The 144,179-nt window shown below is 33.8% G+C and overlaps 1 protein-coding gene across 1 annotated transcript; it reads right to left on the bottom strand.

Annotated features, from left to right (window-relative positions):
- Window positions 1–41,750: 41,750 nt before the first annotated feature.
- On the bottom strand, window positions 41,751–114,763 carry MSR1 (macrophage scavenger receptor 1). Its single transcript, XM_019738014.3, has 10 exons — window positions 114,617–114,763; window positions 104,947–105,053; window positions 102,363–102,476; window positions 96,366–96,775; window positions 91,712–91,898; window positions 84,978–85,058; window positions 75,682–75,771; window positions 71,806–71,859; window positions 52,975–53,163; window positions 41,751–42,841 (listed from the first exon to the last, which is right to left on the bottom strand). The coding sequence occupies exons 2-10, from the start codon at window positions 105,047–105,049 to the stop codon at window positions 42,708–42,710; spliced, it is 1,362 nt and encodes a 453-aa protein (XP_019593573.2). The 5' UTR covers window positions 105,050–105,053; window positions 114,617–114,763; the 3' UTR covers window positions 41,751–42,707.
- Window positions 114,764–144,179: the final 29,416 nt, after the last annotated feature.

Raw genomic sequence — 144,179 nt, 5'->3', positions numbered from 1 at the left:
TTATAGAATAAATTGACAATAAATGTGTTGTGTGTTTCCATTCTTGTATAAAATAGAACTTGATGATTATATTTAAATGAGGGCTATGATTTCAGTGTGTGAGCAAAGTAATTACTCAGAAACCCTTTTGTAGTCTTATTCAAATCAGAATAAATATCTGACAACAATAACAGAAAAATAAGAAGACAATTTTCAACCATTCTTAGTCACAGAATAAATAGAAAGGAAAAAAATTGCTCATATTATATCTTATAATTATGTCTCCCCTACTGAGATATCCCCAAAAGGTACAATTAAAAGATAACTATTCAGAAAATAGAGGCTTAATTTAATATTGAAATAGAAATTCAATGATTTTGAGTATTCAGAAAGTAGATATGTTTCTTGGTTCTTCCTCAAAGCCATCTGCTCAATGGATAAACTCTTCTTTGAATTAAAGTAGGATTAACGAGAGACACTCTTCAGATGGAATTACATGGTCTCTGCTGAACCCAGGATTCAAAGAAACAAACTTTATGTCAGAGATATGCCAGGAGTCTTCTTTACTCTTTTTTTTTCTTTAGATTATGTGCTCTCTACTTTTAGGCATGAGATCAAAATGCATATTTAGTTATGGTTGTATATTAGTTTTCTATTGCTGCTATAAAAAAATTGCCACAAATTTAGTGACTTAAAACAACTCACATTATTATGTTCCAGTTCTTTACATCAGAAATTTTGAATGGATCTTACTAGGTTAAAGTCAAAATGTTAACAGGGCTGCATTCCTTCTGGAGTTTCTACAACACAATTTTTTACCTTCTCTTTTTCAGCTTCCAGAAGTCTCCTGCCTTGCTTGATTCATACACCCTTCCTATACTTTCAAAGTCAGCAACAATAAGTGGAGTCTTTTCCCCACGGCATATTTCCCAACTTGATGTTTGCTTTTAACTCTTATTTATAATGTTTTCAATGCCCAGATACTTTTATATTAGTATAATCACATGTATTGACACTACCAAATATTAACGAATATGTGGATTTTGCAGAATCAATGGTGACAACTGTGAGGTGTATGAGTGACGTTAGCATTCATTGTTTTTTTACACGAGCTTCCTAAGGAACTAAGTACACCAAGAAGCATAGCAACAACACTGCTGGGGCAAAAAACAGCCACTATGTTATGAGCCTAATACCCCAAGTTCAGAGTCCTGATAAGACACTGTTGGAGCACAGACCCTGCTGAAGTGAACAGAACATATTCTTTTCATAAACCTAATTCCTAATCACTAAGAATGTACCTCCTCTACTGGCTGCACAATCCAAAGTGATAATCAGTCTGCTTTACTATGTATGCAAAGAAAAGAGTCACAAAGGGAGAAATAGTTGGCTTACTGATTTTACCTGGATGCAATAGGAAGCTAGAACGAGAGTTACACACAAAGATGTGTATTTCAGGCTGCAGTGATTCTGCTCATTAATAAATATGGGCCAATCAATGCCTTGGAATATAATTGAGGAATGGAAAAAGTGATAGGAGGAAAGAACAGAGAGCATCTCACCTTACGAAAAGATCAACGATTTAAGAGAACTTATAAAATTTCAAGCTTTGTTAGCAGGAAGAAAAAATACTAGATTATGTCTAAACTCTGGAAAAAAAATTGCAAATAAATTCACTATTTAGATGCCTAAAAGAAAAAAAAAAGCCCAATTATGAAGTAATAGTCACTGAAATTATTACATATTTAATTATGGCAGATGGTATTAATGGATAATAAGCTTATTTGGAGTTACTTAAGAAGTAAACATAACATTGGACTTTACAGTAAAGAGTTTTTACTTATGTCTATTGATCTTACATCTTACATTTTTTACATTCAATATATTAAAGATAAAAGTAAACACCCACACCAACACAATAAAATATAAACCCAGAAAGACTACATAAGAAAAACAAATTATTCCTCATGGATAAATATTATACCTAGCTCCAAGATAAATATAACTATATAAATAAGTAACTAAACAAACTTGGCCTTCATGTATATGTTTAGAGAAAACAGCTCCAGGACAATACAATTTATGTACCTTTAACCGTATTTGCATTTTACATATCCCTAACATATTTGGTAGTTCTCTGAGTTGCAACTCAGAAATTAACAAATAATTTCAGTGGGCATCATCTAGGAATCTCTCCAGAGATTATTTCACTGTGTATGGGGTACACATTTAATTTATTTTCTATTTGTAGGCCATTTAATAATTTTGTGGGTTAGCAATTAATTTGTACAGAACTATTAGTAATGTAAACAATATTTGTCTATAGTAATACACATGGATTTTCTTTAGTGGAAATACAAGTAATTTCTCCCATGCAGAAAAGATAACCACAAACATCTCATTTTATTGCCCTAAAGGATATTAATCTGTTTACTATTAAATAACACTCATTTCAGTATTCACACACACGCAGGTGTTTATATCTATGAGATGGACAATTCAGCTCGCAAACTTGTTGCAACGATTTTGCTAGCCTTTTTTTTTTTTTTTTGGTATCAGAGGGATTATGAGTTATTAATTTGTACCAACTGGATAGTTAACTAAGTTTACTATTTGGAAGTGCGGAAAAGGCTGCATGAAAAAGTTGGACGACTTGAACTTTTTGCCAAAAATTCGTTGTTTCTTGCATTGCAACAATGCACCAGATCACACGACACTGTCTGTGAGAGAGTTTTTAGCCAGTAAACAAATAACTATATTGGAACACCCTCGCTACTCACCTGATCTGCCCCCCCCCCATGACTTCTTTCTTTACCCAAAGATAAAGGAAATATTGAAAGGAAGACATTTTGATGACATTCAGGACATCAAGGGTAATACGCCAGCAGCTCTGATGGCCATTTCACAAAAAGAGTTCTAAAATTGCATTGAAGGGTGGACTAGGCGTTGGCATTGCTGCATAGCTTCCCAAGGGGAATACTTCAAAGGTGACCACAGTGATTTTCAGCAATAAGGGATGTAGCACTTTTTCTAGGATGAGTTCGCAAACTGAATTGTCAGACCTCGTATCCTTCAAATTCTTTTTGAATAAGTTTTTACATCTTCTAGTTTGCTCATTAATTTCTGAATTGAATAAAATTGCTGACTTGTGCTTAATCTATATTTGCATGAGACTTACAGTTTTAACTTTCTGAAAATGATAAATCACCATATATGCACATATCAATAAAAATCGTATTGATTTGAATGGGTGCGTAATATGAGTGTTACTGGGAAGTGATTTGAGTGGTCATAATAGTTATTGAGTTTCTTTATAATAAATGCAAGGAGAACATTTTCCTCATCTCTACAAAAAAATAAATAAATAAATAAATAAATAAATAAATAAATAAATAAAATCGATAACTTTTTGCCAGACACTTTAAAGTGCAGGGCCACTTTGTGTATCCACGGGCTGTGTACTACATAATTGTGGGGCACCATTTCCACAGACTCTGCTGGGACTGCTGCCTCAAGAGCTGTACAATACTGCTGCTCTGTTAAAGTGGAATAATAACATTTATTAAACCCTTATTAAGCTGCAAACATTGTTTTAAATGCTCTACGTATATTAATTCATATACTTTTTTGTTTGAGAAGAAAGTGATAATAAAGACAGCTTAGCAGTATGGGGGAAAGTAGAATGATGTGAATTGTTTTATGAATCTAAGGAGTACAAGAAACCTGGGAAGCTGGTGACACATACTTGGACAAACAGAAATAGTATTTGTTCTTCCTAATTACCAAATAGTTTATTTATAGTATTCCAATTGTTTTCTTTTCCTTTTCCTTTTTTGTCTTTTTTTTTCTTCAAAAATCCTATAGGCAAAAATTAAAAAATAAAAATTATGGAACAATAAATGGGAACTGTAGCCAAAGAAGGAAGACTTTTTTTTTTTAATACATGCTTTCAAATTGATTAAAGCTTTACAAGAATATGGAGGCAATCTAAAATAATTTAAACAGGTAACTATACTACTCATGACAATACATGAAACCATGTTGTGTGACATCAAAGTCAACTGTCTAGAACATCTCAAATTAATTTTAGGATTCTTGACATAATGGCAAGGTAGGCCTGTTTTGCACATATCACTATGGGATTTAGGTTGAAGTACTATATTTAACAACCCTCAAGGCTTTAGAAATAAAATTAGTTAAACATTATTTTATTGAAATCATAATTGAATTTTAAGATTTGGGAAAACTTAAAGATCAGTTTATAATTTCACCCTTATGTTTAAATATCAGCAAGAAGATATTCTTCAGACTTTGCTCGTACATTTCTACTACTAAAAACAATATCACACCACTTCCTTAAAGTAATGTAGGATATCTTTAGAAATATCTAAGTTTTAATCAGTTCTTTCTTTAGTTGAGCAAACTTTATCCCTAGGTACCTCACAACAATTGGAGGGAGAAGGTTGAATATAATGCTAACTTGAGTTCTAGAAAGAGACAACAGAGGGGGAAGAAAAAAAGAAAAATCTCCATAATCGGTAGGAGAAATGAATGTTCAGATTCAGAAATGCCAGCGAACCTTAGTTAATATAAATAAATCAGATTTGTACCTAGGCACATTGTAATGAAATTGTGGAACATCAAAGACAATAATCTTAAAATCAACCAGAAAGAAAATAATTTACTTTAAAATAGAGAATCTGACAGAAAGCTGACTTCTTACTACAAAATGAAAGCTAGAAAACCATGTAATAATATTTTCAAAAGACTGAGAAGTAAAATCTGTCAATACAGGATGGTTGCACAGTGAATATGTTTAAAGCAAAAGGCGAAACAAAGATATTTGCACTTGGTGTGCACTGGAAATGTTACTTGGTAGTGTCCATGAGGACAGATGGTCCGTGAATTGAGCAGGAGCCTTGATGGGATTTCTTAAGGGATAAGTATCCTGGGATATGTCTTTTCTTGGTTATAGTTCTAATGGGTTCAGAACTGAAATGGAGAAAGGGATAGCATTTGTAGAGCCACCTTGAATCTGTCACACACAGCACAATGATTTGCATAGTATATAATTAAAATGGAATGAATATGTAACTTCAAATCTGCTGTTCTCATGAAGGTTAATACTTGGATAAAATTCATTGAACACTTTTACAATTTCCAATACTAGAGATTTAATCCACATTAACAGGTACTTATGTTTTCAGCCAGAAGATCATTTCATTATTTTTCTTTTCACCAATCATTCACTGGAAAGGGGAAGATTTTGCCAGTTGTCATTTTTCGAAAACCTCATTTTGCTAAGCACTTTGGGAAACTTCTATGCTCACTTCCTGAAAGTGCTTTGACTTTTACAGTAAAATAAAATCTGCAATAGAATATCTTTTCTTAATTAGCTAATATCTGCTGTAAAATAGGAAACCATAAAAACATAATACAGTGCACTGATAGGTCTACTGTTCCAAGACTGTTGATCTGGGATATACACCTGAAGACACGCTTGTAAGTGTTAAAAAATGCATGAAATCTTCCCTTTCGCCATTCCAGTCTGTACATTCTCTTCGGTCCTATTTTTTAATCACATTCTTACCAACATGGAGAATATTTTTAAAGCTTCTGTAGGTTTTTAATCTGTATCCTAATTTATAACACACATCTTTCTTTGCGGGGATCTGGCTTAAGGGTGCATTCACACGGTCGCTTACATTTCCCGGTCAGCTAGGTTGCACACTACCCTTGTCTGCTTCTGTGATATTGGCATCTGCTTTTGAGCCCTCACTCTCCTTTCTGTATTCTCTTTACATTTCACTCCCTCTTCAAATCTTTGGTTTTCCCACTGAGGAGAGAAAGACTGACTTTCAAGTGGAGCTTGAGTGTTTACTACTCAGGTTGCTAAATCTCTCTTGTGAAAATGGGTTTTGCTTTCCTTTCAGTTTTCTCCTCTGTTTACAGTTCAAGGCTATCCCATGTTTACAGCCAGATAACACAGCCTGTCTTCAAAGCCAAGGGCAGAAGAGTTAAATGTATTGAGACTTCCAAGGCACTAACACGATCATGTAGAGGATTTCCTAATATAATTGGAATCATGATGCAAATATGTCATTTGTAACATGGCAAATTAATGGTTTTAAATGAAGAACACAATTTTGACGGTGTTGGAAGATTTAGAGGAGTGGTCAAGGATCCCTCCCACGGATCTCTGCCTTTGAGTCCATGTGGACTCACCACAGTCAGAGCTGATTCAGCATAACCTGAGCTGACTCAACATAGTCAATGACTCATGTCCAATAAGCAAATGCAAGCTAAACTGTATATAGGCACTCGCTATTTTCAATCTTTAACTAGATAGCTGGGTCTTTAAAAGATTCTATTCCAGTTATAAATCTGGGGTTTGAGAATTTTTTGAGTAGAGACAAATATTCTAGTGACAAAGTAAAACTTTTATTAAGATGAAATCTGGGGGAAAATGTGTAATTATGCACGTGGACAAAGTTCTACATTTATTAAATGCTTTCACACACTCCAAATCCATGCAACTTAGCCCTCTCCAGAACAGCATCAAGGTCATTTTGGGCATAGAAACACATGGATTCTTAATTTCACCAAAATATTTTTCTCATGTTATTCACCAAAATACTTTTCTCATCTTTAATTGTATCTTTCTATTATTGAATAGAATGAGAAAATTTTTAAAAATCAGTCATATTCTCACCCCTATTACATATAATTATCATATGTAATAATCATGTACACATAATTTTGTACCCAGCTATTTGATAAATATTATCAGCAGCATTTTTCTTAAAGTATATGACATTGACAACTGCTATTTTAAATATCTGCATGTGCTATCATTACTAACATGTAGGTTGTTTATAGCTTTTTTATTACTTTTATAATGTTATAGAACTCTTTAGATATGTACTTTTATCCATTTAGATTATTTCCCCAGCATGCATATCCTGAGGAGGGATGACTTATCCCAAGTGTTAACATTCTTTCTTCTCTTGACAGATATTAACTGCCACTTTTCAGTCCCAGACAACTTCACTGCACCTCTACTAACATTGGGAAGTGCTCATGAGACAGGTAAATGAATTTGACCAAAATAATGCCACATGGCAATCTTCATTCTTGGTTTACAAGGATTGAAATGTGTCCTTATATTGTTATCAAGCTCTACTTATCTTCTGTACATTTTCTGTTTATTATCTTTTTATCTATTTGTTTATATATTTGTCGCTTACCATGTTCTCTCTCTCTATACAGAGAACTCCACATAGAATATGATAAAGCATTTACTCTTGTATTATCTACAAAGGCATTTCTCAGTCTGTTTTCTTTTATATGTAAAAGTTTTAGGTGATTCTTTTTCAGTGTTGCTTCCCACCACAACCTTCAGAGATTAGACCAATATTCACATTTATTTTCTGATTTTGTTGACTGTTTTTCTCAATTATTTCCTAAATCTATAAAATTTATTTTTCAAATTAAATGCTATTTCAGGCTTGAAGATGTTATTTCTTTTTTCTTTAGTTTGTATGACCAACAGGCCAATTTGCAAAGGAACAAATCTGTGTACACAGCCCATAAAGCATTTTAAGCCAGCAGCAAAGTAGGTACCTCATCAAGATCTGCTTTGCTATCTCAACATAATTTGGTGTAAATTAATTCTTTATGCCAATGTGTTAACATTTTTTCCATTAAATAAATAAACAGAGATCAAAACACTATTTTCCTCTTTGAGGCCCAGATGGAAAATGGTTAAAGTTCAGATTAAATGTTTCCACCAGCAGTATGCCCAGCCTGTTAAGACGGGTTCCAAATCAGAGCATGAAAGAGATGGTAGACAGAAAAAATAGGAATTGCAAAGCTTACAAAAATCAATAGTATGTTATAGGCTGTGTGAGAGAAGCACAAACTACTTTGAGGTGAACTATTGAAAAGCTGTGTCTGAGGACAAATTAGCCTTACTTTTAAGAGCTAAATGACTTGGAGGTATTCATTTAATACTTCTTTATTTAGGTTAGGCCCAAGTTAGCAAAATTGAGTGGAAAATTAAGACTTGTCCTACATGCATCCATTATCCACTATGCTGTTTCTGCAATGTCCTTTTCTGTGCTTTCAGGCAATCCATTTACTTCCTTTTGAAAACAATTTTATAGGCTGACACTTCAAGAAGTTTCACTGTGCAAATTCATTCAACTATAGTGATTTCTTGACTTGATGTCGCTCTTTACATATATCAATATGCATATGTTTTCTATTTGTTATCAGGCTGTTATATTATCTTTGAATATAGTAGGAAAAAAGATCATCATTATTGACTAATTACATTGATAAATCAAGCCAAACAATACTTTCTCACAAAATATCCAGGTGCTGTTGGGTTAAGTTATTGGGATCACAATGTTTGTTTTTCTATGACTTTGCAACTATAGATTTTGTTTTAGACAAATAGATTCAGAGAGAAAAGATCATTTGTTTAGAGAAGTACCATTTATTGAAACTTGTTAAATCTGTTTTTTTTTAATGTAATGTTTATAGCTTGAGGGGATAATTAAAAGCATAATTTGATTTTCTTTTTTTTTATGAAAAAAACAATGATAAACCACTGAAATTACATTGTAAACAACTGAAATACTATTCCTTTAGATTATATCACTATCCAGAGTTAGCCAATGGTGAGCATGTTATCTTTGGTTCTAATTTTTTTTGGAATGTTTATTGTTTTCTACTAAAAAAACAAAAATGCAATGAAAAAACAAATGTTCCACCATTATTTTTGTTAAACATGAAATGTATCCTTTCGCCTGATCTTATTATGTTAAATTTAGATTCCCATTCATTGAGTTTCAAAAATATTGAATGCTTACTGTACTCTATAGCAGAGGTCTGCGAACTATCACTTGCCACCTGTGCCCTAGCATTTGTAAATTAAATTTTTATTAGAACAGTCACACCCGTTCATTTACTTATTGTCTATGGCTGTTTTCACACTAGAAAACCAGAGTGGAGTTGTTGTGACAGAATCCTTATGGCCTTCAAAGCTAAAATATTTACCATCTGACCCTATACAAAAAATGTTTATTGACCCCTGCTCTAAAAGAAAGTGGAAATTGATGGTGAATAAGATAAATGTAGTACCTGCCCTCATTAGAATAGAAGGAGATATTATATAATAACAGGAATAAGTATGATTGCAGTAAGAACTATGTAGAATACTTCAAGTGTAAATTCTCCTTTATGTAGGCTTTCAGACCATACATTTGTGGACAAATGAGAACTGTATTCGTAATATGAAATATATGAGTGTCTTGTAAAAATCATGTAGGATTTTCATAAACACAGATTGAAGAAAAATAAAAGCATTTGTTAGTTTAAATTATATTCTCGATTACATGATAAAGGTAAGGAGAAAGGGTGAATGACTATCATAGATTTTCTCTTATAATAATTATTTTATTCATCAAGTCATTTCCAAAATAGATGCTTAATAAATATTATTTGAAGGATTGAAATTTCATTTTGTTTTATATCTAGATACATATTCATATAATTAGAGATTTTTTTGGTTGTTCAGAGAAGTTATTTATAAATTCCGAATCTCTTTTACAAAGTTTTCTTAAATGGCTTATAAAAAAGATACATACAAGTGATAATGCAATAGAAATACAAAATCAGAACAAAGGAAAATGAGGATATAAATGCCAGACATGTATTCAATATAATTTTAAATTTGACTCTGAGCTTCCTCAAAATTATTTTAAAAAGGGTAACCTGATTTGTTATAGAGTTGTCAATTTGGAAGGGGAAACGCAAACCCATTGCTTAGGGAAATAGAAAACTTTCCTAGGATAAAATTATTTTAAAAAGTTACTTTTTCCTTGATAAAAATTAAACAGTTTAAAACTGTAATATAAAATTGATCTTCATTATCTCTCTTTAATATGGAAAAATAAAATATTTTTGTGTGTATTTGTGTGCATGACACAAAAATATTCTTTCACATATTTTATATTATAAATACACTTCTCATTTGTCCATAAATTTAGTCTGAAATCCTACATAAATAAAATTTATACTTTAAGTATTCTACACAGCTCTTATTATAACTATATTTATTTCTGTGATTATTTGTTTAATATCTGCCTCTAATGTTGTCAGTACACACACACACACACACTACATTATGTTGTATTAACTCTCCCACATTGAACAAAATAGTCTTATATCTGTCAATAATAGTAAGGTAGAGGGAGAACCCTGAAGTAACTAGTAAACTAGTCTTCAGTTGTATTGTACAAGTGTTTAGGGTGGTAACATTGCTGTAGATCCAACACACAGATCATGGTCGGCCTACTCTTTTAATGCTTATATTCTCCAAGATTTCAACGCTTAGGTTCTCTAAAAAGGAGAATTCTCTGGTGGCTGTAGCTTTGGAAAGATCACTTTCCCTTGAATCTTTTTTTCAGTCCAGAAAAAAATTGCTTCCAGGAATGTGATCTCCTGTTTTATTAAAACAAGTATCACGAAATTCTACTACTAGTTTGCAGTGAATATCTATCGATGGTTTAGAAATAAAATTTGTCAGTGAATCCATCATGTTTTCTGATACTTTGCTCTGCTTAACCAAAAAAAAAAAAAAAAAAGAAAGAAAGGAATAAAAGAAAACTCTAGAACAATCCCTTCAGAGAAACAGTTTCTTAATATATATATATATATATATATATATATATATATATATATATATAGACATTCCTGCAGTCCATACTGAAGATATCAAATTTGTAAATATTTTTTCTAACTTTACTTTTTTAATCATCTGTTCTTTCTTGTAGTAAACCAAATGTGCTGATTTTTCTGCTTAATCCTAAAAGGGCACCATCAATATATCTTTGCATGTGAAAATACATAATTATGGAATGGTTATTTTTTATAGCAGTGTTTGTAGTAATTTAGAAGAAAAACTAAATGTGCAAAAATTGAGTATTTGTTAAACAAATTAAGGAGCACCAATATAGTGAAATTTATAGTGGAAAGATATGTATTTTTTTAAAAGACCAAAATTGGATTAACCAAAACATTAACTGTTATTAATTAGTGGGATTTTGATTAATAATTATTTTCTTCATTGTACTTTTCTGCAGATAATAAATAAATATACATTTTTGCATATAGGATTATTAATTGTTTTAATTGAAGGAGTGAATTGACTTTGGAAAATGTGGTTAGGATATATATTGATCATGGTTGTCACATAAGAGAACAAAACAAGTCTGCTTGAGAAAATGCCATTCATGTGTTTGCTTGTAGGAATGAGGAGGCAGGGTGTAAAAGGAATGAAGTGGGGGTGAGGGAAGAGAGGGAATTCGTTCACATAATCTCAGAATACTGTATGTGCTACAGCATAAACTTCTTGTCAATTCTCAGAAGTTTAAACAAGTTATCAAGGTGGTAAAATTCTTAGTGAGTTTATGCTTGTGTAGAAACTGGTCAAGAGGGTTAAGTTTTAAATCTGGACTGCCAGAGGTGAAACTGAAGCAATATATGAGGGTTCAGGGGCCAAGACTAGAGGAGATCCACAAGGACACAAGAATTAAGTAAAATTATGGGGGAAGATTAGAATCTCCTCACATTATAGAATTAGTAGCTCAAAGCACTCTCTTCTGACCTCAAGGTTGGAAGGGCTTCAGTCATCCCTACCTGTGTTTGGGAGCTCTTCTGAGAAACACAAACTTAAAATACACTTCCCTGCTTTGTATCAGAAGAAATCGTCATACCAGCCCAGCAGAAGTACATCGCAACGTGACTCCAAAACAGTTGACTACGTGGGTTTAAGGGAATAGAGAATAGCCCTGTATAGGTTATTAGGATTCTGAGAACACTACTAAAAAAATGGAAAATATCTGGTATGGAACTTATTATCTGGTTATTGGACTTTGAGATATTGGAAAATATCTGGTTATTGGACTCTGACACAGAATATTATAGATAAAGGTCAGTATTATATAAGCTTATAAGAGTAATGAAATTCATGAAATTTCCCCTTGAAGAAACAGGCAAAGAAGCCTTGTGCATCAAGAGATACATAATTATTTCTTTTAAAAATAAGTTTTCACTGGGAAAGAAAGGACTATGGCTGATACATGACTTCCAAATGGTCCCTGTCCAGCTTTAATCACAAGAAATAATTCTCTTGAAAAGCGTTACCTGTAATGGTTCTGTTTAGTCAGCACCATTTAGGACATTTCTCTGTGAGAAACCAGAAACATTCTATGTAGGGCTGTGTCAAAGATTGGAGAGAAGGATGTTGAGTTGGGGAAAATATACTACTAAAATATTGCAGGATTGTCAGACTTCAGAGTTGCAGAATAAAGATGGCTGGTAGAACAGTTCTAGGGACTATGCTGAAGAGTTATTCTGTGGTCACAAACTTAGAAACATGTCTAGCTCTTTCTTTGCAGAATTCCTGACCATGCTTCCATTGGTATCAATAACAGCCTCTCAGGGACTTAGACACCACACTCTCTTATAAGTAGGACAAAAGATCTCTGCATGTTGGTAAATTAAACTTTTACAACAAACCACATATAGACTCACTATAGTGAAATTACCTCAGTAGGTAGAAGGAAGAGAAACTTTAACTTCCATACAGGGGAAGACCCAGAGTAGAGTTGGAACAGCAGAATACCTTCAGACTTGGGAGCTGGATTTGATGCATACATTCAGCCTCTTGAAGTTAAATTCACAAGCAAGACCCTGACTAGTGAAAGTAAGGAGGTCTCCACCTCCAGTCAGACGATCCTCTAGAATGAGTTCTGTGACCTGGTCTGAGATTATGCCCATTCATTTGATTTTCATGTGGGGGAATACTGTGAGGAACGGGATCTTTAGGAACAATGATCACAAAGAGGATAGGGCTCCTCTGGTAAATCTCCAGGGACGTCTATATGGCGACAATGAAGACAGAAGATTGGGTCAGGGATAGGTGGGCTCTGCCACTCCCATGAGCTGGAGGTTCCCCTTCCAGACACCACTTTCCTTACATGTGGGGATTGGACAAAAGGGGCTTGGACCTTATTTTGTGAAATGGACATCGTATGTCAAAAGACTCTGAATGGGAATTTCTTTTTTCCCTCTTTTTATTCACTCTAAAGGCTCTCTTGTTTGAATCAAATACACGTGTATATGTGCAATTAATTATCAGCCACACTCATGGCCTACAGGGCACCTGGGGTGCTGCAGGTGGGAGGAATGATAGTTGCTTGAATGAGGGCTTGAATGAAGACAAGGATCATTATGGGTGATTAATGCTCAAAGAGGAAGTTAGTGAACAACAGGAAAAATTCTGGAGGCAAATACTCTACTGAGGTCTCAAAACATATCCCAGCAGAAGGCTAGATTAGAAAGAAAAGAGAGAGGCTGGACCAAGTGAGTGGAACTGTTTGTCACTGGGCTTCTTTTCTTTTACTCATCTAAGGTTCAAGAGAGCATTTGTAAAGTAAATTTGCAAGGAGCTATAACTATTGCTCACAGGAGAATGTAATGAGGGAGAAAATTGAGTTCTCACAGCTAGTAGGAAAAAGCAACTTAGGGATCAAGCTGCCTTTGTTTGGAACATGCCTTGATTAGACCACATAGGTAAATGGGTGTCTGCGGGGCATGGATATGACCCAGTATTAGGATTTCAGAGATAGGAAGAGCTACAAGAGCAGCAGCACAAGGAAAGAGATAACCTGCTATGTCGTATGACCTCGCCCCCCTTTCCCCCGCCAATCTCTAAACCCCAAATCTGGTGTAAAGTTATTAAGTTTACAAAATGCTTGGTATAATATTGTGTGTGTGTGTGTGTGTGTGTGTGTGTCAATTGTATGTTTTATGCCAGCCACAAACAAAGAGAAATATATAAAATGAAACCACTAATGATAACACTAAGAATCAAATATTTAGGAATAAATCTAACAAAGGGTATGCAAGAGATTTTTAATTAATGCTGCAAAATATTATTGAGAAAAATTAAAGTACTAGACATAAATAAATGGAGTATTGTGTCACATTCATATATTGGAAGATTCAATATTACTTTTCCAAAAAGTAGTCAATAGATTTAATGCCAGGCAAATCAAAATTCCATCTTTTTTCTTAAAGAAATTGGTTAACTAATTCTAAAATTTATATAAAAATGCAAAGGACCAAAAGTAGTCCTGTAATCTTAAAGAAGAATTAACAGGTAGAATATGTAGTATACCAAGTATCAAGAATAACCACAAGATTGCCACAGGGATACAAAAGCCAATTTGGGGAATATAATCAATAATGTTGTAAGGATTTTGTAGGGTATCCAATGGATACTTGTCTTATTAGGGAGACCACTTCAGGGATGCTATAGATGCCTGATCACTACGCTGTACACCTGAAGCTGAAGCTGACTAATAACGAATGTCAACTAGAATTTTATATACATATACATATATATATATATATATATATATATATATATATATATATATTCACAAGAAGTGGAGTACAGCATAAGGAATAGAGACAGTGGATATGTAAAGGCTGTAAGAGATATGCAAAGTCAGAGGGGTAGTAGATTGGGGGAGGGGGGTTTTCACTTTGTGAGGGGTATAAATGATAAATGTCTAACTATTACAGTGTTTTGTACACATGAAAATAATTTTAAAAGGAGAATTAGACCTATTATAAAGCATGGTGAATATAGATATTGGATCAAAGACAGATAAGCTGACTATGGAAAATAAACAGAAACACTGATTTGGTGATCTAATTTATAGTAAACGTAACATTTCAATGCAGGGTGGGACGGTGTATTTTTAATAAATGGTGTTGAATAACTTGATATTCACATGCTAAACAAATTTATCTTGACTCCTACTTAACACCAAAACTTATAATGAATCATAGATAATTTTTAGATCTAAATGTAGTAGGTAAAACAAAGCATTTAAAGGGAAGAAATTGTGACTTTGGAGTAAGCCAATATTTCCTTTAAAGGACACATAAAATATGTTCCACACAAAGAAAAAAGTGGCACAATAGACTATATTAAAATGAAGAAATTCTATTTCTAAAAAGTCACTATTAAGAGTTTGAAAGGGCAATGTATAGTGAGAGGAGATACTTACAATACATATGTCTGATAAATAATTCATAATGTACAAAGAACTTCTCCAAATCAATAAGGAAAGCCAGTCAATCCAACAGAAAAATAGGAAGTTCACAAGATATTCTAATGTCCTATAAACATATGAAAATGGTTCAACTTCATTGATTTTCAGGGAAATGCAAATTGAAATCACAATGAGATTCAGAAACACATTCTTCAAGCAGAGCTTAAAGAAAGACTGACAATATCAAGTGCTGATAAATACTTAAAGCAACTACAACTATCATTTATATACTGTTGTTATTGGAAGTTGGCATAAAACTCTGGTAAATTATTTGGAAGTATATAGTAAAACGGAACTCATGCATTATCTAGTTCAGTTTTAGGTACACATGCAATAGCAAGGCATAGATATGTTCATGTAAAGTTATCAACGGAAGGGTTGATGGCAGCACTATTATGTAATAGACTTAAATTAGAAATGAACCAAATGCCCAAAATATAAATGGGCATTTATGGATACAATATATAGATAAGTATGTATTAGTACAGTCACACGGTAAAATACTACACAACAAGTACATACAACATGGATTACTTTTACAAACATAATTCTCAGTAAAAAAAAAACAACAAAACTAGTCAACAAAGAATACATTCTCTATGAATCCATTTATATAAAGCACAAAAACAGACAAAACTAAATACCATGCTGCTGGTTGTCATGAAACTGCTCTGGCTAGTAACTGGAAGAGAATAAGGCAAGCTTCTGTGTGCCAGCAATATTCTGCCTCTTGACTGGGTAATGATTACATGGACGTTTTCCATTTATGAAAGTTTATGAAGTGCCACACTTATGATATGTGGACTTTTATGCATGGATATTTAAATTAAAAGTAAAGAAATAAATAAAATAAAGCTCACTCTAGCTGCTCGTGAAGAGTTTGGGGGAGGGGAGAGCAAATGTACAATTAGGAAGACCACCTAGGAGGCCATAGTCCTGGCAAGAGATGAAGGTAGCCCAGGATGGTAGCCCAGTTACAGAAAATTACAAAAAGTTTTCTAATTGACATAGCAGGCAACATAAGACTAAGTTAACTAAAGAAATGGAATAAACAGTTTTGAAAGTCAATAATTGTGCATTATAATGGTATCGATTCATCTTGCATAATTTTTCTAGTTGTTTGTATTCAGCTGCCCAGGCACCAGAAACAAAGATGCATACAGTAATTTTATACAGCAGTGGGGGTGTGGCCAGACCAGTGTGAATAAAGGACTAAGTATCAGGAGACTTTGGAGTATTGGTAAGAAAGTACTCATATTTGTCAATAAAGATTTGATTTCCTGTAATGATAAGTGTTATGGTTCCACTAGCAACTCTGCTGTTCACTTTCTATGATCTGGAGGTTTTCTGCTGGGTGCATGGGTAATCAATAACTTTTAAAAATCTAATATTACAAATGGCCCCAAGCTTATGAATTATCCTAGACTCTGCTTTTCCTCTCACATCCCATTTTTAATCCATCATCTTGGATTTCCCCTCACTGGTTGAAATTTCCCTCTACTGGTTTTTCTTAAAGGGAAAATATGATTGTAAAAATAACTGTGCTTATAACCCAGGATTTTATCATTGTATAATATAACCTCCAAAAACTAAGTTTATGACTTGCACTTTCTGGGCTCAATGTGTGGTGAGATTTCATCTTAGATCATATAGGAAACAGACTATAGCTCTTGAGCATTGCAATGAAGAATGTTTAACACTAGATTTCTGCTTTGGGCTTTTAAAACTAATGAAACAGAGATCATTCAAGCTATAATCTCCATGGAAACATTTCAGTCAGAAACCACATGACAGAGAATATTCTCATATGCAAAATTTTCTAGACGGCATATCTGAAATGGCATGCATTTCCATATTCTTTGTCCTTGTGTGAAAGCTACCCTTCTAAATTCCAGGTATGTGGAAAGTGCTCATTAAATCAAATAACTTTTATGGTGCACTTATTATTCTCAAAGCACTTTGGCAGATATTTGGAAAAATAAAATAATTCATCATATATGGTATGATCTCAATTTTCAAGAAGCCCATGGGTTTGAATGATTTATAAAAGATACAATAAAGATTTAGAGATTTTCAAAAATATGTTCTACCATGATTCCAGGATAGATGCTGTGAAATAATTGTAAACTGTGCAACATGCATTTATCAGGAAGGGTGGGAGAAATGAAAGGTCCGCTTCATGATAAGATGGTAAACTAATAGCTGCTGAGTATCACCCCCAAACATGACCCTGCTGATATCACATGACCCTGCAAGAGAACATTGATTTATATCAGAACCTAAGAGTTAAACTGCAAGAAACTGCTAATCAGTTATATGGTGATTGGGTCCTAATGTAAGTCAAGAAAATCATACTCTGGGTAGAAAGGAATGGGTGCCAAATAGAACCCCTTGGCAGCTCTTCTGATTGTGCCACCTTGGTTAGTGGAAAGGAAAATGTGATGCGGAAGGGTTAGAAATATATTGAATTTTAGAAACTCTCTGCCCCAAAGCAGATTTCACCACAATCTCTATATAGGCAGAAAGAGCCAAAGCTGGGACCTGGGTTTTTACCTCACCCTATCTCTCCACCCCTCTCACCCAACAACACAAGGGAATAGGAGTTCAAAGGACCAGATATCTAAAAATATCTGGGAAGGATAAGTACCATAAAAGAAAGACCCCAAAACAAACAGTGCACACATAATTTAAAAGCAAATTAGAAAGGAAAAAAACATATTGCCACTAGTACTCTGGCAACCCTGTTCCTCACTGGGAAGCTTCTGGACATTCTGACACAGAGATCACACCAAGAACCCTGTTCCAATACCACAGCTGATGTTTGTCTTGATTCTTTGGAGTCTATTTTAATGGATGTGGACATTTATATGAAAAGCAAACAGAAATAAAAAGAAGCTATGGCAGCTATTTTAATAGCCACTAAAATAGAATTAAGAGAAAAAAATCATAAGGAACAAAGAGGAAACTTACATACAGGTAAAAGTGATATCCCATCAAGAAAAATATTGATCATACACATTTGTGCCAAAACAAATATATAGTCTTACAATGTAAAAAGCAACACCTGACAGAATGCCAGAGGGAAATAAATAAAATTATATTTTGAGATTTTAGCTTATACTTCTTAGAAACAGATAAATCAAACAGTTGAAAAATTTGGAGGGCATCTATATCCTGATAGTCATATAGCAAGAGGCATGTATTGTTGAGAGAAAATTCATGGGGGAGAAACGTTATAGTATGCGACTTTCATGTAAGAATGTCAGGGAAATAAGGATATGTGTGTGTATCCTCATATTTGAATAGCAACACTGGGAAGGTAAACAAACAAATAAAAATAATTATTTATAAGTGGACAGAGGATCGTTAAAAAGTGATGGTTGGTTAAAAAGTACTTTCACATTCATCACGCCACGTGAAGCTCAGAATAACTCTGTTAAATAGCCAGAACTCATACTTCTGCTACCATTTCTTAGATGAAAAAACTGATATTCAAAATAAGTGAAACGGCATGTTCATGCTCACAAAACTAATCAGAGGTTGTGCAAAGTGCAAATGCACTTCTTATTTCTGCTCACTGCATCAGTCCTTAATTTATTCTTTTATCACTCATTTAGAGTACCTAGTAAGTCAGGCACTTATTAACAACAAGCAATTTTTTCCCTTGAGCAGCTCACCAGACCATGAAGTCCTCTTTCTGCTAATGCCGTACCCAAAAGAAATGCTCTTCTCCTGCCTTTACTTGTACCACTGGCAAGAAGAAGTGTGCAGTGAACGCATTAAATCCAATTCCAGGGGGGTTTGAGACCTCAGTGGGAGGCCAGAAAGCCCATTTATTCACGGGTCTAATGGTCTAGTTTTGTGATTGATGATATTACCTCACCTACACCACCCATGTGTTCTTTAGGACCATTTCATTGGATATTAGCAGCAGCATCAAGGAGAGAATGGGGAAATAAAAAAGATGGAATTCAGGTCCATCGATTTTCTAACTGTTAGTAGACCATGAATGAAAATGGTGAGGAAGCAATTGGACCTACTGACAAAATGAGGAGCTTGAACCATGTGGTGATATAAATTATTCAGCCAACTTCCCTCCCCCCCACTATTGCCACAGATAATAAAGGTGAAGATGTCTCACAGGCACATGACAATTTGCCTTGAATCTTATGTCTTTCTGTTCTTTTATGTTAAAAATTGTAAAGTCTGTCTCAAATATACTGAATTGTTTTCATGTTAAAAATCATTATTTGCTTGCCTGTTTATTTGTTTTGCTTTACATTCATAGGGCAGTGAGTGGTACAAAGAAAGTAGAAATTCTGCAAATGATAGACCTGTAGTCAATCTGAGGACTGAGGTTGGCTAACCCATATTTTTGTTTAAGATGGAAAAAGAAGAGAGAAACTATTATCAGGATTGAATGAATAGATTTTTTTTTTTAACCATAAATGAAGGAAGGATTCAAGCTAAAGCACTCTCGAGTGCACACTGCTTATAATTGGCTTCTAATGGAAGAGTCTGCCAGTTCATTTCAGACCATAACTTTTAAAATTAGATTGTTGTTAAAATAATTAATTTCCAGGGAGACCTTGCTAGTGTGGAACAAGGTTTTCACAGTATAATCTGAAAGAAATGTTTGGAACCTCTGTTACAAAGAATAGAAAATTGAATTCAGAGACATCCACAGAAGCTTTATAAAAAATACTTAAAGTAATGCTTGCTTTTTTTGGTCCCTGGGAATTGCCATCAATGCTCCACTAACAGTGATTTTAGTGACAGTCATAAGCTGTTACGGTTTCCAGAATGAGCCGTTAACTATTGGCTTCTTTAAAGAAGAAGACAGCTGTTTGAAGTTGGAAAGAAAATGTGGTCCTCTACATATGCTTCTAAACATAAGTTTGTGTTGGCCAGGCAGAAAATTGCAGCCAGGTGTTTTAGAAGTAATTCCCTCCCCTCATGTAACTCAGACTGCCTCTCAGACTTCTATCTTTCTTCCAGCTGGCTCAGTTTTTCCTGTTCTCAACCCATCCTACTGAAAGACTGAAGGAAAGAGGAACAATGGGAAGAAAATAAGAATATCTCTATACAATATACTATACAAAATTTAAAACATAACAAAGTTTGCAAAGTTTAGAGAATAACATAAATATCATAACAAAGTTTAGAGATTTTTAAAAATATAATAATGCAATAGAATCAAGGCTCTGATCTTTGTAATAAAAGTCCTTTCTCCTTTCTCTGGATTTACAATTGTGATAGTTTAGTCCACTTATCTGCTTTTTAATCAAATATGACCTTAAATTACCTCTTTTTTTTTTGTATGTAATTATTTTTGTTGTAGGTTTTCTCACAGCTAAACTATAATCTCTCAGGAAGCATGAAATGTATGCCATTCCTTTTTAGCTCTCCAAGCCCTCAAAAAACTTCACATACTACTTAGCATATTCTTTATTAAAAGTGTCCCAACAGGATTAAGTATTTTGATGATAAATTTGTTTCTACTCTTTTAGTACATTTAGTATACAACCCAGGAAAGTAGATTTGCTTATAAATTTACCTGTTTATCTTATTTCCTTTCTTTCTCCTGTAGTTCCTATTTTCATTTTCTATGAAACTTCAACTTTGTGTGATAGAGGAGGAGCCAAATTGCTTCCACAAATAGTGAGAAAGTGGACTGGAAGATAAATCACATTTTCCAATGCATAAATAATGATCTGCCCCCAAAAAGTGTCTATAGAATATATATTTAAATAGTCACTATAATGCAATGTAGGAAAATACAAAACATAAATAAGTGAGAGAAGATATGAATGCTATTATTAAAAATTGAGCAAAAGAGCATATAAAGAAAGAAGAAAAGAGAGGAATGAAAATAATTCATTTGGACAAGAAGTTTGAAAGAGTTTAGGGAACTCTTTCCTTAAGAAATGGGTACATTTAGAAACAAATTAGGAAATGGGTACATATAGAAACGAATTAGAGGAAATTTAAAAGTGAGCTTTGATCATAGAGAGAGTAGAAGCCAATAAAAATGATCTTTTTAAAGGAATTGTTATAGAAAGAAGAATAATTACCTTCTTAACCCTAGAAATATAAAACTAGGCCTCATAAATTATAAATAAAACCTTATAAATCAGTCAGGAATACTAGAGAACTAAGAAAAACATACAGGTATAACATAAATAACTATTGAAAAAGAGCTGATGTTCCTCCTGAGAGAAAAATCTGAAGAAGAAAAAAAAAAAAAGAAAAAGAAAGAAAAAATCCTTCCAATAGTGGCGATATTTTCCAACTGTGAAAAGTTGAAAACATGTTTTATAACTTATAGAGGAAGGAGGAAAGTGATTCAATATTATTTAAAACAGTCAGGTAAATGTTAGCCCTTTCATTAGTGTCTTTGGAGAAAAAGTGTTCTCAAACATCATAAAATTTGCAGAACATGGTCCAATGCTCTGGACTTTATTCCCATCTAAAATATTAGCACAACTAAAGGGAAGGAAATTTATTTTTTTAAAGAATGAAATAGAGTTTAGGGAAGCAATAGGCTTCCAAAATTTAAAAAACTGTCAGCAAAGATATCATTCTTATCCACAATTATATACTTATATAATTTGATGTTGCTTTCAAATTTGAATTCCAGAAGAAATTATCACTCATGTTTTCCATGTAATTGCCAAACACTTATTGAATATTTCTTATATACAAACCAATGTGCTAAGTAGACATAGATTTATATGTTGGCAAAACTGCCTAGAAATCGAATATTGGACATCATCATTTTTTGGCATCTGGAACAGCAGCCAGTATTGTCAGTAATTGACTTAGCTATCAGGAGAGTGTAGCTAGGTGATGCTTTGAGAAGACTTCATTGAAGGAGTTGAATACTCTTCCCAAGCACTGAGGCGGTATGACTTAGATTCTCCTTAGAGATACTCATATAGAACCCGTTTAGCCCTATGCTGTCAGGGGTGGGGGTGGGAGGATTGGCTGATATTGATTCTGATCCTGCCTTAGTACAAAAACCAACATGACAGAACCTTTGATACAGGTGAGGCTCCCACAGGATCTGGACAAAAGGGATCTCTGGCTGTCCTTAGGGTGATGGATATAAATGGGATGCCTGGGCCATACCTAATAATTCTTCTATAAGACTCATACAGAGTACTCACGGGCCAAATCCATGTAGAACCCGCAATGTGTTCCCCTTTTTCCTAGTTTACACCAACATACTCTCTTTTATTAATCTAATTTTTTTATACTGTCATGAATCTAAGCTAATATTGCCTTCAATAATCAACTTACTTAAGTTCAGAAGAACAAAAGTTCCCCTATTCAGTGTTAGTAAGGAATATATCTACACATTTTTCCCATTAAAAGTCCATGTCCATTTTTTTTTTCTACTTTTATACTAATTTTGCAATATGAAGTTAAGTTTCTTCATAAAACAGATCTGTTAGGAGCATTTTCATCTAATGTAGGGGTTGGAAATCAAACAAGGAGGTGATATGCAGAAGATGATTCGAATCTCAATGGGTAAGTCAATAATTCTGTTCTGCACCCATTTTAAATTTATATGGAAAATAGATGGGAAGGAAATGATCTTCCCTATTCTAATTTCTGGGAAAATTTTCCTGGTTCTTTTAGACTGTTTTCTCATAATTTTGAATGGTTCTACATTATCAAAATGTATTTCTCATGTCCACTTATGTCAATAACTTAGGGTTCTCCTTATCCAAGTTGAAATACCTGACATGGTGAATGTTATTGTAAAAATGAGATAAAAGTATCAACAAATACCAAAATGTCTTGAAAACAAGGCGAATAGGAAGATGTTGCAAGTTATTCCAGCAAAAGCAAGGGTGGAACTGAACAAAGTCATTGATGAAAACTTAGTGTGAAAGATATAATTTTGAAATTATATGTATGGTTAGGAATATCTCAACACGTGGGAAGATTATTTTCACGCTACATATTTTTTTATCACTGGATACATTTACACCCAGTTCTGCACTGGAATGAAATGAGAAGCTCCATGATTTTTCAGCATCTTAAGTTCATAGAACATTCAAAAGTACCGTAAATGGAAACAATTATTGTTGTCTTACAAAAGTGTTTATAGAAGAAAGTTACTTTGAAGGAGGCAAAAGCCAGTACATGTGAACATATTTTCGCTGAGATATTTCTAAACTTTAATACAAAAAAATAGAATTGAAAACATTTTCTATCTAACAGAATTTGCCCCTGCAAAGAAAATAATTTCTGAATTAAAAACATTATCTATACAGAAGAGTCAATTGAAAGTATCAACAATTTCAAAGTTTTTAACCACAAATTGCTTCTTGGAAGAAAACTGGTGACAACATTATAAAAAAGATTGTTCTCATCTCCTGAGGAGAGATGCTCTCCTGAGTAAACACTTGACATATGGCAGGTATTTGAAGTTGCCATGTTTGGTTACTCCTCTGTACCTTCTGTTAAACAGAAGTGGATGCATTTCTCCCTAAAAGCTATGGGTCCTACTTTGTCCCCAGGAGCCTCTGCTCTTAGTCATTTAATTATTCCTATTTCTACTCTACCAAGCAGAGTCAGCAAAGTTTACAGTCCACAACTAATCACTCCTGCACAAAGTGATTCTTCGCCTGCCCCTACCCTGAGGCTTGTGAGCACCTGGGAGGCAATTTAAAGGGGTTCCACACATAAGATGGAGTCTACAGAGAAGGGTCATTTTTCACACTTCACATTTCCACATTTTTGATAGTACATAAACTACGCTTTGTACTGTGCTTTTTCCCCTTTTAAAACAATGTAATGCTAGAACTCAAAAAATGTTCTTTTTTGGTTGACATTTGTCCTACGTGTGATTTTTGAATCTCTTATTAAATTTTCTGTCAACAAAAGATAATTATGTGCTGATATATTCCTAAAAATGAGTCTACAACAAAGGTAAAGGCCTTCTACAAAGATTTCATTCTTCTTCCTCATCATCCCACCAGTTTTTTACCTGGAGAACAAAAAGGGAATTAAAGGAGAAACAAACAACAAAAAAAGGGTTTGATTGCTCTTGGTTGACAAAAGATGTATTCCTACATGGGTTGTAGGTGGCTCTGAGCATTTTCTGACTTGGAGGCAGATAAAGGATAGTATTAGGACTCCTCAGGAAATATTGGGGTGTGACTAAAATGAACCCTCAGCTTTAATATTTTTCTCTATAAAATAGGGATAACATGAGTTCTTACCAAATTATAGGATTGAAAATCTCAGTTGAAATGTTTCAAAGTATCTAAAGTATTACTTGATTATTTGCTGTACATATTTCTAAAAGTTAAAATAAACAATTGTGATTTCTCTCAAATATTATGAGAAAAAGTATCTCATTCCTGAAACAAACAAAAAAAACTGCCTTTAGATTTGAAAGAGGAATGATTTCCCCCCAAAGGTTCTACTGGGTACTTGTTTCTTTGACACTTCGACCACCACAGCATTTTTTAATTATTATTATCAATTGATGTTTCTCAAATTTATAATATATATTGTCCAAAGAATTGGACCTTCTTTTAAAAGCATTTTTATGTGTTATCTTTGGCACTTATATCTCATATTTACTTGTCCACTATTACCTAGAATTTTGATTTTAGCTTCCCAGGTATATGCAATGTGTTTTCAGAATTTAAGAATCAGAAAGTACATGATCACTTTTTTTTTTCTCCCTCCCTGGTAGCTTTGCTTATGAGGAGGAGATCACCTGGATTTTCCAGTTTGGGCCATAAATCCAATAACAAGTGTTTGTATAAAATTAGATAGGGAGATTTTGACACAGAAAGAAGAAAAGTGGAGGCAATATGATCACGGGGGCAGAGATTGGAATGATGCAGCCACAAGTCAAGGAATAACAACAGATTCCAGAAACTGGAAGAATAACAAATTAGTACAAGCTTAGTTACTTAAAACAACAGTTATTTACCAGTACTGCAGTCAAAATCTAACATGGGTCTCACTGGGCTAAAAATCAAGGTGTTCATAGGGCTGTTTTCCTTTTGGGAAGCTCTAGAGGAAAATTCATTGCCTTGCCTTTTCCAGCTTCTAGAAGCTGCTCACGCTGTTTGCTTCAGGGCTCCCTTCCTCCATCTTCAAAGCCATCAATGGCAGGTTGAGTTCTCGCATTGCATCACCCTGACCTCTTCTCCTGCCTCCCTCTTCTACTTTTACTGATCCTTCTGACTGTGTTGGGCACACACAGATAATCCAGGATAATCTCCCTATTTTAAGGTCAACTGATTAGTAACTTGAATTCCATCTGCAACCTTAATTCTCTTTTGCCATGTAACATAACATATTCATAGCCTCTGGGAATAAGGACATCTTTGACCATCTTTACTTCTGGCTAAACATTCCAAAATTCCTCCAAATTAGAGTTCTGAGTCACCTAAAAAGCATGAGCACTTCTTTCAGGAAGTCTTTCCTACTCCCTAGTTCTGAAAGACATTTTTTTTGTGTCCTTCTGTAACACTGTACTAATCTTTGGTGCCCTTAACCCCTGCATATATCATACCATATGAAAGCTAGTCCTGTGTACTATTTTACTACCTGGAAAATTCCTCCTTCTAATTCTTAAATATTAAACTTTTTCAGAAAATCATTCTAGTGTGATTCCATTTCAATAACTCCACTATGTATTTTCTCTTTTCTTTATAATTTTCTATGACACTTAGCTCTTGCATACTATAAATGCAGATATATTAAATATATCTGACATCTGAGTTCAGTTACACCTTCTATTCACCTTGACTTATCTATTAATTATTAAGCTTCTTTAGGAAATGAGCAATTTTAAATTGTTACTCTGTAATAGTGTATGACATATACTCCCTACTTGTTAGCCACCAAATGCAAGGGTGTGGTTAATACTGAAAGAGGTTATGCTTTAGGAACGTAGTGATGCCTTTGGTGGAATAAAGAGTTCAGGTAAGAAAAAAAAAAAAAAATGATCCCTGTATGCTAAAAAGAATCTTCACGTGTACCAATTGGATAGCAAGTAAATATTTACCTCTTCCCTACCGGTTATTTACAATTTTATCAATAACTTACTATCCTTCACATTTATTTGTAATACATTTTTATTTATTTATTTATTCTTTATTTTTTGTCTTCCTTTGTTTTGTTTGTTTGTTTGTTTGTTTTGGTAATGCATTTTTAACCAAATTGGTTATACAGATGAGATATCCCAGAAAAAAAATCTTACGTGTGTCCCTGACTAATTAGGTCAGTGTCCCCTTTCTTACATTAAACCAGCAATCATATTTGATACACATAAAGTCTTAATTTTACTTAATTCATACAACTTTTGCTTAGTATAAGGATTTTAATAAACTTTCTTTTCAGTTTTAGATTCCTATCTTAAAGACAATAGGGCAGCTGAGAGATGCTATTGGGGACAGCAATTTATCCTTTTTCATGCTAGGCAGCCAGTATGTCTTCCTGATCCACTAACAACATATGAGATTCCCCCAAGCCCCAGATATCATATGTACATGTCCATAGTCATAGTAAAAATACAGGTAATATATCAGCTGGATTGCTGTGGCACAAAGGAGAGAGACTAATTTTCATCCCTCTGAATTAGATCAGCCTAACACAGAATTAAAGAGCTAACTAGACACTATACAAATGAGATCATCTAAAAGTACCCCTTACCTCAAAATCCCACTGTTTTGTTTCAAATGTTATCTGTGTCTCTTCTGGGTGGTTAATGTAATGCTCATGTTACATAATAATATATTGTATGGGTATATTCATTAAGGAAATGCTCACTAGCTGTTGTATCAGATAAACCCCAAAATTTTAGCAACTTGATACAATAAATGTTTATTTTTCACCCATATAAGTGTCCCTGATATGTTATTGGCTGGTAGTGCCCTATCATCCAGTAGGATGCCAAGATGGCAGAGGTTTAGCTTCCTATAACATGGTTTCTACGGTCATCTTTGGTGGTATCTTCCAGACTGTAAATGGAGGAGGGAAAAAAGATACAGATGGAGATTTCTACAGACGAGGCCTGTGAGTGGTATATACCGTTTCTTCCCAAATTTCTTTAGTCAAAAATCGGTTGCATGATCATACCTTTTGCAACTGTATTCCAGGAGGAAGGCAAGTAGGCCTGATAAATGCTATTTTTCTCTGTCACAATGGGAAAGGTAAGAGAAATATGATCTGATATATACACTAAATAATTCTAAATAATTTATCATATATATGCTAACAGGGGTAAGGTTTACAAGAAACTAGGTCCAAAGATACAAGTTTTGTAGGAAATTAGTGAAGTGATATGCTCCTGAGAAAATCTTTTTCTCCATCCTTCTCTGACACATTTAAAGTAGACAACATAGAAATATTAAACAGCTGAGACAGAGGAAGAGGTTGGCAAAATGGAAAAAGAAGAATGAAAATGGGCATTGGAAGGTTTGCTGAAAACATTTTGTTCCTGCTTTACTACGTGCCCTCCCTTCCATAGGGCAGGTGAAAGGCATCCCAAATGGTTGTGAAAGCCCATACGACAAAAATCAGTGTTTCCTTAAATGGATAAAAAGAATCAGATTTAAGACTCCCCACTGATAAGAGCTACCATGAGCACTTAGAATGAGCCAGACACTATGCTAAGTATTTTGCTTGCATTAGTATTCTTAATTTTCACAACAACTTTATGAGTTAGTTCTACTTAGGCCACTTTTATAAAAATGAAAATTGAAATTCAGAATTTGAGTTATAATATCCCACAGCAGGGAGGAGGACTAAGTGGTGGTAGGACTAAGTCATGTTAGTCCTAAATAGCCTTGTATTTCTTCTTCTGGGAATATTGGGAAGATTGAAGCTATCATACTTGAAATAATCCATAATATGGATATATACCTCATTTGGAAAAGAAGAGAATGCTATTTATCGTAAGCAAAACCTTTACTTTAAGAAAGAAACTTTAAAATGATAATAGCTTGTATTCAGTAAGAATCAAAGTACAAATAGTTTCACTTTCTAAGGAAATTTCTAAGGAAATAGGAAGATTTGAGTGCAATAACAGGAAGTTTTCGAAAAATCCAGAAGACATATTGAAACATCTTCTTCATATAACAAAGAAAAACTTAATATATACTGTAGGGGTTTAGAACAAGCCACGCCAAGATGTTCATCAGCACTATGCAGATCATTTTCAGCTAAAAGCAACCAAGACCCTGACTGAGGGCTCAAGAGAAGATTCTGCTCCCCCTTAACTATCTAGAAGAATTTAAATTAGAAGCTTGGCCCACGATAAGAGTTATCACCAGAAATGTCTTCTTACCTATCTATATGGCAGGGCAAACTAATAATTACTGAACATTTGCTCTCCCTTTAATTACCTTCTCAGGCTCCAAGGTGCCTCACCTCATCCCAAACTCAGAATATCTCATAAAACTCAATTTCCCTTCCTGTCTCTGAATTTCTCATGTATGTGAGGTTCCCATACATATGAATGTAACTACATTTGGTTATTTTCTCTTGCTAATCTGTCTCATGTTTATTTGATTATTAGACTATCCAAAAGAACCTTGAGGGTAGAGGGAAGTTTCTTCCTCCCCTGCAATACTTAAAATTTACTTAAGATAAATTTATTGCTCTGAAATAAATAATTTTATCAATTTTTACATATGTATTCCCAAATTGCAATATTAAATGGTGGAATATATATTAGATTTGCAAGGATGATTTCCATATCAGAATATCTTGACTCTGTTTTACTGAACCTTTGATTACCAAGAGGGATTGATAGAAATTGGTATATAGTTTCATATGTACTACATTTGAATAATTAATTATTATTAATATATTCATCCATGTCTACTCCCCAGAGCAGATTTCAGAACAATTATTTTAATTTTTTTGAATTACTGTTTTTGAAAATATAACATTTCTTGCTTCTCTAATAAAAAGAATGGTGGTATAACTATGAAGTGGTTTTCAACTGAGTTTATCGAAAAGACAAAATTTTGAAGACAGCAAGATACACCATCCCCCCCCCAAAAAAAATAATAAAAAAGAAAAAAGATACACCATCACAAAATATGTCATTTGGCATAAGGATTGTTTTAAACTGAAGGCAATTCAGAAGCAGCAGATACAAGAAAAACTCTGCCCCACCCATATTCTCCTAAAAGCAGGACAAAAATTGGTGAAGCTCCTTCCTCCACTATCTACTAGGAAGGACAGAAGTTAATCACCAGAGACAAATCTAGGTCCTTATTTGCCAAGAAGCAGTACCAGAGGAATCTACATGACCAACTTGACTAACTAGCCCTTATATTCCATTAGTTCCCCCATATGTTTACCTCTCTACAATTTGGCACCCTGAGAAACTCATCGTCCTTTTCCTTTTTCTTGTCACTTCTCTATGAATATATTATTCATTTGTTAAGGGGCTATATAAGTCAGTTTCTAACCACCTCTTTGAGTTGCTCATCACTGGGTACTTCCATGTTTATGTACAATGCACACATTAATAAATTTCTGGGGTTTTCTTTTTCTTTTTCTTGTTAATCTGTTTTTTTGTCTCTAATTTGCAAGGCCTCAGCCAATGAACCTAATATTAAGTACAGGAAAAAAATTTTCCTCCTCTTGAATTCAAAGACATAAAATCTAGGACCAGCGTTTCTGAACAATATTAATTTTGAGGAGAACTAGCATGATTAATGGACTTTATTACCAGAAACACATCAAACACAGCAGGACTAGATAATTTAGCAAAGGTTGTAAGTAAAGCAATTAGTGTAAAATATAAGACCCTCTCAGAGAAATGAAACCTCTTTCAGTTTGTTACTTTTCTAAAAGATGTAGAAGGTAGGAAAAACAGAAAAATATGACAGGGAAATTGAAAATGAAATTAAGAGTGTGAGACAGAAAGAACATAAATGTTTAACTCAGATTGAAAAGCCGATAGAAAGATCTAAGAACTAGGATGCTAGATAAAATACAGAATGCTCAGTTAAATTTGAAGTTTACATAAACCACAAATGTTGATTTTAGTGTAACTATGTCCTAAATATTGCATGGAACATACTTACGCAAAAACAATTATTATTATTTATTTTTTGGTTTATTTGAAATTCAAATTTAACTGGTCATCTCTATCATTCTTTGTGAAATCTGGCAACTTTATTAAGAGTAGATAAGTGACTATATCTTATTTTGATTATTAATGTTAAATTCTTATTTCCCACCTTTATATTTTAGTATGATGCTCTGGTTTAACCTTCATTTGTGATCATTTATTTCTGACTTCACTTGGTATACAGAATTTTCTGGATGTTGTTGCCACAGGATTAACGTTTTTGTAAGCATTTAGTTAAATACTTGAGCTTGGCTGTTTAAAGAAGAGAGCACGTAGTTTTACAATGTGTTATGCACAGATAATGTGTTTTTAATTGTGACTGTATTTATTGTAGGCGAAGGAAGTATTAAATGTGTTCTCATGGGTCAGTAATTGCAAATTGAGAAAGGCTTTCCCTAATCCTCATTTCTCATACCACTTTCTTTCTCTTATTTTACTCCTGTCTCTTTCTGATTCCTGGATCTTTCCTTTCCTTTTCTAGTTCTCCTTTTTCCTCTTGTCCCTAAATGTGAGACAACAATTGGAAATTCTTAGGTAAATTTTTTCCACTGTACCCACCCTGTTGACCTTTTCTGGCTGTTTCTTATTTATGTAAAGTGGCCTCTAGTCAATGCAATGAGGTCTCTAAAAATGCAAAATGCAAGACCACAAATTCTTGCTATGTTTTTGCTGGTTCTCAGCAGAGGAACTGATTACAATGTCTGTGGGTTCAAAGTCTGACAGGAGAATACTCAGAGAAAAGCATACATGATAAATTTTGCAGGGTATGTTGCTTTTGAACTGTGCCCAGGCCATTTTACAACAGAGATCAGTTGGAGTAAATACACCCTTATAAACATTGTCTATATTCCCTGTCTCTGCTTCCACAATTTCCAATCTATTCTCAACCTGCATTCCTACCACTCCACTCTCTTGCCACCAACTGAAAAAGAATTGAGTAGGTCCCAAAATCCAAAGGACACTTTTTTTTTTTAACACTATGTAGCATTTCATATTATCATTCTCTCTTTCTGAAAACAATCATCTGCAAACACTGTAGCCCTATAATACTTTTTCCTTTAAAATTATTTATGAAATAATTGTAATTGCAAAAAGGTTTAAATAATAACCTGACGAACACCTATGAGGCCACCACCTATCTTGAGATTTAAAACATGACAAATACAGTTCAAATTTTCTATACATTTCCTGACTGCAGTCTTACCTCTCTTACGCCTCATTCCCCAATCTCCAGTTTAGTGTATATTATCTATGTTTATTTTTTCAACTTTGATTACATTTGTATGTATCATTAAACAACTTATACTATTGATTTACATTTACTTAAATTTTATGTAAATAGAGGTAAACTGTATTTCTCTATAGCAACTTTTGTGATTACTGTTTTAAGTCAAAACAATATGTGATTTATTTATATTATATGTATAGCTACAGATTCATTTCTTTTTATAGTATACTCATTGTTTAAATTACCGTGTTTCCCCGAAAATAAGACCTAGCCGGACAATCAGCTCTAATGCGTCTTTTGGAGCAAAAATTAATATAAGACCATTTTTGCTCCAAAAGACGCATTAGAGCTGATTGTCCGGCTAGGTCTTATTTTCGGGGAAACATGGTAAGCTTTAGTTGACTGCACAAAAAAATCACCTGAATAACTTCCTAATCAAGCAAAGTTTATTAACTTTCTGCAGCAAAGGAGAATATAACATTGACAGTTTTTAAAGTGTTTCAGAAAGTAGAAAGCAAGGAAGGATTCTTATGGAGTTTTAGAAACTGTGCTGGGTGGATTTAGGGTGGGCCCTACAAGGCAGGAAATAGTTTGGGATTGCACAAGTTTTACAGCATTATATCTTTGGAGTAAGGATTTTGAAGAGATTGATGAGTTGGATAGTGTTGACGATAATAGAGTTATTAATTGTTAAAGCAGGATATCTTAAATGGTTCACAGGCTTATTTCCAGGAGCAGGTATTTTTTGGATAAAACTTATTTTCCTTGTTTTCAATACTGTTTAACATAGGGATATTATTAATATAGCTCCATTTTATTTAACTCTAGTGTAGGAAAGTACTGTTTAGCACAGCATGATAAAATTGTGTTTAAATTCTTATCACAATTTTTAAAAATCCTCTGTCAATTGATTGTTTCCAGTGCTGTTATGGACAGTGCTGACATACCATTTTTTTTCAAAAGGTTCAAACCCTAAACTGTAACAGATAGTTATAAGGAACAAACAAACAAAAACAAAACTATATATATATATATATATATATATATATATATATAGTTTTGTTTTTGTTTGTTTGTTTGTTCCTTATAACTATCTGTTACAGTTTAGGTTTTGAACCATATATATATATACATATATATATATGTATGTATGTATATATATATATGTGTATATATATGTATATATATATATACATATATATATATATATAGTTTTGTTTTTGTTTGTTTGTTCATTTGTTTGTTTTGTTTTGTTTTCTAATTTACTAGACAGTGAAAATTTGCTCTACAAATAGATTATTATAACTTATATTCCCACTGGGCCCTTACGAGAATTCTCTTTTCTCCACACTCTTGCCACTACTTGCAACTGTTAGACTTTCAAAATTTTCCCCAAAGTTAAACAATGTCTTATTGTGGTTTAGTTTGCTTTTCTTAGTCACTTCTTTTTTACTGTCAGTTGCTGTTCATAACTTTTGTCCAACTTTCTATTGAGTCTATTTTTTTTCTTTATTGATTGTAGATGTTATATCATTTTTTGGAAACTGATTATTTTCTGATTATATGATCATATAACAATTATTTTGCTTGTATTTTGTTTCTGTTTTATATATTTAGATGCCTAGAAAAAAATTTTAATACAGCAAAATTCATCAATCCTTTCATTATAATTTATATTTTTATTCTTTGAAGAAATATTTCCCTACAAGGAAGTTATAAAGATATCCTCCTATGTTATTTTTCTGCTATTTTTACAGGTTAGCTTTAAACATTTCAATTCTTAATTGATTAGGAAGTGATTTTTACATGATTTCATTTTTTAACATATATGGATGATGAGTTTTCTCAGTATAACAGAGAATATCTTTTCCAACTTCCTATCATATATCAAACTTCAATATGTACATTAGTCTACTCCAAGGTCTAAGCTCTACCCCATTGTTCATGCTATTTCCTACCTAAAACGTGGAGAACAGCAACAGAAAGAGGGACTATCACAACTATACCAGGTTAGACTGCCTGTGGATAAAGGGAAATACACCAGCCAACTTCCGTCACCCTGCATGGCTAAGATTTAGGTTGGAGGGATAGTAAGTGAAAAGTAGCAGGATTCCTGACCCTGACCTACCTGCAGAAAGAGACTAAGGAACAAGTTGAGTAGAATCATAGAGCAGCTGAGCTCAGTGATGACACACAAATCTGGTTCTGTAAACCTGGAATTAAAAAACTAGAATTTAAATACCATTCTCTCAGCTTCTCAATGTATCAGCCCCAGTTTGGATGCTATCATAGTGAGACAGATCCTATAGATTGTATCTCCGAGATTTTGGGAGTGGCGCTTCAGCAATACCTCGCTGCCTAGACAGGAAACCACTGCAGGGTTACACAGTCTGGGCGACTCCTCCTCACAACTGCCCCTAAGTAATGAAGACTGTTTTCTAAGGGCTTGGTAAAGAAATACTGGATGAGTTTGTTCATAAATCTGTGAGGGAAGTCAAGAGTGAATAATCGCCTCTTCTTGCTGACAAAACAGTCTTTAGTTTAAGCACCAATCTAACCTTGAGGCAAGATGTTCCAGAACAACCTCCAGGCAGAAGAGTAAAAAAATATCTTAGAACTCAGTTGCTGCATCTGTTAGGTTAACTTGGGACACTGCAGCAGTTGCAACTTCTTGGCTTCTGTGGGGTTCTGTGCTTCCAGCACTCCTTACTGCAGAGCTCAGCAGCTCGTCATGTCCCAAGGTGAATGCTAGGACCCCAGATTACTCACCTCACTCAGGTGATTTAGCTCATCTCACTTGGATTCTGCCCCAACTTGCAAGGCTTGTAGGTGGTCCAGAACCATCTCTTTTAGTCCACTGTTAGCACCAGTTTCAGTTTCAATAGTCCCTATCCTCTTGCTCATTCCTTCTCTGCTTCCCCTTTGATCCAGAAGCCTCGATGCTATTGCTTATGAGCAAATATACTGATCACTGGTCTGCTCTTCCAAGGACTGAATCAGACTATGGCGTAAAACATTAATGAGGCTCCCAATCAGCTAGGAAATGACCATGGTTCTTTATGATCATTATTATTACATTGATATGAGAGATAAGAGCAGAGTCTTAGGAGGGTTGCATAATTTGCCTAAGTTTACAACTAGTGAACTTGTCAAATGTAGAGTCAGGATTTGAACCCAGGTTTCCTGGACTTCAGATTCTGTGTCCCTTATGCTGTGCCTTCTCACCTACCATGGTGTATACTTAAATCCCCCATTTCTGTCTTCAGTCTGCAGGTTGGGTCATCTTCTGGCATGAATTCAGATGTCTCAATGCAAAGTATATGACAAATCTCTCTCAGCCAGGCCCATTCTATGCCCCATCCTGCCCTGGCCACAATAGGTGTGGTATCTTTCACCTTCCCTTCTTAGTCTGCCTTATTGATAAATTCTTGAGTATAACAAATGCTGGGAAATCAACAGTTTTCTTTGTTTTATAACATTAATTTTTATTTCTAGATTGTTCTGTTTCCAGTCTATAAAAGCTACCAATTCTGAGATTCCACTATTATTGTTTGAGAGACTACTCAGCAGTAGGAAAAAGTTTCATAACTAAGTTATCATATTTTTTTGTCTACTATATAAGTTGTAAATTGTTTTCCATTAGCTTTAATTTAATTCTGCCTTGAAAAGTCGGAAAATGTTCAGAGAGCCCAGCTGATATGCCCGGGCACCAACACTTGGGGATGGTTATGCCTCCTCAGCTAAGCAGATGCTTAAGTTATTTAAAAGCTTATTTTAAAGTTCAAATATGAAATTATTACTGCCCAGGCACCTCACCACAGTGCTTAGATAAAGGGTATGATAGGCAAGCAATGAGTGATACTTTATATGAACAAATACCTTTTTATAGTCTATTAACAATTCTGTGCCTGAACTAGTAGTTATTCCCATTATCTTCTAAATGGAGCATTGTTCAGAGGCACTGGGCTGTAATATTATGTGTTACATTACCAGTAAAGTGATAAAGGACTTGAACTATTTTTGAGTGATAGCTGGAGAGATACTATGGGATCAATGAGTTTGATGCCTAAGAGAGATGGGGAGTGGGTAAAAAGAGCTTCTCCTTTTCTGATTGCTGACTACAGCACATAAAGAGGATTGATATATTTATCGGATCCAAATAATGTCACAAAAACAGAAATCAGGGTGTAGGGGGTGTCATTTTCATAGTCTCTCTTGATGAGAGAGAGACACTGGCATTTACTGGACAAGAGGACCCAGCTGGACCAAAAGAGAGAGGGCGTTGGCTTGGACTAAATGGGACCCTAAGATCCCAGCAAGCTGAGCAGGGTCACAGGAAGCCCTCCAGGCAGGCAGGGAAGCCATACAATAATCATCATGGAGACAAACATAGAGTAATTGGGCCATGGTATGCAGCAGCAGTAATAAGAAGGCAGTTTTTTGAGGCACAAAGCCACTCAGCAGTCTCAGGAAACAGGACAAACACCAGGACTACAGCTTACTCATGATTTGAGATCATACCTGGTTGGGGGCGGGGTGAGGGATTGGGTTTCTCACATATATTCAGTCTTATTTCAAGAACTGGCCAGACTGAGTCATTAAATAACAGAGCCTATTTATTTGCTACAGCCTTCGGCAGATTATGAATAATAAACTCGGTGCATCTATATCCAGGGTGATTCTCCTGTCTACCTCTTATGTAACAGTTATATCTTATTCACTGTTGTTTTCCCCTCAGCACCTAGATATATACCTGACTATTTTGAGTGCTTAGTAAATGTATGGTGATATTCTCCTTTCGAAACTAACCTGTAAGATGGGGGTGCATATTGTTTTTGCTGCTCGTAACAGATCCCCTTAGAGAGAATGATGACTATATTCGGTAAATGTCTGTTCTTAGATTTAAAAGAGGAAAGTAAGTCTCCTTAGTCATGGACTTAATGAAAAAAAAAAAAAAAAAAAGATCTGTGATGCTCAAGCAATGACGAGGCACTGGGTGCTAAGTTAGAGCCTGGTAGGATAGAAAAAGGGTTGAGGAAAGAGGTACAGAGCTGAGAAGCAAAGGAGAAGTAAGATTTTCTCAGTGGTGGGGGACATCAACAACAGGACACAATATATGGTCCTGAGTTGTTCATGTTATTGGGAACTTTATCTGATTTTCTCAATCATCAGGCTTTGTGTTTGAGATATTTTGGACATAATGGAATTCAAGTGGTGTCCATAAGGAGGTAATGCAGGAAGAGAAACACACTTTTGGAACACCAGTATGATCCCTCAATTTAACTAACTCAGAAGAAGGGGGAATGGAGATCTCAGGTTGACCAGGTAGAGTGTCAGTTGTGATTGTTCACTCCAGTGGAATTCCTGGAGAGACCTAGGTCTCCCTCTGCTGGTAGGGAGAGAGAAATAAATCCATTTAATGTAAATTTAAAGGATTTGTTAATTTTACAAGACTTCCATTCCAGTGCCAGATCATGAGAACAAAAGGAAATGCTCTACACAGCTTATCTTACAACTTTGTCATTCAGTATGGACCTGGAATGCATGCATACACACACATACACACACACACACACACACACACACACACACACACACACTTCTGGAACTTAAAGAACTTCTGATTGCTACAAAAACACATTTATAATCCTTCAAAATGATGAACTCCTTAAATTAGACCCTATTGTGTACTTTCATGTTCTAAAATTATAGTTTTTAAGACTCGGGGTGGGGAGCTAGACTTTCTACACCCAAGAATTAAAGTGGACATATAGAACCCTGCCCATCATCCTTGTTACAAAAGCTTATAATAACCTCCCCTCCCCTCAGTATCACCTTTCAGTGTTGAGAAAACCTTTCCAAATGACTTCTTATGTAACACCAACTTTTAAGGTTACCCTCAATTGCTCTCACATTATTTTACTGATTTTAATAACAAGCCTGTAAGTACTTTTATTATGTCCATATACACATATGAGAAAACTGATGCTCATGAATTGATGTTTATGGAGTTTAAACTCATATGTGGTAGAACCAGCACCGAACTCACATCTGACCACGAGACCTCAAAACAGGAATTACTGGGAAGTGAAGGAGGAATCCAGCCATCATAGTCTGGGCCCAAAATTCTTTCCCTAAAACTTTCTACATAACACTGTGCCTCTTATATGGCAAGGTGTGTCTTGCTTATGCCTTTTAAGAAAAAATATGGAAATTAAAGCACAGTCTCTCTTACTAATGATGCTGGCACCTGGCAATGTCATAACATGAATTATACAATAAAGCAAGGTAATTATGCTAAAATGATTAATCAGAACTACTAAGAAACTTATATTATTATCCTATATTAAAAATTCATCCTAAAGACATGTATAATTCCAAACTCAAAATTATATCAAGCCAGACTCGCTCCCTGAGTATAAAATAGAAACACATTTTCTCTGCTTCTCTCTCACCTTCCCTTCCCAGATAGCAATAATAATAATGCTAATTTAAACATTATTAGAACTGTGCAGCCAGCTTATACAGATTATTGTCTCAGAATCTAATTTTATCACAACAGTGACACTGTGAAGTAAGAGAGTCGAGGTGTAAATATCTTATTTTAAAGATGAAATGTTTAGAATGGAAAGTGGCATTGCCTTGCTTAATCTCACACCACGTGTTATGGACAGAAGGTTTCAATCCAGATTTTGTGACCTGCTCTAACGTGCTGTGAAGCAAAGAGGAGTAGCCCTTTCACCTTAAACAAACCCACGATGGAGCTAAATGAAACGGATGTCTGGTATCATGCATCACCAGTTTGTCAAGACTGCAGATAACCAGCTTTTCTTCTAGCCACCATCGTCACTAGATACTGTTTCCCATTCTATGGTTTTACAATGACTCCCAGATGCCTCTTAAATCCACTTAAAAACTGAATTGGAGCAACTGGTTTGTTTTCAGCCCTTAGTGTTCTACTTAGGTTATTCAAGTTTTATCCTTTTATGGCACTGCTTATAAAAACTTCCTCTGTGCGAAACCACATTCTTTTCCTTTAGATCATAAGCACTTCCGAAGAAGGGCTCAACATTCTTCCCTTTCCAACTTCTTGTTTCCAACTTCTCTCGAACTTTCCAATTTCCACAGCCTCATTGGCATGTATACTGTGTCAGGTGCTGGTTTACTGACTTAAAAAGCATGTGGCTTGGATTAAGACCTTGGCTGGTATTCTCTAGGACCAGCCAGTTTTAGTCTAACAGCTTTTTAATGAAACCCCAGGCCTTTCTAGGAGAGGAGAAAGTTAAGAAAAACTGGAGAGAGGAAAGAGCTGGTGGTGTAAAGAGAGAAAATTACTCAGTAAAGGGACTGAAGCTTTGGGAGATGGAGGAAAGTAAATTCATCTGGGGCATAATTTTACCAATGCTTCTTGATCTGAGATTTCTGCTGTGGCTTTATTTCGGATCAGTCTGTGAAAATTCCTTTCTCTCCGTTTCTCTGGATGCCTATAGAGCTAGCTGCCTGCACTGGACAAGCCAAGTACCCCAGGCAGCCTGGGAAATGTTCCCCTCATTGTTTTTGTTTGTTGGTTTGTTTTTTAATGTTTGTTTTTTAATGTTACAAGACAATTCCTTCACTAAATTAGACTAAGATGATTCACACAGCATTTCCCTCTGCCTAAAGATCTGAATATATTAAAAGCTCCTGATACACAATAAACTTTCTATTTTAATTTATACAACACTATCACCTTTTTAACCCTAATGAAACTATAAGGTGTGGGAGTCTCAAAGTCACATCAAAACGAAAAGGACACAGTTTAGAAAAGAAAAGCAACTTCTAATTAGTTCCATTTCTTTATTTGTATTAACACCATTAAGTGTGTGTGTGGTGGGGGGGGGCGGGGGCTAGGTGGGACTAGTAAATATTAAGGTTATGAGAAAATGAATGAATTCTGTCCTGTCAGTAATTTATTTTCACCTGCAGTCCTCACATTCACGCCCTGAGTTAGGTAAGTCACATATAATCATTCCTCTTTTGTTTGCTAGGGTTTGAGGATTAAAGGCGAAACGACTTCCCTAAAGAACATGCAGCAAGCAACAGGCAGAGCCAGGACAAAAATATGGGCCTCCCCTCGCCAGCCTAGTGCACGGACCACATCCTCTGGCTCCTAATAAATGCTAACCTTTCTGTGAAATGACACCGCTCTTCTTTTCATGGAGAAGACACGTGGGAAATAATAATGAATTATTTAAGTTTTTCAACTCTACAGCAAGAGCATAATCCACAGACAGAGAACGTTACATATTTGTGCTTGATCTTATTGTGAGATAAACTTTTCTCAATGTTAATGATTAAAAGATTACAGTTCTATTTTAAAATGAAAAACACATCAAATGGTGTTCTAGCATAGGACATATATGCTCTTTTGTGTCTAAACATAAGTCAAGTTTACAGGTAGAGATCTATCACAACTATAATTTGAGTACACAGCCACTGGTAACAAACTTTTATATGGTAAATTTGTTCTCTTATATGTCTTGATTCCCTTATTACCTGTAATATGGAATAAAACTGTTTTTAAGTAGGAAGTCATGTTTAAAATATGAATATTAAGATAAAAATAATTGTCTAATACTACTACAGTCCCCAAAGACATTTTTTCCCAATTAATTTGTTACCTCATTTCTTTAGCATACGATGTTTAAAAATATCACAAATCGACCTACCTTCTAATTCAAAATTTTCAATGAATGATGAAGTGATGATTAGCAAATTTGCTGTTCCTTGGATCTCCGCCCATCTTTACTTGTTGTCCTTCCTCTCATTTTCCTTCTTCCTTCCCTCCCTTTATGTATTCTGAACTCTCTCAGGTTATTCCTTTTACCCCTCTAAACACTCTGGCAGCTGACTTGGATATATCACCAATTAGTTCTCTGAAAGTAAGCAGGACTTGACTTCCCTAATAAGCTCTTATTCAGAATAAGAGCTGTTTTCACTTCATTCTGTCATTGAACCTTTAGAAGAAGACTATTTTATGAATTTAACAAGAGAAAATAAATGAACAATTTATGTCATTAATTTTATCAGTCTTTTTAGGGGAATATTTTAAGCATGAAGAATCAAAGACTTTTTTAAAAAAATGTTTCATAGATTTGTTTGAACTTATTCGGCCCTAGGGAAGTTCTTAATGGATGTTTAACAAATATATTGCAATCTTTTTTTTTTTCTCCCTAAACTAAAATTAGTCTAGGTGTATAATTCTAAAGTTGTTCATTCAGGGAACCCCAAAGAGCTTTAAGGGTCACATTCAATTCTAGGGTTATCAAAAATAACATAGTAATTCCCTTTATAAAAATTATTATGTACTTGACATTTTTGTATAAAAACAGCACAATAGTTCGATACTTTATGTAACTCTTTTAAAACCTGGGCCCATGTATTTCAGTCTCAGCATAGCATTGCCTTCAAAAAACACAAAGTAATTAAAAACAATTCCATTTCTTTATAAACTGGAAGAGATTCTAAATATCAAGCCCACCACTGTAATTATTAAACACCCTATATTCTCCTGTCTACTTCCTAGCCCTTTCCAAGACCACTATCTCAAAGGGCAGAGTGACTCTTGCTTCGTTCCCTTCAGGATATTTGATCTTATGCAATTGTGGGTTCTGGTTGCTGATTAAGCAGTCTAAGAATCTGAAGTCAGCAGGGTGGCAATTTAAAAGGAAAGATGGACATGAACTGGGGGAGAGCAAGGACACAATGAAACCCAACAAGATGAGCTAGAACCTGCGTTAATTTCTCACTGCCTCTGACTTGGATAGTTCAAGTGGCCTCAGGAGAAGAGGGTGAATTAATTGATCATGATGCTACATGTGCACCTGGCCTAGCAGTGGGAGAAACTGAAGGAGGCTCCAGAGGGAATGTCAGGAGCTACAGGCACTGCAGTCCTGGAAACCAAGTCAGCCAGCAGAGCAGGGACAACCTGTATATGCTGTATCTGTGCCTTTATGCCTCTGAAGCGACTTTCTGAGCATAAAAAGAACTATGGCTGCTGCTAAACTCTCAGTTTCCCATTCCCAGGCAAAATGTCTTTTGTGGTCCCTAATAAATCAGAACAACTTAGGAAAGAATCCTGGGAAATGTAGTTCTAGCATAGCTACGCTAACACATTTCTAGATCCAGCACAGGGGAGGAGGCAGGGACTGACTTCAAGAAAGACTCCAAAGAAGGATAATTGAAACTTCCTTTTGCACTAAAAACATTTGCATGCTGTTAATTTAAATGGAGTAAGCAGATGTATTTACATTTTAAACAGAGTCTCCCAGAATTGTAACAATCTAATTATTCAACTTTATTTAAATGCATAGCAATCTGAGCTCCACGTTGAAATGACATTTTTGATCCAACAATTATTTGGACATATATAGTAGCAGTGGTAGGCTTGTGCCTTTTCTCATAAGTCCTGCTTTCAACTAAATTTATGAATCAGTTAAAAAAAAAGAACAAAAACCTGTCAGTACGTGAACGTGTAAAATAAACATGTTATTATTGTTAATAACCATGTTGTTAATTGTGTTATTATTGACCATATTAATATATGAGCCTGTAAAACCTCCTGCTGAGTTTTCCATCATTGCTGAAACACATCATTAACATGTTCTCTAACAGCCAAGTTATTACATATTCAGAGATCTTGATAGCTGAATAAGAGTCCTTCTTTAGAAATATGTATGGATTGAAGATTTTACAAACTTGGCACAAAGGAAATTTTCTCAACTCTCTCATTATTCAAAAAATAATTAAATTAAAATCGACTAAATAGATTACAAAGACACAAGTGACAAAAATTATAATCTTGCAGTGAAGATAAATTGGAGACATTGATGGAATGTGTTTTCATTATTACTGGCATTTGTAATCTAGACACCTTAAACTTCAATGTATTCAATTCAATACATAAGTCACTATATAATAAAATTATATTTAAAAATCTAGTGTTAAAATGGTTCAAATATATACATATAGTCAGTATGAAGGTCTTCGATGTTTACCCAGCAATTTTTTATATATTCTTTATCTTTGGACAATGTTCTTGATGCCTAAAATATTTGTTAAACTGACTTCAATGGAGCAAAGTAATACAGATCATTTGGCAATGATTTCATATATGTGAGTAAACAAAGATACATTATAAAGTGCATGTAACTCCAGCATCTTCGGCATGTGAACAGGCTCTCACACCCCAGACTTGAATTTTACACTCTTCAATTGATGATTCTCTCCCAAAACAAAACATTTCATTCAGCCATATTGGACCAGTACCTGCAAAAATCAGATACAACTGCAGTAGTAAGTGTAGTTAGTGTTTATGTTTGAGTGAAACAAAGGCATGTGTTGTTCATTATCTACTGTGTTTCCCCGAAAAGAAGACCCCGTCTTATATTAATTTTTGCTTCAAAAGATGCATTAGGGCTTATGTTCAGGGGATGTCATCCTAAAAAAAAATCATGCTAGGGCTTATTTTCTGGTTAGGTCTTATTTTTGCGGGAACACGGTATATACAAGTCCTGTGATCCCCATTATGATTCCAAAATTAATCCCCTGCCCCAGAAAACTTTACATTCTGTCAATGTGTAAAATACTAAAATACAAAGTATAAGAGCTATAACAAAAGTACATACACAGTTCTACAAAATCATAGATTAAAGAATGATTGCTTTGTTCTAAGCATTTAACAAATTGGTTTTATTTTTTTTTAAATAAGGAAAGAAATAACCTTTAATAATAATGGATATATACGATGACTTGATGATCTAAACGTATCTGTATGAGGTATATCTGAATGTAAGATATCTTGGAGTTCTTGCTTCCAGTATATTTCAGTTTACATGTCCCTGGTTTACCAAATGTATTATCTATTTTTAATTAAACTTAGACTAATACAACCAGCAAAGTGCTTACAGACTGTCCTATAAGAAGACCATGGATTATTAATCGCAAGTACACACAAACAACAAGAAAATAGCAGAACTAATGCTAGCTATTCTTTACTTATCCTTTGTCTGAACTCTTCCTCAGATGCATTAGAAGGAAAAACAAAGTCTAGCCTATCTGCAGTAGGCTACCTAGCTGATATTTATCTAAATAAACAAACTTAACTGCCACGTTTAAGATAAGAACATTATTTTATCAATAAAGAAGAAAACAATGGCTTTTTTTTTTTAAAGGAATTCATGGCTAGTAAAGGTTATTTAAAAAATGAATGCTGGAAATACTTTTCAGATATTCTCTAAAGATTTTCTAAGTATATCACATATAAAAGTTATTTCTTTTACACTTAAAACATTTAGAAACAGAACTTTTGGAAACTTCTAAATGAATAATTTCATAGGGTTTTGTTACATATATAATATTGCAAAAAACTCATCCTATTGAGTTTTCAAGAATATTTCAAGAAATTGATGATTTAGCAGCTAAATTTTAACAAATACTTTTGCAAAACTGGTGGAGGGTAAATAAATATGTTAATACTGTAAACATAATCAGTGAATCATATTTTTCATTTAGCTCAATAAAATGTTAAAAGATTCTCAGTCACAAGAACTATATAAAACATATTTGGAAATAAATTCAACTTAGAAACAGAACTCTGTGTAGCTATAAAACAGTGTTAAATGAAGACTTGTTTTTCAAAGAGGCACATATAATGTCACATATAATGACATTTCAAATGATTTTTCAAATATTCTGTGAACTCAATAAGTTAACAATATGTACATGATTAATAATATATACATTTGAACAGTAGTATGTGCACATAATATATGAAAAAACTAGCAGACATTGGGAATTTTGTAATCACAATGTGGATAACATTTGACCAAACCTTAAAGAAATGGATAGAGGTTTCCATGTATAAAAAAAGAAGTCACTCCATATAGTGGGGGAAGTATGAAAATGCTTGAGGTATTAGAATAGTTAACAGTCTCCGGGCATATGAAACAAAAAGGATACTAATGATGGAAGGACACATTAGTAAGGTTGGTTAGAAAGCTGGGACCATACTATAAATTTTTAAAAATTTTATGTTGTGAGTTACCAAAAGAAATGATATTTTCAGAACTAAATTTTAGAAGTGTGTGTCTGGCAGAAATATGGAAGAAGAATCCATAAGCCAGAAGAACAGTTACTAAGATGTCTATATAGATGTTTTCTGTGATGATTCATGTTTTTATTTACTTTTAGAAATAGACAGGAAGTTTTGATTTGCACATATAAAATAAATTGGTGCAATCACTTAATTTTTGAATAATTTGTGGCTTCACTAGAATGATCCAAATACGAGACAAAATTATATTCTGGTTTACATTATGAAGGTAATTAGGAATATTGCATTTTTCATTTAATATGATAATAATTAAATCATTAGGATTCAAACAATATTTCTGTTACAAAAGCAAAGGCTTTCTTGGACTGATTAAGTGTAAGAGTAGGAACAGTAACCTGGAGAGCACCAGTGTTTTTTGAAGTGTCTATAAGAGCGGTGAATTTTTTTCGACTTGAAATTTTAAGGCAGATAAAAAAAAAAAAATAAAGGGAATATGATCTCAAAACCAGAAATCTTTCCAAGAACACTTTTTGGTTCCCAAACTGTTCTTACCAGGTATATAGCATGGTCCCATTTGTGTTTGTGAGTGTTTATATGTGTAAGCATGTTTGTATATGTGCTTCTTTTTAAATACTGTATATAAGGTCTACACCAAATGTTTGGAAGTCCAAAAGGGCTACTACTAAAAAATATAGGCAAATAATAACAATTGCACAAAGAGTAAAACTACTCTCACGTTAACATGAAAGGGAGTCAAAATATTGGGGCATTTATAAATTGTATTTACTACATTTATGGAGACTTACAAAGTGTATAAATCTATACAAGTAAAACTTTTTCTGAATTCTGTGACTCTGTCATAATTGGGAACACGAGAATGCTATGGCTCCATGACTTCTGTACCCAGGGTACTGTGATGCTTTCACTCTACATTTTGTACATCTAGTCACTGGAGTTAGATGTTAGCAGTGCAGACTTTTTACAACCCAGGATAAAATAATTAAGAGCTGGACCTCCCAATGGTCACTATACCAGCAAGGTTATCCCCATAGAGGCAGCACAAGACAGATGTTACTTAGTCAGTTAATGTGCTGACATGTGGGCACAAGTTTTTAGAAACCACAGTAAAGGAATTCATGGATGTTAGAATACCAAAGCTGTCGAAATAATAATGAACATTTAAGCCCACACTTTGAAGAATTTACAATGTGGCGGGAAACATTCAAAGTACTTTTGATCTGTTATCTCATTGAATCCTCAAATAAACTTAAAACATTAAGTGCTTTTATAGTGCCATTGTACTGTTGAGGAAAGTAAAAATCAGAGAGAATAAGTAACTGTCCAAGGTCACATAGCTAATGAATGAAGGAGTATTCCCACCTTGTGTCTGTCTAGAGCCAGAGCCTTTAAATCAATGATTTACTGCAATCTTCTGCATTATTAGATTCGGTTGTTCAACAAATCTGTTTTGAGTCCCTGCATGAGTGAACAAAATCAAAATCCATTCTCTCTAGGACTGGCCTCCTAGTGAGGACTTCTGTTTTACGTGCATGGAACAGCTGAGGTTGCACATGTAATAAGTGGCAGAACTGATACTTGCATCTCGAACACCTAGTTCTTATTCCGGTGTTTTTTTCCACCAAGAATATATTTGTAACTCTGCTCTTTAGCTAACTGGAAAAGATTCAGACACAGTGAGCAGGTTTTCAGACACAGGGAACACACTAGGTCTTTTTACAAATGATTTTTAAAAGTTACTCTTCTAATCATTTTGTAAAATAATGCAAATTATCTCCATTTCATGAGTAAATAAACTGAGGTTCAGGAAGGATGAATGGCTTTCTCAAAATAACAGAGAGAGTCGAGCAAAACAACAGAACATAATCTCCTTTAGAACTTGGTCATATTTATTGTCTACATCGAAGCCCAAATAGAGTTATAAAAATATTTTTTGAAGATTTGTTGTTTTACTTGTATATTAATATATTTAAAACTATTGAGCCTAAGGGAAAATTTTAATATGCATTTCCCATATCCTTCCAAGTTGTTTTCTGCATTAAAAATTAATGCAAAGGTACATAAAATTAAAATTTTATCTTCATGCAAACCTCAAAGATGGAAAAACAAAATTTGTTTTTATTTCTTAGGTAACGTTATTCAAGGATTTTTTTGCTGTGGCTGTCATTGTCAGTTTTTGCCTTTGAACTATCCTTTCTACTTAGTGGAAACCTGTGCAAAATTGATGTGTATATTTTAGATATGTTTTTATACTGTAATCTATCATCTATCTATTTATCTACTTAACCATCTGTATATCTACAATTTCCTTTACAATTTCAGGGTTGTGGGAGGACAAACTGACCGACTTGCTGTTTCCAAAAGCAGACAATGATCAACGTGTTGTTCATTACTTCTGAAATTTTATGGGCTTGAGAGTATGCTTGACAGATGATACAATTTCCTCATAATCTCTTTTTTAAAAATACAGATGTTGTTATTTCTTTAAGAGATTTGCGTTTCTTGTATTCTGATATTCAGTAACCCACCACTTTCATGAAAATAAAAGTGAAGTTAATCAGATTTCATACATTAGCCAGATATGTATTAAAATGATGGGGTTTGAGATTAGCTGCTGAGTAGATATGTGGGGAAGCAAAAAATCACAAATGGTTAAAAATCTCTGGAATAATCTTTATTAAATACAGTTATGGCTGGCTGATATGAATTTGTATCACTTAAAATGTCTAATTGGGAAATACTTTTGTCAACAGCTTCTCCTTCAAGAAAAACATTATTATTTTATTTCATTTTTTTGTTGTTGTTGTTCAAAGTTGAAAATGGAGTGGGAATTGGAATACAGAATGCGTAAACAGACCATAGTTCTGGATTCTAGTTTTGTGGTTCTAAAGAAGCCACTTATTTCCCATTTTATCATCTATGCAGAATAAAAGAATGTGGCTAAAATACCTCTAAGATTTAATTTACCTTTAAACTTCTATGATTTTAAAATGCTCACACATATAAAAACTCACAAACAAATGGGACCATGCTATCTATACCTAGTAAGAGCAATTTGGGAACCAAACAGTGTTCTTGGAAAGATTTCTTATTTTGAGATCACATCCCCTTAATCTTTTTCTTTTTTATCTGCCTTAAAATTTCAAGTTGAAAAGACTCACCACTGTTAAAAACATTTCAAAAACACTGGTGCTCTCCAGGTTACTATTACTACTCTTACAATCAATCAGTCCAAGAAAACCTTTGCTTTTGTAATAGAAATGTTGTTTGAATCCTAATGATTTAATAGTTATTATTATATTAAATGAAAAAGCAAGCTCATTAGACATCCAGTTCTTAAGGATAAAGAACTTAGGACATTCTGTCTAGTGAAAAGAGACAGGCTAAGACAATGAATCTAGACCTCCCCCCACCAACCACAACAATAGCTTTGTAAATTTGGGCAAGTTTTGTGACAGATGACAGCTTTACTTACTTTCTCTGAAAAACTGGGGCTATAATACATGTTTTTCACAGGCATTGTGTGCACTAAATAAAATCATGTAGTAAGCTCTTGACAAACAATATTATTTCATACTTAGCATTGTCTTTGTTGCCATAAGTAACCAAATAAATATGTTAAGAACTCTATAGACTCTGTATCAGGTTCTGTAATGTCCAACATGTAAATATTTACATTGTAAAATGTGCAGGGATCAGTATGTATTTGACTTCTGACCCATTGATATATTTTATTTATTTTTGAGATTATTTTTACTCCCATTCACTAAAGCAGAGGTGCAGTTATATTTTTTGATCTCCTTCAGTTTATTCTTATATTTTTTAAAATTCCATTTAGAAAACTGATTATGGAATGTGAGAGGGATAATGAATCAATGATGACATTCGTGTTTAGAATTTTCTTTTGTTTTCTGCTTTCAAGTGTGAATCAGCACAAACTTCTATAAACTGAGATGACATAGAGGCTTCAGGTCCAGCTCTCACTTCCTGCATCAGCATACAGGTTCAGATATGCCCGGCTCAAATTCCCAGAGTACCACCATTTCCTGATAAAGCTCATCCAAGTTTGCTACAGGGAGACAACTGGGACAAGAGACTGGAAAGTCTGCATAGGGAGAGAAGCGACTCACTGCCCCTTTCCCGCTCCTGCAATGTCAAGCACCAGATACCTCTCAGTGCTTCCTTAATTTAACCTTTTTCTCAGGAAAAAGAAAGAACATTCCATTTTATGCGAAAGGTTCATCCAAACGGAAGAACCTATTATTTAAAGGAGCATGCTTTAAGCTTTAGTCTTATAAATCTTTTTTTTTTTTTTTTTCAAGCTGCAAGGATTATCTCTGGTAAACCAGGATTGCTATTTTAAAACCAGAAAAAATAAGGGGAGGGGAGAGGACTGTGCCTAGAAAATTGTATTCTTTCTTTAATGCGGGAATTATACAATGGGAACAAATTCAAATTTTTCCTTCTTGTTTCAATTCTACTAATAATGTATAAAGTAGTATTGATTTGATTCTTCTTACTTTCCTAAGAAATGACAAATAATTAAAATTCTAACGCATTTCTTTCTCATCCTATTTCCTCCACTCATATTTCTAAGTTTCCTTTCCTGTCTCTATTCTGCATTCCAAATGGCTTGCTTTGTTTACCCCTGAGTGAAACGGTAAATTTAATGTGGAGGAGTGGGAAAATCAGGAGTTCAAACAGCTTTCCATAAAGAGGTCGTTTGCCATGTCTAATCCAAAATCAGCTTACAATGTAAGCCTGTTTCTTAAAATACAATGTACAATGAAGCAGATCATGAAACTTATTTCTCAGATTCTTTTTCTTCAGAACAAGTAACCTCAGTTCTATTCTTTCTCTCTGCTCATCTTGCTTTGCTATTTTAAAATTCTCATAATTCCATCAATTGTGTGGTACTGAACTCTACATAGAGAGCTGAGATGAGAACCGATCTGCTTTGGGTACAGTGGGGAGATCATCCGAGTTCCTACACAGTGCATGTCCGTCACAACTCTCTCTGTGCAGTGGAAAATCCCGTTCAACTTTAAGAGCCTTGGAACATCACTGCTGTCACTGTACAATACTGATCTGATTCTTCTACCTTTCAAAGAGGATGGAAAATACACTTGCAATTATATCGTTGGTGATGATCTCTGCCACTCTTGAGCGATGCTGTGAGGAAGGCTTTGTACTGGGCATATTTTGTATGACAACTCACTTAAGATTCAGAATAAATCTGCTGGGTTGGTATTATGATGATGATGATGATTATTATTATTATTATATTAAAAAAATGAAATTCTGAGACATAAGTACCAGATCTAAAGTCTCAACTCATATCTCCTTAGTTATCAAGCACTTAGTCTTTCCAATTCACTTCAGCAGGCACTTGAAAATGTGAAAGGAAAAACAAAATTCTGACATGCCTTGTTGTTTTGTTATAATTAATCTCTAATATAATGTATAGAATCACCAATTACCATAAATACAGAGCCTCACTAAAAACGAACATTCATCTTAGAGAAGTAGTCAGTTAGCTGAAGAAAACTGGAGAAAATCGCCTCCGTATAGCCAAAAAAAATAACCACATGAGACTAAACTCTATTGTTTCATTACTTATTTAAACAGAAAACATTTTCTTGCCAGTATTTTAAAATACTTATTTTCTTCCTTTTTACCAGTGCTTTAGACCAGAAATGTCTAGGGATATGAGCAGGAATGAATAAAAGCTGTGGGGCAAAGAGTGTTTTACTTATAAAACTAGGCCTTAAAGTTAATGCAATCTTAAAACAATAGTCTCCAACCGTGGCTTTTACCATCTGTGTTTGGGAACTTCAATGGAAAAGCAGCTTAGAAGTCTGTGATAAGGCTTCATGTACACAGAAGAAACCAAACGGGGGTACAATATCTTGTTCTCTTTCCTACCACAAGTTGTATTTTGCCGAACGTTATCAGTTTCCCCTGAATTCAGGTACATATGTTAGAGCTGTTGCTCTGAACTGGTTTTCTCTTTGTAATAGATTAAAGGTTTTACTTCAAGATATAAGAAATTAATAAACTGTACTATCAGGCTTGTTTCTTAAAGATAGAAAACTAAATGCAGAGCCGTCAACTCTTTGAATGATGTCAGCTATGAAATCACTCATCTTGATAAAAGGTATTTTAGTGTACTTTCCTCATTTTGGATTGAGCTAGTCAGCTAGTCCCCATTGATTAAATTATCTAGACAACTGGCAAACTGTATTTCATTTTGGCAACAAAAGCACATTCTAAGAATTCAGATCATCACATGCTATTTATAGAACAAGACTTTTTAGCCACCTACCAAGTGACCAAAGGTGCTGTGGATGAGAGTTATATGCCTTCTATTAAAACTGTAGCTGTCCATCTCATAGACGCTGTCATTTGAAATGTTTTATACAGTCATGTATTTAAAAATAGCCATTCATGCTATGGATCTTAGTTACCATAGAAATGGATTCTCTCCCCATACATATTGTGGAAACTCAGATTGGCAGCTTAAACTTGCTAAATGATTAACTGATTCATTCGATTCTCTAGTAGCCAAGAGTTGGGGATTTTTTCTTCCCCCTTCTCTGGAACACCACCAACAAAAAATCTAGTTTATTGATATTTATCACCTTTTCACTTTAGGAGGTAAATTTTACAGGTGCTAAAATGATTGTAGTCTCACACTTTTCAATCTGGGCGAAAAGTTCTGAAAGTGTAATCGAGATAGAATATTTGGAAATTTCAAAGAGCTATTTGGTTGTGGCCAATTATGGATATTTTCTATTTACTTTGTTTCTTCTATTTAAACCTTTAGGACACAAATTAAAAGCTAATGGCCAGAGGCTTAACCTGGGTACAGAAACTCGCAACATCACTACTCTTCAGTCTTGTCATGGCTGTTCATGAAATTGTATTATCTTTCTGGTCTCTAAAGACTTTAGAACCTGGCCTCTCATTTAAATTTGTCTCTTAAATCTGACATAGCGGATTCATTTAGGTTAAGGAATAAAGGATGGAATTGTGACCTATTTTTATATTCAGGTGTTTATCACAATGCGTGGCACATAGTTTTTACTCAATAAATTGTATAATAACATTAGTTAACAATATCTCTTATGAATTTAAGAAGTCAATCTTATCTTGTTCTAGTCTTTTGATATGATTTGACACATTCCCCTATTTTATCACTATAGATAAAATACCATTATCAGATAATCTCATATTTATACTTTTGCATACAATTTTCTCTTGCCCATATCTCTCTGGAATAATAATTATGAAATCAAGAAGGCTAAATCTTTTTTGTCTGTTTGTTTGGTAACATCAACTTCAGAGAAACCAATTATTTATCAGATTTGGACAGTAGGATAAATAAGTAGGAAATACTGACTTTAAAATGCATATATATATATATATATATGGCATATATATATATATATATGGCTATTTTTTTTCTAATCTCTTTGCCATTCAGAATTGAAACAGTTGCATATGTTTAATTATACATAAAACCTATTTTAAGGTGCCAATTTAGACCAAAAAAAAAATGAGATAGTAGAAATGTCATGGGTACACATTCAAATATTTTGTCCCCTGCAAATTTTCTTCCTAGTTATTTTAATACATTCATAGAACAGGTTACTGAGCCATCCAGTAATCAATGTTTTATCAACCTCAAACAGCAAGGAAAGTAACCTTTCCTTTTCCTTATTTCCATCATGTTCCTTAAAGGAGGAGAAGTAAAAAACAGTAGGTACAGAAACCCATGTAATTGCTTCTTTCCCTTTCAAGGCTTTTCGCTGTCCCTCAGAATGCAGGTGGTCCATCATGTACCAAGGATAGACCTCATTCCCGAAGGACATGACTAGGAAGTAAATATAAATAACCTGGCACTCTCCTCTCCAGTTCCACTGAGAAGAGAATATGAGTGAGCACCCGGAGTTGCTCACAGGCCCACAAGACCAAGCGATATAAACTGAGCTTCCCAGGATGTCATGCTTTGTCAGTAACTCACTGGTCCTGCTTTACCACTCTACTTTCCTCTGTGTTAGTACTCTCCAACTAGCCAATTGAATATAAATGAAATTTAAACATTAAAAGTTGTCTAAGAGCATATGTCACTTGTTTTTAATATCCCTTTCTTTTCATTTCTACTTTATAGGAACGGCAATTGAAAAAAAACAAAACTCCTACATAGAATTTTTCTTTCCATCCTATATGATCCCGTCTCTACTTGATTCTACCTATTAGAGAATGCCTATGCTTCATTAAAATAAAATGAAATAAAAAGTAAATAAATAACATCTTAAAACATTACCTTGTCCAAAATTAGCTCCATTATGCACATTTCGAACACCTGGGAATCCCAAACTCCTACAAATGACCAGTCCACCACGCAATTCCCAGTGGTCATCACAAACTGTACCCCACTGGCCATCATGGAAAATCTCCACTCTCCCCTCGTGAGGGCCACTACCACCAACAAGTCGAACTGTCTTAGATGGAGCTGTAACAAAAACAAGCAGGGGTTAATTGTGGTGTGTGTGTGTGTGTGTGTGTGTGTGTGTGTGTGTGTGTGTGTGTGTAGTTTCATGATGTTTTTTAAAAAAGATTTTGGCACATTTTTTTTCAGGAAGTTCAACTATTGTAATAAATTTTAAACTTTCTAGCACCACCTATTGGCAAAGAGTTTAATTGCAAACATTGCATTAGTCAAAGCTGAAGAGTAAAACCTCTGTTTTAACATTTATATAAATTACATACATGAGAACACTTCAGGGATTATATTCCAATGTTTAAAATCCAACATTTACGAGTTCTTTCAATGTTATATAGATTTTTTATAATATTTAGAAAATTTTATAACAAAATGATTCATTATTTTCTTGACACATTGACACACAAACTAGAACTCATGATCCAGTGAGTTTCAATGACATCAGAGGTGGAGAAGACATTTTATAATATCATGAACTAAAAAATAGATGACCAAACATCCTATCTTTCAGCAGGAGATGCAAGATAACTATAGTGACAACATTTATTTAGAAATAGCAAGGATGCTCCTTATTATACAGTCCCTGGATTTTTGTCCCCAAATATCTTTCCTTTTTTGAATGAGATAAAAAGCAGACAATTTTTGGAAGGAAAGAGAGAACAAGTAATCTGATGTCTTCAGGGTGCTAATCCCATCATGAGGACCCTATCCTCACAACTTCTTCTAAACTTACTTATCTCCTAAAGATCCCACCTCCAAATATTATCACATTGGGGTTTTGGGCTTCAACATATAAATCTGGTGTGGGGAAGGAGGAATAGACAAACACAAGTCAATTTATAGCACGATGCATTAGAATCACACATTGCTGCCCCATACCCAGAATTTTTGATTCACTAGGTCTTGAGTTTGTGCCTTTAACGAGTTCCCAAGTGATGCTTGTGCTGTTGTTCCAGGGACAATACTTTGAAGATTACTAACCTAGAAGATCATATTGAATATTTAAAAGAACAGGCATGTTAATCAGAAATCTCTGCTAATGCTTTTATACAATCCTTTAGCCTCATTTGTTGTAAAAAAAGAAAAAAATTGGCAGCAGATTTCTTCCAAATCTCCTACCCTTGTGTAATCTTAAAGTGGAATAAGCCCCGCCATTGAATTTTTTAGGGCTAAATATGTTTGAGCGTGCCTATACCTATTTGTCAATTAAATATTTTCCAATTATAAATCAATTACTGACACGTGACCACACTTTGTTGTTTCTTGACCATTTCTGAACTAATATAGGGGAAGAGGCCAACAGGGTCGGTCGGCCTTTTTGATGATTGAGAAAAGTCCATTCTGTCATTTTGAACAGCCTCAATCACAGCATTTTCTCTATAAGTCTGCAGGTCAGAATTTTCTCTGAATTTAGCCAGCACGTTATATGGATATAAACAATGCCTAGGATTTCTTTGGTATCAAGCTAACATATTGAGTCAGACAGATTTTTCTCCACTGGGGGATATTTGCCTCGTGCCTAACGATTTCAGAAGAGAGTAATTTTTATGTATTTTTTTTTAATGGGTAGTTGTCTCAATTGTCCTCTTAACTTTATTAATGTAAACTGTTTCCAGATTCAAATAAGATAAACACAGATAAACATTGACTATATGTTCACTGAATGACTCTTTGTATTAGTTATTACTTTGTAATTGGAGATGATAATGTATGTTAAGGACCACAGGATTCCCTATGGAGCCAAGGGATAAGATTATATTTAGACATCTACAACAGCTGAACCAACTGGAATCAGCTCAGGACTTTCTCTCCAAGTTTTGTCCAATGGGCTCTCTGTAAATTGCTTCATTCTTTTCTTTTGTTGAAAGCTGGATATTTCTTTTTCCCGGTCCACTTGATAAAACACGTCTGTTAATAACTCCTGAGTTATATTTTGCAGTCTCTTTCTCAGTGACAGTTCTAAAATACCCAATGAAGACCTTCTATGGCTTGGTTTGGGCTAGATGCCCACCATCTGTGGACTTACCTGCTTGGGTCAATGACAGGGTCACTTGCATTAACATGGTATTTGTGGCGTAGGAGTCCAGAGGCAGTTTCTTGTTCAAGGGGACTTTTGAGCAAAGACAGTAAATCCACCCCATAAAAGACATTTTAATAATCTTCGTGTATTTATTCAGTATTAATTATACTATTAATATATGGTTAGCCCTGTGTTCTTTTTCATATCTGTGGCAGTAGAGTATAACTGAAATTAAAATTACAGGAGTTAATCTGGATTTCAGTTCTGCCTCTGACACTGTTTATGAGACCTTATTAAAACATTTAACCTCTCTATGACCAAATTTTTAACTGTTAAAAAGAAAAAGAAAATTATATTTGCTCTTAGTTAAACGCATCTTAACACAACTTCTCTGTGAGAGGCATTTTCCTGGGAATAATTTGAATAAAATGCATGTCCTGCCTTCAAGGTTCATGTATTTTTGAGGTCATTATGAAAGTTGGCAGAAATAGTGCATTCTTCAAAATGGTGTACAAATAAAAGGTTTCTTTTTTTTTAAAGTTTTAGAAATTTTGAGGTTTTTATTTTGTGATGAAAGTATTGGAATGAATATATTATCTGTGATATTAATCACCTTATTCATTCAAATATATGTATTTTATAAATATATATATAATATATATAAATATATAAATGGAATTAGTGTGCGTGTGTGTGTGTGTGTGTGTGTGTGTGTGTGTGTATCCAAACATCTTATCTTTTAGCAGGAGAAACAAGATAGCTATAGTGATATTTATTTAGAAATAACAAGGATGTTCCTTATTATATGGCCCTCGGATATATATATGTATAAAATCTATATCTATTACTAATTCCATATTGAATGCTATCCTCCTCAAAGAGGAGCTCTTAACAAAATATGATTTTAGATGTGAGTTTATTTGACCTTTGTTATTTCTAAATATGATTATCTACTATTTTGAAGAAATTTTCTCCACCAGTGATAAGTAAAATATGACTCACAGGTCAATTCCAGCCTACTGTCTGTTATGGAAATAAAGTTATTGTAATGCAGCCACACCCATTTGTTTGCATATTGTCTAGGTACCCCTTTCAAGCTAAAACAGCAGAGTTGAATAGTTGTGGCAGAACACCTTCTGGCATGCAAACCAAAAATATTTACTATTGGGCCCTTTACAGAAAAAGCTTGCCAACCCCCGTTGTAGTTGAAAAAACTATAGACTAGAATAATAGAGGATTTCACTAGGGATACTCCTACCAAATGATCCCTGAAATAAATAAGATTATAATTTATCTCTGTTTTTCTCCAGTCTAACCCTTTGAGAACCACTCGGCCTCTGCACTCCTGCTCTTTTTATTTCAGTAATATTATTACTCACATTGCCCAAATAAGCCTTACTATTCTTTATTTTTTGAGCTTTGGCCCTGTCTGGAATATTCCCTTAAGTCCCCACTTCCCCCAACACCTTCCCTTCCCACACACACATACCTTCCATTTTCCACCCTCAGTCCGTGGGTTTTGGATAGGTTTTTGTCTTCCAACACCCATAGCATTACTAACCTATCAAAGCACTGTCAACTATTTTATTTTCTCTACTAGACTGAGATCCTTACAGTTATCTTTTCAGCACCTGAAAAAGTGTAGATTTTCACTTAGTAGTCAATTGATAAAGAGTTATGGGTTGAATGAATGAATGAATGAATGGTGAGCTTTTCTTGATATGCAAATTGCACTACCTAAGTGATTTAAATGGGTAAATGCTTAAAATATCAAACAGTAGAAGAAATATAATTCAGTATTTCATATGTCTCTAGAGGAAATGTAGTTTCTGCATGTAGAAGCAATAAGGGAAATCGTGAAGGAAAAGATCAATTTGACTGAGATAAACGTGAATTTTATTACGGAAAAAAACTACATGGCTGTCTACTGAGTATCCCCTAAGGCAGGAGGGTCTGGTGGGAAGGTCTGATCAGAAGCCTTACATATTCCAAAACCTGATTTTGTAGGTTTGGAAGATTTATCTCTTAGTGGCAGACTAATGTTTAACAGAATCTTGTGACTAAATGTCAATTCAATTTACGAGGAGAAATGTAATTGCCTCAGAAACTAGAATATTTGTATCTGCTTGACAAGGCCATTTTCTCCCCATGGGTAATCTTCATAGGAAGTCAAATCACAATAAGTGAATTATTCATTTAATTAATTTATTAATTTACAATGAGCTATAGCAGGGAGATTTTGCCTCTGGGACTGGCCAACAAGCTCTTTGGTTAACACATTTTTCTTTATATAATGTTAATACATTCAATCAAGTTACGTGATTTGACATATCTCTGCTCTGATTCATTGTAATTTAACTTTCTAAAGGCAATCTTATTATTCTTACTTCCTAGTTGTAGAGGGAAGAGTGTAGTACTGATAATTTTTATATGTTTTTTAAAGTCTGTATGTAAAATAAAACCATCATATAAAATATTTATTATACTAATTGCTCATTCATATTTATATGACCATAGATACCAAAATAAAAATATGTAATAGAGCAGATATTTTACAAAAGGTTTTGTAATTTAATCTAAGGAAACAGCACCAAATATAATAAAAGTTAACAAGTTCAAATATAATAAAAGTTAACAAGTTATTTTTGCTTTGTTTATTGCAGACATAGTTTTAAAAGAGGAAGTAAAACAGAAATATTAAATATCTCAGAATAAAGAGAGTTAAACTGTAGTATATACATTAGATGATAATTTTAGAAGCATTAAGCATAACTATCACAAGGATCATATACAAATGGGGGAAAAGAATGATAACATGCTATCAAGTGACTTTATTAAAATTAAAAATTGTATTTCAATTATGTAAACTAAATTGACATATAAAAAGACTAGAAGAAAGTATCTAAGCATATTAACAGTAATTCTGCACACAGGACAGAAATTGAATATGTAATATTTTTCTAATTTTATATAATTATATTATTTTAAAAACTAAGATTAATTTACTAAAATAAGTAGTCACTGGATATTCACTAATACCTTTACTGTTGTAATGTGTCTATGACTCAAGGCTGAAATTCATAAAATTAAGGAGAAAGGACAAGCACAGAATGAGAGATCGTTCCATTTATGCAAAATAACACAAAAAAATATCATCTATTGTTTATGTATGCATGCATATATATGAAGTAAATGTACAAAAACATGAATGGAGAAGCATATAAATTCCAAGATAATGATCTACCCTAGAAAAGCAAGTGAGGCAGGCATAAATAGAGCTTCAACTGCGTTAGTTAAAATCATATATATTAAAAAACAAATACCTATAGTTAATACGGTAAAATGTCAACATCTCTAAAATCCAGGTGGTGTGTACATGACTATTTATTAGCTATATGTTATAAATGTTTTTCCTTCTTTCCTTCATATTTGAAATATATTTTATCCAAAGAAGTCAACACATTCACAGACATGTTGATGCAGCCATACATGAGTCCTAAGTAGATTACAAAAGTGCCGCATATACATCTTTCCTTAAAAGTAGGGAAAAGGATATTATGAATTTGCTAAACTCTTTAGACAGGCAACATTCTAATTTGAGAAGACAAGTCAGCAAATATATGAACTCTGAGGGCTTTTTAGCCTATGTCTATCACTGTTGCTTCAATAAGGAACTGAGGTTAAATATTACTTTTAAGGAATATAATTTCACTTCAATTATCATATTGTTTACCATATGGTCATTTTTTGGTATCACTTATTGGAATTAGTATTTAGGATTAAATATATTACAATGGTAATTATTATATTTGAGTTCCAAATGTAACAAAGAAATTAAAAAAAAAAAAATCTAGTTGCAGGTTGACCTGGAAGTCCTTCAATATGTTAAATTCTTTTTTAAAGGGAATTTATTTTGTTATTTAAGATAATTATCTTAATGAGGTATTTAGCTATGAAAGCTGTGACACAGACATCAGATATTTGGAGAAATACAGAAGGTGCCAAACAAATGTATACACTTTTTAAGAAAGGAAAAAAACTATTAAAATTGTAATACTCTATGCATACCGATAACAAAATATGAATACAAGTCACATTTGACTTCTGCAATTACAAGAGGCACTCAAAGTGGTTACCATCAGCATCCAGACACTTCTGATTACGGTGAACTACTGTTTGAGCAATGTTGACCAAAGTGTCCACTTGTATCACAGTGCATGCCGTTTCACTTTCTTCCCACCAGTGTAGCCAGTTTTTTACAATATACCACATCTTCTAAGATCCCCCATAGGTAGAAGTCAAGGGGTGTTAAGTCAGGCGAACATGGGGGAAACTCATCCGCACCTCTTTGTCTTATCCATTGTCCTGGCAAATTCTCATAGAGGTAAGCACTCATGTCTCGGTGGTCTTGTGCTTCTTAAATGACACCCGTGCTTCTGCCATTTTCTTTGACTGTCCTGCCTGTCGCATGGCGACGCTAGCATTCATTTGATTAACGCCATCTTTTGAGTGACCGTCATACTACACATTGCTACCGTAGTTCAATTCAACTTTGAAAAGTAATACAAAGATAACATCTCTTAAATTATGTATACAGTTTTTTGGCATCCCTGGTAGTTTAAATTTCTCTGAAAAAATAATGTAAAATACTTTCAATCTGTTACTCTGGAAGTCAAGAGAGAAAAGTATTATGAAAATCACGAGATAAAATAAGAGGAGAAAATAAAGGGAGGGGATTTCGGTGGAGAGGGAATATGCAAAAGTATTTTGATGGCAGGGGAGAGACTGAGGAAACTGGCCAGTGAAGAAAATTTGGTGTCTAAGATACCATAGCTGGGGAATTTGAAGACAATGAAGTCTAAGGTTTAACTTCACGTTGTAAATGCTTGTGTTTATATTTTCCTCTTAGGCTTAAATTGTCAGTAAAATTCTCTTAGATCCCCAGGTGGAGCTAGGGTACTTCCTCAAATGAAGGGAGAGATGGGTGCCCATTGTTGGAGAGAGTGTGTGGAGAGAAAGTAGCACCCACGATGCCTACGTATATTGGTTTCCTAAGGCTATTGTAACAAATGATCACAGTTGTATGGCTTCAAACAACAGAAATTTATTCTCTCACAGTTCTGGAGGCCAGAAGTTGGAAATCAAAATGTTGGCAGGGCGATGCTCCCTTTGAAGTCTCAGAAGAAATCTTTTCTTGACTTTTCCTAGCTTCCAGTGGCTTCTCGGCTTGTAGTTGTATCACTCCAATTTCTGCCTCTGTCTTCACATAGTCTTCACTGTGTCTCTGTATGTCCTACTCTTATAAAAATGTCAGTCATTAGATATAGAGCCCCCCTGAACACAGTATGACCGCACCTTAGTTTAATTACACCTGTAAAGACCCTACTTCCAAATAAGGTCACATTCTGAGGTTTTAGGTGGACATGGATTTTTAGAAATACTATTAAACCCACTATCACAGAGGTAGCAGGGATGAGGAGACACAAAGGAATAAGATTTTTCTATATTTTCATCAAACTATTTTAAACAGGAATCACTGGAATTACCTTCGAACAAGAGACTGGTGCTCAAAAAATTTTATTTCAATATTAAAGAACAAACTGACCCCCAATATTTGAGGACTGCAGAACAGTTGGGTGGTAGATATTTTGGTTATATTAGAAATCAGTTAGCAAAGTCAACCATGATTATACTGAACACCCATAGTTCAACTGCTGAAGAAATAAAATAAAGATGGAAAATTTGTTGCTTCAAATTAATTGTACTAAACTCAGAAGTTACTGAGTAAATCTCACTTAATTATGAGTAAGAGTAAATTACTTCAATGTATGAAAGTTAAAAATAGTAGAAGGCTATATTTCCAGTATTTTGAATAGAATCAGTTTTTGAATTGAACCATCAGACAGGACTTTAAAATTTTGCTTTAAAAAGAGGTTAATATTTAAGATGAAAGAAAAACTTGATGTTTTAAAGAATACCCCTCTAGTTGTACAGATCTCCACAGGGATTTGATGGTTAAGAATAAGTTTATGTGAGAAAAACAAACAAAACTGAAAAGTTGAACGAGACAAGACAAACATAATATGGTTGTTAGTTTAAGTTCTCTTAGGAGTGTCATGAGCTATTAGTATAACAATGCCACTTCTACCACTGGATTTTCAAATTGCCAATAAAATTAAAATGCTTGCATTTTGAAAAGCATATTATCTTCTTCAAGGGAAAGTATTCATATATTGGGATATCTGTGATAATTGTAGAGCAATCTTATTATTTAATATTTCATTTCTAAGTGAGTCTTAGTTTCTAGAGTTACTTAGGAAAACATTTAAAAATCTATAAAGGGAAATTTTATTTACATATTTGTAGGGTGTTTAAAATTTTGCTCTTCACCTAAAACCCTAGCTTTAATCTCCATTAAGATATTAATAAGATAATTAAGTCACCCATTAAGATATTAAGCAAAGCTAATTTAGAAAACACATCATAAAATAGCAAAAATTACATTATCACTTTTTCTCATTTCTGAAAATGTAGGCCTGAGCCCAATCTCATAAAAGTTCTCATGTCCCTCTTTATACGCTGTTGAGGTATTAAAAAGTGATCTAACCTCTTTCAGCCTTCATTTAAGCATTTATAAAATAAACATAATACCTACTTCCTCGGATTGAGGTTTCAAATATCACAATATGTGAAAATAAATGTATTTTAAACTATAAAGTACTATATAAATGGTAGTGATAGAATTATTAATTATACTTTATTCTGAAAGTTATTCTAGAAATCTGTGAAATCATAGACTATACGGGATTTGAGCTGTGGATGTTGTAGAAAAAAGTCCCAAATTTGGCCCACTAAAATTTAATTTATCCAGTTATTGGCAGAGCTGACAACTCAGTACAGGTTTTCTGACGTTTTATGAAGAGAAAATAATTTTCCCAAATAACTGAGTGTTTGTACCTTGAATTGGATTGGGAAATAAATTGAAAGACAATATACATTCTCCTTGGCACTGTGTGCTATATTTTGTTTATGCTCATAGCTGCTCAGAACTCTGCAAGCTGTTATCAAACTGACTTATTGGAACTGGTAGAAAACAATAACGTGTCTGGTCTTCATTACCTCTGCACTCACCAGAGGAAGCCATAATTTGTGTCTAACAGCTGTGCCCATAGGTATTTGAAGACAGATCACTTGATGCCTCAAAAATCCAGCAAAGAAGTTGTTTTCCTGCTCCAGGAAACATTGCCTCCATTTACTGACTTAGCTTAATTCTTCACTATTTTCATGTAATCAAAGTAAATAGAGTTAGAAATGAGAAAGAAAACATGGATGGCCTATTTTATTTGAGTAATAACTAAAAAACAAAAAACAAAAAACGGGGGGGGGGGGACCTGTAAAATATGGTATATCTCAACATGTGGGTTATTAGTGAGGTTGATGTACTAACTAAATGCTTTATTTCCAAAGGGAGGGTCCCAGCACTTATTCACCAGAGAAGGAGCAGGATCTGTATCAGGAAACACGATGCTTCTCTAGACTAGAAATCTGGAGACCAGGGTCCCACTCCTGGTGTGCTACCAACTTCCTGTATGACTTTTAAGTGCTATTTTGCCTGTTTTCACTTCGATTTCTTAATTTGTTATGACATTTTTTTTTTGTAATTCCCTCAAAGGCTTTTTGTGAGACTTACTTAGTTCATAAAAGTACTTTGAAGAGGTTTGAGAGCGAAAGTCAGGTTAAGGTGCACCTAAGTGATAGAATTTAAAATTAGATACACCCAGATTCAAACTGAGACCCACCAGATATATACTAGGAGCTGTGTGATTCTCCACTGTCTAAATCCTCATGGGAAAAACAGTTGTGATAGTTTCCTTGTGAAGCCTAGGTGAAGGAGGCATACAAAGTGCTTTGCAGAGTACCTGGCACCGAGGGGTCACTTTATATATTGCAGGTATTATTGTTATTAATTTTTTTAAAATTCAGATTTCTGGATTTTGGGCATGGGTGATGGCAGCACAAAAGTATCATATTAAAGCAGAGTGTCTCAACTACTTTGTACTTCAGAATCCCAACGAGAGATTTTGGAAATCACATATATCTGACCACAACCAAACCTTTGAAATCAGAATTTATGTATGCTATTTCCAACTATCCATATATGGAAAAAGCCTTAAAGGTCATTAGATGCTCTCCACAGCCTTAGAACAGCTGCTAAACAATACAAACGTAGTGTGGGTACTTAGGTCTAACTTTCACATCGTGGAAGAATCGACCTAATACATTGCTGTCTAATAGCAATTAGCAAGAGTATTACTAAATATGATTAGACAACACAGTGAGGTTAACAGTTTTCAGAGCCTTTTTTTAGGGCCCTTTAGCCTGACCTCTGAGATTCGGAAGGGGGAGCCTGTCTAACCCATCACTTGGTATTTATCTCAGCTGGTAGGGCAATGAGTGTGCCCCACTCTTTACACACTACAGCTGTTAGTCAAGGGAACAATCAGGCTCCAAGCAGAGACAAGTTTTTTTTGAAGGAAAGAAGATGGCATTCTTTCTCAGACATGGCTAGCTATGGAGATAATGAAGCATAGCAAGAGCCTACTTGAAAATGAATAGAACATATATAAAGACAGACAGAGACAGAGACTGAATCCAAATGACTTAATTTGAGCTCCTGGATCCTGCCATGCCTGAAGCATACACTATCTGTTAGAATTCTTAACTATGTGAATCAATAGAGTCTGTTTCTTGATCAAGCTAATTACTGTTACTTTTTACTTTAAAAAATTCTTACAAATACATAGATTTGACTATTTGACAAAAAAACACAAACATTCAAAGTGATTTCCCAGGTTCTTCTGTCATCACTCTCATCATCACTGGTTACTGTCTACTTAAACTGCATTATCCTGGCAATTTTTATTATTTCATGAAACACCATAAAATGTAAAAGAACATCACTGAAATGTGAAAACACAACATTGGCAAGAAACAAATAAAACCAAATTTGTTCTCATAACTATAGAAACATCAGTGTCTCAAATGTATTTATGATACAATTTAGGCTCTGCTAGAACTGTTTCAGTTCTTGCCTTGTATTACAAATATTCAGACATGAGACTGCCCACAGACACTGAGATCAATTCTCGATATCTTCTTGTTATTGCACTCTCTAAATTCATGTTTTGAAGTCCTAACCCCTAGTATGACTATATTTAGATATAGCGCCTCTATGGAGATAATTAAGGTTAAATGAGGTCATAGGGTAAGGTCCCGATCCCATAGGACTGTCATCCTAACACCATCTTGATCTTGAAATTCCAGCCTCTGGAATTGTGAGAAAATAAGTTTCTGTTGTTTAATCTACCAAGTCTGTGTTCTTCTGTTTTGACAACTACAGCAGACTAATATACTTCCCTTTTTCTTTTTTCACTTTGTTTTGTGTTTTTGATTATTTTCAAATGAAATGAGATGTAGACCACCTCAGTGGGTTTAAACTTGAAATTAAAAGTTTCTTCTTTAAATTATAAATGAAAACTAAGCAACCATACCTGCTATGCTGTGACTTGAACACATTGAAAACCTCTCTTTAACAAAAATAATCACTTTGCCACTGAAATACCTACTTTAAAGGCTTAGAAGATTCTTATTTAAAAAATACTTATTAAGGAACCACTAGCTATCGCAATACACTAACAAAAATTATTCATTTGACTCCTCTCTCTGGTCAATATCTTACATGTTCTTTTGGTATAGTAACAGTGTTTCTAGGTTCAGGTGATATAGTAGGTAAAGTAACAGGACTGAATGAGAAAATCCAGGAAAGAGTTTGGGGTGGAAAATGTTTTGGAATAGAACAGATTGTCATTTTATAGAGGATAAATGAATTATGCTGTAAGCCATGTGGAGTTTTTTTAAAAGTACTGCGCACAGAAACTGGATATTTTTATTCAGTTAAGAGAATTTACCTTTCAGCATTTCTAGGAAATGGAAATTCAGAATTACACAAAATACCATTTGGAAGAAGGGTATTTTTCATTTTGCTATAGAATTCACATTCAGATTCCTTTACGTAGTTACTTGTAATGAGCATCGGAAAGGTTGCTTGGATTAGGTATTTTACTCTGCAGTGGATCAAGCCAGATGTGAGTAAGAATTCAGGGGAAGCAGGAAGTGGGAATAACGGTAGCACCTTAGGAAAAGGCCAAGAGTCTATAGGTTAAGCCACAGTGGGAGATATTTCTCGGTCACTTGATGTGTACACAAGTAACTGTGCCTTTCTAGGGAAATTGGTCTTTAGATTCACATTGTATGGCAGTCATTTCCAGAGAAGCCTGATTGAGCGGGGCAAGTGATAGGTGTGAACCTATACTCGGATTGTGCTTTAATTGGAACAAAATGAACAAATCTTATTTAATATACTGCAGAGTAGGAAGCAGGACCGCTTTCTCTGAAAAAGGGCAGGAGAGCCCTTGGGTCCTCTGAGGTTGCGGAGGAACGGGAAGTGGAGTGCTGGGCCTCTGCACTCCAGCTGCATTCTAGCATGTAACTGGATGAATTTCAAATTTTGCTGTTTGCAGAAGACCTAGCTGGAGCTGTACTGATTGATTGATTGATTGATTTTTTTTTTTCTTTCTAAGTGGCTTTGGTGAGACTCAGCTGGGATAAGTACTACACAGGACAAGTGCTAATCTCTGGATCCATTACTGATTTAAATCTCTATTTCAATTTGTAAGACATATTAGTTATACATGCTGTTAAAGAACACATCTATTGTGTTAATGGAACACTATGTGTTTTTAGCAACAATTTGTGGACTCATATAAAGCTTTAAACATTATGTAACTGTCAAGAATGAGCAGCACTTCATGTAAGTTATCTGGAGCCATTACTGCTCAAGTGCACTCCACTCTGCTAAATCATAACTGGTGTTACCGAAAAAAGTATCATGAGGAGTGAAAACAGAGACATGATAAAAGAAGAGGGACATCAATGCAGTCAATTTATATTGAAAAATGTTAAATAGAGACAGTTACTGAAATAAAGGTAGAATAGTACAGGTGGCTTCTTGCCTGCACATAAATAATTCTCATTATTGATAATGGAAGCTTTGTGAGTAGTCCAGGGAGACTGTTTCTGAGTAATATACTTGGGAGAGAGACTGGAAGCAGTGTCTGGAGAAGTATGTGAACTTGGAAACATAAACAAATAAAGAGAATGTTTTTGGGGGGAGTTTGAACTAATGGAAGTCATACTGTAAGAATGTTTATCTCCTTAGGGTGTTCAAATTATTAGACCCATTCTAGAAAACCAAATTGCTCAAATCTTTCTCTCTTCCTTCTCTCTCTCCATACTACATATTTGGAGTATTTATATATAAAAATATATAAAACCAGTGTGGGAGTGTTGAATGGAGTCACAGTTACAAACAGGGACTTTGGATATTGATACACTTGGCTTTAACTTTCTGCTCTTCCACTTATAAGCAGTAAGCTTCAGTTTCTAATCTAGAAAATGGGAGTAATAATCACACCTCAAAGGCTCTTGTGAGGATTAAATGAGATGATGCATCAAAAGCCCCTGGTGAACAGTAAATATGCTCTAAATGTTCATTATTATAATTATGTAGTGATTAGAGGAGAAGGCTTTACTTTGGCCAACCGAATGCTTTGGGAAAGACCAGAGTTCATTTATGATTGAGCTGAGTCTTCAGTAGAAATCAAATGAAAGACAAATTGATTGTTCACGTCAGCGTATGAGTTTTGAAATAAGATTCTATAAATTCACATGCTAGGTATAGTCTGATGGAAAGCACAGTAAAAATGCTAACAAACCACAAAATAGTAATTGGCATTTTTAGGACAGAGCCTCACACAGTGTTCAATTGTATAGTAGGAATTCTTTTGCTTGACTGAATCACTTACCCTTCCAAATTAAGGTAAGAATACAGCAGACAAACCATTGTAACCAGCGTTAGAGCTTAGTTTAGACATGCCTTCGTTACATTACACATGATTAAATTTGGTATAACGTGTGCATTTGAATTGGGCATTAAGCAGATATTTTTGTCTAAAAAGAGAAGTCCTTCTTCCCTAATTTAGAAAGTTTGGATTAGCGTTTTACATACTTCATTATCCATTTGTAGTCTGGGGTGTCAGATAATGTGCAAACTGAATCCCCTGAAATGGTCTCCCAGGATGCCTCAGAACAGTGCCATTCCGTGGCCAACATGGGCCAACTCCTGCTGGCAAGTGAAGAGGGTGCCCAGGGTAGCTATTCCCCAGTGCAGAGTGGGGTAGGAAATCACACGCAATTAAACTATGGACAAAGAGATCCAACTAATCTCCAGTTAATGTTTGCATATACTGACTAATCAATATTGCTAGTTTACTATATTATTAGTTGGGACTATGGGACTATCTGACAACTGGCTGATTCCTCTCCCACCTTTTTTTTTTTTTTTTTTTTTTGAGACTTTGGTGTCATGTAGGTATGGGACCTAGAATACCACTGACAGCTCTAATTTATTTCAACCCTTCTTAGAGCTTTCTCATCAGTAGTGTCATGGGCTCATGCTTTGTCTTTCAGAGTGTGGACTCTTGGTTTATTCCCCTGACATTTTTTTTCTGACCTCTATTGACAGCTTCTGGCCTCTGGCATGTACTCCGTTTAGTCGCTCCTTTTATTTATAACTTATGCTCTTCTGCTTGGCTCAGACTCGTTGATTTATGATGTGGTCACACTTGCGTTGTTCTATCTAATATAAAATCTTATTCTCTAGCATCTCTCTTTTTTGTCCATGACATTTATTTGGCTTCTTGAATTTTCATTGCACTTTCAGTTCTTCTGATTACAGATTTAAAATGCCCGCATTATACCAATGAGGAACAGCAGTAACAGTTCAGAGAGAGCAATGCGAACCAGACCTTACGTGTTCAAAGCACTTTATGATTTCATAGAGCATCTTCACACACATAGTATCTTATGTTGATCCTCACAACAATCCTAGGAGGTAGGTGTTAAGATGTCCATTCCACAAGGAAGGGAATGGAAGTGGTGAGATACATACACACATACCACTTAGAATTCTACTAGAAAGTTCATGCTGTGAATCCTGGGACTATGTGTTTAAACCTTGAAGGAAAGAAGAGTTGTAAAAATGTGATCTCTTAACAGAGACTTTAAAAAATAAGATAGGATACCAAGTTCTTCCTATTTCTTTCTTTCTTTTTTTTTTTTTTTTTTGCCTGCCTTTTCTTACCCTTTTTCGTTTCTCATTTTCAGTCCTCCTTTGTTCACCTACAAAAAATATCTCCCGTTCTACTAAAATATTTATTTTTTCTCCAGGATCTATACTGGATATTTCAAGCACAAAATACAAAGAGCTTTTTCAGAATAAAATAAATTATCAGCCTTATATTTTTCATTATCTAAAATTCTTGCTTGTAATGGCCAGGTAATTTAAGAAAACAGGTGTTTTTTTTTTGTTTGTTTTTTTTTTGTTTTTGGTTCAAATCTGTTGAATGAACTGTCCAAGCTCCACTTTACTTCACTATAAAACTTTAAAAAAAATGATGTAATTTTGAGACTAAGAACAAGAAGGTAAACTGAGCAAGTCAAAATCAATTTGCCTTTTTAATATTCTAAGGAATTTAAAACTCTTAGTTTCTTCTAAACACCAATAGAACCCTGTTCTTCCTCCACTATAGATCTGCTGTATTGTACAATGGCCTATTTACATGGCTATGTCCTTTAGGGACAATTAGCTCTCTAACGCCAAACACAATTGCTATCTTATTAGCTGTTAAGTCCAACTCCAGGAGGTATAGGATGAACATTCGCTAAATGAATGAATGCATGAGTGAATGAATGAATGGAGTTTCTTTTATGTTGTCCCTATTGCTGGTTGAGAATTGTGCTTTAAATGTAAAGAACCCACATATAGTTAGTACCCATGAGATTTCTCCTAGAACCCAATGGGTTAATTTCGTTCAGCAAGACACTAGATGAATGGGTAGCAAAAGGCCCCTGGCCTGGCTCTGAGGACTGATTGGAGCAGAAAGTCAGTCAGTACAATGGGAGGCATCCCGGTGAAGGGTGCTAGGGGTTGGCAGTGATGGTGGAGTAGTAACGTGGGGAGAGGTATGAGTGTGAGGGCTGAGGCCCAAATAGCACCCAGGACCAGGAGAGGAAGCCATGTGGAAGCCAGACACCACACAGGAAACAAGGTCATTTGGAGGAGCCACAAAGGGATCTTGGAGTCAGTTGTGTTGATGACTTGTCCAGAGATGAAAGGCCTTTTAATGAGATGGCAGCAGAGGGTGTTCCGCCCAACCCACCTGATCTTAAACGGACTCTGCCTTAATATGATCAGGGAGTGGTACTTGTCCTGACACATATATAAAAGAGGAAATCAATTATTATGTTTATTATATTTAAATCATGTCTGAAAAATGTGTATAAAATAATGTATATTAAAATAATTCAACATACATTTTCATGTATCAAAATTAATTGAAGATGTGGGGAATCAGGCAGTTTCATACAGAGCAGATTGGTACAATCTTTTTGGAGCCATTTGCAAGAATTCACCAATTTAAAAATGCATGTCATTTTTGAACTATTGATTCTACTTCTAGAAAATTCTGTATTAAAAAATATTTCTACAAGATCATATATGACAATGCTGAATGTAACACTGTTTATTAAAGCCAAAACAAAGCAAACAAAAAGCATCAAGTGTTCATGACTGGTGGATTGAATGATATATTATGGTAATTATAGTATAGCTATATAATGGAATAGTGTGTAGCCACTGAGAGAAAAAAAGATAGAGCCATAGTTACTGACATGGGCAGATGGCTGGCATATAACTTAAATAAAGAAAAACCAGGCCATTCTGTATAGATGTTTGTGTATATGATATTTTCTCTCTTTTTGAAACATTATAGAGTTATATACTCTCCCTGGGGTTCACAGAGGGATTTTGGAGGCTATATACACTTATACACAGAAATATCTCTCTTAATGTTTTCTCAAAGAAATAATGCCCATAAACTACAAACAGCCATGAAAATATTTGTAACTACTAACATTTCTCAACATATGTGAAAAAAATGTTCAAAGCATTCGATAATCTCAAGCAACAAAAGACAATGTGGATGTTGAATTTATAGACTACAAAATAAAGAAGTCCCTTATTTTCTAAGATTAACCAGAATCAAAGTTAAGTAGCTCAGAGAAAGTCTCAGGAAAGGAGAAAAGGAGCTAAAGAAGAACCAAAGATAAAGATAAAGGTAAAGATAAAGACCGAAAAAAACATGAAGATACGGAAGAGAGAGTTAACATAAGGAGCTCAACCGAAAATCGATGGAGTGTAAAGGAGCATGGAGAAGAAGCGGGCGGGGGGGAAGGGGGGAAGAACACAGAAAACCAAAGTGACCACATTAAAGAACACATGGACACAAAGGAGAAAAGATATACTAATGTTTCTATTATCTTAACATAATAATAACAACATTAATAATCATTGACTAACTAAACACTTTGAGGAGACACACAGTACTCAATGTTGCTCAGTTTAGGGGCAAACACAGATCAACAATGTAACACTTGTGGAAAGCATCATGTGGTTACATCATACCTTAATGGCTGGCTTTCACAAGTGGCATCCATACACAGTATTAGAAAATAATTGTTTGCTAAGGCAGATAAATTGGTACTGTTTTTTGAACAATTACAACTGAAAACAGCAAGATTTCTAGTACATTGAGGGATTTGCCATAATCTGTCTAAAACAGACCTCTAATGGGTAAAGATGATGATCACTGTGTGTATGTATCAGCTACACACACACACACACACACACACACACACACAGCTCCTACTGGGAATACAGGGGAGGAATTTTTGAATTCTGAGAAGTGAGGTATGGCTTCCTCATTCTTTTTCATAATAATTTCATGATATCTATAGATTCAGCCTAGATATAACAATTGCCTTATGGCATGGCATATTAAAGACATCTCATCTAACATTCAGTTTCAGTGTCCAATTTACAGATTCTGTACATTGAAATATGAGGTCAGCATTCCATCAACAGAGATCCCATTTGTGAAATCTATTCTGTTGCAGTTTTGAAGGTCTCAGATATAGAATACTACTTTTCAAGTTTTTAGTAAAACAAGACAAAACACAAACATCCTAACCAGCTGAGAATTTGTCTAAGAATCAGGGTTCTTAGATGGTCCAGAATACTGAAATGTAACATTTCAGTTAGCTCAGTTAGTAAGTAAGGGGGTTATAATTGTTTCTATTCATAAGCTCAATTTCCTTCAGCAGACAGAAACTGGATTGAAAATTTAACAATTTTCTATGTGGAAATTTTAGAAAATAGTGCTTAACACAAAACAAAATACAAATGAGTAATGAGATTCAGGATTTGTATAATTTAATCTATTTTTTTACTCTGATTAACTCACTTTATTTGAGAAAACTATGGCTGACTTCCACAGAATCTTTATGGATCAATGCTGAAGTTCTTTCTCAACATTTGCCTCAAGCCCCGACAACTGTATCAAAGCTTGTTTATTACAAATGTGTACATAAAAAACAAGAAACTATGAACTTACTTTGCATTCTTCCACTCCCTCTTTCACCCTTCTGGCCTTTTTGTCCAGGATTTCCTTGGGGGGGGAGGCAAAACAACAACAACAACAACAAAACACAATTTTTAAAAATTAGGACAATTCATAATGCTTGCTTTAAATGGAAACAGAGCATCAAAAGGTAACCTAGAATATCAACTTATAACAACCCACAGAAATTCAAATATAATAATAATGTTGATGATTATAACTATGGTTACATTACATATTATTACATAATTTTAAAAGGTATATTCTAAAGCTGGGACTGTTCTGTGTAGGTCCTTTATACACATTATCGCAAATTGTATAGAAGGGCATTAAATGTCCCATTTTCCTTTCACTGAGGTGTAAGCAACATGGTTTGGGTTTATTCATTGTTTTTATTTTCTCTTCCTTTGACTGTGTGCCTTCCTCTCTCCCCCAGGAAGCCTGGTGTCTTCCACCTCAGTCTAAACTTTTTTTTTTTTTTTTTTTTTTTTAATTCCCATTACACGTAATCTATCTTGTTTTTCATTTCCTTAAAGTGGTGTATCCCAAGACCTGGGCTCTGAATGAATTTTTGGGAGTGCAATCACCGACCTCTTGAATCAGAAACTCTGGGGATAGAGACCAGTAAGTTGTTTCAAGAGACCCTACAGGTGATTCTGACGCCTGCTAAAGTTAGAGAACCCTAAAGAAATTCTAAAGAAATTCTATTTCAAGCCAGCACTAACACGATTTCCTGTGTAACACGTCTTGCTGTACTAAATTAATCACTCTTTATTCTCTACTCCCATAACATTTTGTCCTGCATCCTAAATGTTTATTACTCACCGCATTGCATTATAGCTAATTGCTTCTGCATTTTTTTCTGTCACCTGATCCTTGAGGTCTGTGGCTGTGCTATATATATCTCCAAAACACAGTGAGCCCTCATAAAATTGTGCTGACTGGGTGAATGAATGAATGAATGCTCTCTCAAGTACTTTGACTAGTGGGCATTTGTTGAACTCTAAGAGTGCGAGAGTAGAAAAATACTTAAAACTTGTATAAGCTACTGCTAATGACCAGCATGTATATACAGCTTGCTTTGTGACAGAAACTGTTTGAAGCACTTCAAGGTATCGATTCATTTGATTTTTACAGAAATTCTAAAATGTGGGTCTTCTTATTAGCTCTGTTTTTTAGGTAAGAAAACTGAGGCGCAGAGAGGCTAAGCGGAAAAGTAGAATACAGATATAGGATTCAAACATGTGCTATACTATCTCTGCAAAATAGAATGTGTATCATGCTATCCCTGTATTTCCCAAGAGGGCACAGAAAACATTATATACAGAATAACTATGCACCACCATGAAATTCAAGGTCAGACCATTTTGACAAATGTTTAATCTTCCAAAATGAACAACCTTCGATACTTCACGTAAGTTTTACAGAATCATCTTTTTTTAACCAAACTTTACAAGAGGGGTAGGTCATTGTGAGAAAATTTCTTGAAGACAATTCTTCATGTGTGGGGAACTAGCTTCTCTTGTATCCCCACCTCCAAGTACAGTGTATAAGACATCATAGGCACTCAGTTAATGAGGTAAGTTATTTCTCATTAAATCAGGTAAGTTGTGCTATAGTTACATATGTCTTCTAGTGATTATTCCTAACTTCTTCTCTGACCACTTAAAGAAAAAAATTGTATGAAATAGACTGTTGCAAGAAAAAATGAGGCCATCTTAATATTCTTGGAATTTCTGCCCCTTTAACTTTCTGGAAAGACAAATGATAACTCTATTTTACTTATAGTTTATAGTGATATTCATTTATAAAATTAATCCTTATGATTTAATGTAAACAGGAAGTTACAAAGAGACTGCAACAGAAAGAGTCCCAAACAAAATCTCACCATGGTTTTGCCAGGGATAATAAATGACTAGCTATTTGAGATAGAGAGTAGACTAACAGACCATTTTAAACTTAGAATATGAATAAAATATGTTTCTCACTTCACAAAATTGTTTTGAATTATCTTGGAATCTATAAGTAGATTTGCAATTTTGTCAAGTTCAAGATTTTTAAATATATTTATCTACTGAACACAAATTGCCCATAGAGTAATTCCTGAGTGATGCAGATAATTTCAGACAAATTAACAAACACTTCTTGTCATGTTGCACAAAATACTGGATGAAAGCTGGATGGTTTTAAAGATTGTACATAAATACACCATTCAGTTATTCACTTCAGATAATCAGGTCTCCGGTGGACACTGAGTGTAGGTTGCTTATTTGTGGCCAGCTCATTTTTCTCCAAGCCTAATTGTCATTGACACAGTCCATAAATACTGATACTACTAAAAACACCTCAACACACCTATTAGAACTTTTACTAAATCTAAAACACTGACAATACCAAATGCTGGTGAGGAGGTGGAACAATAAGAATTCTCGTTCATTTTTGGTGGGAATGCAAAGTGGTACAGCCACTTTGGAAGACAGTTTGGAAGTTTCTTACAAAACTAAACAGAGGTTTACTATGCAATCCAGCAATCACACTTCTGAGGTAAACTCAAGACCGCACAAAAAAGTGCATATGAATGCTTAAAACAGCTTTATTCATGATTGCCAAAACTTGGAAGTGACCAATATGTCCTCCAACAGGTGAATGGATAAATACGTGGTAGTACAAGCATGCAATAGAATATACTGAACATTAAAAAGAAATGAGCTATTGGGCAACAAAAAGAAATGCAGGACCTTAAATGAATTCACTTAAATTGCCAAATGAAATAAGCCAGTATGAAAAGATTGCATGTAGTATTACTCCAATTATATGACATTCTGAAAAAGGCACACTATGGAGATAGCAAAAAGATTAATGGTTACCAGGGGTTGAGGAGAGAAGGGGGGTGGAAATGAGTAGGTAGACAGACCACAGAGGTTGTTTAGGGCAGTGAAACTAATCTATATGATACTCTATGGTGGATACATGTTCTTATGCATTTGTCAAAACCCACAGAATGTACAATATCAAGAGTGAACTCTAATGTAAATTGTGGACTTTAGTTAATAATAATGTATCAATATTGGTTCATCAACTGTAACAAATATACCACACTAATGCAAGACTTAATACTAAGGGTAATTGTTTGTGGATAGGTAGTATATGGGAACTTTGTATTTTCTGTGCATTTTTTCTATAAACCGAAAACTATTCTAAAAAACACCTTCTATTCAAAAACAAAAACAAAAATAAACAAACAAACAAACAAACACATAAAACCCTCAATGGTAAAGACCCTATTATCTTGGTTATAATTTACTTGGACATTAGGAAAAAATACCTGCTTAATTCTAGAAGTTCTACGAAAAGTTCACAATTTAAGCTTAGGCTATTGGCATAAGATGTAGAAATAATGTCATCATATATGCAAATAGTAAAGGGCTTGAATAATATTGATTAAGTATTACTATATAACAGCAGGCAGTTTTATCTTGTGTAGGATAGGATTTCCGTAGTTTGCTAATTGTGACTTAACAGAGTGTTGTGGGTTTATGTATACTTTGCTTGTTTGTTTTTCTTTGCCAGTCTTTCCACTCTCATTGTTCTAGGATAGATACGATTCTTCATGGTGATTTATGGTGGTGTGAAGTTTATAAATCCTCTGTTGTTGTTTTTTAAACTATTTTCCTTTGGGGCATAGAAACTTTCCTCAGGTGGATGATAATCAGTTTCAAAATGTTTCAGACCACAAAATAAACTACATGTGAGTGCTATTATTCATATTATGATGAGCATTGCTTTTGTTACCTAAGAAGTTGAAAAAATATCTGTGATCTGGAATTTATTTTACATATTCTATAAAGAAAATATACATTATCATCATACCTGGCCTCCCAGTCCTCCCCGGTGGTCCTGATAATCCTCGACTTCCAGGAAAGCCAATCGCTCCCCGATCACCTTTAGGACCTGGAGGGCCTGCATGGTTAATAAAAAAAACAAAAAACAAAAAACAAAAAACAAAACAAAAAACAAAACAAAAACAAAAACACACATTGGTAATAATTCATTTTTTGTATAGACTTGAGAGTATAATGAAAACTCTAATTTAATTAATGAATAGGAAATAGGTGAGTCTCCAAATGGAGGAATAATATCTTTCCTAAAATTTCATATATGCCATTGATAGATAAAACAGTAAGCAGAAACATTAGTGTATCTACTCCATTGTAGTTTTCCAATAAATAATATTGTTATTACAAGTAAAATATCAGAAAAAAATGTTGGTGGTTTAACTTATGTCATCTAATCAGGAATCCTTAAATGGCAGAATTTTGCTGTAGCTGAAATGATAACTTTGAAAAGTATGAGCTGAAAATTGAATTCTTAAGATTTGTCCCAGAAGAAGCACAGCTCAAGTAATTTGAAGTATCAAAGTATTTATTTTTAAAATTGGGATCCTGAGGAGTTCCAGTCAAGATGGCAAAGTAGATAAATGCTATGCTCTCCTCCTTTCATGACCACATCAAACTTACACCTTAACTACAGAACAAACATTATTGAAGATCGCCTGAAAGCTACCTGAACTGAAGCCCTGCAACTAAGGACATACAGAAGAAGCCACCTAGAGACTGGTAGGAGGGGCAGAGATGTGGAATAGGCTGGTCTCACACCCATTTGTGATCATTGAAAATCAGAAGGGATATCTCAGCTGCAGAGGTCCCCCAACCCTTGAAGAAGTGAGGTGTCACAGCCCCATACCAGGCTCCCCACTCCAGGGATTCAGTACTGAGGAGAAAAGTGCTCACAACTTCTGGTTGTGAAAACCAGTGGAGATGTGGCTGACTAAGACTAGAGTGGCTGTCGTCCCAGGCACTTCTCCTAAAGGGCCTTCGCATGGACTTATTCACTGATGAAGTCACTCACTCTGAGCTTCAGTGCTGGGGCAGCAATTCGAAAGGTGCCAGGAACATGAGTTGTCTGGCTCAAGGTGAGGGCTGGAGGGGTAGATTTCTCCCAGAGGGAGGAGCTGGAAGAAGCCATTGTTTCTTTGTTGAGCCCTCCCCCATCCTGGCATGGAGATGCAGATGGCACCATATCTGAGTCTCCATCAACCTGGCTAACACTGTTCTCCTTGCCATGGTGATTTCCTGAGACCCCATCCCACCCAGCTTTCAGGCACACCCAAGACACATCCAATGGCTTTTCCATACAAACTGCCTGCCTTGCCTCAGGCTGAAGACTTTGCTAAAATCTCTCAAAGGTTCACAAAATCCAAACAAGCAGTATCTGGCTTTGGCATGTCTTGTACCTCTGGCTAAGCAGTCCTACGCCAGGCACTAGTGGCAGCTGGCCTTGGTTTGTGGCTTAGTCTCTTGAGGCACCTCCAAACACAACACAGACAGTGGCCAGTTGTGGATTGCTTTGTGGCTCATTCCAGGTGGCCCCAGGCAGGACACAGGCTGTGGTTGAACTTGATGTGCAGTTGATCCTCCCCCAGGAGGTCCTGGGGCTGGCACACCCAGTGTCCAGCATTGGATTGAACTGGAGCATCATTCGGCTGCCTCTAAGGACTACACACCCAAAGGGCAGACTGGGCAGGCACCAGAGCCCTGCTAAAGCAAATCTGGCTCAGTAGGGTCAACCCTTGCACAATATCTCCTCCACTGTAGTCACAGCCAGTGCTCACAACCAATCAGACTAAGGGTCAGTCCCTTCCACTGAAGTACAAACAGCATCAAAGCTCAACTACAACAGGAGGTCACACACAATCCATACAAGGGACACACCTGGAGCATCTGGCTCTGGTGACTATGGAGACTGCCACTGGGCCCCACAGGACACCTACCATATAAGGCCACTCTACTAAGACTGGGAGACATATCAGCCCTACCCAATACACAGAAACAAACACAGGGTGGCAGCCAAATGGGGATACAAAGAAACACATCCCAAATAATTGAACAAATCTCCAGAAAAAGAACTAAACAAAATGGAGACAAGCAAGCTACTAGATGCAGAGTTCAAAACAGTGGTTATAAGGATATTCAATGATCCCATGGAGAATTTCAACAAAGAGATAGGAAACATAAAAATTGAGATAGAAAAACAGAAAAAAAGAACCAGTCAGAAACGAAGAATGCACTAGAAGGAATCAACAGTAGATTAGATGAAGCAGAGGATCAAATCAGTGATTTAGAAGATAAGGTAAAAGAAAACACCCAATCAGAACAGCAAAAAGAAAAAAGAATCCCTCCCGAATGAAGACAGTTTAAGGGGTCTCTGGGATAAGATCAAGCATAACAACATTTGCATCATAGAAGTACCAGAAGGAGAGAGCGAGAGAGCAAGGAAATGAAAAATTATTTGAAGAAATAATGATGGAAACTTCCCTAACCTTGTAAAGAAAATGGATATTCAAACTCACAAAGCACAGAGAGTCCCATAGAAGATGAACCCAGAGAGGCCCACACCAAGACACATCATAATTAAAATGCCAAAAGTTAAAGGCAAAGAGAGAATCTTAAAACAGCAAGAGAAATGCAGTTAGTTACCTACAAGGGAGCTCCCATAGAGCTCCCAGCTGTTTTCTCAACTGAAAATTTGCAGAGCAGAAGGAATTGGCAGGAAATGTTCAAAATGATAAAAATCAAGGACTTACAACCAAGATTGCTCTACCCCAAAAAGCTGTCATTTAAAATCTAAGGACAGATAAAATTCCCAGACAAGAGAAAGCTAAAGGAGTTCATCACCACCAAACCAATATTACAAGGAATGTTAGAAGGACTTCTTCTTTAAGATAAAAGAGAGAGAGAGAGAGAGAGAGAGAGAGAGAGAGAGAGAGAGAGAGAGAGAGAGAGAGAGAGAGAAAAGAAAAAATATGAATAATAAAATTGCAATAACTACATATTTATCAACTATTACTTTAAATGTACATGGATGATATGCTCCAATAAAAAGACATAGGGTGACTGAATGGATAAAAAAACACCTAAATAGATGCTGCCTACAAGAGACTCACTTCATATCTGAAAACCCACAGAGATTGAAAGTAAAGGGATGAAAAAACAAATTTCATGAAAATGGAGGGGAAGAAAAAGAAAAAAAAAATCTGGGGTAGCAATACTTATACCAGATAAAATAGACTTTAAAATAAAGGCTATAACAAGAGACAAAGAAGGACCTTGTAATCCCACTTCTAGGTATTTATCTGAAGAAACCCAAAAAGCTACATCGAAGTGACATATGCATATATATGTTGATTGCAGCATTATTTAGAATAGACAAGATACGAAGGCATCCTGTCCCTGAATGGATGAATGAAGATGAGGGTACATATATACAACAAAATATAAAAAAAGAATGAAATCTTGCCATCTGCCACAACATAGACATAGAGAGAGTAGTGTGCTGAGTGTAGTAAGTCAGGCAGAGAAAATCAAATGTCATATGATTTCACTTATAAGTGGAATCTAAGGAACAAAATAAACAAAATGGAAACAACCTCATAGACACAGAGAATATTTTGAAGCTGCTAGGTGGGAGAGGGTTGGGAGTGGGTGAAAAAGGTGAGATCATCAAGAAGTACAAATTGGTAGTTACAAAATATTCATGGTGATGTAAAGTGAAGCATAGGGAATACAGTCAATAATATATTAATAACTATGTATAGTGCAAGGTAGGTACTAGTCAGAGGGATCACTTCTTAAATTATATAAATTACATAAACGTCTAATCACTATGCTGTACTCCTGAAATTAATATAAAATAATACTGAATGTCAACTGTAATTAAAAAATTACAAAGGGGGGGAAGGTAAAGTGAAATAAGAGGTTCAAATTTCCATGTATAAAACCAATAAGCTATGGGGATGTAATGTACAGCATAGGAAACATAGTCAATAATATTGTGTAATATTGTGATAGCATAGTATGGTGTCTGATAGTCACTGGATTTATGGTGATCACTTCTTTAGATATGTAAATGTGGAACAACTACAATGTACACCTTAAACTAATACAATGCTGTATGTTAACTATATTTTAATAAAAATCTTAAGAAAAATTGTGATCTTAGTTCTGGAATATATTACTTATCTCTCATGTATACATGTGGTGTGTGCACATGTGTGTGTGTGTCTGTGTGTGCATGCATGTGTGTGTAAAGTATACAAAGATTAATTTATGGGTATATATTATATAAATATACAAAACCAGGGTTTTACATACTTAAATGAAAGCAGCTGTTTTTTTTTACTCTAAATCACTGTGGTAACGATGAAAACTACATATAAAAACAAATGCTATTTTCCTGTGGAATAAAATAGTTCATTCTGGAGTCTGGCAGTTTGAGATAAATTATCGTAACAATCTTTTTTTAGGTGTCATTATCAATTCACAGGAATCTTATTAATCTAATTTTCAGTTAACTCCTTCTGAAACACATTATGAAAAATTGGTTTTACATCTTTCGTCAATGTCAATCTTTAACATATTGCCATTGGTTTACAAGTTCCAGGAGACAGGGCTTATACATGTTTAATTCATTTAGAAAATATTTTCTTGAGGTTCATTCATATAGACACAGAAATTTGGGCTAAATGTTCTCTAAGAAATATCTAGTTTAAGAAGTATATAATTCTAAATGGTTAAGAAATATTTTTCAACCTAGTGTAAAACTTTGATTCCAACAGAAATTAAGCAGATATCCAAAACAATAAAATAAAAAATTATGTTTAAAAATATTAGTAAAGTCAGGGTATCTTCATTTAATTACTCAATATATACTACTTTGTATATATATTGATATATTGTACATATACACATATATGTATATATTACACACACACACACACACACACACACACACACACACACACACACTTTGTATTATACATTGGGTGGACTTCACAGCCTGCAAAGGACCTCACATCAGTTCTCAAAACACTCTGATAGGTGAATATTTATACCTTTCTTCATTATCCAAGCAAGGGAGTCAGACCTTTGCACTTGCAGTTATTCAAATTTACAAATAAAAATATTCACTCTAAACCCTCTTATTTATTTATCTTAAAGCATTCTCCACTTTTATAGAGTGCCATTCACTGGTGACTCCCATTTTTACCATTTTCTCCATTCATTCAACAAAAGTATAGAGAGTACACATGTTGTTCCAGTCCCTGCACATTCTTGGAGTTACATAGATTGTTATCCAAATAGATCTTCCAGTGTGGAGACAGATGGTAAGAAAGTTAACACACAAATAAAGAAGATAATTTTGGAAATTAAAATTTTTAGCAAAACGAAGAAATGCAATAGAGAATGCCCTGGGTATCAGAAAGAGCCTCTCCAATGGTGGCTCATTGAGTATATTATAATGACACTCGGAATATAGCTGTTCAACCAAGGATTATGTGACATATTCAATAGGTGAAAAATGAATCGGTAAGTGAAGTACATATGATACTTTGATAGAAATGACTCAATTGTTAGACCTCTATTACGGGAGATATTTAAGCAGACTCCAAATAGCCTGTAGAGTTATGTGAGTTGCTTTTTTAATTATGTTTGAAAACATGACCCCTAAATATAAGCACCACTATTGAATTTTATTCCAAGAGATCTGATTCTCTGAGGCTTTCAGGTGGCAATTAGGTAATTTTCTTCAATAACCTGTGGCAAAGGGAAAGGCTCTGGCACCAGCTTCTAATCCACAGGCCACACAAGTACATTTTATACATAATCTCAGCTATGGGATGTTAAAGTTCCAAGGGGCCTTACACCTCATCCAATCCAAATCTGTCATTTCATAGAAGCAGGCACAGAAGACCAGAGAGATCCAGTCGTTTATGTAAGGCTGGTCTGATAGTTATTCACATATCCTGAGCTCTCTGTTCAGGCTTCTTTCTTGAACTAGGAGACTGGATAAGAGCACGGGCTCTGCAAACATGTCCAGCTCTGCCACTTACCAGCTGCTGACTGATCTTAGGTAAGTCATTTAACCTCCCTGTGCATCCATAAAATGGTATCATGTTTCTCCCTATATCCTACGTTTGATGTGATGATTAAAAGAGCTAATAAATTTAAAACACAGGAACAGTGACCGCTATATGATAAATGCTTTTTATTAGCTCTTTTCCTCCCCCTTCTTCATAGTAATACAATCATTACTTTCACCAGACTTTTGTGAAGGCTGCTAAATTTACTTTTATTTAATGATATGTACATAGTTAGCGGTGACATTGTTGGACTCATTAGCACAACATTCCTTACTCAAATGTGTATTTTAGCCTGCACTGTCCTTCGTGAAGCATGGGGAGAGGCTTTTCTAGGCCAGACTGGAAGGAGGGGTGGGATGGGGTAAAGACATACATGAATATAAAGACTAATAAAATATGGCTCCTGTCCTCCAATATCCACAGTTATGATGGATTTTATTTTTCCCCCAGAGGCGTAATTCCTGTGGTGGAAAAGTCAGGCTGTGTAAGGAAAGTAAACTGCACTGGTTGATGACAAAAAGTTGCAAGCAGAGGAGACTTTCATTCCCTCTCCAGGCATCTTATGATGGTATCCCTTATGTGCCTACAGACCAGGCTATGCTGTGATCCCCCTGGGCAGAAACAGCCCATTAAATGGCCTACAAAAAGGTTTTTTTAGAAGCTAAGGAGTTGTTCTTTCTTCAAAGCACTGCTGTCATGACAGAATGACCCTAAGTGTGGGCCCCAAAGGATTGCAGATGAGATCAAGAATCCTTGATCATGACATTCGTCACCCTTATATAATTACTCATCATACTGTAAGTTCTGTGAAAGTAGAAACTCTGTGTTTCTATGCACAGGATCCAGAGGGCCTTGTGGAGCACCAAGCACATGGAAGGTGCTCAATAAACATTCTTTCAAATAAAAGGTAATAGGTCATTCTTTGGGGCATACTTCCAAGGAAATGATACTCTGAAATCAATTTCTATTATGTTATTTTGAGATAAAGCATATTTTAACATAATATTCACCCAGTACATGGGTAAGAATAGTAATAGTGTTGATTATTTAAGACCACTAGTATAAACACTTAAGTTTCTCAAATTTTCACATCATGGTTGTGAGTCCAGATGACTTTGACTTTGTCAAGCTGAGCTGAATGGGTTCAATTGGGTGTATAGATAAGGTTTTAATGTACTTGCTCAAATCAGAAAGTAGAATTATCATCTCAGCCCATCATGTATTCTTAACTTCCTGATTTTAGTACCTAATATGGGGCAATTAGGGAACCTGGCAGAGAACAAAACAGAATGCAGTAATTGAGTATGGAAGAATCCATTAGGAGAGATGCCTCGTACATAACTTGAATACTTTCACTGCTGTACACCAAACCAAATAATGACCTAATAATCCGAAGAGTCAATTTGTCACCCCTACAAATGAAATATTTTTATGAGGGCCTAGATAATGCCTATTTGTGTAAATGAGCGGTTCCAACAGCAACACACTAACCCCTCACTACAGGAATCAAAGCAGCTTTGCAATGGCATCTGTTTAGGGTATTAACAAAAGCTAAACATTTTCAAAACCTCTTTTTATTCCATACATCCATAGTTCAGAAATAGCTGCAAAAGATGCTCCCAAGATGAGGCTTTGTAGGGCAAGTTTTAGCCCAGTCCGAATTGCTATGTCTCAATTATAAAGCTTTGACAACCGCAGTTTGTAATGCAGGAGCTGACAGACCTTCGACAATAGCAGCTCTGGCAGCTGATATAATACTGGTTACCTCACCTGCTTAGGACATTGAAGCAGTATTAACAAGTTCTGCTGAATGCTAGTGAACTATAACGACTTTTATGAATAAGGGATCTTACCTGGTTGTATTTTCAAAGGTATACATACTAAACTATCCACTTGATAGATACACAGGGGGTGCCAAAAAAAAAAAGTATACACATTTTAAGAAAGGGGAAAAAAACTATTAAAATTGTAATATTCAACATATACTGATAACAAAAGATAAATCAAGTCACGTTTGACTTCTGCAATTACAAGAGGTGCTCAAAGTGGTTACCATCGATGTCCAGACACTTCTGATTATGGCGAACCACTGCATGAGCAACACTGACCAAAGTGTCCACTTGTATACATTCTTTTGGCACCCCCAGTATTTTTTTCTTTAAAATAATTTTAAAAAATTAATGTAAACTTTGCACATTGGCTTTTTAAGCACAATGATGTAAAGGTCAGGCAGGTACAAAATTCATGCTTTTCATTTTTAAAAATTGTTTTTCTGATGTAACCTGGGCTAATCAAGACATTATTGATCAGAAAAAAGAATCTTTTATATAATCAAAATACAGAAAAATAATAAGAAGTTCATGGTATTTAGACATTTTTTTGTCAGCAGAAACCATTCTAGTTCTAATTAGACCATGCAATATACTCCCCTCTTTCAAAAAGTGGGTGGGGTACTTGATTTCTAGCCAAAAATCACATGACAGTCATGTTATTGTTATTGTCTTCTTTACTTTCTAGAGAGCAAAGAAAGTTCATGCTCTTTCTCCTTTTCTGTCTTCTATTAATCTTCTTTCAAAATATTGCTTTCAAGATTACAACACAGAGGAAAATAATTTGAAACAATTTTGCTCTAAGTGGAAAACAGAGAAGAGTTGACAGCAAAGGTAAAAGTCAACTGTGTTCTAATCAATATTTACCGTCAGGTTTCACAGGTTTATGCAGATATATTCCACGTAAGGACAATAAAAGGAATATAATCCAATTTGCCTCTGACTCATATTAATGTATTATTTTTGTATCTTAAAAACCAGATAGCTTGCAAATACATTCAGCGTGAAGATGATTTTTATGTTCTCCTTTATATTCTCCTAAAGCTAGGTCTGCCTTATACTGTTTGCAACCCCTGATATAGATGGCACTCCGCAGATTTAGGAACAACCCCATGTGGTACTCTGGATAAAGCATTTAACTGTCTTCAGAAACCCCGAGTCAATGCTTGTCACTCAGCACATTATAGTAATTAGGCTGCTGGAACAGGTAACATCCCCTACACATACACACACACACACACACACACACACACACACACACACGGAACAAATCACATAGCTCTTTCCCCCTACACACATACCTGGGTGTATATTACCTAACCGTGTAGTATATGATTAAGTACTTCCTACTACCATACCTATTGGACCTGGAATGCCTTGTGGACCATCTGCTCCAGGGAGACCTCTGTCTCCTTTTTCACCTGGACGTCCAGGAGGACCTTTAAAAATAAATAAATTACAATTACTAACCATACTTTTAAAGCAGGGGTAAAATGGATTAGTTATTTGTTAAGGCAGTTATATAAGTAAATCCAAAGTCTTTTTTGTTGTTGTTGTTACAAAATAACACAGAATACATAAGATTGACCTTTCTGAATAGAGGCATACCTTGAAATACCTTATACTGATAAAGCTGTGATAGCCCTAAACCAGACAACCTAATTACGTATAAATATTTATGTGTGCCTAGCACTTTTCTCGGTTCCCAGAACCTGGGGGCAGAGAAGAGATATGAGTCAATGATGGCACAAACCCACATTAGTATTGTGTACACACCAGGTAGATGTCACTAGATTGAGTTAGACGCTGTGTGAAAAATGTGTAAGGGTGTATAAAAATCCTTATACATGTATAAAAATCATAAGTCACGTGTGATACTGTCAAGGGAAACAAAAGTATGCGTAGTAGACAACCAAAAACCATCTAGTTGAAAGTAGCAGACCTACATATATTTGTTAGCGAGATGCAGAGCAGGCACGAGTAGCAATGGCAGAAAAGACTTCATTGAGGGAGTGGGATTTGAAGGGTACTTTGAAGATTGGGTAGAATGAGAAGAAAGAAAATTCTGGATAAGTGGGAGAGATGTGGGTAAAGGCAGGCAGGTGATAATAAGTAAAGGAATATTTTTTCAAGTAAAATATTAATAAATCCCTAGATAGTTATAGATATTATAAAATCTATCTATTAGAGAGGGCTTACAGGGAAAAGTTTGACTACTTGTCCTCACAGTTTGTCAGGTCTCCCTGAGTTCTGAGTTGGATAAACACTAATTTAGTAATTTGAATTTCCTGTGATCAAGAAAACAAATAGATGGTGATCACTTCTTTAGAATGATGGCACTGAGCGTGTCTTTAGAACTTAAAGGTAATTCTGCTAGTATTCCCCCTTCTATACAGAGTGCACAGGCCAAGTATTACTCCCTTCATTTAAAGCAAAACACTTAGCAATTTTCTTTTCTGCTGTAAACGAAAGAAACAAACCTGGATGCATCATAGAATAATCAAATAGCAATGTTTTAAAAGAGGCAGTTTTCAATTGCTGTGGTTCAGCCACAAACATAGCCCAAGGACAATACACAAGTATATTTACCATCCCTGGTTAGAGAGCACTTGTTTACAAATTTTAATCAGGTGGGAGCTGTAACACCTGAAAATTCTATGAGGGGGCCACATAAATAAAGATTATCTCAGGAATAAGTATATTCTACCTATTTTCTTTGTTTCTTTTAAAGTCCTTATCCCTGCTTTTCTCCTTTTTTTTTTTTTTCCTAATCTGTGACATTTTTTAAGGATTCAAGCTGGTTTTTAAAACCTTTCTGTCCTGGTTACTCAAATTGTAAGATATCATTTTTCTTCTCAATGTACATTGTCCCTTTCTCTTCATATGTAATATTAAACAGTAATGTTTTATTTCATTTTCATTATAAAAACAGCTCTAGTTATAGGAAATATAAAAGCCTAGAAAAGATATGAGAAAAAATATCATTTATAATTCTATCATCATAAGAGAATAATCAGTAACATTTATTTCCTGTTATTTTTGGGTGTGTATGTGTATATTTTTGTTGCATACTTTTTTTCACATAATCATCACACAAACTGCAGACTATCAGACATTAAGTAATTAAACAGCAAATTTGCTATAGCTTAATGTCGGTGACATATATTTAGCTGTTACACAAGAAATGCCACGGTTCTATATCAGTGGGAATCTGTATGCATCTCTTATTCCATGCAGAATGTAGTTCTTCCCAACAAAGGGAGTTTAACTTCCACAACCATGAACACAGCAGCAGTTCATTCTCTACACAGTGGTGAAAGAGGGTGCAAGCAGGACAGAGGAACTCAATTTGCAACCTGAATTTTGCTGAGGAAATTGAAGGGAAGCAAATTCACAGTACCCAAAAATGGTGTTTTGTTAAAATATAGACCAGCGAAGACTTTGATTTAGTAATTAGGACTCTAAAGCAAGACAGACATTCCAGAAAACCTAGAATGTGTGAGACAAGAAACAAGGGACACACTGACTAGATCTAGGCTCCTAGCATTTGAGATCAAGAGTTTTCACCACGTCTTTAGTAAGTAAAAAACAAAACTCTTTCATAATCACTAACTAGCCTTTTAGTTATTTGGCATGTAAGCATGTATAGTAACTGTATACAGTTCTAATGTTGGAGCATTAGTTCAATCATAACAAATACATCTGTGATTTTATAAAATTCTGAGTTTAAAAATCCCCCTCTATTTTTATATAAAAAAATACTGAGACCAGGTATCTGAATCCCAGAGTCAGAAAATGAGGTAAAGTTTTTCCTTAAAGAGTTCTAACTAGATGTGTTGGATGTTACATTTTCATCATTATTTTATTCTTCATCTAACATTAATCTCAGCTATTACGTTATATTTTATTTTTATTCACTGTTATATCTCTCTTACTGCCTATAGCAAAATGTGGGAAGTATCTCAATACGTGTTTTTAGTGTCTTTTAGATATTTTGACAGGGGATGGAAGTATACAGATCAGAAACCACTCTTCTATTAGTTTCTTGCCTAGAACGTTTGAGAACATTGTAAACAGTGTTATCATGCTACCTTCCAAAACTGCTTCCTCTCCATCCCTACTGTAGCTCATATGCTCATCATCTTGCAATTGAATGATTCTAGAGTTTTCTTCTTTTTTTTTTAATCTGGTCTGAAAGTATTTTGTCTATTCCACTCTCAGATTTCCTTCAGTGTGTGTGTGTGTGTGTATATATATATATATATATATATATATATATATATATATATATGTATATATATATGTATGTATATATATATATATATATATATATATATATATATATGTATATATATATATATACACACACATATCCATCAACTGTAAAGAAATGTAGCAATCTATTCTGCTATGCTATGGAAAAAAGAAGGACGAACTTTAAGTCAGGACACTTAGAGTCTATTGTAGTCACCTTCTTTGTTCCAAGTTATGATTTAGCCTCTCAAAATATTGCTCCATAACCACATTAATAACCACCTCTGTGCATCAATAAATGCACCTACTGCTACCTGTCAGCTCCGTTGCTAACATACGTATGTCAAAAGAAACTAGATTAACATTGGCCAAAATGTATGATTTGCTCTAGTTCAAGAAGCCATATGAATTCATACTATTTTCCCTTCAACTTTAATAACTTCAAACTGCAAAGTTACAGGAATAATTCATTCGATGCTATAGCAAAAATTTTCCATGAACAACTCCCTCTATAAAACACACATACAAAATCCACTATTTAGTTCTCGCCCCATGATTTTTAAAAAATATTTCTACATAGCCCCAAGAAATACAATGATTTAGAATACTTAGTAATCATAAATATCATAGATCAAAATTATCCAGTTTACTGGAAAAGCAAACCCAGGCATATTATATTATTTAAAATCTTGAGATAACATAGAACTAATAATATCTGCTTAATTTTACAGGGCTATGCTCAATGTCTTATTTATTATGATCATATATATATATATATATATATATATATATATATACTTTTTTTTTCACTTTTTTCTCAATTTTGCCTCATATATAGATCCTTAAAAAACCTGCCAAATCTTCTAGGGTATTTATGCTTAAATCTGCTCCTTTTTTTTTCTTTCTTTTTCTTCCAGTTTCCATGCTCACTGACTTAGATAAATTTAATCTGGCAGATGCCTTAAAGATTGCTTAGTAAAGCATACTTATAGAGGGTCAGAGACAATGGGTGAAAGCAGACCTAGAACTCTTCTTTCCTCACATCCTAGGCTATACTATTCCAAACTTAATTGACTTTATTTTTGGCATCTGTTCTTCCATTATTCCTGAGATGAGTTCTTCCTTTATAGTGGTTAAAAACACAATCTATTTTTTAATCCCAATAATTAAGCACAGAAATCTTCAAATGCAAATTCCATCAATCATTTATTCTTTTTCTTTACCACAGAAATTAACATATCTTTTTTTTTTTTTTTTTTGGTGCTTTCAGATACTAGAAAAAATATTAAAAATTTCCCAAATAAACATGTTATCTCTTATCACCGCTGAGCCATATTATATTTTATATCCCTTAACTTCCTTCCTCAATGTTCACCAACTTTGTTTCTTTAAATCATGTTATCCCCCACTCCCCACCAAATTCTACGTCACCACTTCACAATTTAGTCCTCTAGAGTAATTATTATAATTACTTGAGAACTGTATTAAAATAGCTTTATCTGTTTTATCTTCATAATTATTTAACAAGTGTTAATATAAATACAAGGAACACAAAGTAATGATCCTGATTCTACAACCCACAAATGATAAAGCACTCATTAATTTATACAATATTTCTCAGTTGGGTTATAGTTTAATAAACAATTATTAAAATGGATTGAATGGGGGTGGGGTGCTCAAGAATCAAGGGTTTGGTTTTGGATTTGTAAAGTTTTGGATATTTATTTGAAATACAAAGTGGAGTTGTCTAACTGTTGGAGGGAAAACTGGTTAATTCAATGTTTCTTTATCATCTGTTTTACTGTAATGATTAAAGAATACATGCAATGTGTTCTATATAAGTAAACTATAAGACATAATAATAAAGAGAATACCCCTGAAACATTGCAACCCAAAAAATAGGTATATACCTAGGTGCTCCCAGATTTCATTCATCTACTTCCTTTTCAGAGATAAATATTAATCTGAATTTTGTGCTTCTTATTTTCCTGCATTTTAAAAACAACCATTTTTACTACATAAGTATGTATCTGTAAACATACATTATTTACTTTTACTAAAATGTGAGCATTAGAAATAAAAATGTGCTATAGTCTTTTGACACTTGTTTTTAATTTTTTGTAAACACTTGAATATTAGATTTCTTCATTATCCTAAACTAGTGTTATGTAAAATGAAATCTCGTGGATTTCTGTTTCTCTTAATACTAATAAGGTGAAAACATCAAAATATAAAGCAGAGCTTAAGAGACATGGAAGCTAGAATGAGATGACCTAACATGAATTGAATTGGTTATAGAGGAAAAAATAAAGAGAATTATGAAGAAGAGATATTCAAAGAGATTGAAGCATTCCCAAATTTATGATAGATCCACAAGTATAATTGGATTTAGAAAGTAAACCAAACGCCAAATGGATGAATTGTCAATATACTAACACAGATTTGTGAAAATGCAGGTATTAATGACAAAGAGAATGATAAGCAGTTTGGTAGCAGTCATTTTAAAAGCACAAGGAAAGTAAAAAACCAGAAGAAACTACTGATAGTGATAACCAAAATAACTGTTAACCTGAGAAACATGTATGCATAAAACAACTTTAGAGATTAAAGACAAAATAAAGAAAATTAAATAAAAAAGTCTCTTATCCCAAGTAGACTTTCACTACATGAACTTCCAAAAGCTATACGTCAAGAACAAGGATGATAATCCCAGAAGAGATGCATTTACAAAGGGGAAAAACTGATAAACTCGTGGGCAAGTCTAAATAAATATTATCTGTATAACTAAAAAAAAAATATATTGACTACAGTGTTGGTTAAAAAATTCATAAAATATAAATGAACTGTTCTCAAAAATAACAAGATACCAGGGATGGGGGTCAAGTACCTTTTATATTTAAGGATAAAAGTGAAGATACTGATCAACTTTAAGTACCTTTTATATTTAAGGATAAAAGTGAAGATACTGATCAACTTTAGACTTTAAGATAAATTTTGTGGGCAACCATCAACAAAATAGGAATAGACTGTAAAGTTTCCAAAATCTTTTGTGTACCTTTAGTGGAAAGAAAAATCCAGTGAGAAAAATCTCAATCAGTCCAAAAGCTGACAAGAAAAGAAAGCAAAGGGACATAAAACTGGACAAAAACAGAACATAAAATGAGATGCTAAAAATAAATACAGTGAAAAGAGACAGATTTCATCATCATCATCATCATCATCATCATCATCATTAAAGTGTTCTTTACAAGAGACAAACCTAAAATAAAGGATACCAAAAGTTTAAAGTAAATATGGAAAATATTTAAAATGTAAATAATTAAAAGCTGGTATGAAAATATTTGATGCACATATTAATTAAAAAACCAGTAAGATGCAATTCACTTTGTTTTACAAACAACTGAAAAAGAAATTGGCAAATTCATTGTTATTTTGGAGAGTTCATAGACTTTCCTAATTAATAATACAATAGAGTAAGAAGCATGAAAGTATCTGGAAGTTGTGAAAAAGAGAATTAACAAGCTTGGTTTAAGGACACATAGACAATTTTGTCTCCTACAGAAATACTGTACTGGTCTTTAGTAATGTGGGATATTTGGAACAATACTAGACCTTAAGAGAGATTTCATTTTTTTTTATCCCTTCCTATTTAAAAGATACCAGGATACTGTTATCTTACCATGTCTTGACATGATCCCAACATTCCTTCCTCTAGATATTTGTAGTAAAAGTAAGCTCAAAAACTATTTTAAACCATAGGATTTTTAAATATTAAATCTCTGCTTATATCAGTACATTTTAATATATCATTTTCCAGAGGAATGTACAGATATTTTACCTTGAATTAAAGTGATATTTTTCAATGTCTGAGAATGTTCCCAATCTTTCAGTCTGAGATCATTAGTGATGTTGTTCAATAATTTCACTTCTCCTTTTATTTCCTGTTCCAAATGCACTTGTTTTTCTTTCGTAGACATAATTTCTGCTGATGCATTGTACACACGCTCCTCTAACTTACTCATCTCCTGTGAAACATAAGCAAGCATCCGCAATTTTTGTTATACACACAATAATCAAAAATGTAAGTTTAAGAAACCTTGGAAACCGGGTTTAAAAAACATACTATTACATGAATATTATGAAATAAGAATATTGAAATTAGAGAACTGTTTCAAAGTACAATAATTCTTCCGTTTTGAAGCATTTCCTCTTTTGACAGAATGGCTCAATTTTCACATGCTCTGCCCCAATTACTTTAATATATTTAATATATGCTTCTATTTCCAAATGTATAGATAACAAAATGCTAATAAAAAACAAAAAACAACTTGGGGTATGGTTTTAAATTTATCTGAAGTAAAATTTCTTATACTGTACTTAGAGTAGAACCATAATATTCCAATTCTGTGAATTTGATAGATCCGTATATTAAATTGTTTTATAGTAATAACAAAATTTAATGCCATATTTCCCAGTGGTAACAAAGATTCAGGACAGCTTTTAATATTCAATGAAATCTCAACTAGTATATTAACAATATTTTACTTTCAATTTTTATTGACTCTGTATTTGAGGTTTCATTATTACTTTATGTTTTTAAATACACATATATTTTGTGTGCATTTATATACATGCATGCATATACAGAGAGGGATTGGGAACAAAAGAGATCATACTTGTTTGATCTGGAATATGCCTTTATTTTTTCTCAATAATATATTAAGAATATATTTACTTATTAAATACGTAGAGACTGCCTTATTTTTAATAATTTAGTGGGATTATTTGTATTTTCATAATTTATTTGATTTCTATTGATAGAGTTTTGAGCTGTACATATTTTACAACTTTAAATAATGCTGTAATGAACAGCATTTTATATACGTTTACATATTTATATAAGTACTTCTATAGGACAGCTTCTACCAGTGAATCTGATCAAAGGGACCAACTATTCAAATTTTTGTTCAATACTGCCACACTGCCCTCCAAATATAGGCTACCACTTTTCAAATCTTACTAATTGTACATTAGTGCCTACTTTATGCACCCAAATACTAGGTACCATTAATATATTTAAGTTTGCAGGGTAAGAGTAGACACATAATAAATTCTTGTTATTTAATTTGCTTTTGTAATTATGATAAGGTTAAGTATCCAATAGTAAAGTTTTTGATATTTTTCTTTATTACTTTTCCTTTCAAGTCCTTTGCCTGGTTTTCCTTTGGGTGTAGGCTTTTCTTTTTCTGATATAACAAACCTTTTCCTCTATTCTGGTAATATTTTCTGTTTCTCTGTTCTACTTTAATCACATGTTCTGCCTTCATGGTATGCTTAATACTTTTCTAAGTACTTCTATGTTTAACTGGTGATAGATTCTCATTTCACATTTGCACATAGAAACAAACCAGTGGTGTATTGTTCCTTAATCCAGGTATGAAAAGAAAACTACACTTTCCTTGACCAAGGACAAGTTGAGATGAGAGACTCAAGACAGTCAGGATATAAAAACCTTTGAAAAGATATAAACATGTATCCAGATTTGCCTCTTCAGTGGCTCTATACTCAAGCAAAGAAGCTTATCATTTTCACTGCTCTTACTGTGCCTTCCCTCACCCCAAATCTCGTTCTAGATTAGAATATCTCTACCCTCTATCACCTCTTCTCCTATTTGACATTTTCCTTACAATATGGTATAAAGGTGACTAGTGATCATAGATGTTTGCAGAACATCTCAACATAACAAATTTGCTGAACTTAACTTAGGTGGTTACAAATTGCTGCAGGTATGTCGGGTAGTTCCAGATATCCACAGAACACAGGTCAGGGGACTAGCAGGTGATTTTGCTACTTCAAAACCCAGGAATCACCCGTGTTTTTCTTACCTAAAATTGAGGCTGCCTTTTTATTCCCCTCTTTGAAAACTGCATTTGGTGCTCATATTAGCCATATTTCACTTGAGAGAACTTTTATTGGGAGAAGAAAAAGTACATCTGATTTTTTTTTTTCCCCCCTAAATCCATACAGCACACACACACACAATTTCCACATTCTACCACCAGTAGCCCTCCTGGAACCAGGCATTTAATTTTGTGGTCTTACAGTTTTTTCTATGTACAATGAAAATAACACATTTCCATATCTCTCTTTTATTTATTTTTTATCTCTTTTATTTTGTGCCAATTTTTTAAATTAATGTTTTGTCTGATTTTGATAAATATTAAACTAATATTACTTATAAGCCTTTTCCTCAAACATCATTTACTGACTCACACATTCATTTAATTTACATATTCCTATATTTAGCTAAGGATTCAATGATGAATAAAATTCTTTAAGCAATGGGGATGAGCTTTCAAATGTTGTTTGTAGTGAGCCCATGCTTGCACACACACGCACACATATAATACACATGCATACACTAGCACTCATCTAGTTTCTAAATCTCTAAAAGCCACTATTCTTTTTAAAAAATTAACATTGGAAGTTTCTCCATTCCCTTGTACCTCCATTTCTAATGTTGCCCCCCCCACCCACAAAACACAAGTGCAATCTATCCAAACTCAAACAGTTCGTTGATCACCATATTTTAATTATTTCCATTAATTATCATGTTTCCAATTTGGTTTCAAACCCTCATTTATGTGGATTCATAGATATTTGATAGTCTCTCCTGGATTTGGGGTATTACTAATATCAAATATATCCTTGTTCGTCCATCTTGTGCATCTTCTCTCTTCTCACCCTGTCTCACTGCTCCACTGATTCTGTTTGCACTTATAGTAATATGTATCTGCCTCTTTCCCTCCAACTTAATCAGTTTCTACTCTTATAATTAACATTGTATTTTCCTGTGTTTCCCATATTCCTCAGTTCCTACGAACAGGTTTCTTTTGTTTTGTTTTGTTTTGGTGTGTGTGTGTGTGTGTGTGTGTGTGCATTTTCTCTAAGCCCTCCATAGCCTGAGTCCTTGATAGTCCCATAGCATTTGATATGCTTAGATACTTATTAACCATGTGGCAAACACTAACTGTTAGGTTTTGAAAAATTTTACATGGAATAGAAACAGAATATCAAGATTGGTGTTGAAATGAGGTTCAATGGAGTCCTCACATCTAAATAGCAATGTCATCATCTTCTAATACCTTAACACAAGGACCATGTAAACTTCTAAAGTTCTGAGGGATTGCACCTTACAAATAATAAATATGTAGAGTATTCTTTATTAACCTGTTTAGTCTATTGTCTAGTCAATAATTTAGTTAATTTCCATCTGATTTTATAACTTTAGAAGATTCTCTTTGCTTTCTATAAGTGACATCCATTTAAAAAAAATCACTATTGTGTGATAGTGTATCTATACAGAAAACAACGTCATTAATTAAGAATGGGTCTATTCAAGTGAAATCTATGACAAAGATGCTAGCGGTAGTTAGCTAATGATGGAAATTTTATAGACTTTACATTAATTAATATCCTAGATGTTAGATATTTAATAATATGAAGATTATTTGTTCACATGCATAGTGAAGTTTTAGTCATATGTTTATTTTTTTATGGAAACGAATTATAGTTACTCAACCAAAAAATACAATTTTGAAATAAGTTACTTTCTTCTTAATTTCTTTCTCATCAATACAAAGTAATCCCGAGGGTTGGCCACAGAATAGTATAGAGCAGAAGTAAGAAAATTTTGATCCATGAGCCAAAGTCTGTTTTTGTAAATAGAGATTTATTGATTCACAGCTACACTCGTTTGTCTACGTATTGTCTATGTCTGCTTTTGCACTACACATGGCAGAGTTGAGAGAATTGAGTAGTTGTGACAGAGACCACAGGGGACCCCAAAGCCTAAAATATTCAGCTGAACCTTTAAAAATAAACTTTTGCTGACAATTGATCTCGAATACGTTTTGCTCTGTTATCTTGTATATCTGATCCTATGATGATAATAGGACATTCTACACATTATTCAAAATTTAATTTTAAAATTACATTTACACATAAAAACTTACGTATATTTCTCGGGAATGACAAAATAAACTATTTTAAAATTTAGATTTTGTAGATTATTTTTTCATGCAAACTTTCCATTCCTTTAATGATAAAAAAAAAGTTTTGGGTGTGTTGTAAAATTTACAAATACAGAATGATCACCTCTCAATATCTGCTAAGATAATCTAAAAATCGGTATTGGTTTAGACAGTCTCAAGAGCTCCTCAACCAGGATTTACAAACTTAAAATACCTTAAGAGACACTACATCAAATGGGAAAAAAAACATCCCCCTCTTACTGGGAATCTGGAGAACGCACTGTGTAAATCCATTTCAAACTTTCTGGTAAGATTACCAGACGAATCAGGGTAGGTAGGATGATATTCACACAGGGTTTGCAATGCTTTTTGTTTGTTTGATTTTCCCCCTGATGATCTGAGGATATAGGATCTAAATGAATTCAATGCCAGCATGCGATCCATTACAAAAACTCTTACCTCTTGCTGTTTTAATGTATTGTGTTGGACTTTGTCATTCAGTGTTGCAATGTTGAGCTGCAAAGCAAGCAATGTGGTATTCAGAGTTATTAATGATTTGGAGATTTCATCTATTGTATTTCCATGTTCCTGGAATGATGAAACCAAGGTGCTCAGCTGGAGAAGAACATCATTAAATCTCTGATCAGTCATTACACTGAAATTCTGGAAATGCTGTGAATCTATGAGATCGGCTTGTGTATCTGAAATATACTGGATTCTCTTCTCCATGTTCCTCAGGTTTTCTGTAACAACTTGAAATTTCATTTCTTCTTCACTGCCATTTTCTTTTCTGATGAGACTTTGAGATATGCCATTGGCATAAATTGAACCAACGGTGCAATTCTTCATGTCCCACGTTAGGAATTGAGCTGTACATTTAAGTAAAAACAAGCAGAGTCACAGCCTGTCACCTTAAATGCATACGCCATTCCATTCTGTATCATTCCATTCCATTCCACTTTAACATTTGGAATGCTATTCTATATCAGGTATTTATTTTAAATATACAATATATGAACCACAGTAGGCATATTGCTGAAAAGGTCACATTTCCTCTTCCCACTTTACATTAGAATTTATTCCAGAATTAAGTCATTCTTTCTGATTTGCTGTCTATATAAATCTTCTGGGCCATTGCATTTGGCTTTCCCACTAAGAGAAATTCTAGATTATAAAGTGCATTGTATCCTATCACTCCGGTCTACTGTTAGGATAAAAAGAGAGAATGCTTAACACAGTGTCTGAAGTTAGCATGTTGAATATGCTAGCTATTATCAAGATAAATGATGATAATGACAAAAAATATGTAGTAAAAGTGGAAGTATTAGTGTTACCCACTGTATGAATGCATTGTTGGGTCATCTTCCTCATCCTATACTAAGCTGGCAGAGAACTGTCGTTTTCAGTTTGCACAAGCCTAATTTGTAGTTGCTGGAGCAAAAATTTGGGCAAATAATTTTTACCTTAAAACTATTGTTTTTATAAGATTCCTCTTTGCCTAATATAAAATATATATTCATAGCAGAAAATTCAGAAAATGCGGATAATAAGGAAACATAATTTACCATTAATCTCTTCATCCTGAGTTATGAGTTAAAGACTAACATTTTGGGACATATATATATATATATATCACATCATATATATATCATATCATATATATATATATGATCTGGCTCTGTTTGCACTGCCATATTATTATTACAAAAGCAAGATTATATTTTACGTACTATCTGGAAACTATTTTTTAATTAATACTATATCATAAAGACTTTTGTATATTATTTAGTATTGTTTTACAAAACTAATTTTAATAACTACATGTATTCTATGTATGAACCTACCAGATTTATTTAACAATACCTCTACACAGAGATTGCTTCTGTTTTCACTAATATATTCAATGTATTGATAAACAACCTTGTGAGTAATTATTTCCTGAAGAAAAAAATTCTGTTAAATGGTATTTTGGGAGATATACAGAATGGATGACATATATATATATATATATATATATATATATATATATATATATATATATATATAAATAAACATAGGTCCTCTAAACAAGCTAATTATCCTTCTGAAAGCATCTAGAGCAATTAAAAAAAATGTTAACATTAACTTTGCAGATAAAAATAGTACAAAATTATACACAACGAAGAAAATATTAAACACTACTTTACCACTAACCAGTGATGGTTAAAATTTTGTTTTCTTTCCATATTTCTCTATATGTTTATCTCTATTATTTATACTTTTAGCTACATATATATCAGTCTCATTCATATTAGTTTGAATGTATAAGATTTTCCACATTTGATCACTATTAAGCAATAAAAATAACTTCATACCATTAAAAATATATCTATGTAATCAGCTAAACCTGATCTGTTAGTTTTCTGAGTAAAGGTGATATGGCAATAGTACCAGCTTTATAGGTTTTGAGAATTAAATGACATAACACATGAAAAACATTTAGTTTCCGCTCTTAGGTCAAGGTACCTATTACATAAATGAGACATTGTTTTCTACACAGGATCAAGTTGCCTGATTCTGGAATCTAGCTCTACTCCTCACTATTAGCTGGATCCCTGGGCAAGTTATTTATCTTCTCCTTGCTTAGGTTTTCTCAAAGATGTAAAAGTAGTAACTACCTTAGGGGTGGTACTGAGGATGAATGCGATAAGGCATGTAAATCCCATAGCTCACAGATGGCACAAACTCCATTCATATTTAAGTGCCTTATCCGTGAAAGATATTATCTTGTTACAGAGAAAACTATTTTTACCACCTTTGCTTAAAGAAACTGTTGATGATGGCTGTTATTATAGACATTATTATATAAAGAATTAGTATTTAAAGATATATGCAATTAAATCTCAATTTAAAAATAAATTATATTTTCCTAGTTATAATCGCTTTAAAATTAGCTTATTTAAATTAACAAAATATGTGTGACTGAATTTTGATATGATCCACAACAGAGGCCATATTCACTGTGTACTATTTTATACTTCTTAATTTATAAATAAATTGGACAAAAAAGCATATTTCTTAGTTGGATCTCATCACATTTATTAAATTGTGAGGAGCAAATTTTGGATTAACAACTTTATTCATGCATTCTTTGATTCTATTATTTATTTATTAAGCACTTACTATGTACAAAGCACTGTTTGTGCAACTCTAGAAATACAAGACCAATTGAAAATGCATTTTGACTTTAACTGTCTAACCCAAACTATCAATTCTTATAAAATTATCTCAGAGTTGTTCTTATTTTTTTTTTTCCTTTTATGATGATTATCGCTATTTCTATTTAGCAGTTAAGAATCCAGGTTCTGGATTAGAATGGCCTGGATTAGCAATTCTTACTCTTTCCTGTATAAACTGTGACCTTGGACAAGCTAATCTGTCTGTTTCTATTTCACTTCTGTATAAATGGGATACTAATAGTGTTTAAATAATTAAATGAACTAATATATGTAAAGTGCTTGGATCACTTCCTGGCACATAATAAGCATTTGACAACTTTCAGCTTTTTTGCTATTCATATTTTGGATTTACTATCTGTTTGCCCAACATTGATAACTAGAGTAAATTAATATTGTGTAATATAAAAAATTGGGAGAAGTTGGGTATTCTGATGAGCTCCATAGTCTCTGTGCTTTATTTTACTAGGTATACTGATCTAATTGCTCAACCATTTAATTTTACTTTTACTAGAAATAATTTCTATTTTATATGGGTAAAGCAACTCTTTTTCACAGCATAAAATAGAAGACCTGATTTGACAAAATGTCAAAAGGCCAAGGATTTTTTAATTTGACATTAAGTTCAACATGAATTGACAATAAACGCTACATTTTACTTATAGATTTAAAAACACCACATTGCATGTTTTCCCAAATTCTGAATGAAAATTTACTTCTGTTAAAAATGTTTAACTCTGTATCATAAATCTAGGTAAAGAATGCCAGCGTTCATATTTCCAAATGTTCATTTCGTTCATTATTATTTGAGAGATAATGGCATATTTTTTTTCTATTTAATATTTGTAAGAAGACAAGCTTTTATGGCCTGTGCAAAGACCTAAGGAGTTATATCTGATTCTATCGATCACATTTATTCTTTCATGTAGTTACTATCTTTTAGTATCTTCTCCTACCAAAATTTTATATTATTTTGGAGCTAAAGACTCTTAAGTATTTCAGTAACAGTTTATGTAAATTAATACTAGATCATACTTTATTGTCCGGAGTCATTATTTTGTTGTTATCTATGACAGTGATCCAGCAGCTTTTTTTTACCAAAGGTCTTACATAGAGCAGATTTTATAATTAAGAAATATCTTTCAATGCATGACACTTTAAGTAGAGTTGTTATGTGCAATATTTGACTTCACCCATTAATTCATATTTGCCAAAACAGAGTGATTACTCTCATTTAGGGATTATATTTCTGTCTATAGTTTAATAGAGATATGTATTGGCTTTTAGTTCCTTTTTGGAAAAATATTCTGATTTACAACTTAATTAAAGTTACAAATGGATTGTCAATTGTTCATTATTCAAATATGATAGGTAAGAGCTACTCCAAATTCTGGTGAATTTGGGTGCGAATATGAACTTGTAAGATTTGCACATTTTTAACTTCTTGTCAGTCTTAATAGATATCTGTTGTTTTAGGAAACGAAACCTTTTCAGATCAATCATTGTCAAGCCTTGAACAAATGTGTTGACTTGATCGAAATTTTCTGATAGCTCAGAGATTTTAAACTTAGATCCCTCAATTATTTTCTGACTTCAGTCCACATTCTGCATGGGCCTATTAGAAAGAAGTTGTACTCCGTTGGATTTGCTCTGCAGGCCATGGTTTGTATAAAGGTTATGAAATTTACCCAGATTTGAACTGGTTTATAGCTAATAATCCCAAACAATAAAGCATCTTCCAGTTTTGCATTTCAAACTATAAATAAGCATATACATAAACAACATACAGATAATCTCAGTTCATCAGGAAGTTAGTTTCATGACAGACACATCAGGTTCTTATACTGAGATGGCTGTTATTGATTGATTGGTTTTGTTAGTTGTGGTTAGATTTTGTTTTTTGTTTGTTTATAATGGCCAAAGTAAGATTTAATATTTGTTTGTGTAAAATATTTTCCTGGCTAAAATTATGGCAAGTCTGTTTTGTTTCTTTTTCATTGGTCAACTATATTTTGTTTCAAAAACCAGTTACACTGGGAGATAGTAGACGTTAGAATTTAGGAGTCAAGGGTTATTACTGATCAGTCCTAGTTTCCTTTTGTGGATAATGAGGACAAGTATGTCTGCTCAGTGATAATTGTAAAGGTGTATAAGGTAATCTATGGAAAATCTATAGCTCACTGCCTAAACATAGTAAATGCTCAAAAATGTTATTAATAGTTATTGTTACAATTATTGTTGTTGTTTTATTATCATTTCTTTCTTAAGAGAATTTCGCTCTGTTTTGGAATATTCCTTTAGGTTTCCTCTTAGCAGTGGAGGTGTGACTTTGTATTTAGAACCATTTGCTTGTTAAGCTGATTAGTATGCACATAAAAATGTATCTTACTCCCAGCCTACCTCTTGTTAGATCATATGTCCAGATATTTTGCCAGGCATAGAGAAGAAGAGAGCAACAAGATATATAAATTCAAACAAATCAACTCCATCAAAAATGCCACTGCAGGCAATAATCTTTATAGATTTGAGTGAGTTACATGCAAGTCACTCCTGTGGAAACTCTCAAATCTATCCCAAGTTCAAGTCAGACTCTCCACAGAAATACATACCTGGAAAACATCATGTTGAGCCCAAGTAAAGTATTTGAATTCCTTTTTTTTTTTTTTTTTTTTTGAGGAGATGCTATCAGGTTATTTTTAGAAATGTTTTAAATATGGTTTTATTAAACATGTGGCCATATAAACTAAAGATATTACTGAAGTGAAGGTCATTACTTTACAAGACCTCCTCCTTTTGAAGGCTTACAGGAATGTTTCTTTCTGCTTTTAATACTAGGAGTAGAAGAGCTTTACCTGAAAAACTGACTTGTTTTCATATTTTAGGCATTGTTAATGTAAATGAGTATGTTTATATGTTTACATTGGCAACAAAGAATACCACTACTAGATATCTATAGGACTTCAGAGGATAATATATTTTCAAAATGGTCTACTCTTTCCATCTTACCTCACATATCTATATTTTATCTTAATTTTGTATTTTATTTCTTTTTTCCCCTCTTTTTCACTTAATACCTTTGAAGAATACATCTTTTTCACTTAGTAAATTTGAGGAGCATTTTGTGATATGAAGTTTCCCTTATTGAAGCTCCCATATACAAAAACTGAATGTTTCTTTTTGCTTCTGCAATAACCTATTAACAGGATAAATTCCTGGGTTTCGGGACTCTGGAATACTGTACCTGTCACTATTCCAATGATTGGTATGAGAATTATAAACACAAGTAGATAAAGGACAATCAGTGCAGCTTTGAAGGACTTCAGTTTCTCTTGAAGGGTGGGGCCATTTTTAGGATCTAAGAAAACAAAAACCCAAACTACTGTTAGAAAACTTCATCTTCTTACTTAGTTAAAAATTTTGTACTTTCCAATTATGCCATTACTACCAAGGCTATTGGAATAAAAAGGGAAAACATAGGTATTTGTTTATTCAATAGGAAGCCAAATGGACAATCACAGGGAAAACACAGGCATCAATATGGACATCTGCTTTACTTACCATTAACTAAGCATCCATGAAAAAGTGACTACCTTCTACAAGTTGTACTTATCTCATTTCAGAGGATTATTTGGTAAATTTTAATATTTATGCCAACATATGCAAATATAAATTTTATTTTTCTGTTTCATATAGTAATATACTCTGGGTGAAAATAAAATTCCTCAAGTAACTATAAAATGAATGAATTTTTTTTCTGATTTTAAGTCAGATAACAGAAACATTTATTTTCAATGATAATTATGTATTTTTTTCCAATTCCATCTCAATAACTTTATATTTTGATACCTTTTATGATTAGAATACAATGTAAAAAAAGAAATAAGTAAAATTATTCACATTTTGACTAAACTTTGGAATGGATCAATGAAGTCCATCTTCTGGATATTTCAGAACATATTAACATTTCAGTATTATCCATTTATAATAAACAGTGATTCATGTAATAGATGCTAATTGTAGAAAAGATAACTCTATGAAGAGAGAATCTCAACAGAAGAGGAAGATATTTCTGACTAGGTAAATAAAATATCTATTACATTTTTTAGCCTCCTATGGCCATTGTTCTTATCGCTCAGTAAAAAAGAAGTAAATTATGTTTTCAGGTTATAAACTCCTAAATTTAAAACAAAAGTTCAGACATCATTCAGTAATGTTCTACGAAGTTATGAAAGGCAGAAAGAAAAGTAAGAAGTAAAAGAAAATAAAGGAAAGGGAAAAACATGGAAAGTTCTAAGGAAAAAGAAAATGAACAACCCACAGCATAAGCAAGATGGGATATTTTATCTGCCAGGTTAACTAAGCTTCAAACCCAGGAGGCATTTTCTCCCTTATCTCTAATTTACAATCATAAGTTCAACGTATGCTGCCTTTTAAATAGCTCTCAAAGTTTTTGTTTTGTTTTGTTTCCCTTTTTTTGTGTGTTCCTAATTCCTATGTCCTCCTTCCTCAATCTCTCAACATCTCCACCTTTAAAAGCTTTTACCATTATCTTTTCCCCTTCTGTCTCATTGGTATTACATCCTCCCATTCATCCTTAGCACAGTGCACAGGGTCCATCACGCCTTGGGGTTGTGCTCTGTATTTCAGGTTTGTCTATGTAAGAATTGATATAAGATCCTGTAACTTTGCATTTGTTGCTTCCTCTGACTGAAATATGTCTATGGCTCTTCTCCCCCTAACCCTACACCCCTGGCGAAATATATTTAAGGTTTAGCAGAAGTAAGGCACCTCTGTCCTGATACCTTAAGTAAACCTGTCCAGATACAGCCAAATACTACTTCTTTTGAGGTCTTGTGGTAACCTGTACAAATGTCTGTTTCAGCACTGTTATGTACTGAATTATGTTTCTCAAAAAGATATTTTTGAAACCTTAACACTGGATATCTGTGAATGTGACCGTATTTGAAAATAGGATCTTTGCAGGTATAATCAAGTTAGGGTGAGGTCATACTGGATTAGGGTGGGCCCTAATCAAATGATTAATATCCTTCTGAGAAGAGGACATGGAGATACCAGAGAAGACCATGTGAAGATGGAGGCAGAGAAACCTTAACACTGGATATCTGTGAATGTGACCGTATTTGAAAATAGGATCTTTGCAGGTATAATCAAGTTAGGGTGAGGTCATACTGGATTAGGGTGGGCCCTAAGCAAATGATTAATATCCTTCTGAGAAGAGGACATGGAGATACCAGAGAAGAAGACCATGTGAAGATGGAGGCAGAGATCACAGTGATGCAGTGACCAGCCAAGGAGCAGTCTTAAGGATTATCAGGAGCTACTAGAAACTAGAAAGAGGCAAGAAAGGATTCTTCTCTAGAGCCTTCAAAGGGAGCAGGGCCTTGCTGACACCTTGACTTCAGACTTCCAGCCTTCAGAACTGTGAGAGAATCAATGTCACTTGTTTTAAGCTACCAGTTTGGGTAATTTGTTACAGTTGCCCTAGGAAACTAATATAAGCACCTTCCACCCACGATTTTTTAAATATTAGTTCAGGATACTAGGATCTGTCATTTCCAGGACCTATTACAGTGGCTGGGAAATCAGAGAACTCAATCAGTACTGTGGATTAATTTAATCTATTGTAATGCTGCCTTACTTTAATTTAAATTTATTTTGTATTCTCTCTCAAGAGAGGGAAAGACCTATTTATCCAATGAGTATTATTTTAACATTCATACACATTTAAGTCCCAAGGCTATAATTTTACATAGTGTCAATAATGCTAAGAACAACCTCCCCATGAACCCCACCCTTCTACTTACTAAGAGGTAGCAAAGCTGTCATTGAGCGAGCATCAAACTTCACAGATTCTGAAAAGTTATCAGCGTCCTCCTCTTGGTCAGGAAAGGTATCCCACCGTTCCATACTTCTATCAAACACATGGAAAAATACACTACACATATAATGGCTAGGACATTTTAGCATAATATTCAAACTGAATTTTAGGGTTAAAATTCAATTTTAGCAAGGAAACACATATAATTAATTAGCTACATTTACATATCTGCCATATATATCAATATATTATACCTACTCATAAATTTTAATTTGAACAGTAAAAGACAGACTTACATAGAACCTATTCGTGTGTCTATGTACAAATGTTTGTAGGTGTGTGTTTTCTGAGAGTGAGAGGTAGCTTTTATTTCTCAGCTAAAAACACATATATTTCCCAAGTGACAAAAAACAACTATTTAGCTGAAAATAAAAAAATAATAATTTCCCTTAGAACCAATATTTGTGCAAAATTTGAAGCAAATATTTCCTGTGATCTTTTATCAGAGCTTCATGAGTCAGTTTTTCTTTTGCCAAGGCATCTGTTTATCACTTCGAAAACATAAAATCTAGTCACTAGACTAGAAATCACAAGAAAAACTTAGCTTATTATCTTGTTTTCCTTGTATCCCCCCACCCACCCCTGCCAGGGCTGCTCATTATACATTGGCAGCATCACAAATATGTCCTTATATCTTTTTAAGCACAATCCATACTATGATACAATCTATGCCTATGTCTCTTTAAGATACATCAGAATCATTTGAGCCTTGATTAAAATCAGATTGAGGGACCTCACCCACAGAGTTTCTGATGTTTAGGATGGGGGTGGAGGTCAAGAATTTGCAGTTCCAACAAGTTCTCTAGTGATGTTGCTTCTTCCAGTCTGAGGACCACATTTTAAGAACATTTTCCGTGAAAAGAAATTATATGACTTTTCTTGGAAAGAGTTTGGTTCATTTGATTGATAAATTTAGAATAAAGCCAACACCTTCTGATTATTTCTTATTTTCTTTAATGCTGAGTTATGGATTTAGCACAGCCAAAGTTTAATTGAGTGCACTGGCAGCTCCAGGACACCAAATTCATATCTCGTCCAGGAAATGAAGGACAACCATTCACATGCAAACATTCATCCTGCTTTGGGGAGAAGTATTGACAAGGAAGGATGTGACTCAACTTCTGTCAATATAATTTTTTAAATGTTACCGAGGAGATTCTTTATTTTGAGTTTGCAATGACAATCTTTGTTCATGCATCATCCTATGAATTGATCTTAGTTTCCATAAATCTTGTTGATTTTACCCAGGAGTGTGTTCTCAAATGATTGGCTGCTGCGGAGGAAAGGAGTGTAGGAGGAAGCTATAGGACTTATGTCCTCTTCTATTAGGCAGAGGCAAAGTAAAATAAATAAATAATTACCTGGGAAAATTGACCATTATAGGAAACCAAATTGGATAATTCAGATCTAGTCTCTCCTAACATTTTCTCTTTTCTAATTCACTCTATTATTTGAAATGAATGATAGTTTTACTTGCCAAGCAAAACAAATGTACAAACAAATAATTTTAAAAACTGAGATAACAATAAAGCTGAGCTAAAGTAATTTTTAAAACTATTGTTCAAAGCAATGGGGATTATATGGTAAAGCTTTTTTAATTTTGAAGTCAGCTTATAAAGGATGGGCTCACAAAGTATGCATTTAGATACACCTGCTATGTAACTAGAAATTTCTTTTCAGGCTGCTTACTGACCCATCCTCAATGTGTTTGACTATGGCTTTAGTCCTAATATTTGAGTTATTATTTCTCCATTTTTATTTAAAAAGAAAGGAAACATCTCTTCTATTGTTCAATCTTCTAGAGTGGTAATATTTTCGTAAAAGAGATAAAACCTTTTGAATCTGATAAATCTCTCTAGACTGTAAGACACAAAACAGAAGAGACTGTGTCTGGTTGTGTTCAATATTTCTTACCAGAGTTTAAAGAAACCTGGAATATAGAATATACTTAAAATAAATATTTGTTGAATGAATGATCTGATTTGTTTTTTGTAAGGTATTAGTCTCATATATTAGTTTTGTTTTTGTTTTTAAAACAAGATAGACATATGGAGAGGGAGGACCAAAAAGACGTTTTTTTCTGATAGAGACCTTCTTGGTAAACATTTTGTACTTAATTCAGGTACTATTTTTCCTGTTCTACCCTTACTCTTTTTATAGCTTCCTTGAACATGAACCAAATCTTAAGGCTAAGTGACTATGTTGTACTGTTGAGATACTGCCACTCTAGCCTGTTCCTAATCAGCACGCATTTTCATTTTGTCAGGTCCAACAGCAACTACTGAAGCTATGGCCATATCCTGTTATAGTTCTCAAGGGAACATTACCAACATTTTAGTTGGGGCAAATCTTTTTTTTGTTAAGGACTGCCTTCGTTGTATAGGATGTGTATCACTCCTGGTTGCCACTCACTAAATGTTAATAATGTCTCCTAATCATTATATTATTACATCCCTCTGACAGAAAAATCCAAAAAAATGTCATCCCCACATATTTCCAAACACCCAACCCTCTTTGAGAACCCGTCTTCAACATGCATCCCTAATGTGGATGTAAAGTCAGGAACTCTCTTTCTCTGCAAGATTTGCCTTGAACAATCTGTTAACATGTATTTAATGAAGATTTGTTTTCAAGAAAAAACAATTTTTTATTTTTATTTTTTTTTTTTTATGAGCTTCAGCAACAATAAAAATTCCTCAAATTGTTTTTTGGGATAGCTCTCAAATCACTCCCTATGTGTTTACTATTTGTTTAGCCCTTTAAAAAAACTTTATATCTATATCTATATACATATATAATTTTATATGCATATAAAAATTTATATATGTATGTGTATATATGTATATATGTGTGTATATATATATATATATATATATATATGTGTGTGTGTGTGTGTGTGTGTGTGTGTGTGTGTATATATGTAACAGAACTTTGTTAAAACTTATATGAATGCTTCTTACAGAAAACTTACATATCTTATTTTAAAGAGAAAAAAGAGTGGTAAACCCAGAATGATAATCCAGTGATCTAATCTCAGCCTCAATAAATCAAAATTAATGTTATTTTTATCCATATACTTGCTCAAAAGCTTCACATGTCCTTTCAAATAAATTTGCAATTTAGAAACCACATGGACTCTTCTGTTTAAAGGAATTTTCTTGGGAGAAAGAAAGAATTCCACTTGTGTTGTTTTTTTTTTGTTTTGTTTTGTTTTAATGTAGTTCTAGAATGCTAGAATGTCACATCATGAAAAAAAGGAAATAGATGGTAAGTATTCAAATTTTTTCAATCAATGACTTTAAAAAAGGAAAACCTATCCCTTCATTTGACCAATCCAAGAAATTTATGTTATGTACCATTTTATCAAGCATTTTGCAAATCAATAAATTGCCAAGATCAATGTGCATAGAATATTCTCAACCACCAAAGGTTTTATGTACTAATACAGAAGACTAAAATGTTTATGTTATTACCAGACAGTACGATATATTTACATACAAAAAACAGACATAGTCCAAAAGGCAGTGATGGACACTTGGGAAAGTGGGTAGTCAAGGTGAGAAAGTGGGTAGTCAGGTTGTCACAGAAAATATGACACATTATCAAAGTTTTAAAAGCTGAGAAGAAATTTAGGATGAGAACATTCCAGGGATGGAACATATGATAAAGGGCAGGAAGACATGGAGAACATGGGAACTAGGATTAGCATTATGGAAGAAGGAGTTCTGGACAGAGGGCCCAGCAGAGGCCAGAGAACCATGTAGCTGAAGGCGTCCTACTCATGAGTTTCTTCTTTCACTTTGATTGCATAAATTGATCTTGCTTTTCCAACCTATCCAAAATAGAATATTGAACATGTACCTCTACAGACCACTACATTACACCATACACCAAAATTACCTCAAAATGACTTAAGACTCAAATCTAAGACCTAAACAACATACCGTAGGTGGTAAGCTCCTTGACACAGGTCTTGGCAATGATTTTTTGACACCAAAGGCAAAAGGCACAATAGCAAAAATGAACAGTCCAGGTACCTTGAAACATCTATCTGGATTCCTGTTTTATCTTGACTGTTTTAGCTAATAGTGTGATGCAATTTAAACAAATAGGTCCTGGTGAAAATAGTAGGGAACAATCTCAAAAAAACATTTGCTACATTCCTCACTTAGAAACATTTGATGCAGAAGTGCTTTAATACCCAAAATGATTGGGGAATGTGATCTTTAACTTATAGGGATATTCAATTTTTTAAAAAATGAGGAAAATATACCTATACAAATTAAGTAAAAAATTATTCTTTGTTTTGGCAGTAGTGACCTGTTTTATATTACTAGTAATAAAATATTTATTTGTCCATTAAATATTTTTATTATTTCCCTTTCACCTGAAATAGAATTTAAGCTCAAATTTGTTTTTCTTTAGGTCTCTAAGCTTTGATCTATCTTTTTTGGACTTATGAAGATGATAATAAACATTTGCAGATTACTACATTTCAAATTATGGTTTCTTTGTGTAGATTTATTAAAACTTTACAAAAGAAAACACTCTAACGTCTACAAGTGGATTAGCCTAACTGACCCTATACAGGCTGTATAAAACCCCTGACAGGAGTAGGGCTTGGAAGGAAGATGCATACTAAAATCTCTTCAGTGGGATGATGAATGAAAACTATTCCCCTCAGTGTACCATGGGAAGTTTAGTTTGTTTACTGGGGCAGTGTATAACAGAGGTTGGTGAATCATGAGCTGTATGAAATATTGGTATCTTTTTTCCAGAAAAAAAAAAAAATTAAGTTAATATACATGGTGCTGTCATAGGATTACTGGCATTTTCTGTTGTTCCTGTTTTGTGTTCTTAGTTTCCATACCCTTTCTGAGAATCTCATCCTCTTCCACGGCTTGAACTGCATACTGACCAAACCAATATATCTAGCTAAGATCCCATGTCTCGGAAACAATTTTTTTTTTTTTTTTTTTTTTTTTTTTTTTTTTTTTTTTTTTAATAATACAACTAGCTACAATGGTATATTTTCCACGTCAAACTCTTCCAGGTTTTTCTGATGTTGGCATATCATCCATTTATATCATCTGTTCATTATAATCATTTATTATTTTTTTCTCTTTTTTGTAGTAAAACATGCATGATACAGTAGATATAAAGGCAATACAGAGACGTTGGCAAAGCATTCTCACTTTAACAAGAGGCAAGGGCTTTATTCTAGATCATTCTCACCCACTAGACCCACATCTGATTGCAGAGCCACTCCTGACTTCCTCAGAGCCATTCCTTCCACTCTATCTCAGATGTGTTTTTTTTTAATTTCAGCTCATTTCTCTCTACCCCAGCCAGGTATCTTGGATAGTAGCAACGGGGTTGGGAATCCAGGGGAGAATCGAAGAGGTATTAAGAAAGAGAAGGAAATGAAAGGAATTTATGTTGCATCATAAAACTGTAACACTTTAACAATAAACAGGAGAAAAAGAATCAAACAGAAAATATTTCTCAGGGAAAAAATATGGGGGAACATAAACTTGGAACAAATATATTTAATGGGCAAGTAAAGGAAGAAGAATCAATATTAAAGATAAGGAAGAACCTTGGACAGTATGGTAGAACAGGTTAGAATCACGGGAAAGCAAAAGGAACGTCAAGGTGCAAGGACATCCATAACCTGCTACAGGTAATTTGAGCTGTTTTACATGTGTGGTAGAGACAGAAGCAGATTCTTGAGAGATCAAGGAAAAGTAAATGTATAAAAATGAAAGTCCTTGAGTATATACCAGAGATCTGGCCACACTCCTGCTTTTCTGTTGAGAAGAGATACAGAACATCACACTAAGATAAGTATATTGAAGGGAGTTTTTTCTCTGCTTCTCCCTCCTTATCTCCAACTTGTTAACATTGAGCCAAGTCTCTGTTCTTATCTCATTTCTAACTTTATGCTCATTGCTTTAAATACAATCCATAAGTCTGATGACTCTTACTTCTGTATTTCCTGCCCAGACCTCTCCTCTTGACTCCAGATCTGTATATGCAACTGCCTAAGGACATCACTACTTGGATTTCTTATAGATGGCCCAAACCTAAGGGCCTTTCTTGTCTCTTCCTCCATTTGCAATCTATTGTCAGATCTTATTGATTTGTTTTCAAACCTAATCAGAAACTGGCTGCTTCTCATCACTTTTCCTACTACCATCCTTGTTCGAGCCCCATCATTTTTCTCAGCTGGACTATTTTAAAAGCTCCCTAATTGGTCTCTCAGCTTAACTCTTACTCCTTCCATTTTATTTAGTCTCCACACTGCCTCTAGAGTGTTCCTTTTACAAAGTAAGTCATATCCTGTCACTCCAGTACTGAAAACCTGTGAACACCTTCCTATCTCACTCAGGTCCTGATTAAAACCTCACTCTCTCCAACAAACATTTCTTAAGCCTCAAATTTAAAATTACAACCAACCTTTCTCACTTCTTGTTTTTGTTCCTGGTTTGATTTTTTTTTTTCCCTCTAGAATTTATCACTAATCTGAAATAATTTTTCCTTATTTATCTTGTCTATTGTCTGTCTCCTTTCACCCAAGTTAGATCCATGATGCAGGAATTTTTATCTCTTTTGTTCAATGACTAGAAAGTTCCTGACACTTGGTAGGTACCCATTACATACATAAACACATTATAAAAATTTCTTAAATGAAAAGACAATATTTTTTGCTAGATGACTAGATTTCTTAACTGGGGGTTATGCCTCAAGGAAAGTTTGTATTTCACTAACGTGGAAATTTTAGTTCTATTATACATTGGGAAATAAAAGTTTCTTCTCTGAATTGTGTGTAAATAGGAAACTGAAACAAAATGTTTCATCTCTGAAGTTCCTACTTTGCCTCAAAGGCATTCATTAGACTTACTAGATTACTATACTTCTTTACTAGTATTATTATTATTAGTGTGATTTTTTTAGTAATGTTAAAGAACATACGCATGTGAAGTTTCAACAGCAGCCAATGAACAATTTGCACAATTCAAATGGGCCTTTAAATGTCATTTCCAAAGTTAAGAGAAAAAGCAACTTCTCATAAGTTACAATTTTAACCAAATGTCAATTCACTGACAGAGGACTATAAAATCTTCTTGGTTTGTACAATCTATTAAAAGCATGTTCTCATGAGAAGTGAAACACATCTCTGCAATATCAGCTTGTTATAAGGTGGGTGAAAAGTTTACAGAAGCTACAATAGGAAAACCATATGAAAGAATTTCAATGCTAATTTGTTTGGAAACATACCCTTGATGTTTTTACTGTGTTAAACATTATATAACATTATATAAAAAAAGTTATAACAATATCAGAGATAAATTGGAGCAAAATTTCTGTTATCTCATTGCCCTTAATATATGTAAAAATACTCTCATTTTTCATATGAAATTTGAGTCTTTGTACCTACATATCTACGTTACATAGCTGATTTATAGTGAATATTATTATTTGGTCTTATACATGTCCCTTAAAATCATATCATTATTTTTATACTCCTAATTATTTTTTTAAATTTAAAATGATGGGCTACATAATAACTCATCGAATAAATGTACCTATTCATGTAACCATTTTCTTATAATGTAAATTTTTTTTTAAATTTGTCCCCTCTTCTTTGGAGGGAAATATCTTACTAATATAGATGATAATGTAAACATTTTCATAATGTATCTGTATTATTTTGAGATATTTCTTTAGGATTATTCACCATATGTTGAATTATCAGGTAACAGGAAAAGTATTTTAAATTCCTTGGTGTCTACTGCCTGACTACTCTTCAAAAAGATCATACAGTTTTATAAAGTTTCCAGTCATATGTGACTATGGCAGTTTTCAACCAAATTCACTACTATTCAGTAATAATGTTTATTTTAGAAGCATTTGGATTTTGATAAGAGTTAAATGATACCTCCAAGGAAGTTTTATTTGCATTTTTTGCTATTAGTGTTGAGATATTTCCATTATTTGTTTTTCTTCTTTTGTTTTGTTTATTCATATCAACTGGTTATCCATCCTCACAGGCTCCCTCTTTATATAGGTATGAATAAACTATATGTAATATATATGTTGTGCACATTTTTCCTTCTTAGACTGTTTCCTATTTCAAATTTGTCATCAAACTTTTAAGGTTAATTTCATCTGTAAGGGGTAAATAATAACTTTGTAACTTTATTATTCAAAAATAAAAAAATCTGATTTTGTATGAATAGTTCAAAATATATAAATGAAAATAACATTAACATATTTGTGAAACCAACAGCTCTGCTGTTAAAAACTGTGTCCATAAAAGGGATTAAGGTAAAAAATGGAAACATATATTGTGCCTGATACTATTGATGCTAATCCTTGGTAGTGAAGAAGAAAGAGCATCAATTTTTGAATATGAAGTCTACGTTTGAATATTGTCTGTGCCGTTTCCTAGCCATGACCTTTCACAAATAACTTATTTGATTGCATTCTTTATATATGTAAAACATGATTACAATACCACTTTAAAGAATTATTATAAGAGTTAAAAATATTTTTTGTAAATTGCCTGGTACACAATCATCAACAGATGAGTCATTATTTTAAAATACCAATTTTTTTTAAAATATAGAATTATTTTATCCTCACAATAGCTAGGGAACCAAGACCTGCGATGTTTAACTAGTTAATGTTACAGAACTAGGGAATGGAGAAGCTTGGATTTGAACGTGGGCAGTGTACTTCCAGAATATCAGCTCCTAACTACTGCATAAAACATGTACAATCCCATTCTATGACTTTCCTGTCACTGTTCTCACATTGCCCATGAGAATGCTAACCCCCATTCTATGCTACGTAAATCTTACCCATTCTTCAAGATGAACCTAAATTCGAACAAATCCATGAAGATGTTTTTAATAGTCCCATCTCCCTTTGAAGTAATTTTGACCTTATATTCCCATAGTAGTTAACTGTAGCATTTTCACACTACTTAAGGTACTCAAATTATAGATTTACATATTATTTTATGTCATAGTAAGGTGCTCAAATTATATATTTGTTTTAGATCATGAACTTCCTGAAGACAGTGACTTCATTTTATTTTTTGTATCCCCTCCCTACATCTAGTTCAGTGATGTGCATATATAGATGCACAACCAATATTACCTATATGATAAGTAAAGGTAATAAAAGGTATTAAGTTAAAGCCAAAAGTTTAATATGAAAATTAAGGAAATTAGACTAATTAAAATATGTTTAATCATGTTTTGAATTAAAGCCAATATTTTTAATCAAAATATACACAATTATATGCCAAAAATTTCTCACTAGTTTAAACCTACAAAGCCTTTAGTATGTTTCATACATATCTATGCACACATATACATTTTTCACTCATGGAAAACCTAGCAAAAACAAAAATCTCTATTTTTTACCATTTTAACAACCAAACCAAATTATTAGTAATAAGATTAAAAATTTATACCAGAAATTATTGAATATATATCTATCACATATCACATACACACACAGAGCAGACACATATAAACAATAGAAGCAATTTTTTGAAGAACATTAAAATAAACTTCTTTTACCGTTTGTCCTAAAGACGGCTGAACTGATTTATCCACTTCCCTCTATTTACAATTGAAACTTAAAATCTTTATCACACAGTATTTCAGCATCTGATACATGAAGAAAGGAAATGACACATTGAGTGTTGAAAATCTTTCTTAACAATGCATTTCAATAATACTCTCACCAAAGTACAAGTCTGCAAAATCTAAATTTGTCAGATAACTCATTCCTCCTCCCATCTAGGACATTACAAAAAAAAAAAAAAAAAAAAAAGAGAAGTAAGATGAAAAAGAAATGGGTTATTATAACAGGGCATATAACATATGGTAGATGGATTTTTTCCTTTTTATAAGATATGTATGCCTCTATAAATTCCCATTATCTATTATTTTCTATTAATCTCATCTTATATTGATTTTCATTATCTTCTCAAACTTATATCTATATAAGTTTGAAGAGAAACTCCATGTGTAAGTGATTTGTTTTTCTTAATCCTTTTTTCTGCATTTCTTATCTGTAGCTTCAAACACAAAGCACATGAGGAAAGGATGTGTGCTAACTAAGCAAAAGAAATAATCCAATAATGCTCACTGCAGCTCTACCTATACTGATGTTAGCATTATCTACAGATCCCTTTTGAGCAACTAGTAACCAGCTGTTTATTTCCCCAGAAACACAGTGGAGGAAAGGAGTCTGAGGCATGGAGTCAGAAGAAAGAAGTATCCGTCACCTTCTACTACCCTGTCAGAGTTTACACTTTTCATCTCACTTATTTGACCACATTCAACAAATCCCAGTATGACACACATAAAAAGCGTATATTATAGCTAATTTTTATAGTTAATTCTTCTAGGGAAAGGTATTTAGTTTATATCTTGTAGGTACTTCTTGGTGCTTTAAACAGGGAGGGATAATATTTCATACCATCGTTGGCCACAATAATCTTGCCATGCCCTTGAGCACCACAGAGCACTGTATCTCAGAAGGCAATATCCCTGGTAGAAAGAAAGCGGAATTCTGCACTGTGTTTGAGAGGAAGAAAAGAACACTATCACCCAGACATTCTTAAACACTAATAGCAATAGCAATAGTAACAGGGGCAGTGAAGCAAGCAGTGAGAGTGCCAGCCAGGTAACTTTGGACGAGAAGGAGGATTACTGAAGTGGATCCTGGCTGCATCTGCGTAACGGCTATGAGGATATTCCTTAACTACGCTAAGTTTATCACCAAATTCTTGGTGAAGAGGAACTTAGACTAACATCAGAACTCAATTTATTTGCTTTGTAATTGTTTGTATGTACCTCTGACTATATATATATATATATATATATATATATATATATATATATATATATATCTTAGAAAACAAGGTCCTTTAGAGGTCTTTAAAAAATCTGGAGTTTAAAAACCTTAAATTTGAATACCCCTGTCAACACTACGTGATTAGAAAAGTTAGACTGGGAATAACAAACTAAGACAGCAAATTTCCCAAATTCTATCCTAATGAGGTTTATTTCTGTCAGAGTAGGCTTTATTTCTAGGATGTCTCTGCAATATTGTTATGTATATGTCTTTACTTCCACAATGCTAATCACTTCTATATATGATTACTTCCACATCCTTTGAAAATCTAATTGTTCCTTTTAAAAAAAGCCCTCTGTTTCTCTTCATATATGTGTGTATAAATAATATAGTATATATTACATTACATGATATAAGCTCTTAGGTCTTAACTGTACTCGTATGTAAGATGCCTTACTAGACAACCAGGTAGAAAATATATTCAAGTCAAGCTAATGATGAATTAAAAGAAAACAGAGGGGATGTCTAAGGAGTTGGTCCTTTATATTCATTGTTTCATTTGATTTCACAGCAACTTTGCCAGATCATTTTCCTGATTAAGAAATTGTGGCTTAGAGGTATTAAGCAAACTTGCCAAGAGCAAAGAGCTATGAGTCATTGGAGCTGGTATGCAATCCCAGTTAAATCTGCTTTCAAAACCCGGCAAAATAAACGTTTGTCTCAATCTGGATCAGTGTGTGTATTATCAGGGGTCTCTGTCAGAAATGTTATATTGAAAACAAATTATAAACATGGCGCATTCCAGATCATCTGCAGAGTGGCTTTCCTATCATTTACTGCCATGGGATTCCAATGACATCTTTTTTGTTGTTGGTGGACCTACAATGTCTAGAGTGAATGCTATATAACAGTATTTAAATAAGTGTTCAAATAAGTTTCACAGTCAAATAAAGAAATGGGATGGAAGAACTGACTTGAGTCTCATCGGGCTCGCTGTGGTAAAAGCATGCATGCTGATTGCAAAGGAAGATGTAATTTACCTTCATTAAGAGATACTTTTGTATGCCTAAAATTGTAATAGGTTGTTAGTTATAAGGTAATGATACCACATATTTATGTGTTAAATTTGCAAAGATAATGTTTTGTTTTTCATATTCTGAACTCAAAGCAATAATTAGATAGTGATTTAAATCTTCTTGGCCTTTTGGCTAAAAGTAAGTATAGATAGTGATTAAAATACAAGTTTAAATAATGTTGCAACGGATACATCTAGGTGAATGTAATGCATTTACATAACTATCAAAACATACCTCATCAAAATTGCTATTGAAAAATTGCATCGTTTGATGAAAAATTGCATCGTTTGATGATCGTAAGCACAAAAAAATAAAAACCTTAATGTTATCAATAACATTTTATACAGAAGTTTCCTACATAAATATAATTGAAGTTAAAATACAGAAACAAACTAAATATAGTATCAGAACTAAGCAGTATCTTGCTGATATTAAGTCTATCAATACTGTCTTGGTTACCCACACAATCTTAAATTGATGTTTATGATTAAAGTTTTAGTATTTTTGTAAGATTTTAAAAATTTATTTTACAAATGCATTATTGGATTATTACTTGTGCTTAGTTAGCATACATATCCTTCCCTCATGTGTTTTGTGTTTGAAGCTACAGATAAGAAATGCAGAAAAAAGGATTAAAAAAAACAAATCACTTAAACATGGAGTTTCTCTTCAAACTTATATGCATATAACTTTGAGAAGATAATGAAAATCAAAATAAGATGAGATTAATAGAAAATAATAGATAATGGGAATTTATAGAGGCATACATATCTTATAAAAAGGAAAAATCCATTTACCATATATTACAAATGCATTTAAAAGTTGGTTAAAAATTACAGAGCTATGAAATTTAGGTCTAAATTTATGTCTCTGTCTTAACATAAAATTATAATAAAATATTAATGGTGGAGTGGAGGGACTAATATGTGTATTCATTTTTCTTTGAGAATCAATGCACAATACTAGACTGCTGGTTTTTAAAAGAAAGTGCACGGAAGACTTCTAATTCCAGCCCTGACATCTAAAGAGTTTGGAAGACATCACTCATGTCCCTACGACAAGAAAAATTAGCTGAACAAACTGAAAAGTGATGATTTTTCCTGGAGCCTTCAGAGAATTGAGGCCTCAGGGCAAACTGCCACCCAGATTTTAGTGAGGTGACTACAGAGACTCGCAGCTGAGGTCAGTTTTCCTGAGCATAAGCCTGGATGGAACCGGAGCATACACTGGTGATAACACTTAAACGGTCATTTTGCTGGATGCTGAGTAAGGACTAGTGTGAGTGCTGGAGATTCCTGGGGGCTGCAGTCTTAGGGGGACCCCCAAACTCTCGAGGGCTTTGCCTCCAGAAATCCCACTAGCTCCTTACAGTCGACAGCCAAAAAGGAAAAAAAAAAAAGAAATCACAGTTTACCTCTAGTAGAGGTAGGGGAAAAATTATCATTTTTAAAAATATAACCAGAGCATTCTCCATAATAAAATCTTCCTCTCCAGAAGAAACTCATCTCACTGAGGCAGCTGAAGGGCAATTATCCAACTCCAGCTTCATTTCCGTCCTCCTTAATGGGGGGTGGAGGGAAGGAAAGAGGAGCTAAGAAGCACTTGTGAAAATCACAGTACAGGGACTCGGCCCACTAAAAGACTCGGATTTAATCCTAAAATCATCGAACACTTTCCTTTCCTTGTCCCTTACCATCCCATCAGCATGGCTCCAGTATGGTAACACTAGATTAGAGCTAACAGAGTTGCAAGGTTCTTTTATAAGGCAAATTGGTAGGGAAACCCCAATGACCACACGAGAGACAAAAACAAGGACACTAGAGGAAATTTTAGCTTCTGGCAGCCACAGCTACAGCAAACATGAAACACAGCCTAACTCTTAGCCAGGTTTCATAAAATCTCACCCTAAGGCCGATTTACCACAGTTCTTATTTACCTGATATATAATATCATTTCTAGCTTTCACCACAAAATTACAAGGCATGCTAAAAGGCAGGAAAGTGTACAGCAAGACCTAAAAGTCACACTCCTTGGAGTTAGGGAGGCAGAGAGGGTAGAGCTTGTACAGAATACTAGTGACTAATTTCCTTGCAAGCTCAGCTGCTCCCCAAAGCAACATGAACAATTCACCCTTCCCTTGTGATCCATGTCTTACTAAAAAGACATAGTTAAGAAAAAATTAAAAGTGACCTCATTTTCAAGTGGTATTTTAAAAACATGAATTCACATTGCACTGAGTTTAGGGAAGTTCGGCTTCAGAATTAAAGTTGACAGACCCATGCAGTTTAAATATGCTTAAAAGTGGTAAATGGGTTAATTAATTTAAGCCTGAACAAAATTCATTAAACAGATTCCTACCCAGAAGTCTCCTGGAATCATTACGGGCTGTCAGCCTAGGGGCTCAGGAAGAGAAGAGGACTTACACTTCAGCCAAGGGAATTGTAGCAAAGTGGATATCATTTACTTTAGAGCAATTTCACATGCTCTGTATCTTTTTTTTTTTTTTTTCTCATAGCAAAAGCTCTTCATTATAAAATGAGAGAACTTAGAGACTCTTCAAAAAATTATCTAGGGTCACCAGGACAGTGACAAAGCATGAACTAAAATCTATATCCTATGATGTTCTTTCAACTGTGCCACGTGGATACTTAGGTTTCGTGAACATACATCATTATTTATTGATACTTCTCTATTTTCTCTCATAATATCTTCAGAAGCTACTGCTGATGATTTCCAGGAGTGCTTCCAAACTTCAAATCTGGCTTTTGCTGTTCGACCTGCCTGTAATGGCTTTCACAGACTAAAGGGTTCTTTCTCTTTTGCTTCCCCAATATCTTGACAACACCACTCATTGATGAACTCTAGCCAGGAACCATATAGTGAAGGTGATTCTGAGCAATGCAGCTCCTGACAGCCGCTCGAGGGCACAGAAAAGACAGTAAAAATAGGAGAGTGGTGTGTGCAGTGAGGCGAAAAGGCAATACCACACACACCTGCTTAGTGGGGGAACTCAGAAAAGGACATCATACAAAGAAGCACTGGAAGCTGAATTGCTGAAAAGAAAGAGACATTTTGGGTGGAGAACATTCCTGAAGGAGGCAAGAACATGAACAGCATCACAGATCAAAGCAAGGCAATGTGGCTGGAGCGAAAGAAGCAACAGGTGGCAAGCCAGGTTCCAGATAAGGAGAGTTAGGTAGGAGTCCAACGGATTGAGAAGGTTTTTCTTTATCTTAAGAGCAGTGGAAAGACATCAATGATTTTGAGGTGAGATGAAGGAGACATATTTGGACTTTGAAAGTTGACTCTGTTTGCCAAGCAATGTGGAGAATAAATTAGAGGTGGGACGTTAGAGTTAGGGCAAGTAGACTAGGAAGTTAAAGCACTAGTGCAGGGAAAAGTTGATGGCAATTTGGACTAGAGAGGTGTCAGTGGTAACAGGGAGAAGTGGATAGAGATATTAAAAGGCAAATTGAATGGAACTTGACAATGGATTCGATGGTGACAGATGGTGGGCTTGACATTTTCTCATTGACTACTCCAGATCCTACTCTCTACCCTACTGTTTTCCCCAAGAGGCTAATCTTTTTGGACTAAAATAAATGGCTCCCTTGACCTCTGGCTTCCGATTTGGTTTGGCAAATGGACAGCCCAGCAGGAGATTTGTGAAAGAAGGAGAGTTAATTCTTCATAATAATTGTCTAGATATAAAATAAACATTTATGGTCTAGGAATGTTAGGGGTCCTCTTGAGGAACTACTTAACCTATATAAGCTGAAAATCTCTGGGTCTGGTAGGCAGACACCTAACTCTCATCATTGCAGGGATTTCGATATCTTTCACAGTTCCAGAACAGCGATAGTTAAACCATCCAGTACATTTTGAGTGATGAGCCCCTGGAGATCAACCCAGAAACCTGGTGATAGGACTTGTGGCAAGCAGAATAACGCCCTCCCCTAAAAAGATATCCATCTCTTAATTCCCAGAACAATTGCTATATTACAAGGCAGAGGGGAATTAACATTGCACATGGAATTAAATTTGCCAGTCACCTGATATTAAAATAGGAAGATTATTCTGGATTATCTGAGTGGGTCCAATGTAATAACCAGGATCCTTAAATGTAGAAGAGGAAAGCAGAAGTGTCAGAAAAATTGATGTGATCATGGAAGAATGGCCAAAGAGATACAAGGTTGTTGGCTTTGGCAATGAAGAAAGAAGGCCACAGCTTAAAGACTGTGGGTGCCCTCTAGAACCTGAAAAAGGCAAGCACCGATTTCCCCTAGAGCATCCAGAAAATAATGCAGCCCTGCCAACACTTGATTTTAGTTCAGTGAGACCCATTTTGGATATCTAACCTATAGGACTATAAGAAAACAAGTTTGTGTTCTTTTAAGCCATTAAGTTTGTGTTAATTTGTTATTGTACCAGTAGAAAACTAACACAGGACTACATTATTTTCCTATGGCAGCCATTCAAAATACTACACTGGATTGTTTAAACAATAAGGATTTATTCTCACAGTTCTGGAGACTGAAGTCCAAGATGTAGGCATCATCAGGCTTGATTTCTCCTGAGGCCTTTTCCCTTGACTTGCAGTTGGCTGCCCTTTTGCTTCTTCTTCACATAGTTGTCCCTTGGTCCTCACACTCCCGTTATCTCTTTATGTACTTAAACTTTCTCTTCTTATAAAGACATCTGTCAGATTGGACTAAGGCCTCATTTACCTTACTCATCTCTTTTAAGGTTCTGTGTCTAAGTACAGTTACATTCTCAGGTACTAGTGCTTCAGGCTTTATCATGAATTTTGGGACAAAACAACTTAGTTGATAACAAGGACTATATTGTAAATCTCCGTGATGCCATCTCCAGAGGGCCTGAAGCAGTATCCTCAGGTGACTTATCAGCTCTTGTGAAATAGAGGCTCAGAACTCATGCCGTATTGGATGCTCATAGAGTGTCTTGGCCCAAGTTCATCCAATAATCTGGTTGACACGATGAACTTCTCTGGTGAAAACCAATCAGTCTCTTCTCCCAGCTACCACTTATACAAAGTAATCTTGTAATAAAGATGGAAGTGACTCCTGATCTCAACAAGGACGATCTGGATATTGCTGCTAATGAGTTTTCAATGTGTCAGCAGCAGAAGCAACAACTGAAATCTTCTTATATGGCTCTGCCAGCCATCTGGTGGCACACTGATTACACTTGACTTAACATTTACCATCCTTATGAGGAAACAAATTCTCACAAAAGTAACTCCCTTAGCCAAGATCATGAGAATGGTAAATACTGAGTTTGAATTAGAACCCAACTATTTTGTTAACTAATCATTATTTACAACACTGTACTATCATGAATATGATCATGATGATTGAAGTGGGCCTTTTGAATCTTTCTGGTAAATTCTCCATTGTCAGTATCTTTTGGGGAGGCAAGTTCCCTGAGATACAAGCTCCAGCATCTCTCTCTTCCTGCCCCTTGAAAACTGGAGTGCAGGATATGACTTAGCCAGGCTAATGACTTGATCCTGCCTGAGTTTTGAGTCTTGAGAACATAAGACAAAGATGTTAGGATAGGTCAGAAATGATTCATAGCAGTGGTAAGAATAAGAGTCCAAAGGAAGATTTATTATCAAGAATCCTGTACTGGAGATGCTGTGATCATCATCCTGAAGTGAAGGAGGCTTTGGACCTGTGTGCTTAGCCTACTTTGCTTCTTGCCCTTTTCTCAAACTGGGTTCTCGAGCCATCCCACTGATTTTGGGTGGAACCAGACCGTCTTTCACTAAATGTCTTTGCTGTTTACATAAGTCAGAGTTCTTACTAGTACGATGGTGATGACACTTGAGGTAACCAAGTAGAAGCTGATGTAGAGAAACCAGATAGTCTCAAGAAGGGTGGACTAGGTGCTGGTGTTGGTGCAGAGCTTCTTAAGGGGAGGACTTCAAAGGTGACCATAGTGATATTCAGCGATGAGGTATGTAGCACTTTTTCTAGGATGAGTTCGCGAACTTAATTGTGTGACCCTAATTGTCCTGTGGAACTAAGATTGAAAGGAAGAGTATACAGTATTAAAGGCTTTATTACCTGACTATGTAAACTTAAAAATAATGGGGTCGCATATGCAAAAAAAAAATTTAACCTGTTAAAAAAAAAAAAAAAAAGAATACTGATTATCCCTCTCTGACTAACCAGAATTGTCCAGGATTTATTCTTTCTTTCTTTTCCAATTTAATTGCTAAGAGGTAAAAGTTTAATAGTTTATACTATTCCAATGGTAACTTTATAAATGGCATGCTATCTCTACAGAAGCATGGGCAGTATGAATAAGTGGGTTCTTACATAATTGGTCACATCTACTTCTCTTCATTAGATAAGTAATATAAATAAGATATGCTTTGTGATCATTAGTAATGTTCCATTTTAAAATATTCACTCAATCCTGAATGATTTAGAGGCATGCACCTTAATTTACCAAATCTACTATAAAAAGAATAGTTCAAACTTTGTTAATTAGGCTCAGGTGCCTGAACAGATCTGACGAAGTTCTGCAATTCTCTGCAGGACAAGGGTGTCATCCAAAAATCACCCAACAAAGGAGAACAGTGATTATTAAAATAAGGATGAAAGGAAATGACGATTTTCATCATTAGTCAACACAAAGCATACCCCACAAAGGACAAAAAGTAAACCATCTTTTGAATAATAATTTAAAGAAAAGGATGATTCTGAAAAATGAAGAGATACAACTAAAATAAGCTGCTCGAAATTGCATTGTTCTTTGCCATATAAATAGTAATTGCAATGCTTAATCTTGAGTCATCTAGTATTTAGATATGAAACAAAATGTCTTAAGAAAATTATTTCGCAATGCAAAAGCTTTTTGAAATTTAATGAATTCTTTCCCATCTTTCATACTGCTTAAAACAAAGTTACACAGACTTCACATGGCATTGATCCTAAGCAAAGGGAACAGTCTCCCCTAGCTGTTTTTACATAATAGGGAAGAGATTTTGTTTGTTTAGTTTGCTTTACGGAGGTAGACTCTGATATATCAAATATTCCATTCTGTCTCTAACACCTTTTCCCAAAACATTCTAGGACTTACCTTTTAAAATATTCACTAGCTAAGGCAGATCAAGAAGAATTGTTAGGAAATTGATTACTGACATTATTATATTTACGTCTGGAAATAAACACCTTGCATCCAAATCACTTACTATATTCATACAACATAGGAAAAATGAGCAAGGTGAGACCTCTAATGATAGGGTAAACCAGCCAGCAAGAAACTATTTAGTAAAGAAACATGGTGTTATTTATTTAAGAAACACATTCAGAATCCTCAGTGTTTTCCAGGAACTAAACATTTTTATTTCTTTATGATAATTTACTCATTATTATACACAAGATTATTATTTAAATGGCATGGCACATAAAGTACCAGATGCTAATACAGGCTGCTGAGACTGAATCTTGCCTCTGGAATTTACCAGCTGCAACATCAGGCAAATTACTTTACCTCAGTTTTTCATCAATACAATGAGAATTTCAAAAATAACCTATTAGAACTGAATAAATTCATATTTGTAAAGGGCATTTAACAGTGTTGGGCAACTAGTAGCTTTCTATAAGTGTATTATTAACAGCAAATTGAAATGTTATATTGAAATTTAACATTTAAAGTTGAAATTTAAAAATTTAAAACCAACATTGAATCCTCTTCATTAATATAACAGTTTTTTTCCTAAAGAGCACTCTCTTAGGAAATATTAATGGAGGAGCAATATTCTTTCATTTCTAATAACTGATTTTTAATATGGAATGCTATTTTACTCAGTAAACTCAATTGCAGAGTTTGTTTTGATGTAAACTATATGGGTTGTTATATTTTCCAGTCTCTTATTTATTTCTGTCCCAACATAATTTTTTGTCCTTGATAATTTAGCCATTTAAATGAATAATTTTAATCTTATAATGACTGGAAAGATTCTTGATATACATATATATATAATCATGATTTATTTGCTTATGAAGTCTAGTATTATAACATCATCGGAAAAATCACAGATTCTAGAGTCAAACTAATGGGCTTCAAATTCCAGATCAACTGTGATTAATTCTGTGACTTTGGGCAAGTTAATTTAACCTCTCCCTGTGCCTCAGTTTTGCTCATCTCTAAAACAAGGATAAAAGAATTATCTTATAGGTTTGTTGTGAAAATTAAATGAGTTTATAGCTGTGTTTTTATGTGCTAATTATCATTATTGGTATTATTATAATTCACATTGTAACATCATTTTATTTTAATTTTTGCTGTCCATTTATGGGCCTTTGAGATGTCTATTTGCTGTAATTTTGGGTAGATGTCCACTTCTAATCTTTGGAATGTTAAAACTGGACAAAATAGCCTTTAGACTAAGCCTAAAGCAGACTGTATCACCAACAACTGTTTGTTAAAGAAGCAAGAAAGCAAACGTTGAGACTACAGGATTGAATGACATTCCATAGAATTAGCATCATTATGTTATCGTATCTGCATCTATAGAAATTCCTTCCTCCTCTTCATGTAATTATTCCCCTCACCTTTCTCATAAACATCCCTTGCCTTCACCTCCTAATCATAACACTATTTGGAATTCTGTCTGAATTAGTGCTTTGCAAATAACTATTCTTTTGGATCTCAAATAAATACTTATTTCCTCTCACTTTGGCCTTTTATTTGTAGGTTAACAAAGTTATCCACAAAATTGTTGGAAATGTAGAAGAGGCCAAATATAGTTTGGGGTTATTAGAATGTTTCCTAGACCATTTAGAACTGACCCACCATGGGACTTAACTACCTCTGAGGGATCTGGGCCCAAAGAAGCAAGTCCAGGCCTCTGTCTCTTCAACTGCTTCTCTCATCCAGAGAGCTGAAGCATGAGCACTGTTCTCCTTTGCTGTAGGAGAATTGTACAGCTTCATGTATTTGTTAGTCAAGAGCAATGGGTAAAGACCCCAGGAAGATGGCCTCTATCTCACTTTGCCCCTTAATATGCCAAAGAATCATTCTAAGTGGATAATTTGCATTCAGGCTTAATCAGCAAAGGAATCTGGAAAAGGTGAAATATAGTTTTTTGTTTTGGTTGCTTTCAATCTTTCCATCTAGAAGAAGAGTGGAATGGACTGACGTTGAGTGAGCCAATTTAGAGAATCCACCTGATAAATTAATAAGAGTAACAGTTATGCTCATTAAAATTATTTAATTAGAGGATGACTATTATAGGGTATTTCGAATGCCTGCCTAAGATTATACATGTAGGTAGTACACACGCACACACACACACACACATACACACACAAGCATGCACACATATATACATACACACACATACAGAAGGTGCAAAAAAATGTACACACATTTTAAGAAACGAAAAACCTGCATTAAAATTATAATACTCAATAATGTACTGATAAAAAAAGATGAGTACAAGTAATATATATACATTTTTTTGGCACCCCCGGTATATACACACACACACACACACACACACACACACACACACACACTCTTTTCTCTCTCTGTCTCTCTGTCTCTCCGTGTGTATATGCGTATATATATATACGCATATACACACACACATATAAATATGTTGAAATGTTAATATTCCATCAGTAGGCATCACAATCATATTTTGTGGTATTGCTTTTTTTCAGTTAAAATATTTGTTATAGCTTACAACAGATCAAAATAGCGCAAGGGAGAATTTATGTGAACTTAAAAGTATGCCAGGTAATTCTGACACTTTTAGCTATCTTAAAGTAAATATACCAAAACATTTGTAATGGTTGCTTCTAAGTTGTGAAATTATTACTGTTTTATATATCTTTCAACATTATGAAACAAAAACATGTGTTTAATAATATTGTTTATACAGATAAGAATTCAGAATCTTTTATTGAGTTAAAATACATTAGAATTTGGTAGATGTCAGAGCTCTATTCCAGAAGAATTACACCAATTTGCCTTTCCATTAGCAGTTCATGGAAGCAAATACGTGTTCCCTTAAACCATTATTGCTCTGAAATTTGTTTTGCTATTTTTAACTTTATCAATTTATTAAATTGGATTTTTTCTCATTAATATGTTTTATGCACTTATTTGTAGTTGAGTTTAACCTAGTTTTCTTAGTGCATTGGTCATTTACATTTATTTTATTAATTGCTTGCCCACCACATAATCTCTTTAATTGAAGTTTGTTTTTGTCCTTTTAGAGTTTATAAGAAAAAGACTCTGTGCTTTGAGTATCGTAATTCTTTCTTTTTTATTTTTTGGTTATGTTTGTTGTAATTTTTTATAATACGATTTTTAAAAAAACTTTTTATGCATCCAGATAATCAATGTTCTGTTTTTCCCTAACTTTATTTTTAAAGAATCTTTCCCAATTCAATGTTTTAGTGCGGACATAAAAATAAAAGCCACAAAATGAGAGCAAATATTTATATCTAATTTGAAAAATAAAACCTAATATACAGATTATATGAAATATTCCTACAAATAATTAGCTGACAGTAGAGGACATGAAAAAATAGAAGACATGATATTTGAGGAATTTTGTTTCTAAGTATATACCAATTTTAGTCAAGGTTCACCAGAGAAACAGAACCAATAGAATATATACGTACAAATATTTATTATGAGGAATGGATCACATGATTTTGGAGACTGAGAAGTCCCATGATCTGCTGTCTACAAACTGGAGACAGGAAAGACAATTGCGTAATTCAGTCTGCAGGCCTGAGAACTAGAGGAGATGATAACTTAAAATCTTGCTTAAGGGTAGGAGAAGATAAACTGAGATGGCCCAGCTCAGTCTTTGAGGCAAGAAAAGACTGAATGTCCCTTTCCTCTCTTTTGTTCTAGTCAGGCCCTAAATAGATTGGCTAATGCTCATACATTGGGAGGGAAATTTATCTAGAAACACTCTCATTGAACACCTAGATATAATATTTAATCTGGGCACCCTGTGGCCAGACAAGTTGACACATAAAATTAACTGAGTACCTCAGAGAAATTCTTGCACATGTGCAGTAAGAGACATTTAACCATAATCTTCAAATAAACGTTTTAGTAACAGCCCCAATTGGAAACAACTCGATTGCCCATTAAAAATAGTATCAATAGATATTGTGGTGCATTGGTTCTCAAATCCTTTCATCTCAGGAATCTTTTATATTTTTTACAAATTTTTTTTTACAATTTATTTTACAAATGTTTTTACAAATTTTTTTACAAATCTTTTACAACCCAAAGAGCTTCCTTTATGTGACTTATGTCTATCAATATTTCCCATATCAGAAATTAAAATTAAAGAATTTAAAAAAATATTTAAAAGTATAAATCTATGCATATTATCATAAATACCTTATTTTATACTTAAAAATTAGTACTTTTAAGTATATAATAAATATATTAATATACACAGAAAAGACTGCCATTACTTTATATTTGTACAAAATGTAGATCTCTTAATGTCTGACATTAGAAGATATCTGGAATCTCATATCAACTTCTGTATTCAATTGATGCAATATGTAACATGAAGTATTTGAAAAAAAATACAGTCTCACACACATGTACTTAGAAAAGTAAGCGATATTTTAAAAGCCATTTAAGATTATTGTGTATATTCTTTGTTGATACTACACCAAATTTGACAAGTGGTGGTTTCTTAAAGTAAATTCCCATGTGGAATCTGAAGCCATAATAATAAACTTTTTATACTCAGTTACATTAAAAAATATTGACCTGTTCTGCATTTTGAATGGATCCTTTATTTTGCTTGATTTTGTAACATCATGTTAGAAATGGGAAATTTTATTTCAGAGAGGAAAAACAATGTATTTTTTTGATCATAAGAGTTCTCAGGTGACCTTAGTGAGTTTAAATCCAAGATTAGCTCCATGATTTTCACTCTCAGTTACTGAGATATTTTGGAGGGTAGGGACTGGACCTTGTAATTTTTGTTTCTCTGTTTACTTTTGAGTGGTACTAGATCTGGAATGTATTAGATTGCATTAAACATTATTGTAGCTTATGTTAAAAGAACAGGAATATAGACAAATAGTATATATTTACTGATTTCTAAATATTGATGACATCGATAGTTTATTTGTTCATGTATACCGTCATACAGCTTTTACTCAGCAGTGGCTTCTGATCAAATCAGAAAAAACATGTAAATGCCCTTGACAACTTAGTAAACAAATATTGTTATTATTATTACAAATATTTCTATACGATTAACACATATATGATTATTGCCAGGTTAGTTGACACATGGCATGCTACGGAGGAGGTCACTGATAATTAGACTAGAACGAAACGTGATCAATTGACTCTAACATAGTAGGTAGAATTTCTGTAGTCGAAGATAGAATGAAACTAAAGAAGCAAAGATATAGAGATAATGAGTTGGAAAACATTGAATATAGAAATAAGGCTGTGAAAAAATGCAATAATTAAATTTGAAAGGGCTGTTATCGACATTCGTAAAAGGAGCCATCAAAATATTAGGATGAAAAGAAAAGATTTCAGAGATGCAATGCTTGCTATGAAGAAGTCAGATATTGTGACTTTCGTAGTGAGCCAAGAAATCATACTTCTGTGATATTCACTGAAAACATATTCTGGACACATAAAACAAATCATTCACTAATTTATTTAATATTTTATCACCATAGGCTATCTAGTATACATGAAAGAAATTCATTTTAAGTGAAGGAAAAGAGTGAATTAATTGCCTTATTTTAATTACACAATTTGAAAATAGGTTTCACTTAAATAATTCCATGGTAATATTTTGGTACTAACCTATCAGCTGCTGCTGAGAATAAAAACTCAGCTAGAATTCGTGAACCTTTAAGTTAGGATAGAATTTCAATGTTAATAAATCAGGATATAAGAAAAAAGTGCTATCATTACAATGAGATAACATTTATGTCAAAGTTGAAGCTAGTGAACTAAGATATGAGTCTTTTTAAAGAAAATAATCTATTTTAAATTTCTATTGAACGCCAACTAGCATATTTTAATATTAATAAAGTTAGTAGGAAAATATTTTTTAAAAATGTTCTGCATTTGAAGCAAATTGAATCAAACCATATTAAATTTTATTGTATATCATAAATCAGGTAGAGTTTGAATTATGAGAAATATTGTGCATTCTTATTAAATTCTAAAATATAGAAATAAATCTGGTTAAGACCAAAATACTTTAACAATTAATCCAAATTTTTCTTTTTTATAATTTCACTTTGTCTGCAATTCATTAATAGAAAGAACTAACTCATTTTACATTTGTTACCTCAATGTAGTAAACTCAAATCTTACTAGGATAAATTGTAAATTGATCTAAAACTGAAAAACACACTGAAAAGTAACTGACTGTGACCTTGGGAGTCATAAAGTTAATAGCTGTGTATCCTCCAGTTGTCATAATGATGTGTATCACTATTAGAAATAAATATAAAGTTTCTTAAGTCAGAAGGTGAATAGTAACCAGGTTTAGCATACACACTAATCTAAGCATATGCATCAATAGGTGAGACACACAATTAAATCATCCATAAGTAAAATATCCATATAACACTGACATTATAATATACACATTTTCTCGCTTTCCAGGCTGTGAGGGCTGGTGTAGGGTACATAAGATACACAGGTCTATATTACAAATTCATCATTTCCAATTGGGTTGAATGCTCATCACCTGCCAGTCTTTTTACTGGTCTTTACTTTTTTCCCTTAGGCATCTAATTTAAGCTTTTGGTAATCTTTTCAAGCTCCTATCAAACCTGTCTCTCCCTTTACACTCAGCAAAATATCTAATCGCATGCCTTCTTGAGAAATATGTGATAAAAAGTTTGAACTTCCTCCAGTTACTGACTCCAACATGTATACTTTCCTCTTGGGTTCATCAGGCTTGTTCCTAGTATCAGAGAATGATTTTGTCCCTATAACCCCTGCTATTCAAAAATTATATTTTCATTTCTGCCCTCATTGAAGATCCAATTGCCTACTGGATGGCTTCAACTAGAATGATTAGATTAGTAGTATCTTTAATATGACACCTCTAAGATACATTATTTCTATCCCTTCTTCCAAAAAATTCTTATTCTTGCTCATTTTCCCTTCTCAGTAAATGTTTTCATCCTTCATTGAAGTGCTCTAGCCAAATATTGGCATTAGCATTTCATTTCAAGACAAAGAGAGAAAAACATTGATCTTTAAATACCCAACCATTTGTAAGAAATTGCTAAGTCAAACCCATCACTTACCACTTAAATAAACAAATTATAGATGAATCAAAAATGCAAACATCAACCTAATCAATAAAATGCTGTATAAGGAAATAGGAATATGTGTTTTAGTCTTGATTAGGGAAGGTTTTCTAAAACAAGAAATAAAACCCAGAAATCACAAAAGGAAGCAATGTACTGAATTACATTAGAGATAACATTTTTAGTACCAAAAAATATTCTCAGAAAATGCCTGACATAAATACTTAAAATATAGGCTTGAGATACAGAAAATTGTATATGTTCATTTCCCCAACCAATACTATCAACCTCCTGCAATACTCACCTATGTGTTCTAAATGAAACAAAAAAAATTCTGGTCCATATCTGAGAGTCAAAAGATATTAGATATATATAACTAAAAATGAGCAACCCAAGTGGTACAAACAGGAAAGAAGAAAACATGGTGAAGAAATTCTTACCAGAATGATACTGAATTTTGTTTGCTTCAAGTTCGTGTATTTAATGTCCATGTCCAGTCACACAGTGTTATTGGCACATATATGTTCATAATTATTTAATAATGTCAATTAATTATAATAATGTCAATTAACACATTTGAGGATGTAATACATAGCTGACACTCTATATGAATTTATTTAATACTCATTATAGTTTTCAGAATGGTGCTATTGTTACTTTCACTTTATAAATTAGTGAAGGGAGTCAGAGAGAAGTTAATAAAACTTGTCCAAGGTCATTTCATTCAGTTACTAGGTTGCAGATTTTGGATTCAGGCCTGGAATGTTCCGCTCCAGAGACTAGATTCTTAAATACAACACCATAGCATCTGTTTGTGATTTTGAATATATGTTTAGATAGAGAAATCAACAAATGAATCCTTGTGTATACTTCTCTTAAAATAATTATAATGTGAAACATATTTTTTTATATCATCAAAATATTGCTTAACAGTGATATAAGTGGAATCATTCACATTTGTTAATAAATCCAGTTTCTAAAAATACATACATTTTACTTTAGTCTATTGCTATGGACTGAATTGTTTTTCCTTCAAATTGATATGTCAAAACCCTTAACCCCAAGTATTATGATATGTAGAGATGAGGGCTTTGAGAGATAGATTTAGATAAAATTCTAAATATGGGCCCACATTACCGGATTAATGACCTGATAAGAAGAGAGACCAGAGAGCTTGTTTGTTTTCTCTCTCTCTGCCATGTGAAGACACAGCAAGAAGGCAGCTGTCTACAAGCCACAAAGACAGCCTTCACCAAAACCTGACCATGTTCGTATCCTGATCTTAGACTTCCAGCCTGCAGAACTGTGAGAAACAAATGTATGTATTTAAGCTATCCAGTCTATGGTATTTTCTTACAGAATCCCAAGTAGATTGAGATACCTATATTCTTTATCTTGTCATAACAGTTATTATTTATTCAAAATTTGTTTTTTTATTTTCAAAATTGTTCTACATATTTTAGTTACTTTGCTTTCCTATGTATGTTTTAGCTTGCCAATTTTGTAAAAAAAAAAATGCTTGCTGGAATTTTGGTTTAGATTTTGTTCAATCTAGAGATCTATTTGGAAGAGATAATATCAAGTCTCCTGATCCATGAGCATGGTATACATCACAAATTATTTATGTATATTAGAATTTATCTCAGCAATGTTTTATAGTTTTCAATGCATAGGTTTTGTACGACCTCTGCTTAATTTTTCTCTCAGTATTTCACATTTTGATTCATTATAAACAGTATTTCATATTTCAGTTTCAGATTGTTCATTCTAATATACAAAAATACATTTAATTTTTCTATATCAACCTTGTATCCTATAATCTTGCTGACTTCCATGAACAGTTTTTAGTTCTAGCTGTTTTTGCATGTTTTACTTGTTTTTTTCTATAGATAATTATGTATCCTGTAAATAAACTTTTCCATATATATATATAGAGAGCATTAATATATTGCATTTCCTAATATATATATACACACATGTATATATACACATATATATATACATGTGTGTATATATATGTATATATATATATATATATATATATATATATATATATATATATATATATATATATTTGCCATACTTTACTAGACATGACCTCTAGTATGACATTGAATAGAAGTAATGAGGATGGACAACCTAGCATTGCTACCAAACTTAGGGGGTAGAGAATTTAGTCTTTCACCATTAAGTCCGCCCTTAGTGGTAATTTTGTTTGTTTGTGATTGCACTTTATCAATTTAAGGTAATTCCTTTCTATCTTACTTTTGTTGAGAATTTTTAGCAGGAATGGGGGTTTAATTTTATCAAAAGCTGTTTCTGTATTTATTAACAGACATATGTTTTTTCTTCTTTAGTCTGTTAATATTACAAATTATATTGTTTAATATTTAAAATTAGAATCAAACTTGCATTCCCAGGATAAACTCCACTAGGTAATTATGTCTATCCCACTTATTTATACATCTGGGTTCAATTTGCTAATATTCTGTTGAGGATTTTTGTGATTAGGTTTTTGAATAATATTAGTCTGTAGTTTTCTGATAGTGTGTTTTTCTGGTTCTGGTATTGAGTAATGTTGACTTCATAGAATGAGACAGCGTTTTCTCCTTTTGTATTTTCTGACAGAATTTGAGCAATATTGACAGATTTCTTCCTAAAATGTTTGGTAGAATTCAATAGTATAGACTTGTGAATGGTCTCCTTTATGGGAAGGCTTTGAACTACCAATGAACTATCTTTAAAAGTTATAAGGTTTTTCAGGTTATCTATTTATACCAGTGTGAAATTTGTTAGTCTGTGTCTTTCATGATATTATTAATTTATTCATATTTTTGAATATCATGAGTTCTCAAATATATTGTTATAAAGATATACATAATATTTCCCTCTTTTGTTTTCAGGTCCTTATGATCTCAAGTGCTATCATGCTAGATACTAATAATCTGATAATTTATATTTCCTTTTTTTTTGTAAGCAAAATTGATGAAGTTATTTTGCCTAAGTATTTTTATGAAGTATCCAGTGACTTTTTAATTCTATTTTATATTGAGGTACAAATGACATATAGCATTATATAAGTTTCAGGTATGCAACAGAATGATTCAATATTTGTATATATTACAAAATGATCACACAGTAAGTCAAGTTATCATCCATCCCCATATATACCTGGTTACAATCTTTTTTCTTTTAATGAGAACTTTTAAGATTTACTCTCTTAGCAGCTTTCAAATATGTAATACAATATTATTAACTATAGTCACCATGCTGTACATTATATCCCCATGGCTTATTTATTTTATATCTTGAAGTTTGTAACTTTGACCCTCATCACCCAATTATTAATGTTGTTCCTTTTTATAATGATTAGTCTGTCGAGACTATCTTGTATTCATTTTCTCAAAGAACACAATTTTTGTTTGATTGATTTCTTCTGTTTTTCTGTTTTTAAATTTATTAATTTCTAGTCTCAGTTGATTATTACTTTTCAAATTTTTTTAAGGTTAAGTTTGCGTTTCTTTTCTAATATAATGTTTAATGCTACACATTTATTTTTAAGGATTGTTTAGCTGCATTTTATGAATCTTTGATATGGGTTTTCATTTTTACTGAATTCCAAATATTCTCTAATTTTCCACTTGGTATTTTCTTTGACACATGGGTTATGCAATAGTATGCTTTTAATTTCCAAATATTTGCAAATATAAATCACATTATTTTTAGTTTGTTTTTTATTCAATGCTATTGTCATCACAGGACATATCTGTATGGTTTAAATACTTTCGAATTTATTGAGATTTCATTTATGGTACCAAGTATTACCTATCTTGATACATGATATATGCGCATTTTAAAGATGGAAGTGTCACAAGGAATAAGAAATTCTTTATTCCTAAAAATAAGTTAATGATAGAAGTGAACATTAACTCAAAAGTAAATGGAATTACAGAAGAAATAGCTGACTGTGGGATGTTGAAACTACCATTACTCAAGAGACTCTAGATATGGAGCTAGAGGAACACAGTGAAGGCAAACTTATTAACAAAAATTAGAAAGTGGTTGTGACAAAAATAATTAAAATGTTTTAAAGAAATTAACACTGGCAAAAATTCCACATTGAAAGAACTCTCAGAGACATTTCAAGACTTGAAAGCAAAAGAATAAAATTTAAAAGGTGATTTAATTGTAGAAAAGAGTATGAAAAATTGCCAAGGCAAAACAGAAAGATTCCCTCTATATGATATTACACAGCAGGGAGGCAAGCACTAATGGAATCTACTCTTGATATATTTTTTTGGCAAAGAAGTAATGTTTTGACAAAGAAGTAAAACATTTAAATCTTCAATGTTTTTAATGTTTTCAATTACAGTATATTAAAGAAATAACAGCTTTACTATTTTTCATTTACCAATACATTTATAACTTATGGTAAAAGAGTTCCTAACGTTTGGACAAAAGTTAATTGTTAAGTTAATGAAGTTACTGACACGATTGTAATTTTTATCATTGCCTAAATTTGCTTGTCTTATTTTCAACTGGCATAGTTATTTTCATTGTCCCACACTATCGTTCAAAGTGAGAACTGCCTATATTTAAAGTGTCTGTTTTTATAAGACAGTAAAATGCTGTTTTACCCAATTGGTCATCTGTACATATTGTGAAAAAATAAAAGAAATTAAGCTATGATAATGACAATTTACACAAAGAAAACATTATTTGCAGACAATTTCCTTCTAAAATATCAGACTATGATAGAAAGAAAACTCTATTTAAACACTCACAGTGTTTGAACTGTGTCAGTAAGATTGCATTATTTTATAAGTTGTGATCTGAAATAGCATGATCAAAAACCTAAATGCAAACACATATTTTTTTTTAAATCAAACAATTTATAATTACATTAAAATGACAGATTTTTAATACACTTATGGTGAAGAGATATTCATGTGGGGTAATTCTCAAAAATGATTTAAAAGGAGTTCTTTGACATAGTTAAATTGGTTTGCTTAGTCTGTTTTTACTGTGTGGGTTCCCTTTATCTATAAGCAATATCAATATTGACAGTGTCCCATGGTACCACCATAGCATTTGCTCAACATTTAGCAGATGTGTGCACATAGATTAAAAGACAAAAGTCAGGTTTTAATTCCCTAGCTTCTGGGATTGCTTTGGCTTAGCCTGCTTTTATGTCATAGAATTGTTAAGCTCTGATTTTTGCTCACGTATTAATGGTTATTTGTTTTTTCCAGGTTTCTCTTATACATTTTGGATTTCTTACACATTGTGCCTACTGTTTTATAAAATTAACTTCTTTGTAAAGATTCAAAGTAGACTTTTAAAGTTCACATATATCAACTATATAAAATTTATTTTATTTCATTCCTAGTCTTAAAACTCAAATTATTCAAAAAGGCAATTAGAAGAATGTATACTGCTCCTCCCCTTATTCCAAATCTGGAAGTTCTAAAGCAATAGGAAGAGTTTGGTTTAATCGCCAAGACGGGATTAGAGTCCTTAAATAGGGAGAAGAAACACTAGACCTTGTTCTCTCCATCATGTGAGGATACAGAAAGAAGGTAACCATCTGCAAGCCTGGAAGCAGGCCGTCACCAAGAACCCACACCATGCTGGCACCTGATCTCAGACTTTCGGCCTCGATAACCGTGAAAAATAAATGTTTGTTGTATTTTGTTATCACAGGAGACCATGATGCAAACAACTAATACATAGTCTTTTTTGGGGGAGTGGGGGGTGGGGGGGTGTTATCTTAATTTGTCCTTGATAGCTTTTTTACCATTCTCTTTTTTTCTAGATGTTTTGTAGATGATGATATGTATCTAGATATGATTTTTTTTTTCTTTTATCCTTCTTATTACTTGGTGTGTTCTTGTAAAACTCACATCCTTCTTTCTGGAACTCTCTAACTTAGCTCTTCAAACTCCGTGTTCCTGTTCCTGGAACTATTTTTAAACTTATACTGGAATTTCTAAATCTATCTTTCATATAATTTTAATTCTTTTTTTCATACTTATTTATCTCCTTACTAAGTGTGGGATAAATAAGTAAACAAATACATATGGGCCTTATTTGGGATTTTTTTTTCATATTTTCTTGTCTATCTTATTTATATGAATGTTATTCCTTATATCTCTCTGAAGATTTTAAACATTTTCAGTAGATACCTAATTAACCTAGCACAATTTATTTAAAAAGGCACTCCTTTCCCAACAGCATTGCAATGTAACCTATGTCACAAATCAAATGACCCTCTAGGCATGGTTCTGCTTCTGGGCTCTTGTTCTATCTTACTGGACTTTTTATCATACTCTTTAAATGTATTGTTAATCATGAGGTTTTCACTGCTAATATCTCATTCCAATTTACAATGACAATTTATTTTGCATAATAATGAATGCATTTTTTTTTTTAAATTTCAGAATACACAATTTAAATTTTTTTTGTAACTTCTAATGTTTGATTAGGTCATCAAGGTTTTTGCCTCATAATTTAGAAAACTATTAGTGTGATGGTCTAAATACAAAGAAGCAAATAAAAGTGAATTATAATGCAATTTTATTTCATGTTCATAGAAAATGACAATCTTGTGGGATTATATACTTTATATGTTCACTTCCCATTATCATCAAGAACAAGCAATTGGTGATTGAGAGAATTGATTTGGGAAAACGAAGTGATCCAAAGAATAGAAGAATCTGGATTTGCTCCTTCATACTTTTATTAAAATGGAAATATGCAGCATAATTTGACTTTCTATTATTTCATCAATTGAGTATTTATTCAAATTTGTAGCTTTAAGAAAATATAGTTTATGTTAAGGATAAATGAGAAAATCTAACTAAATGGATGTATTTCTCACATTAAATGATGCCAATCAGTCCACATTTTCTGTCTATAGAATGCTGAACTCCATCTGACGTTAAATCAAAATGAGGGAATATTTTAGATTATATGAATGAAGATGTGGGGAAAAAAAGTTTTATTGAATTCTGTAGAAGATATGGCATCATTTGAAATAAGGATTACTTTTCAAGGGTAATTAAAACCTTGACTAGTTATTTTTGTAATTCTGACTGAAAATGTTGGCCTCAGTGGCCCTGCCGTGTAAGAGGGAAGCCCAGGTCTCTCTCAGTATATGGGAGTTCATGTTGTGATGTGTGCCTATGGAATAGACAAACAAAATTGAACAAAAGATCAAGGTGATGGCAAGGAAGACTGGGTTTCCCAATCACTGGATTTCTCATTGCGAAACACTTTGGTAAGTAGAATAGAATCATCATCTCTTCATCTCACTCAATGGCATTTTCTGCTGGGCACGATGCAGCCATCTCTAACAGAGGTAATGATATTCATGGACTGAATTTCCCTAAATTTTGGCAAATGGTTCTCCTGACTTACAGACATGGACAGGGAGCAAGGAATATGGTTGTTTTCAGCATTAATACTGATGAAATTTCTGAGTCATAAGTAGTCAATAAATCTGGATGTCTTACCTCCCTCTTTGTGTAAATTTTTACCATTATTGAAGAAAAAAATTTGATCCTATCCCTTTCCTGGGAAGTTTACTAATCAAGTAAAATTTTACAAATTTCTTTCAAGTCTGTTTACTGGAACCCAAATATTTGCTAGGACAAGAGCTTAAAAAGAGCAAGCAAAAAGTGAAATTTATCTCATGATCCAGAATTCTTTCATAATGGTAATTTTTTTTTCACATCTAATGTAGTACTGTGTAGTGCCCTAAAATGAAAAAACAAAGTCTATTATGCAGTCTACTTCTAATCTCTTGGTGATGATGTTTTATACTTGAAATTAGAATTTTAAAAAATGGGGACACTCTTTCTGTAAGCATTAGTTTCCTCATCTTTAAAATAGAAATATTAAAAATATCAGTCAAGTAGTTTTTGGAGGAGCCCTTTAGAACCTTGCCTATAGAGGGCTTAGCATAGTTCCTGAACATACAAGTAAGTCTATACAAATGCCTACTTGGGTTGGATGGGGGAAGGGAGTAGGGCGGGGAAGATCAGGAAAGAAAGCAAGCATTAATAAAGTAATATATTCCTATCACAGAAAAACTGAGTTAATTTCATTCCAATCTCTAGATTGAGGAGCAAGTTTTCTAGAACTCTCTCCTTGGAATTGTGACAAGGACTTCAGGGAATGAGCTGTCATCAGAATAAATCTTCCTTGTTCCTACAGTGACTCCCTAAAGTCCTACATGTACTTCCGAAAGGACCCCATAGACAACAACATGGCTTGGGGAACAGGGATATGGTGACTCTAGACCTACTTATAAATTATTAACTTCTGAATAGCTGTGGGAATTTTAGTGAAGCTTCTTTCATAGTCCCATCTTAGCAAGAAATGCAATGAAAGATTAAAACTCTCCTCTTGTGTATTAGTTCAGAGGCAAAGTCACAGAGAAATACATTTGAGCAAATAAATTCAAGTCTCAGTTGATATGAAACTCTACCCTTTCCTAGGTAATGGGAGTTGTGCTAGACTCACTTTTTTAGATATCCTTTGAGGGGCACTTAAGAGTGATGGCGGGACAGAGAAAGAGCCTTCTTCCCCTGGCGTTTCTTGCAATTCATCTATCTAGAAGTGAATGAGTCCAAAGAGCATATAAAAAAACTCAAGAAATATGTGTTACTGCTGTATGAGGCCAGATGAGCACAGAAAGAGGTGGGATAATGATGGGAAGTAGCTTACAAGGAGGACTTTGCTACTGCCTCTGAGGATCCAGATATTGGTATGACCACAATGGTGGCAGGGGACAGCCTGAGTGAACAAGTCCAGAGGAAGACCGAGAGTCAAAGATTTGAACCTCTGGCAAGAAAAGAAAGTGTTCTTGAAAGAGATGTACATTGACAGATGGGCCGAAGTGAGTTTAAAAGTGAAGCCAGTGGAGTCAGAAACTTTAGAAATGTTTTAGAAGGGATTAAGAGCAAAAGCACTTTGGATCACAGGAGAAAAGAAGCCCAGCTCTATGATGGATTTTTTGTAGGTGAAAGTTAAGCTGCACCATGGAATCCTGTATTTACTGAGGGCAGAGCCTCCAATGCTCCTAGATTTCATGAGCAGGGATATTTAATGGTGTGGTTCTCTCCCTCCCATAAGAGAGACCAGGCATCCTGACACAGCTTGGAAGAATCCAAACATGTATGTCCAGAGAAGTCTCATTGATTTAGGGACCAACAATGCGTCAGGAAAACAGAGTGAGAGGAATTTTAAAAAGAAAGACATACTAAAATTGAAGTTACCAAATTCTAAGGATGGCTCCTATAATAGCTAATATTTACTAAGGAGCAATCAGGGTTAAAAAATAAGTAAACAAGAGTAAAAAAACAAAGGCACCTATTATATATGAGTACAAAGGATAAGAGAGGCAGCACTATTCTCCCACCTGGAATAGGACAAAAGAACTCTTATGATCTAATCATTTTTTTTATTTTTATTTTTTCCTGTTGACCCAAATAAGAATGACAAGTGTGATGCTAATGTCCTCTTGGACATGACTTGGCCATGCTCCCTTGGCCAATTTGTGGCTTCCATTAGAGTCAAAGCTAGCAGACTAGGATTGGGTCGTACCCAAACAGAATGAATATAGTACAGTAAGAATTGCAATCCTACCCCAAATTGAGACTACTCCATGTTAAATGGCCCATTTACTGCAAGGATGTTATGGAAGACAGCAGGGTCTAAAATCTCACTGGTTATTTCTTCCTAAACAAGTTTAAAATTGCTTTAGCTTCCTGATTGATTAAACTCAGTCCAAAATTATCTCTAACTTATTTCTTCAAGAATTTGCATTCTAAATCAAACGTACTTAATATCACTAATTATATTCATTAAGAGTCTCATTTTACCTTTCTGAAAGAAGAGATCACTGGCAATATTCTTTGGGAAATTCAAAGTGTATGTTCTTGGAATGAACTAAAAGAGATGCGTCTGAGAGTTTAGAACAGAAAAAGAAGCTCAGCATTCCCTCCAAAGGAGGACATGTGGACTCTTTTTACCTCTTAAAAACTTTCAATTTTAATATATACTAGATACGAATTAATGTCCCGCTTTTTTTTATTAACCTTTTAGGATAATCGTTTTTATATATTATTGTATACCACATTTGTTTCTACTAAACAAAAATGAAGTGAATGTTTACGGTTCAGTGGTTTGTAACTTCATAAAGAAAAGCAGATATAAACTAGTGGTATTATTTGATTGAGTATAAGTCAGGGAAAGCAAATGAGCAAAAAAATAAATGTAAACAGCAAAACTTGTGGTAAGGACAGAATTGTTTTTCACAAAAATATAAACCTTGGCCTACTTATTTATTGAACTATTATAATCTCAGAAATTTTTTGGGCCATGCAGATGTAAAAAGTAAGGCCTAATCCCAACTGCAGAAGCTTATATTTTGAGGTTCAAGTACACATTAGGAAACTATATATCCATATCAAGAAAAAAGGTTACAATCTATCATTAAGAATTCTAAAGCATAGGAGTGCAGAGTGAATGCACTCAGCTCAGACTGCTATGGGGAGAGGAGAGTCCTAATTAGCAAGCAGAATTAAATTAGAGGAGATTGTGGGATAGAAAAAGGTTTTCTGTGTAGAGGGAAAGAAAAAAATCAAAATAAGATGGTGATAAAAAAATACGAAATGTTAAAAAAATTTCTAATAAATTAGTATGAAATAAATGAGGACAAGAGAGAAAAAAAAAAATATATATATATATATATATACACAAATAATTTTTATAATGTTGGATTGAGTAAAACTTTCAAATTCTGATACCAGAATACCATATTAGGCAAAAAAATGGAGGGGATGTACATAAACTTTAGGGCCCAATGGCATTGGTTCATATCTTAACTAATAAGTGTCCTGGGAGAACTAACCTCCCAGGACTTTGGCACTTCAGTTTCTTCATGTGAAAATTGGGAATGATAAAACATTTTTTTTTTTTACCTGAATGCAATGTTTTTTTAAAGATCAAATAAACGAATGTCTTTTAAAGTGTCTAGAACTGTGTCTGACACATAATAAGCATTCAATAAATATGAGCTATGACTAGTATTAACAAAATCAGAAACTGTAAGATGTTGATGGATGTAGTTGTATATAGTACAAAAAGCAAATTTCATAGAGATAGTTGTACTGAAGTGTGTTCATTGCAGCAGATGGGATAACTGAAAGGACTCACAGATTTCTCAGTGCGTACTGAGCCTTATAAGGCTCTTAATAAAGGCAAAGGATAGATTTGAGGAGAAGAAAAAGAGTGAAGGCAACATGGGAATCAGAGAGATTTTTATGCGCAGCCCCACAGGATCCTTTCTTAGGCACACAAGATGTGATTCATTGCCAGGTTGTGAAACACCAAGATAGGCCTTGGGAATCTTAGCTTCAGAAGCACCTGGACAAAAATTATCCAATGGGATCTTTATGTCCCATGGGTCATATTGCCAAGCCATGCTGTAAAACTGGTAAAACAAGGTTAAGTCATTATTTCATATATCCCAACATAATACAAAAAAGCTAGTCCCTGGTGTCTCAAGGATCGTTTTGAACTTTAAACTGCCCATCCTCAATCACGTGTTAGCACATCTCATCCTAATCTTGGCCCAGGGGCAGTACCGGAATTCCAGGCATCTCCAAAGATGAGCATAGAGCTACCTCATTCCAGCTGTAACATAACTTCACCTTACACATCCCCCATTTCTGACTTATGTTCAAACTTTTAAAATTATAAACTGTTCATTATATTCTCTGCATTTTGGGGCACCTTTTGTAAAATAGAAAAGACAAAGAACAACCAAAATACGTATTTATATTACTCAATGAATTGTAGTTCCTTCAAAGAAACATTTCTGTTTCCAATATTTCAATCCAAACTTGTTTGTAATCTTGCAAAATTTAACAACTTTTTTACTTCTTTTTGCCATCAAAATTTGAATTTTGACCAAGGTTTAAATAGATTAACTAAGAAATAATTATTTAATTATTAACTAAGACTAGTTGCTCCTCTGTCAAACCAGCTTCTAACAGAAGAACATTATGTAGAAGTTTTAATTCAATCTTCCATTACATCTGATCATTGATATCAATATTATCAATCCAATATAATTGTATCAACTAAACTAATATTATGGTAAAAAGCAGTTGCATTATGATTGAAAATAAGATCAGAAAATTAGTAAGTTTTAAATGTAATAGCGTTTCATCAACCTTCCCAACAAAAGCAACCTTTGCCCATTAAGAAATGTCATGGATTAGGATATAAATCAAAAGTGAAATTTCAGCTAATTTTGAATTGCAAATCTCTTACGGGCATAGATATTTGTTGTGTTTTATGCTATGAAGTTGTAGGAATAAGGATTGCCAATGGGCCTTATCTTTAAATAATGCCCATTTCTCCTCATTTGTAAATCCTAGTCAAGTTTGATAGATTGCTAATTCCAACTAACTGCCCTATTGAATATGAATATATATAATGACTAGAACTTGAGAGCACCTATGCAAATTACATTGTCAAATTATGAATTTGTATAGGCTAGAAGGACCATAAGTCTCTAATAAAGTCATTCCTTGTGCTTTTGCTGCTGTGACCCCAGGCCATTGACCTTGAGTAGATGAAGCAACATTAGAATTATTTCAAACATTCTTTCACAAGGTGTTGTTAGTGTTATTGACACATAAAGATAGATGCCTCCAGATGGAATGCCTCTTAGATAATTTGGAGCCCAGGCTGAAACTTCAGCCCCCCAAAAAAATCAGGTGTTTTTTGTGTGTTTTTTTTAAGCAATTCCCTTCATCCCAGTGAAGTTAATATATCAGTAAATATAACAGCAGTCTCTT

This window comes from Rhinolophus sinicus, chromosome 16 (genome assembly GCF_057876585.1).
Source record: "Rhinolophus sinicus isolate RSI-liver-muscle chromosome 16, RSI-T2T, whole genome shotgun sequence".
Classification (NCBI taxonomy): Eukaryota; Metazoa; Chordata; class Mammalia; order Chiroptera; family Rhinolophidae; genus Rhinolophus; species Rhinolophus sinicus.
This window is presented reverse-complemented; position numbering and strand designations above follow the sequence as displayed.

Bases quoted from the DNA above. Each gene is read 5' to 3' on its own strand.
- MSR1 (XM_019738014.3), bottom strand. From the start codon at position 105,049: ATGGAACGGTGGGATACCTTTCCTGACCAAGAGGAGGACGCTGATAAC. The intron at 102,477-104,946 runs GTAAGTAGAAGG...TTGTTTTCTTAG, and splicing joins GACAGCTTTGCTACCTCTTA to ATCCTAAAAATGGCCCCACC. The intron at 53,164-71,805 runs GTAAGTTCATAG...TTTTTGTTACAG, and splicing joins AGGGAGTGGAAGAATGCAAA to CTCCATCTAAGACAGTTCGA.